General features: G+C 36.8%; 3 protein-coding genes and 2 long non-coding RNA genes across 7 annotated transcripts; 3 read left to right on the top strand and 2 right to left on the bottom strand.

Moving 5' to 3' along the window:
* Positions 1-33,894: 33,894 nt before the first annotated feature.
* On the bottom strand, positions 33,895-56,591 carry LOC577290 (ultraviolet-B receptor UVR8). Of its 3 annotated transcripts, XM_030976891.1 has the most exons (9): positions 56,267-56,579; positions 55,348-55,434; positions 50,709-50,974; positions 49,757-49,799; positions 48,680-48,881; positions 45,704-45,757; positions 42,005-42,114; positions 40,742-40,866; positions 33,895-34,119 (listed from the first exon to the last, which is right to left on the bottom strand). In XM_030976891.1, the coding sequence occupies exons 3-9, from the start codon at positions 50,953-50,955 to the stop codon at positions 33,938-33,940; spliced, it is 963 nt and encodes a 320-aa protein (XP_030832751.1). In that variant the 5' UTR covers positions 50,956-50,974; positions 55,348-55,434; positions 56,267-56,579; the 3' UTR covers positions 33,895-33,937. The 3 variants fall into 3 exon arrangements, with proteins under 3 accessions (XP_030832751.1, XP_030832752.1, XP_030832753.1); XM_030976892.1 differs by lacking the exon at positions 45,704-45,757 and having other exon boundaries at positions 33,899-34,119; positions 56,267-56,575; XM_030976893.1 differs by lacking the exon at positions 40,742-40,866 and having other exon boundaries at positions 34,024-34,119; positions 56,267-56,591.
* LOC752117 lies at positions 36,668-39,304 on the top strand. The gene is made up of 3 exons (XR_973501.2): positions 36,668-37,220; positions 37,585-37,670; positions 38,103-39,304. It is a non-coding gene; the product is annotated as an uncharacterized LOC752117 (long non-coding RNA).
* Positions 56,592-74,109: 17,518 nt separating the features above from the next.
* LOC590962 (6-pyruvoyl tetrahydrobiopterin synthase) lies at positions 74,110-78,392 on the top strand. The gene is made up of 5 exons (XM_790547.4): positions 74,110-74,280; positions 75,792-75,871; positions 76,467-76,489; positions 77,538-77,594; positions 78,155-78,392. The coding sequence occupies exons 1-5, from the start codon at positions 74,204-74,206 to the stop codon at positions 78,350-78,352; spliced, it is 435 nt and encodes a 144-aa protein (XP_795640.2). The 5' UTR covers positions 74,110-74,203; the 3' UTR covers positions 78,353-78,392.
* A 5,637-nt stretch (positions 78,393-84,029) lies between these two features.
* On the bottom strand, positions 84,030-88,640 carry LOC105437551. Its single transcript, XM_030976378.1, has 4 exons — positions 88,634-88,640; positions 86,874-87,928; positions 84,475-84,633; positions 84,030-84,383 (listed from the first exon to the last, which is right to left on the bottom strand). Exons 1-4 carry the CDS (start codon positions 88,638-88,640, stop codon positions 84,030-84,032), a joined length of 1,575 nt encoding a protein of 524 aa, XP_030832238.1.
* Positions 88,641-89,793: 1,153 nt separating this feature from the next.
* LOC115920760 lies at positions 89,794-119,654 on the top strand. Its single transcript, XR_004062525.1, has 3 exons — positions 89,794-89,905; positions 97,474-97,542; positions 119,222-119,654. It is a non-coding gene; the product is annotated as an uncharacterized LOC115920760 (long non-coding RNA).
* The last annotated feature ends 24,525 nt before the right edge of the window (positions 119,655-144,179 follow it).

The following is a 144,179-nucleotide window of genomic DNA, read 5'->3' on the forward strand; positions in this document are numbered from 1 at the left end:
CTTACACCTGTAACAAGGCTAGTTTGTGCATCCAGGTTGTGTAAGGTATCCTTCAATATCAAACAACAAAGGACGGGTCAATGGTTTTTTTCCTCTCCAGAACCCATCCACCAACGCCCGACACATCCTCTCTGAAGGGACACTTCATCATTTCTTTTCCGGAAATTTCTTCACGCACCTGCAATCAAATAAAACACACAAACTCGAGCCTTGTTCTTGAGCAGTCCAAACCATATGGGACTTTTTCGAGTGCAGGCCATCTTGTGTGGGGACTCCAACCTATTTATATTTCAGTCGAGCCAGTCTGCAATTTATTTGAAAGTTTATTAGAAATGACAACACTTCTGGACCACTTAAGGAACACAGGAGGAGGACACTTGAGCTCGGAAGATGAAGTGAATATGGAGGGAATAAAAGGGCAAATCAAAAAGCAATGACCTATAACTGAATCAATTCTAAGTGTTAGAGGGCACAGCAATATCTACAATAACAAATATGATAGAAAGACCCCAAAAAATTAATTCATTTTGATTCAGATTCAGGGCAAAAAATAAGGCTACAGTGTCAGCAGGAAGTTTTGGGGAAAGAAAGAAATTAAGTCAAATTTGTTTGAAAAAATAAAAGTTATACATCAGACAAATATGACAGAATAAATTTAAAACAAATAATATGAACAGATGATTAATCACCACCATGAACTTCAGGTATTTATCTGAGTGAGTTCATTTAATCAAAATCCAATTGATTTAGCTACTTGTAAATATGGAATTAAATTCTTGTATTTCAGATTTAAAGCCTGCTGTATCCTTGTATAACATCTAGATAAAATGCTATATAAATCCAATTATTATTATTATTATTATTATTATAACATGTGACCACTCCTCATTCATCATGTGTAAAATCATAAAATTGGCAATGTTGTGATGTTAGTGATACCCCCCTGTATTTTTGAAGATGTATAAAAACAAAGTGCAATCTATATTCCTGTTTCTATCAGTATGAATATGAAGCTAAAAGTAAAAATGACAATTTTTAGATTTACTAAGTATATATATATTTGTTTTAAATAAAACTTTGAAAGATAGGCAGTCCACCAGACACTCATTGTAGCTTTTTGTGAATTCCACTTTTGCTTCTTCCAAAGACAAAAGTCCTTAATAAAAAAAATATATTGTAATGATTCTTAAATGCCTTTTCAAGTCATATCCTTATAGATTTTGTGAAATAACCAATGCTACGCTCTTACACATTTAAATCAATGTCAGGTAAAACATATTATTTTTGTTTCGTTTCCTTTTTACGTCCAAATAAACTTTCATTATATATTTAATAAAACAGGAATTGTAAGATTTATTTCTCACAGTCATTTTTAAAGAATTTTTGTTTGTTTTCATATTAGGGTGCACTTTTGAATTTCTGAGCTCATTCGAAGTCCTCAAGAAGTATTATAATTCTCAACTCCATCTTTTTTCTTTTATTCTACAGTACTTTTTCTTGGGGAAATCAACAAATAACTCCAGGTGGTATTACTGGAAGACATTCCAAACAAGAAAAAGTTAATTCCCAACATGCTCACTCACCTAATAAGTTATTCAAAAGAAAATTGATATTGAAGGATACCTTACACAAAGTTCTTTAAAGGGATCGTTTAACAATGTTAAATCTGAGATACACGGCCCTACGTGTTATCATTGCCTGTGATATGGTGTAATATTGAAGCCCTAAAAAAATTGTGTTTCAAAATGATCAAAAAGCACCTCAAAAAAGTAAAATCTTTGAGTCATGGGGTTCCTGACTGACCTAAAGGTTATAATCACCATTGCAGCATGAGCTAAATCCAGAATTTTGTTTAAGAATCTGAGACAAAATTACCGGATCGCTTTAAAAAAAAGCAGAGCTCAGTTGAGCCTTATCTGGACACCTCATATTAAAGGCATTGTTTAATAACGTTTCCAGTTTTACAAATCTGAGATGCATGGCCCTACTTGTTGTCAGTGTCTGTGATACGGTCTTATATTGAAGCCCTAAAAAATTGCGCTTCATAATAATACAAATGCTACATATAATACAAAAATCTTATTTTACATAAGGGAGAGAGAGAAGTAGACAGCTAGCTTCATAAAGGAAACAATCAGAGATAATTCAGAGAGAGAATAAAACATGTCCCTGGGAGAAAGAAGTGAAAAAGAAACGGTAAAAAAGTGAAACACGGCACGGGATGGGTGGCTTCTCTACGGCCACAGGCGCCAACGTCCAGCGAAATCTCCTGAGGTCATTGTATCATTACTCAAGCTTGCGGTCAAGCCAAACCGCCAAAAGCTACCGTTCTCTCACCTCCGACGTCCAGGGATACTCTCGGGAGGATGGGGGAAAGGAGAAGACAAAACAAGAATAATACATAGGGTTGGTAGTTTTCACACTATCCCTGATTTAGGGAATTTGTCCAGTGAATCCATCAATGCGAAATGATAAACCAAGTCAAATGAAAATGGACAGTGCCTTTTTAATAAGAAATAAGAGGAAATAAAGAGGGTATTTGTTTGTTTTTAAGAGGAATCACAGAGTTTTCTTTGTTATAGAAGAAATAGAGAAAATATCCATGGAGCTAAAAAAAAATAAGGGTCTTTTTCAGCTCTTCAGTTTCTATCACCCATTATCACAGATCAAAATTATTTTGCAACTTTCCAAGAAAGGCAGTCTATGTTTATTAATTTTATTCACAAAAAAAAAAAGATTTTGTGAAAATGTGTTCATCCTGTTGATTTTTTTATTTTTCATTCAAATTAAATGCTTTTTGGTTCCGATAAACATATGTACGAACTTATCACACCAAAAGTTAATCAAAAATAAACATTAAATATCCTTTAAAAAACAATCACTCTGATTTTACTTGTACAACATATGTATGACCCTGTAGACCTATTTCTTAAAACAGTGAGCTAACTTTTCAAAATTCACCTTTAAAAGAAGAACAAAAACGCCCCATTTCATTCCAAATAAAAATAACTGGAATCTGCATTAAACTTTAAAACAGTAGCTCTGAATGAGGATTTTCCATAATTGAAATAATTAAGTTAACCTAAGAATGTCAAAACTGGCATAAAACTTATTCCATTTTATTTCCTGATTAGGTGAGGACATGATATGGGTATTATTCATTCTGTTTTCAAAGTAATTTCCTACATTTATATCATAGTGATGAAACGGACGACAACTCTTTCATGTCTCATTTTAACTATTTGTATACAGTTATAGTATATACTCTGCCTTCCAACTCTGTCTTCCAATAAATGGCGAAGCTGTTAGTTTACCATAAAAATAAAAAATAAAGTTAAAAAGATAAAAGGTACACTTTTACACAGATCTGCTTCTTGGTATGTAAGTATTAAAGGTAATTGTGACAATTTAGCTCTCTCCTTATATGTGTATGGCCTACCACAACGAACAGCAAATCATACCAAAGATGTATACAATCTCTTCCTTTGTATATTTCTGTAAAAATATGTAAATATTGAAGATAATTGTGGCAATTTTTTCTTCACTTTGTATGCTTATGGTCTACCACAACCATCAGTAAAGCATACCAAAGGTGTATACAATGTGTAACTTTGTACATATTTGTAAACAATAATATGTAAATATTGAAAGTGTTTGTGGCAATTTTGGTCTCCCTTGCTATATGTTTGTGGCCTACCAAAACCATCAGCATAGCATACCACAGAAGTATACAATCATCCAACTTTGCATATTTCTGTAAAAATATGTAAATATTGAAGACAATTGTGGCAATTTAGTCTCTCTCTCTCTCTCTTTCTTTGTATGTTCATGGCCTACCACAACAATTGGCATAGCAACCCAAAGGTGTGTAAAATCATGTAATTGTTGTACATATATATCTGTAAACAACATTATGTAAATATTGAAGGTAACTGTCGCAATTTTGTCCCTCTCTTTGTATATTTATGGCCTTCCACAACAATCAGCACAGTAACCCACAGGTGTGTACAATCGCGTAATGTTGTACATATCTGTAAACAATAATAGTTAAATATTGAAGGTAATTGTGGACATTAACTCTCTCTCTTTTATGTTTGTGGCAGCACCAAAACCATCAGCATAGCATATACCGCAGATGTACATAATCATCTAATTTTGTAGACATCTGTAATATTGAACGTAACTGTGGCAATTTTTGTCTCTTTCTATGATTTTTATGACCATCAGCACAGCACACCACAGGTGTATATTGTCTAACTTTGTATATTTCTGTAACAATATGTAAATATTAAAAGCAATTGTGGGCAAATTTGTCTCTATGTCTCGTTGTATTTTTATGACCGACAACAAACTTTTTTCAGAGGAGCATAGCCTACATCTCTCCTGACCAAGTCAGAAAATTTGGTATTTTCCCTCTGGTTACGCTACTCCTAATTGAGGCAACAAGGAGTAATTAATTTCCTCTTGGACAGATACGCCCCCCCCCCCCTCCCCACTACTCAATCACTATAGAGAAAAGTTTCTTTCAACATAAGCAATTTTATCACTTATTTAAGGACCAACGACCATTACTACTACCAGAATATTTAAAGGACCAACAACCACTACTATTACCAGAATATTTAAAGGACCAACAGCCATTACTACTACCAGAATAGCACCCCAGCTGTGTAGACAATCATTTAACTTAGAATAGCCTACCTCTCATGACCGTAGCTGCATTCACACTGCAAGCAAAACCGTCAGTTTTTCTCACATTTCAGAGTTTTGTCAGAAGTTGCTAGGCAACTTACCATAAACACAACATTAAACCCAAATCAAAATGTCAACCTTTGGAGACTGTTTTTGAAATGTCTCTAAAACTCCACCGGTTTTACAGTGTAAACGCTCATGCTCAAAAGACTGTTAAACCACTCCGGTTTTTTGGTCATGTGACTCTCTTCGCTTCCGTGTTAACACAATATGCAGAGAAGTGAAAAGAGAAGCACGCGCACAATTTTTAACTCACAAAAAAACACAGAATAAGCAAACACATAACGTTTTATGGGTCATTTAAGTACTGTAAGTGGTAGTTCAAATTTTTTTTGTGTGCAATGTAAAAGGTCCTCATGTCAGAAAATTCAGTATTTTCCCTCCAGTTACGCTGCTCCTAAGTTGAGGCAATAAGCCGTAATGGAATTCATGAGTTCAGGCATGATGTCACGACCCCCAGGCTTCCCAAGATCAATTTGTCAAATGGTTGATTACAGCAAACTTGACCATCGGTAACCCCAGAAATATTTATTCAGCTACTCCTCTATACCCCTCCCTCCGTTGTATTCTCTCTCTCTCTCTCTCTCTCTCTCTCTTTCCTTTTCTCTCTCTCTTTCCTTTCTCTCTCTCTCTGATATTAGTTTCTTTCCATCTCTGCCAATGCCCCTATCCCTATATCTCCATCTCATCTTTTACTACCTATATTAAGCTTTATGCATTTATTCCCCCTCCCCTCCTCTCTCTCCTTTTATTTTCTCTCTCTCTCTCTCTCTCTCTCTGATATCAGTTTCTTTCTAACTCCGTCAATGCCCATATTCCTATATCTCCATCTCTTTCTTTACCACCTATATTAAGCTTTATGCATTTATCCCCCCCCCCCCCACACTTTCCCCCTCTCTCTCTCTCTCTTTCTCTCTCTCTCTCCCCCTTAACTTGGGGTATAATTCTATCATCATCTGTTTGGAGCCAGAAGGGTATTAACTCATATATTTTAACACATAGTTAACACCCTTCTTGCTTTCAACACACTTATTATCTCCCAATCTTTACATCCATCCCTTTATGGAACTACACGTCTTCCCCATCTCCCCAGTAAACTTGACCGTAGGTAACCCCTAGGAATATTTATTCAGCTACTCTTCTATACCCCACCCCTCCTGCTTTATTTCTCTCTCTCCCCCTCTCTCTCTCTCTCTCTCTCTGTCATAATTTTTCTCTCTCCATCTCTGTCAATACCTAATCCCCATCTCTCCCTATATGCCCCCTCCAGCTCCATGCATTCACCTTTCTCTCTCTTTCTCTCTCTCTCTCTCTCTCTCATAACACTTTAATTCTATTATGACTATTTTCCATCACTATAATTAGTTGTCTCTCCTGATCTCTTCATTTGTCTTGTTTTTTGTTTTTATCTATCCTACACTACTCTGATATATCCCCCTCCCCTGTCTCTGTCTCTCTCCTCTACTTCTTGATCAAAAAAAGTCTTTTTAATTCTTCTCCATCAGAAATTGTTGTAATTTATGTTCTCTTCAATTATATTTATTTATATATTTATTTATTGCATTAAATCTATATCTTTGTGTCACTGAGTTTTCAGTTTTCTTTCTCTCGTCTCTCATAATTCTGATCAAAACAAATTCTTCCATTATGCTTTTCTGAAAACAAGGACTCGCTGTCCATTTAGCAGCACAATGAAAGATTGAATTATTTGAATTACAACATTCATAAGATGACTAAACTCACATCTCTATCAGAGATAGTTTCAAAGGACTCAAAAAGCTTACTGCCCATCCTTGCCTGATAGATGGCAGTCTTTCACTAAATGTTGCTGCCTCCCCATTCTTCATTTTTAAGGGCAACCTGCACCCTGATGTTCAGTTGATACTTGCCAGTTAAAATGAAAAAAATAACCCAGTACAGTCATGATTCTACACCATTGAAACAATCCTTTTAGTATATGTCTTCTAATATTTCCAAATTGTACATACATAAAGGTGTCTAAAATGTATCAATTTCTCTGTCAGCTTGCCAAAAAAGAGTAGAAAGCATGAAAATATAAAATCATAAACGAAAATAATTTAGATTCGAATTACAGAGAATGATCTAGTTCTCTTTTCTGTTCACCTGCCATTAATTCCCTTCTTCCACTTCTCATAGTCTGTGCCCCCCCCCCCCCCTTTCCTCTCTCTCTCTCTCTCTCTCTTCTCTCTCAATGTATCTTCTTTTCTGGCACACTTACAACACACACCGATGACGGCAGAAACTGAGGGGAGTGAGCTCGTTTGATGTAATAGCTCCTGTTTTGGGATGAGGTCCCGACTTTTGACCCGACACGCATTTCTGGGGATCCTAGACCTATCACCACTTGTCTCTGGCATTACTCTTGGGCCATCACACCAAAAAGTCCCTCCAACATTCTTTAAGACATTACACCAATAAAGTCTTAAAACATTTTTGTTAAAGATATTCCATCTCATCCCACCTACAATTCCTTCACTGTTATTTTAATGAGCACTAATTCTTTCTCTCCCCCCTCCCTCCCTCTCTCTCTCTCTCTCTCTTTCTCTATCTCTCTCTCTCTCTCTCCCTCCCTCCCTCCCCCTCTCTCTCTCTCTTTCTCTCTCGCTCTCTCTCTATTCGTTCTCTTCCTTAATTACTCCCCTTTTATCCCTATCTATTTCCAAATCTCTCTATCTCTCTCTCCTCTGTAAACTTTCTCTTACTATTTTGATATCCACACTTATGAGGATCTCAACTTGTCATCAAGTTAGCGACTTCGGTGGAAAGCTCTTTATAAGCACTGTTTTATTATTATTTATATTGTAAACAGGTTTCTCCGCAAAATAATTTTTTTTAAATACTAGGTAAAGAGACAATGCTGTCCATAGAGCATGGGGTAAATACATTACCCTGTGACAACACTTGATGCGCAAATAAAACTAATGCACAATTTTCCAACAATTAAATAAGATTAGCAGCAAACTAACATTAAAAACTATTAAAAAAATAAGAGATGTATATTAAAATACCGTCCTTTAATTACTTACCTTTTATTCAAGGGCAATTGGTAATAATTTTCATTTTGTGCTTGCTTACCTGCAGAGATCAAGGAATAAGGAGGAAATTGGAAAGTGAGAGAAAATAATATGAGAGAGAGAGAGAAAGACAGACAGACACACACACAAACAGACAGACACACAAACAGACAGACAGACAGAAAAAAAGAGAAGGATAAACAAAGAGAGATATAAAAATTGGTTAATGAAATAAACTAATCTTGGTTTGACCACTTCAAGAAAATACATATTACATAGATACAACAATCAGATGTACAATATCCATAGAAATTCTGGTAAATATCAACAACACATACTCATGAGGGACAAAGCTCAATAGAAACAACTTTCATTAAACAAATATTTGTCTAGTTCATGATAATTAAAATAATTTTGCTCTATCTTTCTGTCTGTATGTTCATCTCTTTCCCACCCTTTCCCTCTCTTTCTCTCCCCCTCTCTCTATCTCTCTCTCTCTCTCTCTCTCTCTCTCTCTCTCTCTCTTCCAATTTTTCAAAAATAGTTTTCGCACCCATAGCCTTGGGATGATTATAGAGTCAAGATTGGGGGCAAGCTGAAAGTCAAATGCGACAATCTGTCTCTGGAATTCCATTTAGAGAGGGTATAATGAAGTTAAGAGTTTTGGGAAGAGGTCTATTCTAATATTACCAACCCTATTCAACATAACTCCTATTCTATTTCATTCATTATATACTTTTCCATAATATAATTTTTATTAATTGATGCCTCACCCCTTGAAAAACATTTTGTCGTTCTACAGGATGCACCCCGTATTCTCTATTCACAAAAGTCACCCTTTCTTTACCCTTTTCCCTCACCCTTTATCTTCTCTTTCTGTCTTTCATTTGTTTCATTCATATTTACATTTAATTCCAATTAATTCAGTTTTCATTTTCTGCTTGAGATGTACATGCATCTTTGTCAACTGTTTGTCTCTGTTTCTTTCCTTCTCTCTTCCTTTCTCTCAATTCACCCCTTTAAAACTGAGTTTGTGGTCAACCACTGAGGGATGGCAAGGATCGAAAACAACTTGATGTAAAAAGAAAAGTCAACAATTCCTTGAGATGCCAAAAGGCAGAAATACACTTACCAAAGATGGATATTTGTACAGTTTTAGAAATTTGGCATGAAAATTTGTTAAGACAGAATTCTGCCCCATGTTTTCTTTTCCTGACCACTTGTCAAATATCAACAGATCTGTTTTTCTTCAATATTTCATCCAGGGGCAGATCCAGGATTTTCCAAAGGGGGGGGGGGGGTGCGTAAAATGTGAGTGCAAAGCGAGGGCCCGCAATGGCCTGGACAATTTTTAACCTTAACATGCTCAGGGGTGATAGTGAGCACTAAAAAAAAAAAATTGTATTTCCTCAACCATGCCCCCCTTGAGTAAAAAAAAAAAAAAGAAGGATTTACTGGTAGGGGGAAAAAGGGCATCTAACAACATTCTTCCCCCCCCCCCCCTTTAGAGTACCGGCAAGAAAATTGGGAAAAAATAGTGAAAAATCTGAAAAATAGGGGGTAGAATAGGGGAAGAAACAAACATACCCAAAAATCTGGAAATAAAAAAATAAAAAACAGGGGGGAAAAAAAGAAGAAAACAAATCTGGAAATATTTTTTTAAAAATTGGAAAACCGATTGAAATCAGGTAATTATCAGTCTTGCATGCTCTACGGTACATTATGAAGCATTTCTGAATGCGTAAACTGAACATTTATGTAAATATTTCTTAGCTATTTTCCTGATATTTTTTTCTTCGGAAGGGAAAACCCCCTGGATCCACCCCTGTCATCTGTTCATAGCCAAAAGGGCATTAACTCATGTCTTTTCGCACAGAATCGGCAGCATTTTGGCTCTCAACAGGCATCATGCTTATGTAATTGGACTGAATCTGTCTCCCTGCCCCGCCCTCTTCTTCAATCATATTTTGGAATGAGCAATATTTTTGCTACTTTTGACATCTGTTGATATAACTGCATGATGTTCGTAACAAACATTATTCTTGCTCTTTCTTTCAAAATAGCTCAGGGTTTCTCTCCTTCCTGCTCTTTGTATTGACATCTTAAAATTTTATGTTCTTCAAATCTTTCTACCTCCATGTTTTCATATTTCCCTATTTTACATTCTTTAGTCTTCATAATTCCTGTAATTAAGCAATGTATGAATCTGGAATTATATCAACTCTGTTCCCCACCCTTATACTACACTTTTAATCATCCTAAAACAGAATATAATATATTAGTCAAAACCAGAAAATTTCTCTAAAAGTCTCAAACAATTTAACAAAACAAACTCCTGAAACTATTCAACACAGTAATTAATTAACTATTTAAACGTTTTTGTATAGAGCATAACACATAGGCATAATTGCATGTCTCTACGCGCAATTTTGGTCCTTAACATAGATATTACACATCTTTAGTAAATACCACACATTCTTTAAACAAACCATTCTCAACTGGTTTGAGGATTGAATTTTGAAGAAAGTTCACATCTGTAACCTCAAACAGTGTGAAAGGGTAGCTCTTAATTGAATTGATTTAAGGTCATCAGAAAAGGCTTTTCTCTTACTTTTTTCTCTCGTTCTCCCAAAAACTAAATTCTGTTGTTCACCACTTTCACAGTTCAATCTGATAATACTTTTTTTTTTCATTCACCCTACTGTTGCATTTTCTCAGTCTATCCTTTATACCATGATTCATTATACTCCTCCCTCTCTCCTCCAGCTCTTCTTCTTATCCCTCTCTCTCTCTCTCCTTCCTTTTCTCCTTCTTTTTGTTTCTCTCCTCCTTCATTTCTATATTCAAATCCTAATAATTCACACTACCAATAGCCGACTCAATCCTCTCCTTACCTCCATCCCACCCCCTTCCCCCCCCCCCCCCTCCCACTCTACCGCACCCTCCGCCAATCTTTGGTGTGCATGAGATCATCCCCTACTTGTCTGATGACCTTCGCCTTCACCATCTCTCTCCCTCCCCCTCTCTCTCCCCCTCCCTCCCTCCCCCACCACCCCCTCTCTCTCTCTCTCTCTCACTCTCTCCCTCCCTCCCTTCCCCATCACCCCTCTCTCTTTCTCTCTCTTACTCCCCTTTTTGTCTTCTCCCTTTTCTATTTCCAAACTTTTTAATTTGTATTACTTATGATTGTGTCATTCCTCTTCTCCCATCATCCACCCCTCTTTTCCCTCCCTACTCCACCCCAGTCCACCCCATGCATGAGATCATCCACTGCCTGTCTGATCTTCCTACCAGCGAACCAATGGCATTGGACACCTAATGGGGTCAAGATTAAGGTCACTCTGCAGGTCATAAGGTCAGCCTCTGTCACTGTGAATCCAGCATTCTACAGATTAAAGGACCACTAACTAAAAATATAGCAAACAACTTTCACTTTGTAACTAAATTCATTCACTTGGTAACTCAATACATTCGGGCGGGGTGAGGCATCATGTGGACTTTTTATGAGTAATTTTGAGTATTTTTTCATCTCAGTTTTTGTTATTGTATGGTACTATTTTTGTTTAAATCTGGAAGAAAAGGAAATAGTTCAAATTTATAATCTATTGTTGAAAAATAGTAAATTGAAATATAATGGAAATGCTTACCTATTACTAATTAAACTAATTCAGATGAGTTAAATGGGGAACAAATCTGCTTCACCAACATTAAAAAACAATATATGCTAGATTATATTATTCATTGGCCCTTCTAATATGGTTCTGTTTACAGGTGGAAATTTTGTCTTATCTTAGGCGATAGCTTGTTTGATCTGACTTAATTTTTCTTCTTTTAAAGAATTAAACCTGCTTGGGGTGTGGACTTGCCTTCTATATTTTGAATAAGACTAAAATGGTTAAAATAAAGCATGCATAAATCAACTGAACTATTTATAAAGTAAAGTATGTTGTTAAATGGGAGAAGATTTCTGTCTTTATGCAAATATTATTTCAACACAGAGCTTTGCCTATATATTAGGCCTACACGGTATATCTGTATTTTCTGAGTGCATTTTCAAATACTTTTAAAGGATTTTATCATCAGCACCCCTCCCCATCTTAAAGATAAAGACCAGTTCTGGTCATGTGATTGCATTGTGAAAGAAACGTTGTGGAATCGATCAAAAAAGGTTGATCATCTAGCATAAAAGTATTGGTGTGTACTGCAAGGTTCTGGAATCATCAAACTGATAAGAAATTTGGCCCAGTCTTGGTAAATTTACAAGCACTGTACACAGAAAGATGTATACTACGTGATATCTATCCAGACAAGATCGATATAACAATTTACCAAATATATCAATTAGTAGGTGGTTTCCCGGCAAAATTTGTATCATCACGTATCAGTCAAAACATATTCTTTCACATGATTGGTAATAAGAGCTTCCATTTCATTTTTTGAGAGGGGGGTGTTTCCAAAATTGGTCTATACCTTTAAATGATACCTTTAGCTTGGTGAAAAGTGACCCAATGTCTGACCCTGTGTGTTGCCCCTGTCCTTGGAGTGTGATATGAACTTGATCTGTATACATGGGTAGGAAGTTATACCAGGCTAGATCAAACAAGTTGTGGAAAAGACCACCAAGCGATAACCGTTATTTCTGGACCTTTACATCTAAGGTACATAGGATAGGCACCTCAAAGGGGCATTGAAAATAAACTTGAAATTGATCGAAGAAGGAGAAAAGCTACTTGAAATTGTGCAAAGGAGGAGTAAAACTCCAACAGAACAGATAGGGGATATGAAGAGTGGGGAAAGGGGTGGGGCTGGGGAGAGAAGAGGAGAGATGAGAGAGACAGGAAGAGAGGATGAGATATGGAGAGTGGTAGAGAGAGTTGGGTCCCCATCAAATTTGGAATCTGGTTTCTGATACCAGTTTCGAAACTTTGGGGCATAAGGCAGACATACTCTCCTGAGCCATGAGCCAGTCGAGATGGGGCATGCAATCTGTATTGTAAGATGGCTTAGCCTACGCTTTTACAATTGAACCCAAGTGTACATGTCAATGACTTGGGTAAGAAGACATTTGATAAACACAAATAGAGTAATGATTTTCATCAATAAAAATGTCAAAATGCATTATTGATGTAGACCTACCCCATAGACTTGTGGAAAGTGTGATTTATTAAAGAATAAACATATTGATAATTACTACATTCTTAAATTAAAGTGTTTTCAAGGTGTTTAATTACTAAAATGTGCGACTCACCAAAACTACAATTTGAATAAAAGAAGTTTTTAAATTGAATTTACCATAATCTGAACAGCAATATATATGTTCAACACCTAAAGAAAACTCTTGGGGAGACAACACATTTGAATTCTTTTAATGAAATTAATCAGTGTAGATTTGGAAATATATACTGCAGACACTTAATAACTTACATCATTCAATTGATTTATATTATGATATGATTAAACATGTATTTTAACTTTTGTTAATATTGTACCAAGTTTATTTGTGTTGAAAAATGCAGAAATAAAATCAAACAAACAAACAAATTATGATATTACAGGTGGGTAAGAAAAAGATATTCCACTCTGTGAGATTGAAATAGAGTCTGTGCACAAAGACTTCATAAGTAACTGGGTCTCACATCTGTACTTCATCTGTTTGCAAGGCATGCAGAACAGGTAAATCAAAGATGTTATTATTATTGATTTTGATAATTCATCTAAAAATGGGTGATTTTTCTTTATTTTAGGTTAATATCTTGCGGGGACTTTCCCCATGGGAGAATTAAAGTATATTATGAAACCTTGATTAAACAAGTTCTCTGCAAGGCCTGTACCTTTTCATCAACCGGAATATAAATCAATATTTGAATGACGTCACTTTTCAATTGTCATGCAATTGTGTCTAAGATTCAAACAAAACTACAATCAATTCTCAAATATAATTTGTAGCTTGCCATCAAAATGAAAAGCACAGCTATATTTTCTGAGATATGTTGTTTAATGTGCCACCATGCTTATAAAAGTGAATCACAAATAAGAAGATTTTGTTGTTGTTGATGTTGCTGCTGCTGTTGTTAAGTTGACACAAACAGTATTTCATGATCATAAATACAAAGAATCAACATGTATCAACTAAGGAGAAAAATATATTGAAATAAAAGTATATTTGATACAAGATTAAAGTTGGGCAGAATTTTGCTGTTTATAACTTTCACTGTGCAAAGTCCATAAAATACTTTTTAGTCACTTTTGTCAGTTTACATACATGTAGTTTTGCCAGATATGACCATTTAGCATGCATGGTTATGTAGCTTGGGGTAACATAGGTATGCATGCGTGAGCCCAACATGATGAGGGGGTGTGGAACCTTCACCCATTACGCCCAATAGAGGGCTTTTCACTGGCTGGAACGTGTGCCAGATCCTGGCATGACCATTTGAGTTCCTTCTCTTTCTAACTGAAGACAATACTATAGACGTATAGTCTATAGGGCTGTCAGAACAACAATTCAAATCAATCATTTTGGGGGGAAAAGTATGATAAAAATTATTCAGAATTGCAGAATCTACCAAATGCAAATATGGGCTTTAAATCAAATGGTTTGAGCAAGGAGATCGTAGGTTTGAGAGAAGCTTAGTTGGCTTTGAGAAAAACTACCGGTAATCATTTTTAAAAGGAACATCCAATAAAGGACAAAAGTCAAGTCAAACTTATTTTGGTAACTCAAATACATATTGGCAACTCAAAGTATTAATTTACAAATATTTTTATATTGCTCCAAATAAAATGTTTTAACATGATTCTATACCATAAAAAAAAACTTCTTCAACAGTCACGAAAAGGAATATTGCATTTTTCACCAAAGCAAATATTGGCACATCATACACTTCAAAACCAGCATACAAAGGCTAAAAAATAATGGTGCACTTGTACAGGGCAATCACATCTCAGGTATTACTATACTCTAAAACTACTTATCAACTACCTGATTTTAGTACTCAAAATACAATTTTACACTGTTGCTCATAACGGTGGAATATTTTTTTTTATCCCAATTTATGGAATTATTTTAAAAATAATTTAAAAATACTAGATCTAGATAATAGTATACAGTCTCAGATTTTATTGAACAATAATTTGCCAATATGTGTTTTGCGTGACTGCTAAAGCATGTATATTATGCTACTATGTTTATCAACTAGGGGACCTATGCCCTTAAGTCATAAAGGACAGTAATGAGGATTAATGCCTCACAAAAGGGCTCTGATATAGCACATCGACACGGTGTTGATCCTGGGGCCTCACAGTTACGAGGCCATTGCTTTGTCACTGAACCATGGCTGTACGCAGCGGGGGCTATGGTAGGGGGCAGTTCCCATAAATTTAAAAAAAAACAGAAAATGCAATAAATTTTCAATAATTTATTGCATTCTACCCCGGTCCCCAACATAAACAAATCCTCTGGACGGCCATGCATTATGGCTCAAGGCATGGGCACACAAAAGATTTTTTTATGTTGGGGACCGGGGTAGAATGCAATAAATTATTAATAAATTTATTGCATTTTCTGTTTTTTTTTTAAATTTATGGAAACTGCCCCCTACCATAGCCCCCGCTGCGTACAGTCATGGTTCGGTGACAAAGCAATGGCCTCGTAACTGTGAGGCCCCAGGATCAACACCGTGTCGATGTGCTATATTAGTGCCCTTTTGTGAGGCATTAATCCTCATTACTGTCATTTATGACTTAAGGGCATAGGTCCCCTAGTTAATAAACATAGTAGCATAATATACATGCTTTAGCAGTCACGCAAAACACATATTGGCAAATTATTATTCAATAAAATCTGAGACTGTATACTATTATCTAGATCTAGTATTTTTAAATTATTTTTAAAATAATTCCATAAATTGGGATAAAAAAAAATATTCCACCGTTATGAGCAACAGTGTAGATAAAATGATGTAGGACAAAAGATCTCTTTCAAATAGTACATAATGCTCAATTTGTTCAAATTTTAAAATAGCCTCAGGCATTGTGAATTCACTATTTCTGCAATGAGATTCTTGAAAACTGTTAACCTTAAAATGCAAAAATTTAACCTCCCCCCTTTTACATTGCATAGTTTAGTTGAATTATTTATCAATTTCATATAAAACAAGCAAGGTCAAAAATACAATAAATTATTTCTTACATATAAAGGCATATTTTTTGAAAAGAAATTCTTAAGAGATTTAAATCTTCTCTTTCCTCACAAGATCAGCATATGAAAAAATTATTCAATAAGAAAAAATAATAATCGCTTAAATCAACCACTGCTATATATTCCCTGCCCCCTTTAGATAAAAGTTGTTCCATAGGATCCATTAGTTCTCCAAATCAGTTAATTTGTTCTTAATTTTTCTCTTCCAATAATTAAAAGTAAATGCAGAAATCATGTGGTATCACCGCAAACAGTGGAAATTCTTGGAAAACTTGGACAACTTTTGTGTAACTTTCTGGTGCCGGGTGAGCAAGATGATGACAGGTTCGAGAGTGGGGTATGTTATGGAGTAACCAATCACAGACATCAGCACAATTGTAAACAGAGTACCTACAGTTGTGTGAGAAGCAATTATGGCAAAGACATGCAACCGAGTCCATGCAGCCCCTCCAAGCCGTGTTAACTGAGCTAGGAATAAAGATGAAATGAGAGAAGTTGGAAGCCGGTTGAGGGAAGCCTAGAGCAGCGGCACGAGACTTCGGACGGGCCCCGATTGTCAAAGGCTGAATGGCAACGGGGGAAAAAGAGAGGGGGAAAAAGAGAGGGGAAAGAGAGAGAGAGATCGGAGGGTTCTACAGCAGTAGCTGACTGTAGAGAGGCTATGTTCCTTGCCCCAGGCGTTTCATTTGCCTAATCCAGGGGTTAATTCAATAAACGGATTAAATACGAGATGCATTCACCCGCGATGGAGAGGGGGATGCCCGACTGTATTTCCAGCTCATGAATGATGCGGAGGGCAGTGACCTTCGCGGCAAGACGCCCGGGGGCATCGATAACCCCCGTGCATGGCACTCGCACCCGCCGTGCCCCGGGGGCTCGCTCTCTCCTGCGCCACGACACAATGTCAAAGAAAACATTCGTTGGCATAACATTGAGCAAAATCAATTTTAATTTCACAACAGTCAGTCACTTTAAAGCTCACTAACCGGATGTATTGACATTGGGCCGTTTTACGAGGGGATGCTGAACCTCGGCCGCGGAATCGACACTCGCGAGGCAGCCAGCCGCGGACGGGGTTATGGCTGGGCATTGTCACATAGCTCTGATGTCAATGCCTCATTGCTTGGTCATGTGGCCACAAGAAGCAGGTGAAACTCTCCTTACTGCCGCCAGCTCTAGTTATCTCCTCCATTTTTCTCTTTCTTGCCAATGTTCCTCATCCTAAAACATCAATTTTTATCAGCCTTCTGGAATATTTTCATTCATTTTCTACCTCAGTTCCTTGCAATTTGTCTGTGAACTTCCTCTCCCCTCTATACAATAACTATAAACAAACTTACAGTTCATACTGGTTATCCCCTGGGCCGATCTCTTCTTATTTCCTCTTTTCCTTCTCAGTCATAATTGTAACCTTGGACAAAATTTTGTAAAAAAGTCAAATTCTAAAATTTCTTGTTTTGCATAGAATCTCTCATCCTCGTTTTTATTGCAACTCCCTTCATTTCCTTCTTCTAAAACCTTAGTGATTAACTTCTTATTCTAACTAAATTTGTAGTTGCCTACGTATTTCTGATTAATAAACTCCAATACCTTCAAGTCTTACTTTTAATTTTAAATTTGTAAATATATGTTTTCAATTTCCTCTACTGTGTTCAATCTAGGGCTTTAAAAAAGGATTGTTACAGACAGTAAAATACAATACAATCAGCTGAATATTAATAAATGAGTAAGTATAAGTGTTATTATTTCTAAGTGTGTTTGAAACCAAAGGGGGAAAAATACATATTTCTCGTATAATTAACTAAAAAATATTCAATTTGCATAGAACTTTCCAAACTTTTTTTTTTTTATTCAAGCATTGAAGGAAACATCTGTGTATAATTCTACAATTTCCACCTCCAACTTAAGCAACAGATTTTCAACTTTACCTTCACAAACTGAATACATTGCAAAAGGTGGTGTCACACAAACAGATATTACCATCAATATCTTAATGAGTAGTAGGCCTATATTTTCTCATTCCCTCAATATATAAATATATTGAAAATGCTAAAAGGGACAATGTCCAAAGAGATGCAGAGTGAAAATATATCAATTTCCAACGCTAGATGGAATACACAAGAGGCATGGATTGAACTTCACAAGCGCTTTCGATTTATTCTCACTTCACCTAATGATAATAAAAATCGAAAGTGGTTGTGAAGTTCATTCCAGGCTTCTTGTCTTGTATTTGTTACTATATATAAATATATATACATATACATATATAAGACATATTTTATGTCAAATATTCGTAAACTAATAAATACTGTTGGATTTAGATTTTAAAGCATGAGTCTTCACTTCATTATCATTTATTGCATTATCTTATGCCAACAAGTGGACTTATATATATATATATATATATATATATATAAAAGTGTTCAAAATAAACAATAACTTCATTACTGCTGACCATTAAAATTCCTACTGGATGCCTTTTTCAATGTCTGAAAAAGTGACTTATTCAGATGATGAGAGCCAAAAGATATCAACTCCATGTTGTGGAAATGAATTGTCACCCTTACTGCTGTTGCATGGCATGCAATATTTTGATAACTTGGCAATGAATTTTTATGTTCTTAACTTTACTTCATAGGCTGAGAGTAAAAACGCACCTAGGTATGTCATTGACAGTGTCAAATTTTGTAAATACTTTGTTTATAGAGAATTAAAACCTTTTTAGCTCTCTGCAGACAACACAGTCATGTTTACAGTCAAGTTAAGTTAGTAGCTCCCAAGTTCAAGATCCTTTTTCTTTCTTTCTTCCTTCTAGTTTTACACCTTTTTTTTCTGAACATCCAAGTGGCTGGGTACCTTTTAGCAGGGCAATGACCCTGGACGCTAGCTGCGCTGAATGGAGTGGGTTTCTGAGCAGAGAGAGAGAGAGAAAGGTACACCGCCAGGCGAGGCATTTCTCGTCGAGCAGGAGAGCGGATCAGGTACGGGACACCCGATCTCGGCGAAAATCACACAATTTACCTCAAATACGACACACTGCATTACGCGCTATCCAGAGGACCCATGCAGGCAAGCCGGGATGGCTGGAGGAAAATAGTTGACTCCATTGCAAATTATCAGGTGAAATCGTAGCCCATCGTCAGCCCTAGATGGGCCATGAGGTTGGGCAGCTCCCCTGGTGGAAGCGTATGAGTTCCCTAGTAGCTTTGTTTACCTCTGTCTCTATTAAGAAGCATGATTTCACGTCATTAAACGTGAGCAGACGCTGCTTGAAAAGCATCCAGACAAATTTCGGACTGCTGATTAATTTTCCGAAAGGGATACGCTATGATGCATAAATAAATGCGAGTATGTTTCATACGCGGCCGTCGAGACAATATATATGCGCCTGGCAGAGATGAAAAGGGCAACGAGGAGTTCTCTTGTTTAAAGCATGCTTTTCAAGGAAAGGCAGCTAGAGCGTGATAATGATGAAGAGCAAGGATCCTGACGAATCGTCTGTCTGGAGAGATAAGTTTAGCATGTAAATGAGAAGGAGAATAAAGATGAACATATCGCTGACTTAACAAATAGACACGCGATGATGATCTACTCTTGATTAATCAAAACCTCTGCAAGCCATTCTCCCATGACAGAAAGTCATACATTAATCATCCCTCTTTTTAAATACAAAACTAGTAAAAACACATATTACATTACAAGATTATCATTATATATTCTTCAAATCCACTAATACTTCTTTTTAATCGGATCAGAATTTTCATCCTCAATTATCTAATCACATTTGGACCAAATTGAAATAAAAGAAATATAGGCAAGACAAGTATGCATGACATTAAGAAATTATATAGTACAAAAAGAATGTCAAAAACAATTTCTTTTCTTCTCATTCTGATCCGATGAGGTCTATCACTAGTATATCATTATATCTTGTGCTTGTCGAGGGTGGTATATATATTACAAGTAAAATTATAGTGATGCAAAACTCTCTCTTGTTATGGATAAAACAAACTGCACAGTATTAAGCTACAATACCTCTGTCACATCAAGGAAACAGACATCAGACCCGCAACAGACTCAACAAATAATTACATGACAAATGACCAAAAATTGGTCGGTTTGTGTGGAGTCAGTGCGTTGATGTGACTGGGGTATAAAAGCATTCATTTTTTCCCTTCAAAATTCAGAAATTGAAACATAAAAATGTTTAATTTTTTCAAAAAGACACAAAATAAAAATGAAATCCGTTCATCGACCAAAAACGACTATTAGACTACTATACCCAAAAGAGTTAAGTATTATATAGGGTAGGAAATGACAGAACGGCAGCCAATAATCAAAATAAGAGGAACAATTTTATTCTGTTTTGCAGATAAAAAGAAATATGAACTGCTCTCATAATAAAATCTGAAAGACAAAGAAGGTATATGTTTTTATTTGTTACGACTAATCCCGAAATAGAAATCCTGATACTTTTTGATAATAAATAAAATTGGTTTACAATAAGCTAGTGGTTCGAATCAAAATATTATGAAAGGTAATGTGTAAAATATTATTTCTTGTAGACCGATGGGACAAGTTTTTAATTCATACTTACATGGAGATATTAAAAATCAAGTGCCATTATCATTATTATTCATTCATAATTTCAAAAACAATACAACAAAAAACATACATAATATGAATAATAATGAAAGGAATGGACAAGAGGGTATATGACAAGTCAAAAGCATTAAAGTGGGCTATCAGAGGCTGAATAAAACCTCCATATTCTTGTAAAAAAAAAGACCTTGTTACCCAGGTTCCTATCAGAAACAACTGAATAAATTATGTGTAGGTAAAATGCTGCATAAAATTGGTGAATAATGGGCAAAACAGATTAATGCAATATTATAGATAATCAAGGAATTTTCAGTCATTTTTGTATATTCCATCTTTCTGTTCCTTTGTTTATCAATTTTCTTTTTATTTAAAGACAGTATTATTATAGAAATAAATTCTTAATTCCCCACAAAGAATAATGAATTTTCAGTCATTTTTGTATATTCCATCTTTCTGTTCCTTTGTTTATAATGCAGATGTTTTTATGTGATCTCTTTTCTCTTTTTTTCTTCAAAAGTGCACCTTGAGCATTTGACTTTGAGGGGATTCAACGCCTTACTAATCTCAAATATTATAATTATCATTATTATTATAAATAATCAAGGAATGTTGCGGTGGGGTAGTAGAATCCTGAGAAATAATTGAGAATTTAAGAAAGATACTCAAGGACCTACAGTGAATGTACACTGAGGGAATGGAAGCACTAACTGCCATTACGATCAGAGAAGAAAACCTTGCACTCCGTGCTTGATAATTCAGTTCTCTGTACTTTCATATGCTCTGGAATAATGCATTTCAAATTTCATTCTGGGGTTTTTGAGGTATTGTTCAACAATGGAAAATTCATCTCATAATTTTCCAAGATGACAACTTGAACTGGCGAGATTCCCGCGCTGCTTTTCCTGTGGTTTTTACACATATTGAGCAGCATAAATAAACCTTCCCTCTCTTGCATATATATCTGAACAATTTGAAGAAAAAAATAATAGGAAAGCAATTTTTGAGATGCATCTCATTAATGTGAACTAAATTTATTTTTATGGGACATTTTTATGGGATTCTACACCAATAAATTTCCCAAAGAAGAATTTCATAGAAATCTTAATATTCAACAGACTTGTATCAATTTTCTTTTTAAATTAAAAACAGTATTATTATAGAAACGAATTCAGATTTCCCTAAAAGAATAATATTGCAACAGATGGGTAGTAAAAAAAGAAAGGAATTTCTTAAATTTTATTACGATGACGCTAAACTAGTTACAATTTAAATGCTTTGCACAACATCCAAAAGAAACTTATCTTGCTCACATTTTGATGAAATATAGATTTATGCATCCGTATTCTGAGTAATTATTTGATCTGAAAATTGGATGTAGTCACATAAAATATGTGTCATTAAAAGAAACTCCACCCCAAGAAAAAACTTAAGTTATTCTGAGAGATTTAATGTTTTCTTGCCAATCAATCTACAAGATTCCCAGCAAAGTGTATGAGAGAGGTACATTGTATAAAAAAAAATTATGAACAGTTTCTTAGTGCGACATGAGCATCACTCTTTTCTTGGTAACATGACGTAAGTACTATGCAAAGTCGTTATGAAGAAAATGTATTCAAATTTATGGATTCTTCCTTCCCAAGTGTGTGGGTGGTGATGAAGTATTTCATTCACCTGCTATTTACAACCTGCAGTTGTCAGAAAGCAAAGCGCATGAATAAGTTGGTTTCTTCTCTGGGGTGAAGGTTTCGCAAAAATGAAATTGATTTGTAAACTGCTATATAATATATAGTAAATATATTAGGATTTTAAATAAATGAGTAATAATCGTTTATCACCATTGTGGCTCTAAATAAATAATATTAAAATACCTTATGCTAAGAGCCTGAAGGGCATACATCATATAATTTAGATGGAATTAACACCTTCTGCCTTTAATAACATTAAAGTGTCATCTTCTCAAAGCTGACATCTTCTTTTATCTGTTTTTACTTCTTCTTGTCGTTTCGTGGTTGTTTGTTGTTTTGTAATATTGTCTTGTGTTTTCCAAGTCTTTGTAGGCACAATTTGAAGAAAGAAAATATTTATGGGGATCCACAAATTACAAGCACTGCTTTTGTGTGGATCCCCCCCCCCCCGACCATTTCCTCAGAAATTAAGAATTCCTTGTAATAATTTCATTATGTGCAAAGTGTATTTGTATAATCACCAAGAAAAATAAATTATGTATGAACAAAACGTAATACCTTTGTTTATCTTTCTGTTGGAAATGAAATAAATATGAATTAAATTGAAATGAAAAGCTAGAGGTAATGGGTTTACAGCGAGAAGGGCAGTATCTCAAATCCTCCTGCATTGAGTTACACCGCCCTTGCTCTCAGCGGACAATGTCATAACTCGACCATATTGAAGCAGGACACATCACCCAACACATGTCCAAAGTAAGAAGAATACGCAATATTACCAAATCAATTAAGTCTGACAGTAAGAAATGCTGAATTATTGATTCTGTCCTGACGGGGAAAACGAAGCAAAGGGACCGCTATCGATAATGGTCAAGCTCCCTCAAGGATTTTGGAGGCAGACGAGAGGATATGAAGTTACATAGTTTATGGAGAAACAGGGAATATTAATGTTGTGGTCAGCTGGTCACTCATGGTCACTCGTGTAAGTTAAGAGACACTATGGAACGAGAGAGATTTAAACCTCATATGGATGGCAGAAGACCTTCTAAAAGACAATATCTGACATAAAAAAATGAAGTGCTATACACACGTCTGAGCCTTAAAACACAATATATGCATTGGAGCTGTTGCTATGTGCAGGTACTTGTACAACCCCCCCCCCCCCCCCCCTCTTCCCCCCTCTCCCCTCCTCCTCATATGCCACTCACTTCCTTTTTTTTTAATTATTCTGTTTGCCAAGTGATGAGTATTTGTAAAATTTCTTTGAATATACAACATACATGTAGCTTGCCATGCAACCCAGGGTAATATTGGAAAGGTTGAAGTAACCCCGCAGCTACAAAATACAAAAAGCTACTTATAAACAGAAACAAAAAGTATTTGAGGTGTTAAGTATTTTTAAAGAGAGGTCTTGGGATTAAAGGAAAAGAAATTCATATGCATTCATGTCACTTCACAAGGAGAAGACTTGGTGAAAGGAGAAGAGTTGGTGTTAAAAAAGAGAAACACCTGATATCTAGTGACTGTAATTGGGAAGGTTGAACAGGCAGCACAGGTCCCGTCAGGTGTAAAATCATTCAGGAAACGCTACCTGAACTGCTGTAAATGAGCCCAAAGACTTGATGATTCGCTCCAACCGTTCACAAGAAGCCCTTGATGATCTAGTCAATCATCTATTGCATGCATCATCAACCCAAGGGTGGAGGGGACTGGGCAAGAGGGGGAGGGGGGGGGGGTGAATCCCAGCTCGATCGTCGGATCTATGCCTCAAATCTTCACCCGTCGATATTACTGACAGGGTGAGAATGAGCTACAGTTTCCAGAGATGAGGAGGGAAGAAAGGAAGAGGGTAAGAAAATCTGGCGCGATGACAGCACAAGGTCGCCCAAGGTCACTTTAGACAGTCATAGGCTGGCTGATCGATACGCCCCGGAGCACCGCACTCCTTGGAATTTCTTGGGGTGATGCATTGTTCGCTCCACCGGCTGCGGCACAAGGTGCGAGAAGGGAGAGCCGCGGAGGCCGGACTATCGTGTTGCGCACGCCGCATCCCCTTTCGCCCGAGGGCCAGCGAGACACGGCAGCGGGTGCTCCGCTGAATGAATGGAGGAAAAATATTGTCGGTGAGAGGGGCATCCCGTGACTAAATTGACGCTCGTTTACCGGTGTTGTTGCACCAGCGTTGCGTCGTCTTACCCCATGCGCAATCCGATGCCGCGCGGCGACATTGGCTCGCAGTCGGGAGTCGAAGACTCGGTGGCTGCGCTGAAACTTACTCCTCGAACATTCAAAAGCTTTAGTCACAAGCTGGATGATTACCATTTTGCTGGCCCTTAGACTGGCAGCACATTGATGTACCTTTTAAGATGATAGCGTGTAACAGTAGGATGGGAGTGTAACACAGATCTACTGCCCCGGAGAATAATCAGCGATTCGTTTCATTTCATCTGTTTCTGCTCTGCACTTGTAATGTTTTTTAACCACCTCAAACACGAAGTGCAAATTGAAACAAAATGAAATCAAAGATGCCCAGATGACAGAAGAAGAAAAAAACAGGACAGACAAGCTAGTAGATACTTCTTCAAAAACTTTTGAATTAATCTATAGGATAAATTATATGATACAGAAACATCACATATAAGGCTATATGCCTTATTTATCTCTTATTATTATCCAAACATATTATTTCTTGTGAAATGAAAAGGGTAAAATATCATCATTTTCTCTACTACATCATCAAAGAAAACCCTTGGAATTGTGTTACTTAGTAATTTCTTTTAAATCAAATCATATAACAGGATGCCAAAATAAAAGAGATCACAAGAAGATCACAAAGGGCAAAACACTAGACTAAGTACTTTTCAGTTCATAAAACATTAATATTTCTTTCTCAATTTCAAATGTAGAATGCAGGGCCTACCACCAATGGAAATTAATATTCTATGAAAATGATGTGTGAATGCAAATTCAAAAGTCAAGACCTAGCTTTTGTTTTCACATAGGGGAAAAAAAAGAGAAAAAAAAAAAATCACAATTTTTCACAACCTTCCCACCAGAATTCCACTATTTTATCCAGACACCATTCATTATAAGGCACAAGGTTTCTTGGTTTGGTTTGAAATATTAACAGCTTTTAGCCAATTGGCATCAATCTCAACAACCCTTATAAAGAAATCATGACTACGAGCTCAACTGAGACCAAGAAAGGGGCGTCGGACTCACCTTTTGGTCATCGCATGCTAACCCCAACCATCTACAAACCATCATATTGATCACGAGGATTACGATCCGCCTTAAAGCTAAAGACCAGTTATGGTCATGCGATTGCATTGTGAAAGAAACGTTGTGAAATCGATCAGAAAAGGTTGATCATCTAGCATAGATGTACTGCAAGGTTCTGCAATGTACTGCAAGGTTCTGGCCAAGTCTTCATAAAGTTAGAAGCACTGTACACAGAAAGATGTATATGGGACTACACACACGTGCGCGACACATGCATTTTTATATCTCTCAACAGGCGAGAGATACACTAATTTACCAAATATATCAATTAGTAAGCGGTTTCCCTTCAAAAAAATTTTCATCATGTAATATTCAAAACATATTCTTTCACATGATTGGTAATAAGAGCTTCCATTTCATTTTTTGAAATTGGGGCGTTTCCAATACTGGTCTTTACCTTTAAAGGGAAAGTCCACCCCCAAAATAAGTTTGTTTCGATAGAGGCAGAATAATAAGAAAATCAGGTGAGTGAAAGTTTGAGCAAATTCTGAATGAAAATAAGAAAGTTATGAATTATTGAAGTTGTGATCAATCAAATACAAATTGGCAACTCTGTGACTTATTATACGAGCTCTCCTTCATTTGCTTTGTGCATAATATTCCATAAAATCATGTTTTCTTCGTTATTGATGACGGAATATATATTTGTTCCTTGCAGGGGGAGTATAGAAACATATTTGCAATTATTATATTTAGGGTGCATGTATGGTTGCAATTTTTCTTGAGGGAAAATGAAAATTTTAGATTTTTTTAGTACTGAGCAAATGGAAGTTGAGCTCGCATGATACGTCATAGAGTTGCCAATTTGTATTTGATTGATCACAACTTCAATAATTCATAACTTTCTTATTTTCATTCAGAATTTGCTCAAACTTTCACTCACCTGATTTTCTTATTATTCTGCCTCTATCGAAACAAACTTATTTTGGGGGTGGACTTTCCCTTTAAAACAATCATAAAACCGAGAGCGTCTCTCCTTCCTCTTTCCCTGCAACCACTGTAATGACTAATTCAGATCTGGAATTGATACCGACCCCAAGTTTCTTTGATGGCAATATCATTTACAAACAATGGAGATGGAAAAAGAGGAGCTCGGGCAGGCCCCGGAACGCGCTCCGAGAGCCCCCAACACGCCAGGGTCACTTCACGCGCCCCCTTCCCCGCGACATGTCAGAGTTTTTCGGTTTGATGGATGGACAGATGGAGGGGGAGATGATGAATAAGGAAGGGATGAGAGCTAGATGGGGGAGGTATATAATGGAGGAATTCTTTGCATGTTTTTTGTGTTTGGTACATGATCTGTTTTCCCATCGAAATGTCTGTTTATATAGAAAAGTTACTGTAATATAACCCTCTTCTTCCCTGGATATATATTCACAAGTTGTTTACGTCAAATGAAAAGGCACAACAATCTAGCCATAGAGGTGTCGTGGTCGAGTGGATACGTCACCGGACTGTGGATCACAAGGTGCTATATAAGCAAGCCACTATTATTCATTATTATTATTATTATTAAAATAACATGAACACAAACCTTACCAAAAAAATGCAAGAAAGAGAACAAAGGTGATTGTAAAGGTGAGCGCGATCAATAATTTCTAACAACCAAAATAATAGAGATCTTCTCTCATCATAAAATTAGAAGATATGACAACTAAGATTTATTTTTTTAATTTGTGCATTAATACATAGAAAAATACGTCATCTGTTTCATTTCACTGCTGCCAAGTATTTGTATTTCATCTCCTTTTACAAACCGGTATTTGAAGTATATTCTTAAGACCTACATATGGTTAGTTGCTTAAAAATGACCAACATCCATTCCTTCTTGCTTCTCCACAGTGTAAGACAATTAACACTAAAGCATGCAAAAATTGAATTTTTACAAAAGCTAGACATTCCTAATCGTGCTCCTAATTCATACTCTATGTACCCAAAACAATGAAATCTTTTTTTTCTTTGAATTTTGAACAACATGAGTGTTCTGAAAACATTCTCACATTAGACCATGTACTCTAAACACGGCGCGTAGACTAAAAATACAAAGTAAACAAAGCTTAAAGAGAACTACATTTCCAGACAGCAACAATGGATTCGAAGGGCAAAATAACATAGTTGGAAGTCCACTGATAGAGTTACATTTTTTAAATCATGGGAATATGTTAATTTTCCTGGAACTGTGATTTTTCCAAAGCTTGAAAGACAATATCTCTGTGTAAAATTAGATGACTTGACAGTCTTCTGGTTGTCAATAGATAAAATTTTTGTCAAGAAATGTTGGCTTGCATCCAGGAAGCCTAAAGTAACATTCAAAGATAAAATGTTCAACATCATCCTGTTTGTGTTTTTTTTTGGAAAACAACCACCGGTGAAGGATGATTAGAAGGATGTAATTAGCTCTTTATTAAAGGATATATGTTTTAACACCCTTCTGGCTCTCAGGAGATGGATTCTCACTTATAATTCATTTAATCATCTTTAGCCCAAGTAGAATTTTTTGAAATCAACATATTAAAGACATTTTCATGGTTAATATTTAACACAGCTGATACATTTTTCTAAAATAACCTAATCTTCCTGATAGAATTTGAGAGGTGAAATTAAGTACTTAGTTTCCTGTAAAAAGTCACATGTGTTTACATCTCTTCCAATTTGTTCTCAAAAGGTATTCACCCCCCCCCCTCCCCCTTTCAATGACCATTCAAACCTGACTTTGGATGTTACTGAACTTTTTATATACACTGTATATACACAAAAATGGCACTTGACTGGTTGTAATGTAAAGTACCAAGCTTTCCCATGCAAGATTAAATTCCCTCCATCATTTAAACCCCGTAAATATGACCGATGATCTCATATGACATACCTGTAACAGTTTCGATGTCTAGAGTTCAGACACATCTTCGTCAGACGTGAATTGGCAGACTGAAGTAAGCCGCCAATTTTCTGATTGCAAGGGGTTGTCATTTTGGCAATTACTGCCTCATGTATTTGCGACTCGCGTCTGAGGGAGATGTCTGAACTCTAGACATTGAAACTGTTACAGGTAAATTTTCCTTTTGGATGTGATAAAAGAACTATAAAATCTCTATTTTGAATATGAAACATTACATGGCATTGCCATGTTTGCACAATTCTTGCAAGGCTACAGAGTTTGATTTTTCAAAAGTCTTTGTGCTCCTGTGTAGTATATTGTAATCATCATCTCATTGTGAAATGTACATAGACAACTACATTTATTTATGGTAAATATCAAATTACCAAACTAATACCAACCTCCCAGCCCATCATACTGTTATTATCACTAATTTGTTTGTAAATCTATGGAAATAGAATTCTCCTATATGTTGAATTTTAATGAAGTCATAGCAAATCTGACATATTGTATATAAAGGAGGGCTGAACAAGGGTGCAGGATCAGAACTGAGCCCTACATAGGGGGAAAAGAAATCAAGCAGGCCCAATTTAAAAGCTATGCATAAATGCATGTACATTGGATACACTATGATCAGGAATTCACGTCTCTGTCGAGGAGGGTTACAGTCTCCAGGCATATTTCTTCTCGTTTTTTGTGCGTGTCTAAGCCGATAAAGAAGCCGAGAGCCGGCCCGTCGTGCCGCGTCAAGCGGGGAAAGGGGGTTCTCCTCGTGGACGATGACGGATAATCGATCACCGGGGCTAAGAATGTGGCTGGCCTATTGTAGGCGAACACATTCTTCTCCTCTCTGATTTCTGGACGGTTTGACATTTATTACTGGAGAGAGGCAGATGCCGAACTCGCTCCTACTATGGTGGGGTGTAGGGAGAGAGGGAATTGGGGGTGAGGGGGTTGGATTGCCTCCCTCTTTTAAAAATGAGCTGTTGCAGAGCTGGATGGGGGTAGAGGGTGAGAGAAATATATAGAAATGCAGAGAAAGTGGGAGAGATAAAGAGAGGAAGAAAGAGTATAAAAAAGTAGAGAAAGAGAGCAGAGAAAGAGAGCAGAGAAAGAAAGTAGAGGAAGAAAGCAGAGAAAGAAACATCACGAGTGGAATAGAAATTAAAAGAGAGCACGGACAAGTGTTATAGAAAGAGATGGCAAGAGAAAGCAAGAGAGAAAAGAAGAGAGAGCAGGAGAGAGAGAGAGAGAGAGAAGGGTAGACAAAACAGCTCTAGAAATTGGAGGAAGTATGTTAATGTATTGAGAGAGACAGTCAGAATAAATGGAGATGATGAAGGATTATTAATGAGTGTAAAAGTTGTTAGTGTCACAGTAGAAGAGAGAGAGAGAGAGAGAGAGCAAAAGAGAGCTAAAAAGAGAAACAGAGAGAGAGAGAGAGGGAGAGAGAAAGGTATAAAATGGAAGGAAGAGGGGTATAACAAGTCAGGAGGAAAGAAAAGGGGGGATGGAGGCAAGGTGAACACTACGCTGGTCAGTGAACCCGTCTCGATCGTAGCCGAGCTATGTCAATAACATTGGGAGTGCGGGTGGATTCGGTTTCTTAGGTTGCCTCCAACATGGGTCGGGCAATGAATGATGATGAATGTACGCAAGGTGGAAAGGAACTATAGCTGTGGTGATATCAATCAATTCTACATGCACCCATTTTAATGCCCCCTTACTCTTGCATATTTATTCCGCCGCCTGCTCTCTCTCTCTCTCTCCCTCTCTCTCTCTCTCTCTCTCTCTCTCTCTTTCTCTCTCTCTATCTCTCCCCCTACTGTCAATTTCAAAAAGGGAGAATTCCTCCAGAGTATCCATGTCGTTATTCTGAAGCATTCCCTACAAACCCTCATCTAATGATTGATTAAAATGGTAAAAAAATACAGCACCGATCGCGAATGGTCAGTATATTGCCTTTTGAAGGCCAGAAGGGAATTAGCTCTGTGTTAAAAGTACATGAGTTACAGATAAATCCCTCCCGGCTCCAAACAGATTATGTTGTCCACTCAAAGCCTGAAGGGCATTAACTCTGTGTCAAAGTGTACGAGTTAACGCCCTTCTGGCTCCAAGCATACAATTCATTAGTACCTGCCCATAGCCAGAAGGTCGTTTACTCAACAACCTGCCATGAGTTATTGCCCTTCTGCCTCCAAACAGACAATATTACCTATGGAAATCAGAAAGTTGTTCATTTGAACACTAAAATGCTATAAGCTAATGCCCTTCTGGCTCAAATCGTCTGTCCAATGCCAAAAGGGAATTAACTCTGCGTTAAAGTATATGAATTAACACTCTTCTGGCTCCAAACAGAGGATATTACCTGAATAAAGTTGTTAATTCGGTAAAATGTGTTGAGTTAATGCCCTCCTGGCTCTCAACACGCAACAATATGACCCTGCACTATTTTTTAACAAAAAAAGTAAATCGTATTCCAAATCATATTCCTATTTAAGGTCTGGTTCTGCAAGTTGATCCAAATCCCGGTTCAGCTTTTAATATGAACCTATCAATCTTATTTGCGATTCCCATCATTCTCTTTCTATTTCCACCTTTTTCCTTCCTTCATTTAAATTCATCATACTCTCAAGGAGAGAACTATGTGACTTTTTTACAACAAGAAAAGCGCTGAATAAATGAATAACAAATGTTTTTTGTCTTTGCCGACTAATAATCAAGGTCTTCAAGCCGTAGACATCATCATACATGCATTGTCTGTTGAGAGACAGAAGGACATTAACTGGAGTTATTTTTCATAGATGTCCGTTGAGTTAATGCCCCTATTCCACTAAGCCGATGATATTCAAGAATGGAAGTGGACAATTTGCATGATCTACAAATGTATAAAGATCATTTTAACTAATCTGGCTGTCAGAATTGGATATTTCCCAGATCTTGTGTACTTTCGTCATTGAAGTCTTTTCCTCATCTTAAATTTTAGAGGAATTTTAGAAAAATCTCAGAAAGTTGTACTTGGGTTGACTTGGCTATGTTCAAATTTGGACGAGGATGCATTACATTATTCACCGCAGGATCTCCCTTACAAGAGGGCATTTACATATCGTTTGAGAATGCAGTCTTTCAGAGCAAGCCCATTCACTGTAAATTAATTAATGTTATTTTATCTTTGTTTGTCCCTTCTTCCTACGCCTTTTCTCTTTTCCTCTCTCTTTCTTTCTCTAATCTTTCTCACTTTTGCTCTCTCTCACTTTCGCTAATCTTTATCTCTTACTCTTGCTCTCTCTCTTCATCTCTCTCCTCCTCTCTTTCTCTCTTTTTCTCTCCTTTTCTTCCCTTTCTCTCGATCCCCCTTCCTTTTTGCTCATCTCTCTCTCTCTCTTTCTCTCTCTCTTTCTCTCTCTCTCTCTCTCTTCCCCCTCCCTCCCTCCCTCCCTCCCTCCCTCCCCCTCCCTCCCTCTCTCTCTCTCAATCTCTCTCACAATCTTACAGTCTAAAATCATAAACCTATTTCTGCAAACAAATATTTATACACTTTACAATACCCACTAATTTGTTATCCTTTGAAATCACAGTATAAGTAATCTACATCAGCACAGAAAAGTTGAACCTGCATTACTTGCCATGACATGTATTTCAACCCAACTCAACAATCATATTATCTAATAATCAAAGAAAGTAATTTGTTGAAAGGGACAGGCAACTATTGAACTTTTTAGATATTATTTTTGTACCACACTTTAGACTAGATATAGAAAAAACAGGAATACGGACAAGAAAAAGACAGAAAAGATGATATGAAGTAAAACATAGATTACACCGAAGGTAGGAATGAAGAAATGATTGGGTAAGAGAAGACCAAAGTTTGTGAAAGAATATAATCAGCCAAACAAGCAAAAGTTCAAGCCAATATGAGTTGGGAAAACAAAGATGAGGTAACAGATATTTTTCAACTCTCTCTCTCTCTCTCTCTTTATAATACTGGTAAAACTCTATTCCCTGAAGATCTATGGCATCCTGACTCAAGCTAAAAAAGAAACCAAACGGTGCATTATGAGAGAGACTTATCGTCATCAACACCCCACAATTTCTAACAAAATTTACATTTAGTATGATTAATGCTTTGAGAAAATGATCGCATTCCTATCACTTCCACCATCCGCGGTCTTGAGCCTTCGCGGGCCGTGTCATTCAAACGCAACGACAGCCCGATGCGCGGCTCCTAGAGTCATGTGTACAACCTGCACAGGTGCGGTATTAGTCGCCGTATAATGATAGCCCCCATAAAAAACATCGCAAAATATCTCATTCCCGTTAGTTTTGGCTCGCTTTCCCTTTTTCTTCCCTTTCCTTTTCTCTATCTCTTGCCTTGTTTTCTTTATTTTTTTTCTCTTTTCATCAGGACGGTATACTCTGTGGTTTGGTTGCCGTGGTGACCAGGTCGGCCAGGTTGAAACTTAAGCGCGTATGTTTGGACAAGTTGATTGAAGATGAGAGTGAAGAAGAGAGCTGGGGAGCGATTTCTCAGACTTCGCAAAAACGGATGTCCATGTATCGTTGGCAAATGTTAATTCAGCACAAGGAATGAAGATGGCCATTGTGATAGATACTCATGTCTTGAACATGATAAAATTAGAGACTGGCTTTGCGAGAATCGATAATCAAGCCCTGTTTGAAATGCATAAACCCAGAGTAACACTTAAAGTGACTCGGTACCATTGTTGAAGGTTGATGAAAAAACTGCGTAATTTTTGTATGAAATGTTGCTTATTATATTCCTTCTACTGTACTAATTACCCTCTAACATGCAAAAAATCCTGCACAAATTCTCAAACCACAAAGATATTTATTGTTTTCTTTGGAGGTGTCACTGTGCAACACCCTCTGACAGTAAATTCTCCCAACCATTTTTGAATTTTCCCAGCCGTTTTTCCATGAAGACATAAGACACACATTTCTTACTGCCCGCATCCATTTACATCACCGGGTGGAGTGCGGCAAAAGTGCATCAATGTCTCCCCAAAGGAGGATGGTACCACGACAGAGATTTGAACCTTTTACCTTGGGTTCTCAAGTCCATAACTTATATCCACTAGATCTCAACACCAAAACACCTGATCATTTTCCTAAAGTGGACAATGCAACATCTACAGAAGTGCTAGTAGGCACAATGTCCCAATAAATGGACCCAGAATATTGGATTAAACACTCACAACCTTGAAAACACTGGCCGCTACTTATCAGACATAAAGAATTAGACATTTAATGATCACACTTTTGATTTCACCATATCATTTTAACCTTCCCTCTTCCCTACATGCTTTCATACTACATGATATTGCATGGTTTAACTTTTTTTCTGATACTGAAAAAGAAACCTTTTGTCTGTTGAGTGTCAAAAGGGCATTTACTCAGAAAATTTAAAACAGAGTTAATACCCTTCTTGCTCTCAACAAATGATATCAAAATACCTTCCTCCTTGCGATAAAAACTCAAAGCTTTGTTTTCAAGGGATCTTTTTAACAAGATAAATACATAGCTCACCTGTTAATGCAAGGGAATGGCCACTCCCACCCGCCACGCCCACAACGTTGCTACGTCGGGTTGTCTTGCGCTGCGGCGTAAGAAGATCATCACGGCGACTTCCACAAGCTCTCCCCATACCCCAAGCATACAATTCACCAGTTGCTTGAAAAGAAAAGAAAAGCATGAAAACGATCAGTTACATACAAATTAACCAGGTGCTTCAAATATTTAAAATACTTTAGAAAAAAAAATCTTCCTGACTTTGAATGATATCCAGCAGGATGGCAACTGAAAATAAAACAAAAAGAAAAATATTTTTGATCCATACCAAAAATTAGTGCAAAGAGTCTGATCTGACCATATTGGACTATCCATTTCAATGTTTACTTTAATATCATATCCAGAAATAACTTCAATCTTCAACACAACTGAATTCAAATAACAGCTGAAGAGATTTAAATTCTAAAATATCAAAGTATAGTTAGTTTTGGAACAAAGAGAATTAGTACCAAAAAGCATTGTAAAATCGATAGACAAAGTCACAAATCACCATCTCAATATCAGAGGAACATATGTGTCAACAATACCAGAGCTTCCAAACTAAAAGTTACCCCTGCTCCAAGAACACAAAAGGAAAAGGGGGCGTACTGACAAACTTTGTTCATTAAAAACAACTTCAAGTTAGGAGGTATAGAATTTCATGCATCGTCTCAAATACAATGCTCGGATCATGCATGAACTCAGTTGCACTCGAGAGGGCGCTATTGGTGCTACAGGCTGGTCGAGTCAACGGCCCTTACAAGAGATGGATTTGGTTTCTTGCCCGATTCAAGATCAGAGGGCAATGTTATGGGCAACTGCCTCCTCTGTTATTTCAAAGGTCATGGGCTTCTGAAGAAAAAAAGGTTCCTGACTACATGTATATGGTCACAAGAGGGCACTATTCAATTCAGGGTGGATTTACAGGAGCAGTAGTAAAAAGATTTCCTTCATTATGCCATCAATCATAGAAAGTGCCCAAATTGCCTGGGATATTTCCCAATATTTCACTAATAATTCCAATGTTTAAAAGGAATCATGAATTTCTTCTAGCTCCTTTTAAAATCTTTTCATACTTTTAGCAATTTGTTTGTTTGGGTTTTGATTTAATTTTCCTTTCTTTTTGTCTGATCAGAAGAGTTTCATACACATATTACTGTAGTGATAATATCATAAATAGAGACATTTTAAAATACATTATTTTATTTTCTCATTCTTCACTAAATTTATGTGTATCATTCATATACACATACTTTTTATCCTTAAATATTTTATAGATCAGCACTTTCTAACAATATCAATATTGAAGAGACAAGTCCTCCCCTTCCAGGGTGACAAGAGATGGCGCTATTCATTATACCATAATTTACAGCTTGATTCAATGATGTTCACATGGAACTGTTTTGCTTCATCTCTTCCCAACCAATACAGGTTTCAATCGGTCAGAAAGCTGACCCTTTAGTTTTATTTGGATGGATGTCAAATCTTTATTCTTTCAAACACCCATATCATAAGGTCAATGGATGGTAATGAACTGAAAACTTGAATAAAACGAATGTTGTAGTGTAGCTAGAAACTGTAAGAAAAATATTGTTATTAACATTTTCTACATCCTCCCTGTTTAAAATAACTTGGTACAGTGAAACCTGTATATAAAGACCGCTCAAGGGAGACAAGAAAAGTGGTCTTTATGAGCAGGTGGTCTTTACCCTAGTAGTTTTGTGTGTTGCGAAAATATATTTTTCCCCTATTTTTTCCCTATTTTTTCCCTATTTTCTGGAAATGCAGACTATTTTTTCCCTATTTCCTTCAAGAAAATAGGAAAAAAATAGGGCTATTTTTTTCCTATTTTCAAGCACAAACTATTTTTTCCCTATTTTTTTCACCTATATTTTTTTTCAGACTATTTTTTTCCTATTTCCTATAAAAAAACAGGGAAAAAATAGTCCTATTTTTTTCCTATTTTCAAGTACAAACTATTTTTTCCCTATTTTTTTCACCTATATTTTTTTTCAGACTATTTTTTTCCTATTTCCTATAAGAAAACAGGAAAAAAATAGTCCTATTTTTTTCCTATTTTCAAGCACAAACTATTTTCCCCCCATTTTTTTTACCTTCAACTTTTGTGGACTATTTTATTCCTATTTTTTTAAAAGAAAATAGAAAAAAAATAGTTCTATTTTTTCCTATTCTCGAGTACCAAACTATTTTTTCCCTATTTTTTCACCTTCATCTTTTTCAGACTATTTTTTGCCTATTTTCTCAAAAAAAATAGGACTATTTTTTCCCTATTTTTTCATCTTAATCTTTTTCAGACTATTTTTTCCCTATTTTTTCACCTTAATCTTTTTCAGACAATTTTTTCCCTATTTTTTCACCTTTATCTTTTTCAGACTTCTTTTTACCTATTTGCGAGTACTATTTTCTTCCTATTTTTTGCACTTAAATTTTTTATGACATGATACAAATTTGTAAACTATTTTTTGTCTATTTTCTAAACTTGCATATTTTCATTGTTTATGACTGGCATCCTATTCAAAAAGCCCGCTTCTCCTGCCATTATCTCTGTTGTTCATTTTGCGACTTATTGGTTGTTTTTAGCTGTGGGGTCACATATTGAATAGTGAGCTCAAAGATGACCATAAATAAACAATGTGTAAAAAGAAAATGTACGAAATTTCAATATTGTTCCTTTATTAATATTCTTGATTTTATTTACAAACTATAGTAGTGACTAGTGCACTCAAAGATAACCATACATAAACCATGTGTAAAAAGAAAATGTACACATAGAAATTTCAACCAAAAAAAATCTCCTTTATTAATAGAAAAAAAAGCATTCGATCGAGATATTCCCGTTCTATGTGTGCGCAAAGTTTCAACGTAGAGGACAGTACGCAAGTACGTAATTTGAAAATTACCCGTTATTTTTTTTCCCCACTGGCACTGCTGTGCGCATCGGACTTTTGCTGATTTTCGTTCATCAAACGTCTCCAAATCACACCAAAATGTCTTCCAGCAATTATTCTGGTGATGAAATTTCATCAAGAGATAGTGACTCCTCATACTCCGATGCCTCCTTATCCCATTTTAGTGATTCTTCCCAAGAAAATGAGCCCGACAAATGTTCAAAATATTACTAGTCCCACTCGTAGAGAAACGAGTTTGTTGTCGAATTACGGACCATCGACGAGCGGAACTGGCCCCAGAAAACAGCTGAAAAGGTACGTTTATTTCTGAAACTTAATTATATTATGATATATATATTTTTATTGTGTCTGTTGTTGAATATAATGCTACTTCATAGACATAATAGGCCTATAGAATGTTATTTTACGTATCAATATTCCCATGTACTAGTGTTGAGGTTGTAGACTACACAACTTCTTAGTGAAGTGTAGTGAATCTCCAAGTGCAGTGTAGTGTCTGTTAGTGAATGAGTGAATGTAAACAAACGTGATTACAATAAATCCACGTAAAAAAATTCAGATTTTGTACCATTACTACGTCTGTCAATTATTTTGCCTTGCATGATATAATGTTTTGATGTGGTTTTAGGCTAAATTGTATCTCAAATTATTTTTCTAGGAATCAGAAAACACAACCTGCTAAAGCACCACGCAAGAACTTAAGAAGAAGAGCAAGCCTTCCAAGTCCGAGAGTGTGTCTGCGAGGTATGTCCTTACTAAGTAGAAATCTAAATCTATTGTTGATAATTTTTTATGGTTTATTTATTTCATGTTTGTTAGTTAAGATCTGACATCAAAATATTAGAGTAGTTTACCTCATCATTATGCTAGAACAATAATTTGCAGGTGGCACAAGTTCTACCTAGATCTACATTATTTTTCTCTTTCCTTTTTATTTTTTTCTTCAACAAATTGTTCCTTTACTATTTTCTTTTCTGTGTTTTATGTTTTATTTTATGTATGTTCACCCAATATATCTAAGAATAAAATAACTTTTGTACACACATGTTCTGTGCCTTTGAATTTTTCATTATGAAATACATAAATACTTGTAATAAGTATTAATTGCATGTTCATAAATGTACCAATGCATGATTATTCTAACCCCTAACTCACATTTCATTTATATCTTTACAGATCAATTGAAACTAATCAAGCTACAATGTACATGTAACGTACAATCACCATTCGATGCCTGTGAACAGCATGACCAACATCTGTATCCTTTACATTAGTATTTGTTTCCATTTTATTATGTAATTCTTATGTCTAATCATTGAGATTCATAGGCAAGTACAACATGTATGTGTACACAATGAGTGCCTGCATATTGTGAAGATAAAGGACCGTAAGACCATTACTTATGATACATGGTAATGATGGTATACTTTGTAAAACTATTTGAAAATAGTAGCATGTAAGTCTGTCATTTTCTTGTTTATATATATCTCAATGACATGACATGTCATTGATTTTGTAGTAAGTGTTTCTAGATTATGATGATTGTATTAAGATTTTGACAGTTCAATTGAGATTGAGAAAATTATGTAACATGTCAACTGTACAATAGAGCATGCATGCATTGTTGAAAAATCTGTTTTATGATTTATTTTATTTTGTTATCTTTGTAAATAACGAGAATTTTTTTTTTACTTGTCATGATTTTCTTGAGGTTTGAAAATGTTATTACATTATTAAGAGCACTTTGCAATTAAATTGTAATAAAAGAGACAGAAAACAACACTCTCATGTCAAGAATACTGCTTTATTTGGTTACTAGTGAGGGAGAGAGCTTGTGATTGCCTGGCATATCCACATCGGCTCAGTAATAGTCCTGAAACTCACCTGAATACTTTATTTGAACAAAAATAGAAAGCTACATTCTAGGTGGATGATATTTTTTTAAGGCGGAGGCATATAGGAGACGCAGTCGCATTTGTCTTGTTTTTTTTTTTTTAGAGTATAATCGTAGCAAACCATGAACAACTCTATTACTACAACATGTACACTACAGTACTTAACCAAAGATTGTAAATATCAGTTAAGTTCTTTTATTTATTTGCTTACATGAACACACATACTATACTAAACTCATGTCATTGTGTTTACCTCTCGAAAATAAAGTACATGTATTTTATTTGACACGTTCCCTTTTATTCTTTTTGTTTGTTACAGTCCACTGCCATTATAACGAGGTGCTCGGGACCAAGCCAATTTCCTTGTTAAAATGAAATCATGTTATACTCAAGTTACTGAACACATTGGTTTGTTTAAAATTGGGACTGATGAGAATTGCCTGATAATAAAATCTTGGTGTATCCATGTTCGTTATAATAGGAGTGGACTGTATAACATTTTCCATATACCCATTGACTATTTTAAATGTTCTACTGAATGGATTGGACTGAAAGGATGAAGTGAATTTGGCAAACTGAGTAGGTGCATCGATGCAGAGAAAAGAGCTGTAGGAGTAGGGTGACTATTCTACAGTGGAAACTTTTGACAATGAGGTCATGTGCAACCAAGAAATCTTAACCCCCAAAAGCTGTTAAATTACCTTGTCATTTCAGGTATAACTGATCTCTTTATATCAAGTTTGCACTGTATGATTTAATTGAATGTACAGAGTCGTTGACTGGATGTGTGAGATGGTAGTGCTTGAGAAATCCATGAAAGTAAAGGATGAGTGACCCCCCCCCCCCCCCCTATTTCCTGACTATTTTTTTCTGATTTCCTCACTTATTGTCTATTTTTTTCCTATTTCCTTACTATTTTTTTCCTATTTTCTTACTATTTTTCCCTATTTTCTTATTATTTTTTTCCTATTTTCTTACTATTTTTTTCCTATTTCCTTACTATTTTTTTCCTATTTTCTTACTATTTCCCCTATTTTCTTACTATTTTTTTCCTATTTTCTTACTATTTTTTTCCTATTTTCTTACTACTTTTTTCCTATTTCCTTACTATTTTCCCCTATTTTCTTACTATTTTTTCCCTATTTTCTTACTATTTTTTTCCTATTTCCTCACTATTTTTTTTCCTATTTCCTCACTATTTTTCACTGTCCACTAGCACCTAGTTATCACTATTTTTTTACTATTTTCTTCACCATTTTCTACACTATTTTTTCCCTATTTTTTCCCTATTTTTAGGTCTGAAAAATAGGAAAAAAATAGGAAAAAAATAGAAAAAATTGTTTCAAACCTATTTTTTTCCTATTTCCAAAACTATTTTTTCCCTATTTTTTCCTTTAAAAAAAATAGGGAAAAAATAGAAAAAAAATATATTTTCGGGACTATTTTTTCCTTATTTTTCCCCTATTTTTTTCCTATTTTTTTACGACTGGGGTATGTACAGGTTCCTTTAACACACGTTTTAATTGGAAACTCTGCTCAAGGGAGACAAAAAATGCAGACAGGTGGTCTTTCTATACAGGTGGTCACTAAAGCAGGTTTGACTGTAGCATGAAGAAATATCAATGAGCAAGTAAGTAATGTTTGAAAAAATAAATATACATGCAAAAAATAATCAAACATAATCCGATTCAATCGGACTACATTAATTTACCCACCAGTGAGGGCAAGCAAATGGCTAGCTACAGCAGCAATGATGATAAGTGGCTCCTCTAATGGCTTTGGGGACACTATCTCTGCCCTCAATCTCCAATTTGTCCAATTTGTCAACACAAATAAATACCATTTTCAAAACTAAATAAAAACTCAAAATATCTTGAATACAAAGTTATCAAGCACGTTCAACCGAAGCGATTTGCCTACCAGTGACGGCAAGTGAATGGCACGATCCAGCAGCGATTCTGATGACGTTTTCTGGATTATCCAACGGCTTGGGGGATACCATCTCTGCCCTTGTTCCGTTACCCAGCTGCCCAAAGTTGTTTGCCCTATAAGAATGAAAAATAATGACATTTAAAAACTATATTTTTAAGTGTATATTGTGTTTGTTTGATAGTTCAGATCGCTCAGTGTTGTGGCATGTAGCATAACGTGAGCTTGTTAGAAGCCGTCTTTCATGCCTCAGTTTAAACCTAAGTACCATACATTGGTCTACATTGGTCTACATATAAATGATTGATGATGAATATGTAGTGAAGACTAATACCGGTACCACAAAATCAGTTTTTAGAATATATATGCAACCTGCTTTACTATATACAGTCAAACCTGCTTTAGCAACCACCTGTATAGAAAGACCACTGGTATATGAGGACCACATTTTTTGTTTCCTTTTAAATATGGTTTCTCAATTAAACCTGTATGTAAAGACCACCTGCCTATACAGACCACTTTATATGTGTCCCTTGAGTGGTCTTTATATACAGGTTTTACTGTAGCACTAAAAATGTCTTTTCAATAATCATTTTATGAGCAAGTGAGAGACTCAGTAACTTGCCATCCAAATGGGGAGGGAGTTGGAAGAATAATTCATAATCTTGAATTCACCTTAAAGGGATCCGGTAACTTTGTCTCAGATTTTGAAATAAAATTCTGGATTTAGCTCATGATGCAATGATAATTATAAACCTTTAGGTCAGTCAGGAACCCCATGACTTTTACAAGCCAATCGCCTGTCTGATTATCAAGATATTTATGATTGGAATTACAAATTTTGAAAACCGTTCGCCTGACGGTTTTCATAACACTACAGTCTATTGGGGAAAACGAGTATGGTAAACCCGGTCACTCAAAGATTTTTACTTTTTTGAGGCACTTCTTGATCATTTTGAAGCGCATTTTTTTTAGGGCTTCAATATTACACCATATCACAGACACTGATAACACGTAGGGCCGTGTATCTCAGATTTACCACTGTTAAACGATCCCTTTAAAATGTGCACTTTTCACTTTATCCTCTCTATCACAAACAAAAATTGATACCTTCAAAGCTAAGGTTCCTTGCCATTTTGACATTTCCTAAATTTTCCAAAATTAAACACAGAATATTCAATTTTGCAGGGTTTTAGCAAGGCTTTCCGTTTCCATGATTATCTTCTATCTTTATGAATCCCTTCATCTACCTACCCACATCCAGCCACCTGTCCCGACTCAAACAAAAACAGGGTGAACTTCTTCCCGCAGGAAACCTGGACCACCTTTCTGTGCATGATTGGTCGCAGAAAATGGGGTAAAACCTGTCAAAAGTTAGGGGAAAAACAGTTTGAAATGATTAAATGTATATTGGAACAAGTCCTTTCATATACAGTTACAATATAGACATCAAAATGATTAGGGTCATTTATACAAGATAGACCAGTTCGCAACTGTATTTAAATTTCGTCATATTGTTTCATCGATCTGTTTGGGGTTATTGTATGTCAGCAGTCACAAAGTATTTGGGATGCATACATTATCCAAGCTTTCGGGGTTATCACTAATAACTATTGTTATAATGGCATAGAGTTTGAAACATATCTGAAAAGGTCGTTTGTAAAATCCACCTTTATAAACACCAGCTCAAGTTCATGAATGCAAATCATTGTTCATTTTGTATGTACACAAATCAATGAATGTTTGAAACATATGGCCATTGATTTGCATAATGTTTGTCCTACCAGCAACAATTAATGTATGCAATACACTTTGATTATTGAAATACAATCCGTATCAAGGCACTTTTAGTGTAAATGTTGTTACATTGTAAAAATAGTCTATTAATCTTGATATTAAATTTGATTTATCGATCAACAGCAGATAGACAGATTCTCTATCAACTGGTCACACAAACTCAGTCTCTATAACTTTTAATTAAAGGAGCATGGTTAGACATCTTTTACTCTATCTCTCAAAATGACAGTTCATGCAATATTAATATTCATCATCATACTTTCATGCTTTTCTTTCATTTCAATAACAAAACAATATTTCATGTAATTAACAGATAAAAAGGTAATAAGTTTGTTAACATATGATTTATCGTCCTATATAATACTCCAATAATAAATCAGTTACTAATGACCCACAGGAATGAACTTGTACATGTAAAAAATTGATACACAAAAAATATATCTTGATGATAATAGTAGGTGTAGTTCATGCCATTTGATGTATATACATGGGGGTGGGGTGCAAGGGCGGGCTTTATGATTTATATAAAAGTGCATAAAACTTTATTCAGTACGAATGGTTTCTGTAAAGAAGCAATGCATTGACATGCTGTTAGAAGGGCATTAGCATGAGAACTCCAATTTTTTTTTAAATACACTAATTTATATACCATTTCAAGGCCCTTCTGGCAGGCACATAATGATATGCAAAAACCGACATGTAGGGTGTCAGTTTACGACAAGGGAATGACATTCCATTAAAGGTAAAGACCAGTATTGGAAACGCCCCAATTTCAAAAAATGAAATGGAAGCTCTCATTACCAATCATGTGAAAGAATATGTTTTGACTAATACATGATGATAAAAAATTTGCCGGGAAACCGCCTAATAATTCATATATTTGGTAAATTTGTTTCTCTCATGGTCTGTGAGAGATATAGGGTAGTCCCATATACATCTTTCTGTGTACAGTGCTTGTAACTTTACGAAGAATGGGCCAAATTTCTTATCATTTTGACGATTCCAGAACCTTGCAGATGCTAGATGCTAGATGATCAACCTTTTCTGATCGATTCCACAACGTTTCTTTCACAATGCAATTGCATGACCATAACTGGCCTTTACCTTTAAGGGATAACAAATTATTTTGTTGCAGTCATGGTAAAAACAATAAATATGAAAAAATGTCAATATAATGCTACGTATATTTACAAAGTATCATAGATAAAGTCTTTCAAAATATAAAAGGGGCCTGAAAAAAGGAGAAGTAAGAACTGTCCAAAAAGAAAGAAAATAGTTTTCAAACCATTTTCAAGAGGATTAAGAATCATATCTTCTTTAACCATGTGACTGAACTTGGGATGATGTTGAAAATACATACTGGACTACTGGTATTCTAAGAAGATGAGAAGTAAATTATTTCCAATTGGCAAATTTTTGCAGAGATCTTCTTTTTTTTTTAAATCAATTTTATTCTTCCTTCTGTTTTTCACCTTTTCTCTTCAGAAAAGGAACAAAAGGGTATAGAGGAATGCAAATTAGGCTCTTCTCATATAAATTCTTGTTTTCTTCAAAGGATAACATTATCATGAGACATAATTTGGAGTGTCCGGGGGATATGGGAAAAGGTTGTATCATCTTCTTTTTAAGTCATCTTTGCCCCTCTCCCTTTCTTTATCTTCTCTCTTTTCCTTAGTTTTAATCATCTGTTGTCTTTCATTTGGAGGGCACATGCCCTAACCAGAAGCCACGCCACTGTTATTTTACATCTTTATCCAGTTAATACAATACGTGCAGATGCACACTTTATAATGATAACCCTACCAATACCTCGGACCAAACTTCTATGTGTATGTCAAATTATACACATACCACACCGTGTAAAATACCCCACCACAAATACCACACACCTGTATGAGATGGGAGATAGAAAGTGAAGATCAATGAAATATGAAAATGCAATGATTTACAAAAGAAAATGGACAAGAAAATGTTAATTTAGTATTTCCACATATATCCTACACATTACACTGTACTACTACAGCAAACTTATAAGTCACTCATTTCCCAAATTATTTTATGATATGGAAGTGCAAAGGAAAAATCCATTTGATAATGCTCTTTAATATTCTTGAATATTTCTCCTATGGGTTTACGTCCAGTGTAAACAATTCTTGTATCTTTATAACGTATATATGTATATTAAAAATAGAAAATTTAAGAAAGTGTTTAAAAAATACATCATGTCACCAGCTAGGTAATGGACGATACGGGGGAGGGGGGGGGGCTGACCTTTGGGAGGAGAGTCAACAGACTCTCAGTTTACAATAAAATTCTCTCTTAATTCTTTACTTTGGATTCACTATTGTTAATTTCGTATTTTCTGTACATTATAACAATTTATGTTTGATTTTCTTTTCGTCTTCTTAATCTTTATAGGCAGTCACTCATGCCAATAATGTTTTCTTTTCTTTTGATTTGATTTGTGTATTTTGCATATGTTTCTTTTCTGCTATTTTTGTTAGTAATATAATTTGTATACTTTTATTCAGTTCACACAGACTTTCCGAAAAACAGCTGTTAGGGCTGAGAGAGTTACCATGTTTAAATAAATGAATGGAGACAAAAATGATGAAAATGCAAAATGCATTAACTAGCTACAATGTAATATATATGTACTTTGCTAAAATTGTTTGCAAAATAAAAACAAAAATCATAAGGTGATTCATGCAGCGCAGGTGTCTCTTTTAGCATGCCATGCAGATATTTTGACAAGCAAAATGGGGTAAAAAAACAAAATGTATTCAGTATTTTGCATCAGTCTCCATTGGTATGACTGAGGTATTAATATTACAACCCATTAGGTTAGCATTCCCTGCCATTTAATGTGCTGCCATGGTTTTGGGATGGTATGCAGGGCCCTGTTTCACACAACTTGTTATCATTAACAAATGCTAAATTTCTATGACAAAGTTGCTCTCAGCCAATCAAATGCTACGATTTCAGTAGCTTATAACAGCTTTTGGAACTTGTGATTGATAGGAAGCTTTAATGAAACAGGGTCCTGCTCATTAAAAGTGCTCTCTTTGTGGTCAATGGGTGGAGGTTGGGTGTGGCTATATAGGGTGTGGCATTTTGGTATATGATAATGGGGGTATGGGTGGGGTGGGGTGGTACCTCTACAGGACCTTCCTTTCCAGAGAGTTCATCTTTTAGATGCTGTTTCATGATCTGTTCGGTGAGTAAAGACTATAAACGTTAGATATTAAACCTGGAGGCAAAAGAATTATATATCACAACTACATATATTGAGATTTTCATGGTCGCAGCTACCATTTCACGGCCGTAGGCGCTATTTGAAATTTATCAAAATTTACCGGGAGCACTGGTAAATTTTTATATTCAATTTTTCTCAAAAGCAGAAGTGTTTTAGGGGCTAAATTTTCTAGTGCTTATAATTCATCCACAGGGGCATCCAAATATATCAAAATTGTCAAGAATCGCTATCCACCCAATTTTCAAAATTTCCCCAAACTTCGTATTATCTTTAACTAAAGATAAATACCTTTAATCTGAACCAAAAGGCAAATGAAACATTCCTTTCCATGTCTCTTTCATTTCATATCACCGATCTTATACAATGTTTTCCCGATACCTTGGGCATAAAAAATGAGTCTCTTAAAAGACCTACCCCGCCCCTAATGAAAATGAATGTGAAGGGGTATGGTAAAGAAAAATATTCTGCTACATTATTAGAACCAATAATATAAACCTAGGTGAGGATGAATAACTACATCTATAATACCGGCAATACTAAAAATAACAACAACAATTGAATTGTTTACCCAGGGTAAAATCATTACATACATTTATAAAGCTGTTTTATTTCGATTTTAGTTCTTTCTGGAAAACAAATGTTAATGACAAAAAGCTAGTTTCTGTATACAGCCTCTTTCCAAGTGCATGTTGTGTTCAATCAGATTTAATTTGTTTAATTAACTGCTAATCAGCAGCTTTATCAGTGATCAGGCTTGTCGAGGTAAGTGCATCTTTAGCAAACACTTGAGTCAAGAACAAACACAATACATAAGTGGTAGGAGATAGAGATGAGGATACATGTAGATTAAGTAGATGAGTTCACAAATTAGGTGACACGACATTTGCTCCTGCGACAATTGCTCCGGGCTTTATTTCGTCTAAGATGTAGGGTTAGGGTTAGGGTTAGGGTTTCAATAGGGTTTTATGTTAGGTTTAGGGTTAGGTTTAGGGTAGGGTATAGTGTTGAATCCAGGGTTGAAGTTAGCCATTCGATTAGTGTATGAAATTTACAGCGGAGCAATTGTTGCCGGAGCAAATGTCATGGAATCCACAAATTATGCATTCAGATTGCTAGATCCTTTACAAATGCCGACGAATTTCACTCATTAAGCAGGTAACATATTAAGGTATTTTTATTTCCAACCTCCCCCCCCCCCCCCCCCCCAAAAAAAAAAAAAAATTATTACAATTATTTTTGTTATTATAATAATCATAATAATGAAAATAATAATAATAATAATAATAAATAAATAAAAATGAATATAAGAAAATGAAAATAGTTTTTACAAGTATAGTGAAGAAGCATCAGAGATTTGTAAACAATAATTAGAAGGGACTGAATAGATAACAGCACACTAAATATCTGCATAAACTGAAAATAAACAAAAATACAGGGCACATCAAAAGAACTCGATATATTTCTCAATGCTTGTGTTAAAGTATAGTTCTACATTTCAAAATAATAACGAAGAAATGCATGGAGAGAATGAAAGTGCTCAGTTAACATGTTGGGATGAAATAGAGAAAATTATGTGAAATTTTTGAGCTCTCAATGAATCCCTCTTCATCCTCTCAAAAAACAAGATGTATTTCATATCTGAATGGTAAACTTTGTACTAAACTGAATCATTCAATAGCTAATGTAATAAATTGCACGATTTTATTTGAAGTGTTGACTTAACAATAATTTTGAGAATTTTGAGCTCTCAATAAATCCCGCTTCATCCTCCAAATTTGAGTTTTCACTGCACTGAATCATTCACTTGCTAATAGAATAAATCACACGTTTTGAAGTGTTGCCTTACGGATCTTATCTTGTTCAATAACACTTGTCTGATAAGGAGTATAATGGGCCTATTGATATCATATTCTGATAACTGTATCATATCATATGTCAGGAGGGAGTTAAAGACCAATCCTGCTTTAATTTATGGGCTCAAAGGTAAATTTTTGGTATGAAAAATAAGGCGGTAATTGGTGCAAAATAAACTTAATATGGGGTCATACGTGTATAAGGTGAACAAAATAGCATTAAGGCTAATTACAGTGATTTATAGTTTCAAAGGTCTAACTTTATATTTTTGTGTATTTGTTTTCTCCTTTGTTTTATCGCTATTTGATGCAAGTTGCAGTTCTACTTGATCAGATTGGAGTTTTTAATGTCTTTTGGTTTCAAGAGATGTAATTATTCAGAAAACTATTTCATTTCATAAATTGGTTACACAGATAATGTCATACAAAACTATAGTATATGCTTTATGGAACCTCCTTCTGTAATATCAGAAAATAAATCTCTTAAAATTCAAACATCAAATACTAATCATATTTGTACATTTGAATCAAAAATAATTTTTCTGATTAAAAAATTTATTAAAACTATTCATTTTTTAGCTTGATTTTTGTTGCCCCTACCATCTAATAACTGACTGGTGCAATTATCTTAGCAGGTCGAAGCAATACATCCTATGGGTTAAGGGAGGACGGATGAAAAAAGCACCCCCCACAAAAACTTTTTTTTTTTTTTTTTTTTTTTCCTTCTTTTTTTTGTTTCTTCTTCTTTTTTAAAATAAATTTGTGTGTGTGTGTGTGTGTGCTTGTTAGACAATGTGGGAGTGGAACGGCTACTCCAAGGTGCTTGGGACCACCTATCCCCCCTACCAAAAAAAGAAAAGAAAAGAAAAATGGTATACGGCGCAGGTCTTGCCCGGCACTCTTCATGATTAAACTTTGAGAGCCTTTTAAGCAAAGTGATGCCCTATTACACCAAAACAGAAACCATGCCTACATTCTAAAAGCCTTAACAAAGAGCAACACACACACTATCCATACACCTACCTGGTTCTCTTTATAGTTCTTGACGCGGAAGTCGTACCCCAGCTGGACGTAGAAGTTGTTCCCGCAGCTGTAGGCGCGGCCATTCTCCAACCAGACCACGGTGTGCCGGCTACCGCAGGCCACCCCCGCCACCTGAGAGTCATGAGGGCCAAGCCGCAACCTCTGAGGGCTAGTGTGGGTTGCTTTGTCTCCACATCCAAGCCTGACAAATAAATTCACCAAAATTAAAATCACACATTTCATTTCATTTCATTTCTTTATTATGTCCATAGAGGATAATTGTTCATATTTACATTTACAATCTTGCTCCACAGTGATTTCACAGGAACAACATATAATTGACAATCATAAGTACATATATATCAAAGAATATCACAAAATCATTAATCCAAGATTTATAAAAGTTCATTGTTCAAATATCAACAGTGCAAAAAGTATCAATTGTTTCATTTTGTAAGTTAATTTTACTCAACAAAAAAACTTACGGAAAGATGCAGAAAATATATGACGTAATGCAAGGTAATTCTTAAATAAACTGATTAAAATCCACCTTAAAAGGGTGATTTATTTTTAATGCATAAAAATGATTGTTGATTTACCTAGATATTAGCTCTTACAATAGAATCATATGTTTAAGGGGAAGGCCATCCTGATATTACCAGTAAGTTGGTTTTGATAGAAGCATAATAATGAGAGTAACAGGTGAGTGAAAGTTTGAGCAAAAACCATTTACAAGAAAGTTATTATACTTATGTATGATTGCAAATTTTCTTAGGAGAAAAGTTTTTGAAATTTTTAGTAGAGGACAAGTGGGAGGGATCCTCAAAATTTACATCACAGAGTTGCCATTTTGTGTTTGATTGATCACACCTTCGAAATTCATAAATTTCTTATTTTTTATCGAATTTTGCTTTAATCTTCACTGACCTGTATCTCTCATTTTTCTGCTTCTATTAAAACCAATAGAATATCAGGGTGGACTTCCCTTTATTCCTGTATATTCATGTTCTGATACTCTATATCCTTCATACTGTGAAGAATTAAATTGCTATCTTGTCATTGGTCTTATATACTTACTGTCCACTGTTGCCATTTCCCCAAGTCAGGACCTCATCCTGGCCTACAAGAGAAGAACATGAACAAGATGTGATATACGGCGTGGTGACAGTGAAGATGAAAAATAAGCAACCGGTTTGAATTGATGCAGGGCATTTCCTTGAACTTTAATGTATTAGCAGAATTTAAACCTAAGCAGAAGTTGAGTGTATCATACTTGGCCAGTAGCTGTCTAAATAATAATTTGAAGAATCAGAAACGAAATAGTCACACAATACAAAAGCGAAGGTCTAAACTAAATAGGCGCAAGCACCTTAAAAATGAGATGCTTCACCTGGCATGACATGATATTTTTTCATATTATTCCACAAGACTTTAGGAGAAATTTGTGATCTATGAGAAGGTAAATGCATTTTAGTAATGGCAAATATCTTGAGTCCTGTTATAGGAAACCTTGATTGTAAAATGTCAATATCAAATCATATAAAGGTAAGTATAGAAATAATCGTTCCCTGAGCTGAAGGAGACATACATGTACTTGTACACAAGTATTCTGAAACACAAAAAGCCTGTCTTCATTTGCTTGAGATTGCTAAATATCCTGCTAATTGAACTATCCCGATCACAAATTATCCAATTGATTTGCGTCTTCATCAGCCCGGAGTTGCAATTAGCGGGATATTTGGTCAAGATAATCATCACAAGATATCTTGGGCTAGTTTGCAAAATATCCTGCTATTTTTCCAGTGCGTCTTCACCAGCCCGAAGACTCGCATTAAGTGAAAGCTGAGCAAAATATCTCGAGCTAATTTCTCGAGCTTGAGTTTCAAGTTCTGAGGTCAAGTCTCGAGCTGATGAAGACGCGATTTGTAACTTCAGGATTAATTATTTCCCAAATCTGAAATAGCGGGCTATTTGGTAATCTCGAGCTGATGAGGACAGGCCTAAAGAAAAGAGCTCCCTGACACCCTACCTGTGACAACAGCTGTATGGCTTGACCCGCATGAGATATGTTTGACGCGATGCGATCTGACAAGAGAATCCCCGTGATCCACGAGGGCTCCCTCCGAACTCACGTTCTCTCCAGATCCACCATGGCCATGCTGACCGAACTCGCCGCAACCCCACGACAGCAGCAGGCCCCGATCCTGATCCAGGTCAGTAACCTTTGACATAGAGGTCAGGTCGTCCATGTCATCCATGTCATCGAGTTGGGGCATGAACTCTACTTCTTCCACTCTGCAATGTGAGTTCATATAAGATATGGATAACTGTTTATGTTCTCCTTACCGGTATTCAATTTCAAAAACTGAATACAAATTTAAAAGTTTCAAACCATTCGTTCAGCATATACCTGTCTCGGTAATAATCCATAATCTCCTATACATGTAAAATGAAATCCTAGACTGGCACATTGTCTTGAAGTATGTGTATATATTGTACATACATTGTGACAAAGGTTGAAGTTGGCAATCCATTGTTTGTTCCATTAGTTGACCAAAGCCGACAAAGAGTTTGTATATGAAGCCTCAGAAAACTCACACTGCAATACCGGTATATAGAAAATGCAACTGTACATTTTTTTACCAATATCACATCGTGCCTGACGCATCAAATATGGGGTGTCTAGAGTTTCCTGAAAACACCACCACGACATACATACTGCTCTTATGTTCCCCCAAGGTAATATCTTTTGCTGGAAATGGCAAAATAGCTCACACTATAATATGCAGACTTGAATAAAAAATTCCCAGACAGGTGGAGCCTTCAACAAAATTTCCATGAATAATGTTGCTCATGATGTCATGACTACCAAAATTGAATGAAGAACAATTTCAAGACCTTTGAAAAAATACTGAACAATCTTGAGCCCCTACGTCAATATGCTATTGCTATATGATCTACTTTCAATTGGCAGGTGATTGCGATTTATTAGAATGTAAATTGACACCTGCCCATGTTTTTCAACAAAAAAAATACACAAGCAATGTTCTTATTTAATATCTTGATTCATATGCTGCTTGTGATTAAGGAAATTGCTTTGAAAAATAAGCAATCAATAAAAATATACATGTGTCATGTAGGCCTAAATTCAATAAAGTGGCAAAGAGTCTAAAATGCTGCAGTAACAATGACCGTATACACTTGTATAATATATATGTTATCAATATCAGATGAGAATCATTTTATCTAACTATATAGTCATCACAGCACTGGTAGTACATGGATTATTAATGTCCAGCTTCTGATCCCCAAGAAAAAAAAGATTAGTTCCCACGACCATATAGCTAATTGTTCGTATTAAACAGTTGTGATTGATTCAAATCTGTAGATCACAACTTGATATCGATCACAACTCTGTAGTGAAAGGCAATCAAGTTTGTAAGAATTGATTGAGATCTCGTTATTAATCTAGATCAATCAACTGGTTTACCAACATATTAAAATTTATGGATGTGTCTTTTCTGGGGATCTAGTGACAAGTTATTCCATTAACCTGAAGCCTTGGTCACAAATGCCATTACGAACTGCTACGAACACCGTACAAACGATTTTCAGGCAATGGAAATTCGGGAAGACAATGGAAAAACAGGGACATTCGTACAAAATAATCGTTTGTACGAACCTTTGTGACCGTAGCTTATTATCAATAAATGAACTACAATACTTGGAATCCAGTCTGCATACATTACATGTTGCTATGTCAGGCAAGCATTGGGAAAGCTTTCAGGTTTTCAAGAACAAGCTTTCTTTACGAAGTATGCATAAAACTTGATATACTGTATGTAAGTAAACCGGTTTATTGCAACACTGTATAAGACAAGGCTCAGTGCATTTAGCAATAATACTTTTATGAGGACATTAGACTTAGAGTTGTGTCTTTGCAACTGTCTCCCAATTTCAAAGGCCAAAATCAAACATAAAAATAGAAAATCTTGATGCTACAATGTGATTGTAGCTAGTACATTGGCAATTATAAAGATAAGTCCAATTGCATAGAACAGTTGTATTGCAAAAACAAAGAAATAATTCCATACCTTATGTGATAATATTCTCCCAAACGCTTTAAGACTTTATTATTAGACGAAGAGAAGCAATAAGCACTGCCATTATTCAAAACAATGACTACATCCATACATACTCAAAGTCCACAGTATGTGTTATATAGTGGCAGTATAATGGCCTACTGTATAATAGGGAGCCTTGATTAACAAACAAATGTTTTCTATAGAAGTGTTTGCTGAACAAATATATCTGTTACACCATGGATTGCCCATTTGCGATATATTACGTAACCCATTTAACACCTCGCAGACAAAGATCAGACTTCAGCTAGACTTCAAGGAGTCAGGGCTTTGATTTGACTAATAAAACAGTACATAATCATAATTGCTGTTTCAATGAATCAATGAATTTCCTGGAATCTTTATCACATAGTTGAATGGTAGGTCTTCCACTCTAATAGTATCAATTCATCCCATGTGAAATAGTACCTATTCTTTCCAGTGAAAAAAATACACAGAGGCTCTGGGCGAATTAGCCCCCGAAAATCAAAAAAGAGCCCCTGTAAATTTGCATAGAGTTCAATGCAAAACAAGTTTTAGAGTGTTAATTTCATGCAGGCAAGCTTGAAAAGTAGCCCCCGAAAAATAAATATTAATTTTCCACCTGATTCTTTCTAAAATGTCATTTTCAATCTACCCGTCGTGTAATACCAGTATGTAGAAAGTACTCTGCTGATGTGCTGCAGCAAAATGTGGGTCCTCATATTAACTAAAAGGTCAATAAATCCATTTTAAGCTCAATATTCCTTGCCTCAAGATGCCAGTCTAGTTTTCATTTGGCACTTGCAGTACAAGTCGCTTTTGTATTTTACTTCTTAAACGATGTGGTACTGTTCCCATGGTAACGGCCCAGTAAACATGTGTGTCTACATGCCTACTGGTGCTCAGAGAGGCATGGAAATCACTGAAATATTAATGTGAAACACTTGAAGGCTCCACTGGTCTGATCAATTAATTATCCTTTTAACTTCTTCTTGTATTTCATCATGGTTTATATCTTCTTTTATCCCCAGGGTTGAGATAGGTGTGTGACCTTGTTACGTGAACCTTGTTCCAGTGGGTAAATATATAGGTGAGAGCCAGAAGGATATAGGCCTGTTTACATCAGCCCGAGTTAACCAAATAGCCACTATTTCTGATCCGGGAAATTAGCCAGGTCACAAAATAGCGGCTATTTGGCAGGTGAAGACGCAAATAGGAGGCTATTTTCTCGGGAAATCTTCCCAAGATATCTTGGGCTAGTTTGCAACAAAGCGGCTATTTGAGGTCCGTCTTCACCAGCCCGAAGACTCACACTATGCGTGAACACTGAGCAAATTTCTTGAGCTCAAGTTTAAAGCTGATGAAGAGTCGATTTGTAACTTCGGGCTAATTTCCTGCATCACAAAATAGTGGGCTATTTGGTCAACTCGGACTGATAAAGACAAACCTTATATGTAAAAGCTGTTTACCGTAAATTTCTGTGTATAAGGCGCACTTTTTTGCTGCCGAAAAAAATTGAAAGTCGGGGGTGTGTCTTATACACAGGTTTTTTTTTTTTTCTTCAATTTTCAATTTATTGCGCTATGCCTGGCAATGTCTCCCAGCTCAGTAATCAGTGTGTTGACTCACCACTCGGAAACTACAACAACACTCAAATTTGTCTGTCATCTTGGTTTGAAAGTAATATGTCTAATAGATCTCAATATGTAGTTTATAATAATAATTCCTCAAATTTTATTTCTTTAACAAATGGTGTACCACAAGGTTCTATCCTAGGTACTCTATTGTTTTTAATTTACATTAATGATCTAACACATTCTTCTAAAAAAGACATTGTTACTATTATTTGTGAGAAGTTCACAAGCACAAATCAGGGCCTTCAACTGCACCTCGATGTTAAATGAAGGTCCTTCCCCGCATGGGTTTTCGGCAACAAAACAACAACAAAATAGGGGTGTGCCTTATACACAGGTGCGCCTTATACACAGATATTTACGGTATGGACCTTCTTTCTTAATGTAAAACACTAGAACACTGCATGAAACACAACTTTATATCAATGGAAAGCTGAATGAATGTAGAATACAAATATAAAGGAATTCAAAATAATTACCCTTTCAGTATTGCAAAAAAGCACATTAAAAAATTTCATTCTCTGCACTCTTCCAAATGACTGGTCAACAGGGGTCAAATTAACATAACATGTGGACCTGATCGGCTCACCTATATAGCTGAGGGGATTAGCCATGCTTATTTAATGCAAGGTAATTGTGAATATGAGTACATGTACTCCACATAAGATGATGTCATCAAGTCGATAGCTAGTTTTTAGGTCGACAACCTTCCGATTGTCAAAACCTAACCTAGAACCCAACTCTAATCCTTATCCTAAACCTAACCTAAAACCTAGTTGCAAACCTAACCAACATAATTATACCCTAGATGAAATAAATCCCGGAGCAATTGTCGCCAAAGCATATACCTTAAAACCAATCAATTTTATTCATTTACCCCAGGTAAATATGTTTCTTTTAATTCAGATGTGTTGGACATTATGATACATACCTGTGCTGTGACAACAATCTTTCTTCATATTGTGCTTTGCTTTGGTTCAGGGGGTGTTGCAGTCTTTATTTGTTTGATTTGGTTAACCTGTGAAACAAAATGAAATGATAGAAGAAAATTAATTGTAATAAAATTATGATTATAAACGACCTACTGTAATACACCAGTTTCAGCATGAGAAAGCAGTTACGGTACTAAAAGGAAAAGGTATGTTCCATTATTTATCTTGTTATTTCATTTTATTTCAGTATTTCCAATTATTTACAAATATAACTTCACATGATGAAACATCTAAACCAGTAAAACAGATGTATAAGTTATAAACAGTAAAACAGATGATATCTGTAGGCCAGACTAATTCCTATATTATACACAATAGAGTTTCAAAATAGTTTGATTTGTGTTTGTGTAAATGGGTAATAATCTGGATTCGACTTCAACTAAAGTCCAATTTTTGATGAGGAAAATCATATAAACCATGTGAAGACCAATTAAGATTAAAGTTAGAACATTATAGAGGCTCAATTACTGAAATTGATACTCAAATTTGACAACATCATGAACATGTACCGATCATATGAAAATAAACTTTATTTCCAATTTTGAAAGGTTATTCACTTTCAAATGTGTAAGGGTAGATTTACTGTAGGCTTACCTCCTTCATAAGGTATTGAACGGTTTCATCTTGACTGACAAACACAAACGTTAAGTAGATTAACGGTTTATTAAAATAGCCTCTGTATATGCCTACGGCCTAATACTAGCCCTACATGTTTGCGCGCACACGACAGCCCGACTTCACCGCAACCAGGTAATCCTCGCACGGGGAGTGGGCGGGGGACAACATAACAATGAAGGCCACCTTACAGCCCCTTACAGCCTACCACCACATCACAATTGGCGGTTGAAAAACACTTACCAATAATAAAGTTTGTCTCTTTTCGATGAATGGAATTGTATCATACACTTGTCAGATTTCACCAGACATATGGCATGTCACTGTCCGGTCCTTAGTCACAAGACGTTTCGACGAAGAAGTCTGCTAAAAACTTGTCGCACATTGCTCCACCAATCTGCCGTCTGACAACTTCGCTGATTTTAAAAGCGTTCGTGGTTACCAAAGATTTGATTGGCCCCACCTGCATGTACCCAATACCCCTCGCTGTACCCCCATTCGGAGGAACGTGAGATGCACAGGTGCCGAAGCGCGGGTACATGTATTTTGGGAAGGATGATAAAATAGCCCGGTCGTCTGGTAAAACGGTCATGACCTTGAAAATTCGTTTGTGGGAATGTTGAGTTCAAAGATGCCTTTGTATGTAAATATTTAGCGCAAAGCGGAAATATGAAAACTGTGCATTACAATTTGAAACAAGATACTGAAAGTCAGAGAAAAACAAAAAACAATCAGATAACCAAAAAAGCGTGGGTAAAGGAAAAGGTTTATGTACGTGTTTATTTTATTTTTTTTTTTTGTGGGGAGGGGTGTAGCAGAATTGCGGTAAAATACAGACGAAAAACCGAGACACAAACTACACCAGTGGCGAATCTCGGGGCCCGAGGGGGGGGGGGGGTTCTCCCCTGATGGCCAAAAATCAGGTAAATTTGACCTTTTTGAAAAAAGAAAAAAAAAAGAAGACTAGGCCCCCTACCCTGGCGCAAGGGGAGGGGCGGGTGTTGATTCGCCGCTAAACATTTTCTCCCGAATTGGGTCCCCTATTTGGTCCCTTCCCTTCCCGCAGGCTGGATCCGCACCTGAACTACACTGCATGCAAAACGACAGAGAGGGGATGCAGAGAGCGATGAATTAATGTATGTGGGCGGCCTTCAGTAATAAATGAAAGGAAAAAATGATTCAATTCGATTAGCAAAATAAGCTAATGTGTTTTAGGTAATTATGGTCAAAGGATCATCCAGGGGCAGGCACGTTGCCACGGGGGGCACGGGGGGGGGGGGGGGAATGTGCCCCCGTAATGTTACACTGGCAGGTCTTCTTCCATTGGGTAGGCCTACATCCCTCTTTGTAGTATTGTCGTATATGGGGTGTGCAGGTGGACCACTATTCTTTCTTTTTTTCTTCTCATTGAAGATATTATGTCCTTTTTGCAGCCAACCTCAAATTCTGTAGAACTTTGCAGGAATTATGAATATGTCATATATGCCTTATCTGTGAAATGTAAACGTTATAGCAGTGTCCTTATATTCAAATTATGCAAAGAAACCCGTTTACTTGCTAAACTTCACTGTCACTGATGTCAGACACTATTGTCAGTATTGAGTGACTGACTGGCTTTTTTTCTTCTTCGGTAATAACATAAATAAAATGAGCTGTAAAAGATTTGTCTACATCAATAACCCACTTCTTGTAATAGCAAAAATTAAACTAATTGAATTTTTGTGCAGCATAAAACGTACGACCATGCGGTACAATGGTCTGAAAATCAAGACTATTACTTATTGGCTCTATAGCTCCTAAGTCGATTTGACAACTAAAAGTCGTTATTTTCCAACTTAAAGACATTTTCAAGCCCCCCCCCCCCTTTTTTTTTTTAAGGGGAGTTCTAAATTAGTATTATCTTTCAAATGCCATTGGAATTTAACCTTTTCATTTTTTGGGCCTGCAAAAGGGAAATAGTACCTTTAACGAACTTTTTTCAAAAAAGTGAGGGGGGCTCGAGCCCCCGAGCCCCGCAGTTCTGCAGGACCTGACATGAAGTCTTCTAAATAAACATATTTTTTGCCTGCCTGTAAATTTGGGAATTTATAATTTTCCACTAACGCATAAAAAAGGATAATTTACACACAAAAATGAGAAAAATATCCCCGAAAATCATGTCATTTAGCAACATTTGTAAATCACTGGAGTGGAGGTATCGATTTAGAAATAAACCAGGTATTTATTTGAAGGGGGCAACTGCCCCCTAAGCCCTGCCCCCAATCTGTACGCAAGTGTTCAGGGGCTCATGTCTTACCACCATAATAAAATTAAAAAAACACGCTTTCCCATCCACTCACAATATTTCCACGATATGCGCGTATTGCTATTATCAAATCCTCCATTGATAAAATATGGGGGCATGCGGAATGTTCAGGAAATTTAATCCTGTTTATTTTCCTTTTCTTTGATGGAATATAATTTTTGTTGTGATTCAATTCAGGTTTAATAATTTTTTTTTTTTTTTTTTTTTTTTGGGGGGGGGGTTATAAAATACAAACCATTTTTACTCCTTTACTGCTGTTTTTTCAGGGGGCCTTTTTTGTTGGGGGTGAAAATGCGTTTCCCCCCCCCCCCCACTTTTTCGTTTAAGGGGCGACCGCCCCCTATCCCCCCACTCCCGTCGCCCCTGCCTGCATATGTATCGACTAGAAGAAGGCTCTAATGAGACCCTCGAGTTAGAGTACCCCCCCCCCCCACCCCCTCAAAAATCTTCGCTCACTGCTTCGCCGGGACATAAGGCAATATTCTGTGTCACCTAGTAGCCAGAGAGTGGCCTCATCATGACACAGAAAAATGCCTGTTTGGGTTGGCCGTATAGGTTCATTCTTATTGCGGTCCTTTGATTATATCTGCGAAATAGACGTGAATATTCAGCAGATGAACAATACCAAGTTTCTGTGGATTTTAAAACACTCCTCAAAACGAGTGTAAAAATGTTAAAGGTAAATATTTCAGAAGTATACATCTCAGAGGTGAAAGTGCTATAGATGAAAGGAAGAACTGTACCCGTCCATTCCGATATACAATTATGTTTCCATTTTCTTTCACGATTCCTGTTCTTAGAAGAAATTAGAATATATATTTTCATCTTAAAGGTAATACATAGTTTGGTATGGGGTCACGAATTTGGTTCAAATGAATTGGAAGCATATGCGATCCTACAATATTCAGTGATCGTTGTCGCGGTTGAAATCGAGTCTAAAGATATGAAGTTGTAAATAATAAACTCTTTATGTTGTATAGCTTCCTCTTAATGTCAACATATTAATTAAGCTATAAAACAATGTTTCTTGACTTAAATCGACCGTTTAGCTATTCCCGTTTGGAATTTATATATCATAACTACATATTCTGAGATTTTCATGTTCGCAGCTACCATTGCACGGCCGTAGGCGCTTCAAGTTTTCTCGAAAGCAGAAGTCTTTTAGGGGGTAAATTTTCTAGTGCTTATAATACATCCACAGGGGCATCCAAATATATCAAAATTGTAATGAATCACTATCCACCCAATTTTAAAAATTTCCCATAATTTTTATTACCTTTAATTTCATTGTAAATTACTAATCTGAACAAATCAAGTGTTCCAATATTTTCGAGGTTAGTGAGCAAGGTTGACACATTTTAAAATCAATATTATGGTTAATGTTTGTTAAGTATGCAAAGGAGTTTCCGTCAAATAGAATAATGAAATTCATATTTGTTATCATCGGTTGCCATCTAAAATCTAAGTTTAATCAATACTAGTGATGTTATTGATGAGTGCTTCATCCAATCCAATTAAAACTGATGATTTAGAGTTCTCCCTTCCTTTTGGCATTTTGTACCTCTGACATTTGTACTTCTTACATTAAATTTTCTTGAAATCCCCCCCCCCCTTCCACAGGGCTCTACATTTTCAAAACAAATTACATCTTATTATACAGTTTATCCATACATTAGGCCTATATATAATTTAAGAAATAATTGCCAAACACGATGGCTTAACACAAATAATAATCATCAGTTCATCACGACCGAAAACTTTGTGGCAGATAAAAACAAACATTTATGACAAAATATAAGAAAATACCAAACATAAAATACATGATCATGTTTGCGTTGGCACATTTCGAACACTCTCAAAATATTTTCTAAAGTGAAACTATTTCTTTTTAAAATTTATTCTCTCTGGGATTCGTTTGCAGGGGCGGATCTAGCTTTTTGCTAAGGGGGGGTTGACCAAAATAATGACGATGCGGAGCATCGTCCACGAGCCGCGAAGCGGCGAGCCGATTTTTTTTGGGGTGTTTATTTGAACCCCGTAAGTGATGTTTTCCTGGCATCTATTAACACAATGGAGACCATAAAAAGCAGTGCATGATAACGTCTTTTTAAATCAAGTAACAGTTAAATACACAGTTATATCCAGAGTTATCATGTGTTTGGTTAAGTTACCTGATGAGTTGAATATCTTCTCACAATATTTGCACTTGAAAGGGTTTCTCTCCAGCGTGCGTTCTTTTTTCTTTCTTTTTTTCTTTCTTTTTTTCTTTTTTTTTCCTTTTTTTTTGGGGGGGGGGCCGCCCAAGGGGGGGGGGGGGGGTTGCAACCCCCCCAACCCCCCCCCCCCTGGATCCGCCACTGGTTTGGTATATATATTTTTGTCCATGCCTTAATGACGTTTTACAGCTGATGAAATTATATAAAATAATATTTTTTACATGGTACCGTTGAAAACATAAATGTCGAGAGAGCACCCTGCGGGGATCGAACATCATCATGATCAAGGCTAATCACTCTCATATCCACTCCGTCTCTCGTTGTCTAGTCTCTTTCTCACATGGGCGTATGCAATATATTGTGAAAGAGGAGGCACAATATCTCGAAATTTCTGACAAGCACAAAGGGAGAAAAGGGACCTCGCGTCAACTGGAAAATGGGGAAAACAATTTTGGAGTTGCGTACTGATCTGATCTGATCTGTCACTTTGGTTTCAGGGGGGGGGGGGCGGGGGATATGTCTCCAAAATACTCCTTCCGCCATCCATCTAACTAAAAAAAAAAAAAAAAATCGACTCTCAGTACTAATTCACATTGTCATTTACGTTGTGCGAGCATCTATCACCCTCTGTCTCATACTTATGTCCATATCATCATCACTCTCACTTTTCTCCTATTCTCTCCATCTTTCTATCTCGAAAAGCTTTAATATCGCCATCCTTTCTGTTATCCCCCTTTGAAACATTGAATAGGCCTAGGTCTAAAGGACAGGTATACAGCGGCTCCAACAGGGAAATTGTGTAGGCTTACATCTTTTTCTTAATATGGATTCCGAAGTAAAATTTGATGCGAAAAACGATGGCACCGACCGATTTTCGATAATTTGGGCCGAAAATGCCAACATTTTATGTGTCAGGGGTTCACCATTGTTTTTATGCATTTCAGAACAAATATTTGGCTGAAAGTATTTGTGTTGTGTAGAAAACCCACTATGAGCAAAACAATGAAAAGACTTCATGCATGGCTGATAGTACACAGCCATATAGACAAAATACTTTATGCATGGCTGAATGTCAACGAAACGGAGATAGGTCTTTTGTCAATTCTGTTTTTAGCTACGGCAGGTGGCCAGTGAAAACGAATTCGTTTAATAAAATTATGGAATTACAAGCAGAACTTTGTTATTCCTTGCTCGTTTTTCCTGATTGAGGTGTCAAACGAAAGGCCAGAAAATGGACTTTCTAGAAATATGATACGATACCAAAAAAAAGAAAAAAAAAGTGTCCTCTTACCCCCCCCCCCCCCTCGCTTATTCAGCGGTCGGCTGAGTCGTTGCGATTTTTTGGGGGACCAAAATTTTTTTTTTTTAAATGACCTCTTACCCTTACCCCCCCCCCCCCCCGCTTGTTCAGCGGCTGGCTGAGTCGTTGCGAAATTTTCGGCCCGATTTATAAATGTTAACCCCCCCCCCCCCCCCCCTTGAAAAAATCCTGCGTACGCGCCTGAATATATCTATGTGTATATTTCTTGCTCCCTCGACGAGACGACTCCGCCCAACTCTCTCTAAGGCACCCGGCCCGTTTCTTTTGTTTCCTTTTTTCCTTTTTTCCTTTTCTTTCTTTTACTTTCTTTCCTCTCCTTCCTCTTTTTATTTTTCTCTTTCTTTCTTCTCTTCTCTTCTCTTTCCTTTCCCTTTTCCCTTTCCTTTCCAGTCTCATTTCCCCCTCCCCATTTCTCATTTTTCTACGACGGCAGCGTAATTTTACCGACAATATCCTGACAGTTGGGGGGGGGGGGGGGTGTCGTACCCCTCCTTTATCGACGCCCCTGATTTAGGGGCACCTGAGGGGCACCTGGGAGCTATAAAGCTATTATTGATCACGAGCCCCATAGGAGATTTGTGAAAAATTATGTATTTTAATAACTAATTAAAAGATGAAAATATTATGCTATATGATGATTATTAAGCACATGCTCCAATGTAATTGAAATTCGACTGAAATTTTGATTGGGATTTAAAAAAAATGTAATTAGACTTATGCAAGTATTAGAAATAAAAAGCCAGCTGATCCTTCTCCACCGCCCACCCAGACTTTTTACATTTTACTTTGTCATTTTGCTACACCATATATTTACCAAATTTTTTTGGTGGACAGTTGCTAAAGTCGATTTTGATTTATCATTATTGATTTACCAATTTTACTTTCTTTCCTCTCCTTCCGTTCTGTTCCGTCATTCCTGACCAGAGCAAACACCACCCCACAATTTCAAAACCAGGTTATTCCTCAGGTACCACAGAGTAAAGAGACCATTAATAATCAAGGAACGTCAAATGAAACACCACAAGGCACTCCACCTATGACCAACTTCATAGCCTCGGCTAGTGATGAACAAATTATAGATTTTATTTGCCAACTAATTTTTAAATTCACAGAAGGTAGAACTGAAAAAGAATTGAATACTCTTGTTTGCGTCGCAGCCAAAAGGGCGCTGCAACAAAATAGTACATATGATAGAACAAATGATAGTGATTAATTTACTCATGTCACTTTCCATTATACACTGGAACGCCCAGGGACTCTTAGGGCACGGCAATGAATTATTAAATTATTTAAACTTACACAAGGATTTTAAATATGATATTATTTGCATACAGGAGACCTGGTTTCATAATAACATTATTTTGAATATTCCAGAATATACATGCTTTCCTAGAAACAGACAAAATAATATTAGAGGAGGCTGTGCTATATATGTTCATGATAGGATTAAGTATGAGGGTCCTTTCACAGATGCAAACTTAGAATTACAACAAATGAATGTTTACATAGGGGGGAAAAAATTGTCAATCATTAATTATTATAACCCTTGTAATAAACTGAATGAAAATATTATGAATAAGTTAATGGAAAATGTATCTAACAATGAAAACGTCCTTATAATGGGAGATTTTAATGCTCACAATGTTTTATGGGGCAGCGAGAAAACAGACAAAAACGGTGAAGTAATAGAACATTTTTTGAATAAGAACAGTTTGATTATTTTGAACAATGGAGAGGGGACCAGATTAGACCCACGAACGGGGAAAACATCATGTCTGGATCTAAGTATCACATCTCCTTCTTTGGCGTGTAAGTCTACATGGGGAGTCATGCGGAGTACTTTTGGTAGTGACCACTTCCCAATCTCTCTCCAAGTGTCTCTCGAAAAAAGTACAGATCCGCATAGAGCAAATGCAGGTATGCCTAATGGAAATGTGGTAGAAAAGCCTTTTTCTTTTAAGAATATAAGCTGGTCTAACTTTGCAAAGAAATGTGAAGAAGTATTAAATGGACAGATTACATTAAAAAACACAAATGTAAAGGAAATGTACACCCAATTTATGGAGTACCTAAAAGAAGTTATAAAGGAAGCTGTTCCCCAAAAGAGTAAAAAGAAACAAAACCCGGTCCCATGGTGGACAAAAGAATGTTCTGCTAAAATTAAAGAAAGAAATAAAGCGAGTAACAAGCTCTCTAAAGGTAGAATGATAACGCTGGAGAATATAGATGATTATAGTAACAAGAAAAAAATGGCACAACGAGTTCTCCGCCAAGCAGAACAAAAATATTGGCAAGCGTTTTGCACGAAACTGGACCGTTACATGCCTGAGTCAAAAATCTGGACCTGCATAAAACGACTAAATGGTGTTCCAGGTGCGAGGTCAAAAAATATGTCATCATTGACAGAAAATGACAAAGAAATAACTCGGGAGGATGAAAAGGTGGATGTTTTTGGACGCTACTTTCAATCTTTAGGAATGAGAGAAGATAGGGTAAATGAACAGTATTTAGCTTTAGTAAAGAATAGCATGAATATTCAGGAGAGTGTTATCAATGAACCCTTTTTACTCATTGAATTAGAAAAGGCAGTACAGTCAAAAAAGCGGACTGCCCCTGGTCAAGATAACATTCCTTATGAGGTGTATGAAAACTTTCCTAAAGAAACTAAAAAGGTTATGTTAGATATAATAAACAGGATTTGGGGAACAGGGGAAATACCCCTCCCACTGAAGCACTCTATTTTGATACCAATTTTGAAACCTGGAAAAGATCCCCGGAAAGCGTCTTCATATAGACCCATTTCACTCACATCATGCTTCGCCAAAATAATCGAGCGTTTGATCAAAGAAAGGTTACAATGGTATGTAGAAAAACATGAGTTACTACCTAATTTTATTAGCGGGTTTAGAAAAGGGCGGAGTGCCATAGACAACATAGTTCTCCTAGAAAACGATATTCAGAAAAGTATCAATTGTAATGAACACATAATAGCTGTGTTCCTAGATATTGAGAAAGCTTATGATAAATTATGGATAAACGGACTACTATTCAAACTCGCCCAAAAAGGAATAGAAGGAAATTTGTTACAATATCTACAAAATTATTTGACAGGACGTACCTTTCAGGTAAGAATTAATAATACTGAATCAAAAACATATGATATGCATAATGGACTCCCACAAGGAAGTATTTTGAGTCCACTGCTTTTTAATTTAATGATTAGTGATATCCCTACAGATCCTTCAGTGCCCTTAGCTGTATATGCTGATGATTTTGTCATATGGGCATCAGGTAGGGATATCCTTCAAATATCAAGCAAACTTCAGGAATACCTGAATAGACTCCAGACTTGGTTTCGCAGATGGGGATTTCGGCTTTCGGCTGATAAGACAGTCCCTATATTTTTTACAAAAAGTACAATGAATCTCTCACCACCGCAAGTAGAATTAGACGGGAAAAAAGTGCCCTTTCAGAATACTCATCATTTTCTGGGGGTAACTTTTGATAAGAAATTGACCTGGAAGCCACACGTGGAAAATGTTGTAAAGAGATGTAAAAGAAAATTGAATATCCTAAGATGTTTAACGGGAACTAAATGGGGGAGCTCTTCTAAATCCCTCGTAAAGGTTTACAGGGCATTCATAAGATCTTTACTCGACTATGGATGTGAGGCCTACGATAGCGCTACTACCACCACAAAAAAGGCACTTGATTCGGTGCAATACCAGGCGCTACGGATTTGTGCGGGAGGACTACCTCTCACTTCCCTACAATCCTTACAAGTGGAAATGGGGGAATTTCCCTTGGATCTAAGGAGACAAATTGTGTCAAGTAAATATAGACAAAGTATCGAAAGATCCCCAAACCACCCATTATCACAAAACATAGGGCCATGTTGGCAATTTGATTATCTAAAGGGAAAAGACTTTCTTAGTAAACCTTTCGGGTATAGAACCCAGAGTAAAATAAAAAACTTCATGACAGAAACTGCCGTACCATCCCCATTTCCGCCATGGCTTTTTGAACCCCCACTGGTTTCGACCGAGTTGAGCTCTCGGATTTCAAAAGCCGACCATCCGAATGAACTACAGCAACAAAGCTTAAAATTGATTAATACAAAATGGTCGAACCAGTTGCATATATATACAGATGGATCTAAGTTTCCGGAGAAGGGCCAATGCTCGGCTGCTTTCTATATCCCACACTTTTCTGTACACCAATGTAAAAGATTAGCGAATTTTACCTCATCGTATAGAGCCGAGTTGGCTGCAATTGTTCTTGCCCTTCAATGGATCGAAGAAACAAACATCTATACAGGTGCAGTCATTTTTAGCGACTGCTTAAGTGCCCTCACAGCCTTGAAACATTTTAGTGACGAATCCTTTGTCACAGAAATATTTATAATAACGACCCGATTGAAATATAGAGGGATCGAAATCGCTTTGGAATGGATTCCAGGCCACTGTGGGATAGTGGGAAATGAAAAGGCAGACTTCTACGCAAAAAAAGCTCTAACTCAGGAAATTGAAATGCATAATAAATTGACTTTATTTGAAAAGACAAGTTTAATTTTGTACAGTTCAAAGTTACTTTGGCAAGAAAGGTGGAATGATACCCAATCGGCATTAAAAATCCTTCAGCCAAATGTTATCTCACAATATTCTTGTAAATTGGGAAGAAAAACTGAAACTATTCTTAGGCGACTACGCCTGGGAGTGTCTGGACTCAACCAAGACCTCTTGCGTTTGGGCATCCACTCCACAGGTTTCTGTGACAGCTGCCCAACATTAGAAACGGTCAGACATTTTTTGATAGAATGTCCAAAGTATATAATAGAAAGGGCCATGTTAATGTCAGAAGTTAATATTTCCAAGGAAGAGGACATTATGATATGTTTACGAAACAGTGACTCTCATGTACAAATGGCAATTTCTCGCTTCGTTTTTAGAACGAAGCGATTATGTAAAAAGTAAAATCAAAAAGAGATGAAAAACAGAAACCGCAATCAATTTGAGCTGAATAGAAGAGAAAATAGGTTTTTTGTGTATAACCTTATGCCTACACCTGTATTAGTGTCTTATTTGAAGTTTTGATCGTATAGACCTATATATCTTATTTAGGCCTCTTTTAATTTAAAAAAAAAAATAATGATTGAAACAATTTAACATTATTTATTTGACCAATCGAAAAACATATCTTAATACATACACACAACTTTAGGGAAGTGGAGAGGAGAGAGAGAGAGAAGGATACATGAAATCTGCTGGGGAAAAGAAAAAAAGCAATTAAAACTTGCTATATCATTACTCGAAAGCATGTCACCCCCCAATGATTATAGTAGTTAAAAGTCATGCGCTATATAAATAATTTCATGAACTAACTCATATAAACTAATAAAGCCCACAAGTGTTTTGCTTATGCAGTTGTCTTTCTCCTAATAAATAAATAAACCCTCTAAACATACAGGTACACGACGCCCCCTTGTCTATGCCAGAGTGACCTAGGTTGAGTTTATCAACCGAGAAGCGTACGGCGTAACATAACTCGCTGGGCTGGTAAGAAGGCATCATAGAAAGGACAGGGCCAGCGTGAGTTGGAACTGTGTGCGGATCGAGGTTTAATTTGAAATAATTTTTTGTTTTTATTTTTTTGTAGACTATGACTAATATTATATTAAAATGAGATTGGAAAAAGAAAGAAAGAAATAATAATTTTACCAAGACATTAAAAGAAAGAGATGCGATGAAATTGGCAACAATAGTCAAATTTGACTAATAGCCATTATAATACCAAACGAACAACAACAACAACAACAAAGTATGCATGTAGAAGAACCAGTGATAAACTGATTTTTTTTTTTTTTTTTTTTTTTTTTCAGGTGTCTTTTGTTTTGTTTTGTAATGTTCTTTATTGTGTTCATTCAATACATCAATCAATTCATACATGTACATCTGTGTTACATTATATCATTCAATACATAACATCGAATCATACATCATTTAACTATATAACATAATGGGGGGAAAAAAACCCGCACAGAGTATAATCAATCTTAGTAATATCGAATGAAGATATAAGTTATTCTGCCCCCCCCCCTCCCATAGTTTTTTTTGTTTTGTAATATTCTTTATTGTATTCACTCAATAAATAATATTAATTCATACAAATTGTAATATATAACATATTGGAACCAATTACAGAGTACAAAATACAGTAATCTCAATTATATTGAATGAATTAATATTGTTATACCCCCCCCCCTCTATATTTTGTTCTGTAGTACTAGTATCTCTATTTCATATTATAATTTATAACATATTGGAACAAAGTACAGACTACAATCAACTCAGTTATATCGAATGAACAAAGTTTGTTATACCGCCTACCCCCGTTAAAAACAAAACCAACAACCGACAAACAGAAAACAAAAACAGAAAACAAAACAAACAACAACAAAACAAGAAGACGTTGGCAGTCTAAGGCAGTCGAGACCGGTCAATCACACACAGCTATGAACCGGGCAGGCCCCCCCTTTCCTCATCCCTTGCATTTTCTTGCACATTGTCCATGTTTACCTTGAAATGTTCCCATTTTTTATAGTGGAACATCAACGTATTTCGTTCAGTAGCACTCTTTCTTTCTTCCTGTTTACTTTTGAATATTTTCTCTCTTATTTCTTCAATACTTGGAGGCTTCTTTTTTTCCCTACTAATAAATATCAAATATTTAATTAATAAAACCACGTGATTAATCATTTGCCTATCTTCGGTTATTTCGTCTAATCCAATGTGAACTTCCTTCCAGCTCATATCTTTAAGGATTGGAATATCCAAACTATCACTACATTGATCCCATAATTTTCTCACCATTTCGCATTCAAAAAATATGTGCCTATATTATGTTTCCTCTTCTTTTCCACAAAATGAGCATTTATCACTTAATATGAATTGAAACCTGTATAAATAACGATTGACATAAACAATTTTATAAAGCAATTTGAATTGAAATTCTCTTAGTTTATTATCTAAAGTACTAATTCTTGGTCGGACAAAAACCTTTTCAATTTCTTTAACCGACAGATTGTATGATGAATGTAAATTCTGAAAACTGACAGGGACGTCTTGCATTTTTTGTATGCATGCCCTGTACAGATTCTTCGAACAAACCGATTCAAATTGGAATGTTTTCTTTGTGAACATAAATTCTATTTTTAGGTCATGAAATGAAATTTGCCTCTTTGTTAAATCGATTTTCCATTCCTTAGGTATATTACCATAGATTTCTTTAAGCATTGATATTTCCTCTTCCTCTAGTCCCATACATCTGAAATAAGTGTCCGACTTTAATGTTCCTTTTCCATCTATAATATGGTACAATCTGTAAGTATTTTTTAAGAAAAGATTTTCATTGAAGTATGTTTTTCCACTATTGTGTATAAACCTATTATTTAAAAAAATTTCATTCCCTTTGTGAGTTGTATCTTTTTTAATAAAATCATTCATATCTAACCAAATATTTATTAAATCCCGATAGTATTTTGGTAATTGTATATCGATCTTGTTAGGTAAATAGTTACAGTAAAAAATAAAATTTCCTCCGAAAGGTCTCATTAAAAATTTGAAATACTTTTTCCATTTAACTCTCTGGTTTCCTGTTACAAGTCTTTTAATCCACATCACCTTTTGTACTTTCACAAAAAATTGAAAGTTGAGCATTTTTAATCCTCCTTGCTTGTAATCAAAATACATCGTACTTTTTTTAATTTTGTCTTTACCTCGCCATAGAAAATTAAAACAGATCTCATCAATTTCTTGTATAACCCATTCAGGCACTGGAGTCAAAGAGCTTACATAGATTAGTTTTGAATATGCGTATGTTTTCAGTAAATGAATTTTCCCTATCAAAGTAAGATCTCTTTGTTTCCACCAATTTAACAATTTCTTTATTTTGCTTAATATTTCTTTGTAATTCATCTCTTCCGCCACATTGGGATCTAATGTAAAATATATACCGAGTATTTTTAAAATGTGTGCCTCCTTTCCAAAAGGATACACAGTCGCAGAGCCAACAGAAGATCCTAAGGGTAAAATGAATGTTTTATTTCCATTAATCTTTAGTCCTGATATTTTCCTAAAATTTTCCATGATTACCTCTATTCTATTAATCGAGTTTATGTCTCGTACAAAAATTGACATGTCATCTGCATATAAGATCATCTTTATTTCTGTTTCTCCAAAACAAATACCTTTTACCAACTTATCATTTCTAATGCAGTGAGTTAAGCATTCTATGCATAAAACAAATAAATATGGAGATAACGGATCTCCTTGTCTTACACCCCTTTGAACTTTAAAATATCCGGTTGATTTACCCCCATTAAAAACACAACTTTGAGCATTGGTAAGTAAAATTGTAACCCATTCACAAAACATTGGCCCAAACCCGAAAGAAATGAGCACTTTCTGAAGAAAACTATGTGAAATCGAGTCGAAAGCTTTTTCATAATCTATTGCCAATAGGTACCCTGGTTTGTTAAAACAAGAAGTATGAAAAATCATATCATTGATTAATCTGATTGCATCACCGATGTTTCTATCTTTTAAATAACCTACTTGGTCGACCGACACAATTTCATTCAAAACTTTTTTTATTCTTTTAGAAAGTATTTTGGTAATAATCTTATAGTCTACGTTGAGTAAGGAGATAGGTCTATAATTACTAATGAATTTGGGGTCTTTACCATCCTTATGTATAAGCGTTATGATTGCTTGTTTTTGAGAAGGCGACAATTCCTTGAATTTCATGGTATCGTTAAATGCCTTAAGAACTAAGTCACCAACTACATGCCAGAATGTAATATAAAATTCTACATTTAATCCGTCATTTCCTGGGGATTTATTTAACTGCATTTCTTTTAAGATTTCAATACACTCTCCCTGGTTAATTTTTCCTTCACATAGCTTCCTTTGATTTTCTGTTAATTTGGGTAAGGTTTTGGGGAAAAAATTAATATTTTCGCATAGTCCTTCTTCTGATTTAGCATACAGTTTAGAATAAAATCTCCTAATTTCTTGTATGATATCTTTTTCATCATCAGTTATATTTCCATCTACTTGTAATTCTTTAATAGCACTTTTTTTCCCTTTGAAATCTATTAGTTGCTTAAAATATGCCGTTTCTCTTTCTCCACTTTCAAACCATTGGGCTCGAGATCTGATTTTTACCCCTTCACTTATACCGTAAAGACTTTTCAATTCCCTTCTTTTCTTTTCCAAATCGTTAATCAAAGAATTGTCATTCACCTTCGCTGGTATTTGTAATTCTTCCTCTAACTTTGAAATTTCTTTTTCCAAACCAACAATCTTATCCTTTCTTTCTTTGGCTTTTTTCTTACAGTATTTTCTTGCAAAGCTTCGTATCTCCATTTTAACATAATCCCATAATATTCTATTATCTATTATCTCTTTGGATAAATTGAGTTTCAACCGTGTTATTTCTTCTTTCATACTTTTCACATAATCTGCATCGTTACATAAACTGTTATTAAATTTCCAATATCCTGCTTTTATTACAGGATTAGTAGAAGAATGTAGTTTAATAATCAGTTCTACTGCTGAGTGGTCCGGTGAAATTGAAGGTAATATTTTGCAGCTAAATACCATCTTCTATGCTCTCCGAAATAACCCAGTAGTCCAATCTACTATGCATTTTAGGATTCTGTTGGTGATATGTAAATTGTTTCTTTAAATTATTTTTGACACGCCATATGTCTGTGGCATTATAGTCAATTAAAAACTTTTCAAATTCATAGCTAAGCTTAGACTGTTTTTTATTAACATTATGTCCACTGTAATCTAAATGTACATCTCTAACCATATTAAAATCCCCTCCAATAATGAGAGGTTTATTTTTGAATTCATCTTTTTCCAAAATATTTCTAACTTTGCCCAGAAACTCCAATTGTTCCAACTCTTTGCTCCCAACAGGGAAGTAAACATTTCCGAGTATTACCTCCTTATTCTGCAGAAAACCAACTGCAAAAATGTATCTGCCATTTTCATCGATAACTGTGTGTCGTATCTTAATATTTACTCCACTATCAAATAGTATCATAACCCCTTTACCATGATTAGTACCGTGGCTGTATATACATTCACCTTCCCACATCGAATTCCAAGTATTAACTATATCTTGTGTGCTAAAGGTTTCCTGTAAAAAAATAATATTCCCACCTTTTTCTTTGCACCATTTGAAAATGCTTCTTCTTTTATTTTTCTCCCGAATACCTTTTACATTTAAGGATATCAAATTGCAGACGGAAATTTTAGTGTTACTCATCATGTGCGTGTTGAGTAGATAATATAGGTGGATGAGAGATGGAAAGGTTGTTGCCCACATTCAAGCCATATAAAACTAACCAGATCAAAGGCTGCCACAAACTGTCCCCGTTGAAAAAAAAAGAAGAATACATTAAACATTTACATAACATATAACACACACAATAAAACCTATGTAGAAAAGACATGTCTACAAATAAAGTTGCACCTATTTCTCCTCCGCTCACAACCACCGCCTCACCCCCCCCCCCCCAGCTTCTATCCTTTGTAATACCTTCTTTATACAATCATTCCAATACCGGCTACATGCATGCGCTTCATTAAACCTAAACATCTTTGTATGCAGTAACCACTTCTGTAAATGAATGTCAATGAGCATCTATGTGTTTGACCAGCACAATGAACTCTTTCCTTTTTCTCTATATGAAGAAACCAAAACAATCATTAAAACATCTAGTATGGAGTAACCAATTCTATAAATGAATGTCAATGCATGCATGCACTTCATTAAACCTAAACATCTTAGACTAAACTATCCTATTCCATCCCGGGCATTCTTTAATCGTCTAAAGAATCATATAGACCTTGGCATTCTTTAATCGTCTAAAGAATCATTAGGCCTTGGTATGAAGTAACCACACCTATGAATGTATGTCACTATGCCTACTAGTACTTCGACCATCACAATGAACTCTCTTTTCTTCTTCTTTTAAATGAATATATTTAAATGGCAATATTTCTTCAAACTACTCAAGATTCCTATGAATCAAAAGACCAAACTGTACTATTCAATCCAGGACAGTCTTTTTTTTTCCGTTTAAACATAAGACATGCTCTTAATATAAAAGAACTCAAGATTTCTATGGGTCAAAATACCAACCAATACTAATCAATCCCGGGCATTCTTTAATCGTCTAACCCTAAGACACGCCCTTAGTATAAAAGACCTTAATTCAACCGAAACAATCATTAGACACCTTGAATGAAGTAACCAAAAATACTGAATATCACTTGATACTTCATAATCGATATTGGCAATATCGATATTACCAATTAGGAGGACATACTGTGTATGATCGAATCTCTTTGGGTAATACCAATATATATTGATATTACCAATTAGGTATATTCTATTCTCATTTGTATTAACTTCATCACATTGATCATTGGCACATTGATCAGGAAGTAATACCTCCCTTGATGAACAGTAAAATATAATACAATATTATAAATATGCTAAATTACACTCAGTACATTAAAAATATAATAACATAATGTAATAAGAAAATAAAATAAGAACAGTAAAACATAATACAATATTATAAATATGTTAAATTACATGCACTCAGTACATTAAAAATATAATAACATAATGTAATAAGAAAATAAAATAAGAATAGTAAAACATTATACAATATTATAATATGCTAAATTACACTCAGTACATTAAAAATATAATAACAATCATAATGTAATAAGAAAATAAAATAAGAACAGTAAAACATAATACGATATTATAAATATGTTAAATTACACTCAGTACATTAAAAATATAATAACATAATGTATTAAGAAAATAAAATAAGAAAAAGTAACAACAATGATAAAAGGTATGATAAGATTACTGAATATAGAAGCTTGTGTAGGTGCTATCTTATATACATATTTATGTATGGTGTGTATGTGATATAACAAATAATGTGCACGTACTGTTAAGAAACACTAACAAAGCCCATGAATGTTTTGCTTACGATATTATTTTACGATACTATCTTAAAAGATAGATAAATATAAAACGAAATAAATATATATTTTAAAAAATCCAAAATTGAGAGATATAACACGTGCCGTAAAGTAATTTGGCGACAATAGTAAAATCACTGACTAATCGCCAATAACTCAAAACACAACAACAACAACAAATGTACAAAATTACTGTCATCTTTCTGTGATTTGTCTGCTGCAGCTGCATCGTTTTTTTTCCGAATTAACCGTTCCATAATGACATCAGATGCAAGGCAACGAATTGTGTACCTAACAAGAATCGAACAATTTTCAGCTTGTCATAGATTACACAGGTAATTACCTATAATACGACATTTTTTAATGACCTAACATGACAACAGACACACCGTACCGTGACGGACCGACTACGGCTACGTACGCTCGTCCTATACCATATGCTATACGGCCCGAACCAAGGCTGTGGTACTGGCGCAGCGCGAAGTGGCGGTGCCGGTGCCGGTGGCTACCCGATATACGTAGACTGGCCTACTGTACTGGTAGTGGTAGATGTAGCTTAGACTAAGTTAGACCGAAATTTCTGTCTCTTTCGTTCGTGGGCTAACGAACAAAAGAGACAGAAATTTAGGTCTGAGACTTAGTTAGACTTCTTCTTCTTCTTCTTTGGTGTAGTCTGCTTCCTTCAATCTTGAAAATTCTTGCAGAACTGTATAGTGTGTGTGTGTGTGTGTGTCACAAGGATAGGGTGCATGTGCCAATAACAAATTAGGAGTTTAGACAAGGGGACTGACATGTGATTCATGCATTTTGAAAGAAACTGTGTGAAATCAATCAGAAAAAGTTGATCATGGACCTATTCATAGCATAATTGGTGCATGGTCAACGTGACATGGTGGTGTATATTGCAAGGTTCTGGAATCATCAAATAATAAGAAATTTGGCCCGGCCCATTCGGCGCTTGTTCAGAAACCTATCCGAAATTTGACCCGTAACTCTGGCATGGAGATACCCTACTAAAACGTACCCAAAATGAAATAAATATTCATTAAATGTCCAAATAAAGATCATGAGTTAAAAGTTGTTATGTTTATTACCTGTTTCGTGTCAATATTCTTGTTACTTTTGGAGTATTTTTTTTTTATAAACGTTGATATTAGTATACACTTTTTCACAGGTTTCACAGCAAACCGCTGCACAATACAAGTGCATACCGATGGTGGGTTGCGGGCAGGTGCGCGCCTGTGTGAAGTTATCTACCGTAATGTCTCAGATCCTCATTACGGTAGATAACTTTTTTGGAGTATTTTTTCCTAAAAACGAAGACATAATATTTACTTTCTCACAGGTTTGACACTTGCATATTGATAATGCTCCAAATTATTTGTCACCTCTCCCCATAACTCAACCTTCTCTTTAAGCCGGACTAGGTGATGATATTGATATGATATATGTTGTTAATAGAATATAGGCGTTTATCATTCAGGAGTGAATAATTATATCCCCTAGCCTCAATTGACACCCATACCCCTGGGGGTCGTTTCATGAATCCAACTCCGTGACAGTCATATCTTTGTCTGGAAGTGGATAAACCGTTTTCACAAAACCATGATTAGCGACAAATTAATTATTTTGATACCATCGGCTAAAAATTTATTGTCTTTGCCACGATCTGTGAGATTTTATCTTGAATTAACAAATTATATTATGAGGCTTAACTTTATTCAAACAGGATGAAAAAGCAAAAATCTAAGTTAGTGGTTGCACAAATAATACAGACCTCCAATTTGCATGTAAACATGTGTTACTAACTACATATACGAATGTATTAAATCTCTCTTTCCAACAGTCCAGAGCTAACTGATGATGAAAACATCAAATTGTACGACAAATGTAACAACCCTAATGGCCATGGACACAATTACAAAGGTAAGGTTTAGTCTTTTTTTAATATTTGATTGCACTATCAACCTGACCAGATCCCATCGCAGAAATATTATTCACCTGTATTCACCTGTAAATTTATTCACCTGTCTTTTCGGGCTCCTTAGTATGACAATGTCTTGTAATGCCCTCCTATAGTTCATCAGTACACCTCTGCAAAGAGTTTGTTCCTTAATACCATAGGTCCATCGCTGGATCTGTGGGAAGACTCAACAGGATTATCACCTGCTGGGCCTATAACTAAACTTGTCGAGCTGTGTTGAAAGATAGGCATCCACCTCTGATTTGAATCTGTTTATGGTTATTACTGTATTCATTGCAATCACTAAAGCTAAAGCTTTTTCAAATTTGATTGAATCAGATTTTGTAAAAGCTCTGTATGTGGTTGACTTTGTATTTTGTTCAGTTCGGGTAAGTATTTTCCAAAAAATAAATAGTTTTAAGTTGTTGATTTAAGAAAATAAGTCATTTGCAAACTTGTACTATGAATTTTTTATTACTCTTTCACTAAATGTATCATGAAATATGACATGACATAGCTGAAATAATGATTTTTCTTCTTCTTCTTTTATATTTACAGTTGAGCTGACATTGCGTGGAAAGGTACATGACATGTATATTATTAAAAAATGTATAATTCAATCCGTTGAGTCCACACAGAAAGAAAAAATAAGATAATAGTCAGTTTGACATGTTGATGAGGGTATACAAATTCACTGTTCATACATTCACAAAAGTTTTTTTTTTCCTTTCAAAAGCCTAGTAATGGTAGGAAGTTGATTTGCATTACATACTGTAACTTATTGCAGTTATTTTTTTGTTGCATGCCAACTTTACCATGTGATACACTGACTAATTATATTAAGATAAAATGCATGTTACTGGTACTTGTAAGGAAGTAAATATATATGTATATATATATATATATATATATATATATTTATGCAGTCAAATATGTCAACACTATACCCTTCACCTATATCTTGCCATTATGTTGTTTATGCATGCCATACACTCCATTACTACTATGTTGCAGTCCTGTTCTTTTCCTCTCCTCTTTTCTCTTTCTCCAAGCTCTCTATCGTCCTCTCCTCTTTGCCTATCCCTTTCTTCCTTTCTTCCATTTATAATGTATAATTGTATTTGTGTATTCGGGCGTACCCACTACAAGCTCTGCTTATCGGGTTTCGCGCCTTCTTCCTTGTAATACAAGTTCTTTAATTATATTTATGTTCCTACATATAAATTGTATTGTTTGAACAGATGTCAAATATGTTGTCAAATTGAATGAAAGAAAATAAATGTTCATTTGAATTGAATTGAGAAAAAAAAGATAAAATGGCTTTCAACTATTGTCTAATCGAGGAAGTAAACAGATACATGTATACCGAGTTAAATTTTATTGAAAACTGGGAATACCATTGAAGTGAAGATTGCATTAAAGATGCAGTGAAGCACATATTTTCATTTTTACCCAGATCAACACTAGTTTTAACGGAGGCTTGAATGTTCCACAGATTTGAAAATAATGAAGGCATGTATTATTTTTAACTTACTAAATTGAAATGAAAATCAATCGTGCTGCTGAATTGGAAAACTAGAAAAACTTTTTCAACTATTTGAAATAAACATGTTTCTATTTCTTTTTCAGGTTTACCCAGTGACTGGCATGGTCATGAACATTTCAGATCTCAAGACTTATATGAAGGTAATGGGCTATTGCTAATTGGCCTTTCTGTTAAATATTTCATGGTCTTAATTGAAATAGAAAATAGAAGAAATTAGAATACCAGCGAAGAGGGGGAAGGGGGAGGGGTGCAGCAGATGGGGGAGTATATAGCATACATGTATATAAAATGGCTTTGCGAGGTTGAAAAGTAGACTACTGTATAAGCTGATATTTTTTGTGTGCAGATATTTTCGCGAATGACAGGCCAAAAGGCATTTTCGTGAATCGTTTGATTGAGTGTTGCAAGCAGTGCAAATGCGAAATCGAGAGGGCGCAAGCATGTGATTTTATGCTGATATTTTTGCGCTCCAGAATGATGAGGTGGGAATTATTTGTGCGTGTTCAATAGATTGCCGATAATATGCAATTCGCGAAATGTGCGAAAATAAAACCTCTCAAGAATAACGGCTTATACAGTAATAAATATTAGTCTGCAAACAAATCTACATTCTAGAGATCTGTTTTGCAATAAGACTTGACAATCTTCTCTTTCTTTTATCAAATCATACAAATTTATGTATTTTTTTCTTTGTTCTCAGAACGGCTTCCTGGACTTACTGGATCACAAGAATCTCGACAAGGATGTCAATTACTTCAGGTCAAATGTCAGCACTGTGGAAAACATTGCTATCTTCATCTGGGACAGAATGGCGAAGTGTCTTCCAGATCCGTCACTTCTGTTTGAGGTCAAAGTTCATGAAACTGATAAGAACATTGCAGTCTACAGAGGAGAATGAAATTGGTATGATTAGCGGGGTCAAAGGTGACATTTATTGGGTCAAAGTTTATAGAAATTATCATGTATGTATATGAAAGTCTCTGGAGAGAAATGACAATGTAATGTTTGGTGTCAAAGTTCATAGAACTGATAATAACAATGCAGTCTACAGAAGAGAATGAGATTGGTATGATTAGGGTCAAAGCGGACATTTATTGGGTCAAAGGTTATATAACTTTACATGTATGTATATGGGAGTTTCTGGAGAGAAATGAAGATGTAATGTTTGGGGTCAAAGTTCATAGAACTGATGAAAACATTGCAGTCTACAGAAGAGAATGAGATTGGTATGATGATTAGGGTCAAAGGTAACATTTATTGTGTCAAAGTTTATAAAACTTAACATGTATGTATATGAAAGTCTCTGGAGAGAAATGAAAATGTAATGTTTGGGGTCAAAGTTCATAGAACTGATATAAACATTGCAGTCTACAGAGGGGAATGAGATTGGTATGATTAGGGTCAAAGTTTACAAAATTGAAGTAAACATTGGCACGAGCAAGATGAAAATGTTTGGTTATTATTTGGTGATACAGACAAGAATAATGCAATCTGCAAAAGTGAAAAAAACTGACATTTAGTGGGTCAAAGTTTATAGAAATTAACATGTATGTATATATGAAAGTGCAATGTTTGGGGTCAAAGTTCATGGAGCTGACAAGAACATTGCAATCTACAGAGGAGTAATTTAAAATAATGTCAGTTTGTGAAACTGACTAAAAGTCTAAAACATTCCAGGAAACCAGAAAAGAATACACCTGGGCCCCATTTCACAAAACTTGTCATTAGTGATAAATGACAGTTTTTGTTATAAGCTACTGAAATCCCTGCTTCTGATTAGTTATCAGCAGATTTGTCACTGATTTTTGTTAATGGGTACTCGGTAGGAAGAAGTTCCATGAATGCCAGTGCACCTTATCAGCCCAGCTGGGCTAAAACTGAGGCATTAATAGTACAGTGCACAGAGACAGTATTAATGTGGCGCCGCGTCAGATAACTTGATTATATAGACGCAATAATAATGGTACACATGTTCTGATTAGGGTTTTTGTCTTGGACTTTATTTGTGGTCAAAAGTCTTGAAAGTCTCGAAAGTTCTGCTTTGCCTTTGAATTGATTTCAGCCTTTAACTTGAACCTTTAGTCTATTCAGCCATAACTTCAAACTTGAGTCTTGGCCTTGACCTCAACCTTGGCCCTTGACCTCAGCCGTAGGAACTATAAACAGACATGGCAAACATTAATAAGTATCTTGCTTATTTATAGTAATGGCTTTCGAACAACAAATAAGCTGACTTTATCAAATGCATCATTTTATCACCTTAAATCTTCTTTCTACAGAGTATCGGGTGAGTTGTATGATTCAAACAAATCAATATCATTACAAATGACTAATTGAAGTGAACTTCCATGACATCCCCAATTCACAAATGATTAATCAAGCTTATTATTATCACAATTGACTGAGTAAATAAATATTACTGTTACCATGGTTACCTATGATCCATTATCAATTATCATCTATCAAATGATAGCATACTATTAGCCATATCAAATACTCTCTAAGGTTACAACACTTTCAATACATATTAGAAACATTTGTGGTTGGGCTTGATCCGTTTTGTTTTCTTGACTTGCCTCAGGCCGCCACTCATGGAGGGGAGATGGATGTGGCTTGCTGCACAGTTCGCATGTGTGCCTCTTCGTACAATCCTTACTGAAGTGTCCTTGACAAAGACACCCGAAATAGAAGCCGATCCCCTTCAAAAAATCTTTGCGCCTTGAATTGAGGACATCCATCCAGGAAGTGGTCTGTTGACCCGCACAGGCCACAGCCCTTGGCAGGTTTCTTGGTTTCATTCAGGTACTTGTGTTGCTTCCTCCGCTCTTCTTTGCTCCTCCTCTTTGCTCATTTGTGCGGTGTCGACGAGGTAGGGTTGTCCAAACTGCTCCCTCAGTATCCATCTAGCTTCTGCATATCGTTCATGAGGAGCCATTATTACCCAGTTCTCAATACTACCTCGAGCCGTGCCGGAGCAGTACTGTACCAAGTAGGTCAACCTCGCCCTGTCATCGGTTACCTTGTCTGCGATGTTGACCTCGAAGCTGTGGATGAAGCTCCTGTACTCTATGGGGTCACCACCACATGTAGAGAGATCAGGTTTGGGTAAATTAACAGCAAAGGTTAATGGCATGAAACATTTGAGTCATATTCAAATCTTGAACATTACCTTTACATGAAACATCATTATTGGCATTTAACTTACTTTCTTTCCACGCTGGTGCATTAGGATTCAATCCAGATTTGTGTACAGGATTGATATGTTCACTTACACGTACATCTAGCACATCTAGCACTACCTGAGGATCCCTTGCACTGTTACCCTCATCAAAGATTTCTTCTCCTAGCAATCTAGCTTCTGCTTCAGCATTTACTATCTCATTGTCTATCTGCATTGTAGCTAATTGTTCATTTAACTTTAACTGCTCTTGATTGAGCTCTTGAGCTCTTACTAACTGTTCCTTCTTGAGTCTCGCTTGCTCAGCTCTGACCTTGGCGTCCCTCAGTCTTGCAGAGGGTGATGAGCTCGTGCTGCTGTGCTTCGAAGACCTACTCCCCCTCAACGCCGATGACCTCACAGAAACCTTATCTGCCTCCGCCTCGTCTGGTTCAGTCGTCAAGGACTGCCTCATCTTCATAGCCTCAGCATCCCACTCCATCATTCGCCTGTTGAACTCGGCCTTGTTGCTCTCATGCGACTCAAATTGTTCCTTTGATGCAGCCCTATCGTCCTTAGATAACCTTTTGTAGTATTCGCTGAATTTATGTTGATACAGCAAAAATGTACCTTTTAGCTGTCCATACTTCCGTCTGGCTGCGTTAAGGTTGTCGTAACTTGACATAACTTCCAACATAACCCTGGCAAGACCGTTTCACAGTCGCGACTTCATCACGCTCTTCCTTCTGGCGGCTTATCTCCATCGAAGCTTCACATATCTGTCCCTCTGATTGACTGTCAGAAGGAGATTCACACGCTTTCTCCAATGGCTTGTCTTTCAATGTGCATCCATTATTGTCTTTCACGATGATAAAAAGTTGTAAACTGATGTACCTATGTTTCTGAGAAACTTTCTACAGGGTAATGATTAACGTAGTAAATGCACTTAACTGAATCATTCACACAAGACGCAGTCTCTGCAGTATAAACTAGCTCGTGCCTTTATTCAAGTCTCAACATATCCAGAACAAATGTAGAGAAGTAATGTGTAGTGGTAGTGATGTCGATAGTAGTGATAGTGTTTACAACTGTTAAAAATCCCGGTTCTAATAGATGATCACAATGAAAGCTCCTCCAAACTTTCACACAATTCCAAATTTGGTTGCTAACTCCTTTCCTGTGTATTTCGGTCTCCACTGTTAGGATGTGGCATGCATCCCTTGAGATGCTCTACAAGGCGAGTTTATGTAAATTAGCCCTAAACAGACACCCCACTGGACCCTGGGCTGTTCCATGAACAAAGGGAAGATTCTGTTACATAATCTCAGAGGAATAGGAGAACTTGTTTGTAAATAAACGATTCCATTTCAATATGCCATGTTTATAGCTTAGAGTACCGTGTATGATACTAGTCTAGGCTTCAGACCTCGTAATATCTCCCTTTCTTCTTTCCTCTATTCCCATCTGAAAGTCATGTTCAAATATATGTCTTTCTCTCTATATTAAAAAAACAAAATATCAAATTGTAAAAAAAACATGAAAATATCTCCTTGTTGAGGTCCTGCCACCTGAAATTAGTTTCAACAAATTGAACTCTTAAAATCACATTACAAATAAATAAACAATTAAATACATGAGATAAAAATTATATACAAAAAAGTCAGTATGGGTACATTAGGGTAATAATATGTTTCCAGTCAAGGTAGATAATATACTTCTTAAATTAAGTTGGACTTTCACTGCTCACCGTTTTAGGCTTCTTCTGTTGAGACTTCGCTGATTTCTCAGGAGTAAGGAGGTGCTTTTCAGCCATGATTTTTAGTCCAGAATCATCTATAACCTTCAATTAAACTGTTGATTAAGTGTTTATATCAAACTGCGGAATTTAACATCGTAGAATTTGGCCACGAAAGCGGAGCTCAAAACATGAGCAACATGCTGCTATGCCTACTATGGAGCGCCCTCCCCGAACTGGTTTCTTGCTATTCTTATCTCCGATGTCAACTTGGCATAGATTTCCTTCCTTGAGAAGACCTACATATTCCTCTTCCAGGCTGAAGTTGGAATCTTCATCGTCAGTCATCTATGCTATGTCACACCGATCTTGCTCACCAGAATGCACAATCTTTGCTCTACATACTTTAGAGAAATGGTGCATCCTTTTGCACCTTGAGCACTCTTTGCCATATGCAGGGCAATTAGTTCTGCCTTTCTGATGATCGAGTCCACAATACTTGCATGAATTACCCTTTGTGGTAGTGTACTTTGCTTTCATATCTGGATTGTATTTCTGTTGGAATTGTCCCTTCGTGTGCTTGGTCTTAGCAAAGTTCATTTCGTGTGATGGCTGGTCACTGCCTGTGATGACCTTAAGTTGCTGCGTGGTGGCTTCACTAATCTTCAACATATCAAATGCTTTTTTATCAAGCATTCATCTTATAATAGAATATATCATTTATTGTCTTACAAAACAAAAGAAGAAACTTTTCTTCCAGGTGAATCATATTACATAAAATTATACAACTTATACAAAATAAATAAAATAAATACATTCATATAGAAATATCCAATGCATAAAAAGTATGAATAAATGAATAATAAATACATATAAAGTCCAAGGCACATATATCTTGCAAAATATGGCCCCATATTTGGTCCACGATCACAACAGAAATTATCCAAACCAAAAACACAAAAGATGGAAAATGAAAGATTAAAAATCATAAACAAAGAGAACAGAGAAATCACCTGGTGGTCGCCACAGTGCAGCGCCCTCTTCTCTGGATAATCTGGCTCTAGCTCCCTGATCTCAACAGCCCATGACTAACTCGTCTCTGACCATCTCATCTTCCAGTCGCTGGTCTCCAAACTTGCAAGTGCTTGACAGTTGACGCAACCTTTCCATGAATTGCGTGAAACATGAATCTCCCATACAGCACATTCCTTTTCATTAAGAAATGATCTCTTAGGCTATCTATGATCTTGCTAACAACTTTCATATCCTCTTTAAAAAGCCCTGACAGCACAGTGCGGCAGTCTTGCCGAATGACCGTCTTCAGCATCTTGCCACAAGACCTAATGCTTTTTATTTCAAAGAAATAATTGTTCATCCAAAAATAAGAATAAATCCTTATTCCAACTTCTTAGTACCGTTGAATTAAATTGAGTCTGGCTTGAGGGACCAAAGGGTAAAGTGTTCCCTGCATCAACGTGGGTTACGTTGGTTCTCCGCTTTGTCTTGAAGTTGAAGTGGGAAGTGTTCTCAGCTTCGATGTGAGAGTGTTCTTACTGTGGCGCTGCCCCCGATAACTTGATGACATATATAGATGCAATATTATGAAGAACAACAATCTACACATTTACATTTTTTACATTTTTTAAATTAATTAATTTCCACATGTGGGGTGGATTACCCTTTTCAAATGGGTCCACACACTTCTAAAAAACAGTTCCCTTGCCGACTGATCTTCTTTTCTCCCGTATCTGCAAACTTCCTTGCTGTGGACAAAGATTCATCCTCGGCCTGGACTTTGATCAAATCTTCAACAACCACTGCATCATCGAATGGCTTGGGCACATGAAGGGGAGGCCTGGTCCGTGCTGCTTGCCTCTTCTGTTCCCTGGTTTCCACTGCATTCGCACGATGATACCGTGGTGTCCAGTCAGGGTCAGGGTCGTCCGATTTCCTAACGCCAGACACTTGTCCGAATACCAAGTCGTACAATGGATTCATAACACAGGGCCTCCACTTCGCCTGTGTAGTATGGTGTATCTATCTGTAAAAAGGCAACTTGAAAATATCTCACAGTTCTATCAATAAGAACACAAATTTTCCTTTCCTTGCAAAGTTGATCTTCTCGCACCAAATCCCTTCGCACCACGACCGTGGAACAGCCTGTGTCACGTAGCATATCTACCAATGCACCATTCACAAGGCCCTTGCAAACTTTCAAATCGTCCTCTTGTATTCCACATGCCGCTGCAGAAAGTAGTGGAAAGATCTCTCCTCCTGCCAACTTTACCCCGCTATTCCTTGGCTAGTTCGTTTCCCTGTGGGTATGACGGGCGAGTAATGTCCTGGTAGCTGCGGAGGAGAACGTGAAAGCGGTCATCAGGAACCCCTCTCACATACATGGGACTGATAGTCCCAGAGTAGGCGCCGAATCCACACACACTAAGATTGGTTTTAGTGTCGATCAACCTGCGATGTTTCACGTCTACGAGTAAACCAAAGTTAGTAAGAAAATCCGCTCCTAAGATAGGTGTCTTCAAATCTGTGACAATAAAAATCCAGCGAAACACTCGTCGCAATCCAAGATCCAAAGTAAAAGATCGCTCACCGGAAGTGTTGATCGGCGAATGATTAACTGCTTGAAGTTGGATCTTCGACGCTTTGACCGATGAAAATTGAGATTTCTCCAACAGTGACTGGGGAAAAATACTCACCTCGGCTCCTGTGTCAACCATGAAACGCTTGCCAGAGTTCTTATCGAGAATGTAGCAAAGACGACTATGAGGTTTGTTGCCAAGGGAACTTGTCGCCGCTATTCCTTGGCTAGTTCGTTTCCCTGTGGGTATGACTGCGAGGGTGAAGGCGGTGTCGAATGCGATGTCGAACGTCGGCGGCTGGACGAGCACGGGCTCACACACTTGCGAGCTCTGTCACCATAAGTCCAATGATACCAGCACTCACCTCCTTGATGACGCTGTTGTCTCCGTGGACTCTTAGAGCTAGAAGGACGTCGAAGTGGATGAGATGCACCTCGATGCTGACTTCGACTACGACGATCCTCCTGGAGGGAAGAAGTCAGAGCTTGCACCTGTGCTGTGAGCTGTGTGTCCTGCCTGGAAAGCTGTTGAACCTCCGCAGAAACTCGTGGAGGTGACGAGGAAACAGCACTCCCACGAGTCACAGTAGTACTAGCAGGCGTGCATTCTACAGCAGAAACAGAAAGTGGGGAAGAAATCTCCAAGATTCTATCCGCTAACTCCGCTAATTGTTCGATGGAGACTGAGTCGGATGATGAAGCAAGAATAATTCTGACATTATTCGGGAGTCGCTGCAAAAACAGTTGCTTCAAAATACCTTCCTCCAATGTAGACTCTCCCAGTAGTTGTCGCATACGACGAAGAAGTTGAGTAGGCTTGCGATCTCCTAATTCCACAGCAGTGAGGAGTTGGTGAATCTGTTTCTGCTCCGAAACACCGGTTCGTTTGATGAGTTCTGATTTCAGTTTGTCATAACGATCCATTGCAGACGGGGCAATGATAAAGTCCCTGACCTCCTGTGCCACATCGGGCTGTAAAGAGCTAATGACGTGAGCAAATTTCGTCTCTTGTCGTGTAATAGCCCGCGTCAAAAACTGCGCCTCAACTTGAGCGAACCACAGTGCTGGGTAGCCCGGCCAGAACGGCGGAAGTTTGAGTCCAAAAGCCGTAACAGCTGGGCTGGTACTGCCCGGTGCCTCCAGGGCCGCGGCGGAGTCGGAGTCGGGCATTTCCGTTGGCGGAGATGTCGTCGTCATGCACACAAAAGAAATATTGCTCGTAGAAGAACAACAAAAAAATTCGGGGTCACCAATGTAGGAATAAATGTTGTGGATAAAACTAAATGAATATTCTTACCGTTATTAATAATCTTCTGAGCTGATATCTCGAGTGTAGAACGAAACTGGAAAGCGAATCATGAAGAGGAAGAATAGTGCGATATAGCGAAGTGATGACTCAGCTGCATACACACGTGGAGCACGACTAGCTAGCTAGCGAAACGCGAATATGAAGAAGGCACACAACCTTACAGTTCACACTTTCCCAAAATTAACTAGAGGACGTAAATCTAATTTGCGATTGAGTCCTCAAAAAAAAAACGATGATGATGAAACTCACTATTAATGTGAAAACCCATGAAATAACGCTTGTTGTATAATCTGAACTCTTCTTATAAAACGCGTCCGATTGTCGAAACTGAAGACAGGAGAAGTGAGTAAAATCTGTGTGTGGAGACTTTCCCAAGTGTGCTAAAAGTGTGATGATTGGCTTATTAAAACAATAAGGTGTGGTCCGATTGGAGTAACTAAAATAACACTCTTGTTGCTGGGTGGTTCCATGGATGAAATTAACTCAGAGAATGTTTAGAATGTGCAGCTGTAGATTGTTATTGTTATTGAAAATACTAACGAAAGGAATGCTTAAAATGCTGAGTATTTACAATGTTGATAAACATTTGTGAATTGTGACCTTAGAAAAGTTCAAGTCACTACACCCCCATTCCATCTTCAGTGAGATTCCGCTCTATAACTGGAGATTTGAAATCGATGATACATATACCTTCGTGGTTCTCTGCAAACGAGCGGCCATTCAAACTAGTCGATCCTGACTCGACGTTGCCTGTTCCCGTAACAGCTGGTTCGCTGCTAGGTCCGCCAACACTCATGCTTGCTCCTTTCTCTGGTCTCTTCCTCTGGGGACAGTTCCAAGAAAGATGTCCAACTTTCTTGCATACGTGGCAGGTCCTCTCTTCCCTTTGGCTCGACCTCGGCATGGTCTTGCCACCAAGAGACTGACTCTCCCGTCCATGACTCTTTGAACCGCTCCCTTCAGACTGCTGGGTTTCTGTAGACGGTCTGTCTCTTATTCTATGTGTCCGTGGGTCTGAGTGAGCATCTCTATACTGATCTGCAAGGATTAAAAGATTCTGCAAACTCGAAGGTTGTCGTTCCTTGATGAACATTAACAACTCTCTGTTGCCTGTATCCAACACTTGCTCCTGTAGTGTGAGACTCTTCATCCCATCTATACTACTATCATAGGGACTAAGTTCTAGCCATCTATCAAAGTATTTTTCAATCCTAGATGCAAATTGAATATACGTTTCTCCTGATTGGATTTTTGCATGCCGAAACTTCAACCTACATCCCTCCTCCATTAAATCATAACCCTTCAATAAGGCGGTCATTACTGCATTATAATTCTTAGCCTCATCTACTGTAAGTCGTGAAATAATCTGAAGTGCTTTCCCTGTTAACAAAGCGGACACTACTAAAGCCCAAACATCAGTGTTCCAATCTACACTAACGGCATGTCTTTCAAAACGACATAGATAGCTATCAATATCATCCTTCCCATCCTGAGAAGGTGGGATAGGAGGTATCCTGACTTTAGGAACTGATTGGGAAGTATTTCCTGCATCACTCCTAAGCTCCGCTAATTTAATCTGCAGTGCAACTAACTCTGACTCTAGCCTTCTAGCTTCACTTGCAGAAGCTCTTGTTTCGGCCCTTTCATCCCTTGCTTCATTCACACAATCATCCACATACACTGTCAACAAACAAGCAAAGAAATAAACAATTAAATACATGAAATATACAAGAGATAAACAAATATACAATCAAATACATGAGATATACAAAAAAAGTCAGTATGGGTACATTTGGGTAATAATATGTTTCCAGTCAAGGTAGATAATATACTTCTTAAATTGTTGAGCTGCGAGTGTGTTTACAGATGAAGATTTCCTGATTACATTCCATAATTTGAATTCCCTATATAGTTTTTATGCGAGGCATGTTCTCATTACGGGCTTCTGCCTTTGACTTTATTAAATTAAGGTTGAAAGGTTGAAGGTAGAAATGTTACTGTTATTATTATTATTATTACTATTATAAAACTGACAAAAACATTGCAGGCAACAAGAATAGAATTTTTGCAGTCAAAGGTTATGACACTGGCAAAACCATTGCAGTTTACGGAGGAGAATGAGATCAGTATCATTACATGTAGGGTCAAATTTTCCCTAAAATAGACTACCAGTATTACCTGTTTCGAACATGCACCAAGACAAGCCACTGTTACTTTATGTACCCAGGTATGTGTAAAGTTTCCACATGATCGGATGACTAAATAATAATGCAATAAACAAGTAATCAGGCAATTAGATCATTTAGATGGAGCTTATTGTTGCTGCTAAAAAAACAGTGAAATCTGATGTTGAGAAACCAAATTTAAATAAATGACATTAATTACATTCCATGTTTATGATCATACAATAGGTATTAACATATTATATTATTTAAATGTTGATGTTTTTGTTAATATTCTAATTTGTATTTTGATTTTGTCTTTGTCTGTTTGTTTTCTGCTCCTGTATTTGAAGAGTTTAAAATTCAAAAAGAAGCTACATCCAGAAAAAAGAAATTGTTTACCAGATTTTGTACAGGCATGTATAGAAAAGTGATATTAGAAGGTGCATTTTTTCATAATTGCTCCCGAAATTTTTGGTAAATAATTTTGTTGAAAGATCAATAACTCAATTTTCATCAAAAGTGGATTTAGCTCCTTCTGGAATTAGGCTCCTTCTGGAATTAAGCTCTTCATTTGTATTTTGTTGTTACTTTTGTAGGTATTTGTTACTGTATGTTATTGTATTTGTGACCCAGCCTCTTGCCAGTCGATGAGCAAATATTTTCTCTGGCAGAGGACCTGGATAATTTAAATGTAGCTGTATGTGCTGCCTTAATACCATATTGTATTATTATGATTGAATCTATTGATATTATAAATAAGGAAAGGAAGTATTTATATGAGATGAATTTAAATATGAGTTTTTTGTCTAGTTACATGATGAAGAAGTATTTTCACTGGCAGAGGCCCTGGGTAATTTAAATCATGGACCTACTAGTTCAATGAAGCTGTATGTGCTGCATTTATACTATATTGTATTATTATGATTGAATCTATTTATATAAATAAGAAAAGGAAATATTTATAAGAGATGAATTTAAATATGAGTATTTTGTCTAGCTATTTAAGAGTCATGATAGTCTGTGAAAGAAAAATTTAAGGATGTGAATTATAGAATAAAAAAGGAAGATGAGAGAGAAATATATTCAGAGGGAGAGAGAGGGGGAGAGGGAGAGGGAGATAGAGAGACAGAGAGGAAGGGAGTGAGAGGTAGAAACGGAGATAGGGAGAGAGAGGGAGAGAGAACGCAAGACTTGCACGTTATTAGTATGACCAGGGATGTGAATTTCCACTCTTTCTCTTTCGTCCGTGCTCCTCCCTCCGCCCCCCCCCCCCCCATCCCTCCTCCCCTGGATCCGCGCCAGCGCCAGCGGGTTTTGGGGACCATCGACCATCGCTCTGTTGTTGTTATTGTTATGTGCGCATGCGCCTATCAATTTGGATCACACATGGATGCCGCTTTACAGCTGAGCGATGTTGACATCCTACCTGTCTGATGATGACCTTGTCCTTGCATGCCAGATATTATATCGACCTTTCATGACAGACGTGCAGGTTAGTTACACTTACAGAAATGCTAATTGTTTTAGCTTTAATTAAGAATGTATATCTGCAAATTGTTGGTATAATATTGCTTTCATCGTGTCTGCGGCCATGGCAAATCGAGATCGAGGCAGCCAGGCTTGACATTTCACTGTCGGCGGAGTGTGTGGAGGTTGCTTCCCCGTGTATTCCGGCGGGTTTGTGTTGGGCTCTCGCGGATTGAAAATGGTGAAAGTGGTGACGGTGATTTACAGGGAAAAAAATTACTTAACAAATTTAGGGGGCTACTTTTGAAGCTTGCTTGCATTAAAGGTAAAGACCAGTTATGGTCATGCGATTGCATTGTGAAAGAAACGTTGTGGAATCGATCAGAAAAGGTTGATCATCTAGCATCTAGCATCTGCAAGGTTCTGGAATCATCAAAATGATAAGAAATTTGGCCCATTCTTCATAAAGTTACAAGCACTATACACAGAAAGATGTATATGGGACTACCCTATATCTCTCACAGACCATGAGAGAAACAAATTTACCAAATATATGAATTAGTAGGCAGTTTCCCGGCAAATTTTTTTATCATGTATTAGTCAAAACATATTCTTTCACATGATTGGTAATGAGAGCTTCCATTTCATTTTTTGAAATTGGGGCGTTTCCAATACTGGTCTTTACCTTTAAAATAACACTCTTTAATTTGTTTTGCATTGAACTCTATGCAAAATTTGGGGGCTCTTTTATGACTTTCGGGGGCTAATTCGCCCCGAGCCCCCGTGTATTTTTTTTCTCCCTGAGATGAGTTGATAATGACATCAAAGCATAGAGAGTCAACGCTATTTGGGGAAGAATTAATAATCAGTCATTGCACATTTTACTTGCTAACCTAGACCGAAAATCAGACTGTTTGTTGGGGATATGTTCTGCTGAGACTTCTTTTGGCCTCGCCAATTCATCTTTTGAACATTAACGATTGAAATGGACTTTGTTTATTTCGGAGGAGATCGTCAGAAAGTCAAATGATGTTGACAAAACATAAAAATGTCTCCCAAGCAGACAGATTTTCTGTCTATTGCCAAACCTGCAATATAAAGATGAATTACTTGAGGAGATGAATTGTCTGATTGCACTGTATATTCAGCTAGATCTAGAAAAAAATTCTACCCATCTTGACTCCAGACTCCTCAAAACATTTGGTCAGGTTGGATTAATTATTCCCTTACATTTCCTCTTTCTTTTCATCCTTTGGTCACCTAAAATGTTGTCAATTACTATTTTCTAAAATCCTTTACGTTTATCATACCAAGGATTACAGAGAATTGTAATCTATCGTGCATACTGGACAAGTGCAAGTACGCCCCCTACTGGCGGACAGTGGCTATTTTTCTCCTTCTCTCATTACATCAATTACAGAAATGGAGCATGTTTGTCTCATTTCTTTCAGAGCCAGATTCTTTTTTGGGCTTTTGAAACAGCTTAGCAGTAAAGAGGTCTTTTGACTAGATTAATTGTCAGTTATTGTATGCAAAGTAAATGATCCGTTCATTCATGCATGGGTGATAGTCTGATAGAGTATTAAAGAAGTGTATCTTACAAGGTATTTTTCTGATGGCTGAAATTTTAAGATGCCTAGTTTATTAAGAATGAAGAAAATTCTACACTGCACAGGGTATAAAGTTATCAAGGGTCCATTATTTACTTTTAAAAGAACACATACATGTATATATCATGATAATGTTTGTGAATTCCTGTTCAGTGCTCATGGCACTCTCATATTTTGGCATCGCACATGAAATCTTCATGAACAGGAAGGACAATGGCTTTCTGCATTTGAAGAGAAAAGATGCTGAAGAAAAAATTAATGTATGCTTTAGAATTAAATATTAGTCTTTTTTCAGTGTCTCTGTCTGTCTCCCTGCCTTCTCCCTGCCCCCTACCTGCCCCTCTCTCTCTCTCTTTCTCTCTATCTCTCTGTTTCTACTTGTGTCTCTTACAGGGAGCAAAGGAGGAGGGGTTGTAAAACACAGAGGACTGATTTGATTTCTTTGAGTAAGATGCTGAAGAAAAATTGAATATAAGTATGCTTTATAATTATTATTCAGATTTTTCTGTGTCTTTGTTTGTCTCCCTGCACACACACACACACACTCTCTCTCTCTCTCTCTCTCTCTCTCTCTTTCTGTATCTGTTTCTACTTGTGTCTCTCACATGGAGCAAAGGAGGAAGGGTTGTAAAACACAGATAACTGACTGAATTGATTTCTCTAAGTAAGATGCTTAAGAAAATGCTGTAGAATTACTATTAATTTCTCTACGTATGTGACTTTGTAAAACACAGAGAACTCAATTGATTTCTCTTTTAAGTATGAATGCACAAACCAAAACTGAATAGCTAAACTCCTGGAAGGGCTGTCACATATCAACAATTTGAGAGTGTCTTAAAATCAGTTTGTAGAACATGTTTGGGATCAAAGAAAATTAGTGCGGAAGGCTCAGTATAAGCATAAATATGAGTTAAGTTGATTTGAGTTGAGTTGAGTTGAGGTTTTATAATCCAAACTTTCAAATACAGTAATATCACAATGATAACAATAATAAATGTATGTTTAACAAATATCTCAAATGAATAATAAGGACCAGAAAAAAGCATAAAATGCTAATCATGTCTGGTACCATGCATTTTCTTCATATTATCTAAACCCCTTGCAAATCACCAATATGTGACTAGCCTTTTTCTTCTTCTAAGTGGTCACTGACTGCTGTAAAGACTCTCCAGTGTCCTATTTAGAGTCTGTTCAATGTGCTTCACCTATTCTGTGCAAGGACACCAATTATCCCACTTGAGTGGGGGATCAAGAATCATTTTTAAAGGACTATTGTTGCTTGGGATTACAAAAGGCAGCACATGGCCCATTTATTGAGCCGAGGTGAATAGGTATGCCCTCATCAGCTCGAGATTGCCAAATAGCCCACTATTTCTGATTTGAGAAATATACCCGAAGTTTCAAATCGACCTCGAAACTCGAAACTCGAACTTGAGAAATTGGCTTGAGATATTTTGTTCAGCGTTGGCGCATAGTGCCAGTCTTCGGGCTCGTGAAGACGCACCGGACAAATAGCGGGATAGTTTGCAAATTTATAGCCCCAAGATATCTTGGGATGATTATCTCGACCAAATATCCCGCTAATTGCAACTGCGGGCTGATGAAGACTCAAATTAGCTGGATAATTTGCGATCGGGATAGTAGGTTATTTGGCAATCTCGAGCTGATGAAAACAGGCCTATATACTATTCCTTGAGCAGGGTAAACAACAAGAAGGACAATAGCTCTACAACTTGGTTTCTCCCCTTGGTTCTTGAGGTGAGAAGAAAAGGGCTCTTATAAATACAAGTCTCTCAAACAGTTACTTTCAATTCAGAATGAAGCAGGAAAAGAAACAGTAATTATAGGGAGATCAGTGGCAGCGGCACAGTATGCATTTAAAACTATCCTCACTTCTTTTCAGATATCCCTTTTTTTGCATTGATTTACTGGTATTGCCTTGGAATAATTGGAAGGAAGTATACATTTTTAATCGTGATTTACTGTTTTTCACAGTGTGCTATAAAGTTCCATCTTTATTTGATCATGAGACAGAATTACTAACATGTGCACTTTGTAAATTCATTCAGATGTCCTAAAAAAATGCATTTTGTAAAAAGAGAGAATTTGTCAGGCAATTGCCTACATTTTTCTGGCTCTAATAAATCTACTAAATGCCTGAACAATGGATGATACTTTCTTCTCAATCATGAAGCAAACAACTTGGTATAGTTGAAAGTAAGAGCAAATCTGTAATATTTTTAATAATTAAATCAATCTCCAATTGTCATGTGGGAAATTAAATATACATCTCTAAGTTAATTTTAGGTACATGAACTTCATGAAGCTTATTCTGGTTTATTTGGATTACTCGTAAGTGTAAACATTATGCTGCCGAAAGCTTCAGAGCTTTAATCACAGGCTGCTCAATTGAATAATTGTCTGTCTAGCTTTTCAGCCCCGAGCATGGATGCCTAAATCAATAGATGCTTCCTTTTTGGCCTGTGGAATCTGATAGAGCTCAGTGCTTGGCTAGTCCAGTCTGCATTATTTCATTGTCTCCGTTATTGAAATATTAGATACTTGGATCTATTCACACCAGTTGTAGAAGTTAGTTTATTGGAATAAAGACATTGGATTGTCATCCACCATTTACCAATTCAAATCATGTTCCAAAATCTTTGGCTAGATGCTTTCTCCAATTGTAGAGATAATGAGAAACCATTGTCATACAAACTGTAAACTGTACTTCAACAAAAAGTAATGCAAAAGATATATGCATGTAGATAGATGCTTCCTTTTTGGCCTGTGGAATCTGATTGAGCTCAGTGCTTGGCTAGTCCAGTCTGCATTATTTCATAGTCTCCGTTATTGAAAATATTAGATACTTGGATCTGTCCACACCAGTTGTAGAATCGGTATTGTGTAGAACTTGGGTTATTGGAATATAGACAGTGAGGATTGTCATACACCATTGACCAATTCAAATCATGCTCTAAAATCTTTGGCTAGATGCTTTCTCCAATTGTAGAGATTTATCTGGTATACAGTGAGAAACCATTGTCTTACAAACTGTATACCAGGTACTGTACTTCAACAATAAGTAATACAAAGATATGCATGTGTGATGAAAAGTTTGCACCTATCTTTCTCATCTATCACTTGTTTAATTGTACACAAAACAATGTATGTGCCAAAAACAATTTATAGTTTAGGGAACAAATTATGTGGTATTATCTTGAATGTGTTTATTTGATGTACCTGAAGTTTGCATCCCCTCATCCCCAAGACAGATGGGGAAAAGATGATGACATATTGCCATTTTTATGTCTTTCAAGTCTCTCCCACAGATCGATTTCTCTGAATTGACGATTCGTTACTTCATTAGAGCTTGCTCTCAAGATTCAGTTCTCCCATCAAGGACTCCATCCTTGAATGTCTTGGTGAACTTGAGTATCTTTATTGAGTCTGAAATGTCAGGCAAGCTCTCGATGGCGGAACCGTGTCTTGGCATTCACCTCCCCGATGAGATGTGTCCATGTTCGGCTCGGCTCACATAATGATTAATTCATGTGAGAGTGAATCACGGAGGCCGAGGCTGCGAGCCATCATCAACTGTATTCCTTGCCTTGAGTAATGTGATTTGGTCAGAGCGCTCCTTCAAGGGCTCCTCTCCTAAATATATAATGCAGGATAATGAGCAAATTGCTGTCTCATCTGAAAAGGTCCTGGCTATATTTTCACCTTGAGGGAAAGATAACATGAATGGGGTGAGCGAAAAAGATAAAAACAGAGTGGAGAGCAATTTAGGCTTGGAAAGAGCTCTGGATAATTCATGAAAGCAAAAGGCTCTGGTAGCTCAGACCTCTCCCCCCCCCCCCCCAAAAAAAAAGGAGAGGAAGAATAATGGAGAAGGTTACATTTCATTTGATACATGTAGAAGCTGATCTCAAAAGGGCTCTCATGAAAGAGAGTAATGTTCCATTGAATAGAATTGGGGTAGATAATTTATTAATTTTGCAAGCTATCACTTTCAGAGACCTTGCATTAGAACTCTTTGAAGTTTGATGAAATACATTTCTTAGTGCAAAATGCTAATCAAAGAAACAAAAGAAGTGTTCATTACTGACAGGTGTATGATATTAAAAACAAGCTTGATTGCACATCATAGCCCAGACCCATTACAATGTCATAAGTGAAATGATGGATTTAGAAGTGAAATTATGGATGATTATCGTGGCATCTTCCAAAATGACTACCTTACCTTTAATGACCAACCCTACCTAGTGAGGCTTGGGTCTGTGGTTATAACCGGAGTGACTCATCAATCATAATTTCAGTTGCCCAATTTGTGGCTCATTTCCCAAATATCAAATTCTTTTGCAGCCAGCGGTCCAGGGGATGCGCTGTAGCAAATTTGGCAAGGAAATAGACCCTCCAGGGCTGGGGACATGTTTTCACTTGCGGTTGTAGGCACGATCCCGTTCAGACAAGAAAAAAAAATCATATATGTACATGTATTGAATAAGTGATTCAATTTATTGAACAGGTGAGATGGGAAATTGGGCAATATTTCGTAAGAACATGATTTTAAAACGAACCCCCCCCCCCCAGAAGGGTCAAAGTGAACCCTTTGCATAAACGTGACATACCTTTAGCGGGATACTGCCTGTAATGTGAGGATCATACACAACTGTGTACTTCTCATCCAAAAGGAGTCTTCCGTTACAAATTTGATAATTTATGTACATGTACCTTGTGCGAATGAGCCAAATGCACATGGTTATTTAGACGTTTCTTTGTGCACTGCTTCTTCATGAAATTTGGTGAAAATTTTCCTCCTAACTCTTGTGCGGAAGGGTTTATCAGAAGTTGGGTCTTGTGATAAGGGGAGGGGGGGGGGCGGGGGCTAAAGGGGTAGAGGGGGTGGGGTGGTGTATAAGTCAGGGGGTAGGAGACACAAGAGGGAGTGGTCACACACACCCCAGGTGCTGTTTCTGTCGGCTGTGGTTATTACTTGTAGAAACACAGGGCAATTTCATCATCCGTCTAATGAAGATCCTTAGCGGATTTGACAGTTTTGAATTACCCTCGCGTATCATTGGTGTAAGGGACGGCTCCAAAATGCAAATACTGCACTCTTGGCTTCGATCAGATCGATGGGAAAGCAACTGTTTCCTTGTCTGTTCCAAGTCATGTGATCCCCATTGCATTGTGATGTCAATAAATAATTGAATGCACAAACAGAGCCCTTTTTTGGGATATTTGAGAAATGGGCTAAACAAGTTGTTGATATAGTTCATTACAGTATTGGTATAGCTGTGAGATGAATGCATAAATTAGACAATTAAAAGGAAAATATGTAAATACATCACTTTGATGATAGTACAAATGTGTTCAATGTTTTATTTTTTGTTGTAAATCCATGATTTTTTGTTTTTTGTTTTGTTTGTTAATACAAGGCAACCTCAGTACAACATGTGCCTCTATATAATATCTAGATCTATGTGAAAATGTTTTTGTATTTTATTTGTACCTGTATTACACAGAGACTCAAGTACAACACCTTTGGAAAGCCTTGGCAGGAGATACCTTGCTAAAGAAGAAATAATGAATGAATGCATGAAAGAATGTATGAATGAAAGAATGAATGAATGAGTGATTGAATGAACAGATGAATTAATGAGTGAATGAAGGGATGGAGGAATGGTTGGATGCATGAATGAATGAATGAATGTTTGAATGGATAAATGGATGAATTGAATGAAAGGATGGATGAATGGTTGGATGGATGAATAAATTAATGAAAACAAACTAAACTCAATAGAGCATGGACCTACTTTTTCTTCTTGGATGAAAGTGAACAAATCCTGTATTTCTTTTCTGTCTCTATATTTTAGGACCCAGGATAACAAAAATTACAAGCTATTCCAAATCACAACTTTTTCTTCTTGGATGAAAGCATCAAATCCTGTACAATTTCTTTTCTGTCTCTGTATTTTAGGACCCAGGATCTTGTGAAATCATCGAGGGATAGCCACTTGACCTGAGCAGTGAGTCACACGCAAGATAGGTGAGTAAATGTAACGAGACCTCTCCTACGAAACGCTAGAAAATCAAACCACTGCCACTGTCCGTATTCAGAACCCGATAAAATTATTCATGTAACCATACAGCTTCCTTGGAACAAGTTTTTCTAATTGATCTCGGTCATGCAAAGGAGAATGCACAAGCGTAGGGTCTTCCACAGAAGAGGAATTTGTTTAGGTGTATGCTGTATCAGATAAGGGGTCATTCACACTACAAATTTGTTTTAGGAGTATAATACTGCATAAGCTAAGGGGTTATTCACACAAGAAGAATCTGTTTAGGTGTACGTACGCCTGTATTTGTGTTTTGTACATATGAATTATTCATGTGAGTCCATGGCCATTCACACATGGCAGATATGATTGAAGTATCTGTGTCAAGCTTTTATCATCAATAAATGCCTGTTTTATCATTGACCTTGAGCCAAATACACTTCTCACACTTCGCTCAGCTGAGCTCTTTCATTACGAAACAGCCCTATAGCTGCATTTACACTACAACCAAAATTTTTCAGTATCTCACATTCCACTGTTGGTTACATAACAACTACCGGCAAACACAACAACAAATTGAAATGGACAAATCCACATCTGGAGTGTATTTTTTTTATAAATGCCTGCCACAGTTTCACTGATTTTTGCAGTGTAAATGTAAACTTCTGTGAGATACAAATTTGTTGACACGTGACTCTCCTTGCTTCCGTGCTAACGCATGCAGCGCACCGACGACCCTCACAAAAAATTGTTATGAGCAATCTTCAACAATTTTTTTTATGGGTGCCTCGAGTAGTGTAAATGCTAATCCCCCCCCCCCCAAAAAAAGAGATGGTTTTTCAAAATGGTATTTTGGATGTGTAAGTGGGTCCGATGACATCCGCATTTGCAATGTGTATGCCTTCCTTTTATTTGTGCATGACAATAAAGAAATTCAATTCAATTCAATAAACAATAATACTATCTCAGCAAATCTCATATGAAATGTTTTTTAACAGTAGTGTACAGCCATGCATCAGATAACTCCTATTGCTGCAGGCCGTTCACTTCTATAGAGTTATTGTTCGTATTGATATTTTTCTATGTGTGAAAGGGGGCTAAAATCTGCAGGTGGTGACTGGATGGAGGAGTTGCGGTTAGCAGAGGTGATTGCTAATGCTTGGTGTAATAATACAGATGGGTATGACATAAATTCAATGAGGGTGACAATTAATAAAAGTAAAAGCAATGCTCAACATTTTGTTTCCTCACTCCTGTCAGTACCCTATGTGAAAATATTAAACAGACAATATATTTTCAGAAGAAAGATATAGTGAGATTGCAAAAAAAAATGATTTTGGGAAGCCAACTTAGAGAAAAAAAAAGCATAAATTAGGTGGAAAAGAGACTTGGAAATAGAAAATGAGTAAGAAGATTGGAGAGATGGAGTGAGTGAGAGGAGAAAACGAAAGAGAGAGGGAAAGGGAAAAAGAGCAAGAGAATGAAAGAAAAGAGAGGGAGCAAGGGAGAGAAATATTTAAAAAAAAAGGAGCAAGGATGAAAAGAGAGAAAGAAGGGGAAGCAGGGAGAAGAGAGAGAGATTGATAGAGATACGGCTTTGAGAGGAAAGAACAAGGAAAAACAATGAATATATCAATTACTAGCACAGAAACCTGTGTAAAAGGGAAGGAAAGGAAATGAGAATGGCTTGAAAAGATTGATATCAATAAAACAACATCCACAAAAAATAACATCATGATCAAGTGAATAATAAATGGGGAAGCGTATTCCTTGAAAAAACAGTGATGTCAAGCACGAGTGAGGCTATAGAATTAGAAAAATGGTGGAAGAGAGACGATTCAGGGAGAGATCGAAGGAAAAGGAAGCCGCGTGCAAGCGCTGGCTGGCGAGGAGGGAAACAAATTTGAGCAAAGAATCAATGGTCGTAGATGGGAGAGATTATTAATTGAGAGCAGTGCCGTGCACGTGCCTTGAATGTAGAGTGGCTTAGCAGAGAGGAGACCCATTGGAGGGCATGTGAGTGGCGCATTACCCGGCTTAATTACTGATAAAGACGCTCTAAAATGCCACACGAGTATGAGCCCGTGGCGACACTCTCTCTCCTTCCTTCTCTCTTTCTCTGTCTCTCTCTGTCGCTCTTTCTTTCTCTCTCTCTCTCTCTCTCTCTCTCTGTGTCTTTCTCTCTATCTCTCTGTTTCTCTCTGTTTCTCTCTCTCTCTTTTTCTCTCTCTCTTTTTCTCTCTCTCTTTCTCTCCCTCTCTCTCTCTTCTCTCTCCCTCTTTCTCTCTCTCTTTCTCTCCCTCTTTCTCTCTCCCTCTTTCTCTATCTTTCTCCTCTTTTTTTCTCCCTCTCTCTCTCCCTCCCTCTCTCTCTCTCTCTCTCTCTCTCTCTCTCTCTCTCTCTCTCGGTGCTTCTTCTGATTTTGTTTCTTGATCAGGGATAAGGGAAACATGAAGGTTGTTTGTTTGTCGGGTTGATGGATCTTCACATTAGAATGTAGAGGACTTGGGGGATTCGTTTCACAGCTCATACACAAGGCTGTCTATGGTTAGACTTCTTAGAAATGTCATTATGGAAGTATCAAGTTAAATACCACAGATGTGTTACATTTGTATTTAGATCTTGTTGATATTTACACCCCCTCTCTCTCTCCCTCTCCCTGCCTCTCTTTTTCTCTCTGCCTCTCTTTTTCTCTCTCTCTTTCTCTCTCTCTCTCTCTCTTTCTCTCTCTCTCTCTCTCTCTCTCCCTCTCTCTCTCCCTCCCTCCCCCTCTCTCTCTCTCTCTCTCTCTTTGGTTCCTCACCACGCTATGGTTTATCCAGGAAAGGGTGTGTCAATTAAATTGTTCGCTTTTCTACCAACAAAATTACAAGTAGAATAGAAGATAAACATTTAATTCTATGATAAATGACTCCTACATCAGACTTTTACTTCCATCTTTCAAAACCTGTTTAATCCATCACCCCTTGCCTCCATAAAGTGTGCACATGTATATACATTTTCTCTTTTTTTCCCTTCTCTCTACCTTCATCACATTTTGTGTAACGACCGATTCGCTCATTTTCCTCGCTTGGTCGACGACTCATTTCTTTGCATTCCTGCGGGATGCTATGAGAGCCGCAGCTGCAGGAAAATATAACACATCGATGATTAGAAACTTCTCCAATATTTGAACACCATGCATGCCTTCCAATGCATAGTCGTGCCGTCTTACCGTGGGTAAAAAGGACCTCTTTTCCTTGTTTTCTACACTAAAATGGTTACAATGTATAAGGAATCCTTCAAAAATAAAATCAGTATAGGCCTTCATGTATTTCTGTTTTGTTTTTCTGCAATACCCTATTGTTACTGCTCCCAGTGATTGTAGTTTTAAAGAACATAGCACAAGCACACACTAAAAAATAACTGTATTATTAAATGAGGGAACAATACTGTGTTCTCTGAGAGAAAATATATCTTAAGTAAGCCAATCTATAAGACTATCATCAAGGAAGAAAGAAATGAAGGAAGGAATAAAGAAAAGAAGAAAGAAAGAAACAAACAAAGTATAAAAGAAAGAAAGAAAGAAATAGAGAAAAAAAGAAAGAAAGAAAGGATGAAAGAAAGAAAGAAAGAAATAGAGAAAAAAAAGAAAGAAAGGAAGGATAAAAGAAAGAGATAAAATAACAATGAATCCATTGCCTCCGCGAACCAGGTGTGGAGAAAATTAAGTAGTCTTCTAGCTAATTTTTTACACATTACACTTAAGATTAAATATTCTCTTCAAGTAACAATGCAGCTGTAATACCCACCACCTTCCCATTCAAAATTGATAACACGTGATGTTTATATATTAGCTAAGACCATTATGAAATGGCATTTGAAGTGATCTAAAGGAAACCGACATAAATCTCAGGATGGAAAGCAAGCCACTCTAGTGCATTCATAACAGTTTTTTAATCCAGACTCAGAAGTATGTTACGTCGATCATATCATTGATCTGTAACACTTTCACGATCCGGTGTTAATACATGTATTATTTAATTCTGTTCCGTTTTATTTGGGGGGGGGGGGGGTTTAATTGAGCTGACTCAGGTTTGGTATTCATATAGCACCAGGACGATTTTTAATAATGTAAAATGTTATGGGTTACACATTTCTGTATCTTATAGCACAGAGAATACGCGCTAGTGCTTTGTTACATCTCTTGTATATCTTTCATTCATTTAATGTAGGTGTTAATCTACTACCAAGCTAGTTAAAATGATCCTACAGCATAGGTTATAGTTGATGCATGGTTTATGCCTTCAGATTTTTGTTACAACATGTTCAAGAGTTTGATAGCATTGAAGCAATTCTGGAAGCTGATTCATAGCAAAATCATGTTTTTAAAATGCAGCCTTTCCTGTGTTTAACATTAAAATCTTCAACCCAAAACATTATAAAAAAAATTATGACCGGCAGATAAATGCATAAATAAACATGGTTCAAAACTGTGATATTAAGCTTAAAAAAGGAAATTATGAACACAACCATAGAAGTCTGCTAACTCCATCTCCATCTTGGAGATCCAAGGCTCCCGTTTATAAGAAAAGCCCAGCAGTCTTGGGAAATGGGGGACTCGCTTGAAGACAGCGGCTGGCTGTTGGCTCATTTATCCTCATTAAGTGATTGGCCGCTGCTTCTCTACCCCGCTCTCCCCCGCCATAAATTGCAGAGTGTAATTGAAGACTTCGGCAGTTGGGCCTGTTTACACGGAAGAATCCTGCATTTAGTGGTAGTCAATTTTCCATTGAACTTCCACAATGGGTGAGTCCATGGGCAGTGACTAGTATGATATGACTTTTGTCCATTCATTTCATTAAAAAATGATACATCTCTTGATATGATCACTGAATAATGGTTCTTAGTACCGGGATCAGTAACATTGTTCTGTGGTTGCGTCAAGATATTTTTCACTATTGGATGAAATAAATGGACACAGTCATCATGTAGGGGACACATTGCATGGAGTAATCCCAAATATGATCTTGTTTATTCATTTCATTAAAAAATGATACATCTCTTGATATGATCACTGGATAATGGTTCTTGGTTATGGTATTACGAATGTTATTCTGTGGTCATGTCAAGACATTTTTCACTTTTGGATGGAATGACAAAAATCATGTCGTACAGGACACATTAAAAAAAAACATCCCAAATATGATCTCGGTGACTGTAAACCACCAATAAGGCACTGGAATTTTTTTGTTTGTTTGATTGTTTGTGTTTTTGTTTTATTCTGTGTCCGAAACTGGAGATTCCAAGCTTTCCCGTGATACGCAGAACCCTTCTGGCTCTAAACAGATAAACAGACGATCTGGGGGGCGGTTCTCAAAGCTTTTTTTCAATGACAAATGACAAAAATCAGTGACATATCTGCTGAAAACCAATCAGAAGCGAAGATTTCAGTAGCTTATACCAAAAACTGTCATTTGTCACTGATGACAAGTTTTGTGAAACGCCCTTCTGATGTTATACATGTATGTAGAGCAAGCAATTCAGTGACATCACACTTTTCTTCACTATTTGCTTCACTATCGTAATTTCCAACTTACATGTAAGTGCGATTTTGAGCCTGGGGTTACAAGCGTTCATCTTTATTGATCAACACGACATGTTTGTCTACAAATTGGGGCTATTAAAGTCATGAAGCCTTTCAGCTACTTTTCAAGAGAATCATCATCCCAAAGGTCGGTTGTCTAGCGGTTGAGATTAAAATGGATAGGCCTATAAGTATGGATTTAAATTGGTCTATTGGGATATCATCTTTCGAAGGCCATTTAATGTTACTAGGATATCCACTTTAAACTATATTTAGGAGAAAAAAATCTGTCCAAAGCCAAATGTCACCTATTTGGAAGACACTTCAAGTGTAAATGGGGCTATTGAGTATTGAAGCTACCATGTATTTTCAGGAATGGAATATTAAATTTCTTCTAAAAAATAAATCTATCCATGTATTTTTTAGGAATGGAATATTACATTTCTTCTAAAGAATATATCTTTCCAAAGGTAATTTTTTCTGGTAGTTTGGTTGTAAATTGGTCCATTGAAGCTTTACATACAACCTTCAAGTTATTTATAGATCTTTCAAAGAAAGTTATTTCCTAATTTCATTTTTCTAAAAAATACACTCCATGTAAATTTGGGTTTTGAAGACATGATGTAGTTGAACAATCAATGCCTTTAGCTATCTTTGAAAGAGATTGTCATTCCAAAGGTGAGTTTTACGAAAGATAATCTTAAAAACCATCTTTAACAAAAGGTATTATTTCACGGAATTGAAGGGTCATTTCATCTCACTTTGAGCAATCTTTTAACGATAGTGTCTTTCCAAAGGTCACTGTTGAGGAAGATATGCTGGGTGTGAATGGGGCTCTTGAAGCCTTTAGTGTCAGGAGGCAGGCGGTCCAGCAGTCAGTCATGTGAGAGGACAATTCTAAACAATCGGGCAGGAGGCGTGAGAGCCAGCCCTAGTATGTATTACAAAGATAGTCTCAGCCCCAAACACCAAGAATGTTAAAAATCAACTACTAGAGTCATACATGTATGTCATCAACATGCTTCGTGTTGTATTAATATGTTGCAGCACAACTCTCATTGCATGTGACAATAAAACCTAGGGGCATCCACTTAAAAAAAATGCTTGATTCAAAGATTCAGGCAATATATTTGACCTACAAGTATGTCTTGATACTATTGAGTATAAAATCAAAGGGTCCGAAATAGCAAGACTACCCAGTGGTTGAAATTTTGGCATTGTTTACACTAGAGAGACCATAATCAGAGTTTGCAGTGATGTTTACACTAAGCTGTAATGGATAAGTCCACATCTAAAGTAGATGGCAAGATGTTGCATGCATGACTAATTCAAACATTTTCTTGCCCATTCAGTCCCAATTAACTGCACTCCTGTGCTATTTTGCCATTAAATGCCCAATCCTTCTGAAATGTAAATGTAAATGTTGTGTAACTATTGTATTTATAGGTCAGCTTTATGAATTATTACAAAGTGCACAAGTCGTACAACCTGTATATCAACACGTACCTTCATCTACACATGTATATGTAGCTATTTCCTCACTAAATGTCAAATCCTTCTGAAATGTGAATGTCATACGTACCGTACAACTACTGTTTATTAGGTCAGCTTTATGAATTATTACAAAGTGCACAAGTCATACATGTATATCAACACGTACCTTCATTTACGCATGTACATGTAGCTGTATTCTATACATTTATGAGGGGGTTTGGTGTGTGTGTATGTTAAGTTGTATCAACAATATAGAACTGTATTTTCTACACATTTGTTGAACAAATTTATTGTTCTGGTTTAACTCATCTAATTTCTTTTAGCTATGATGCATGTATATCAAAACAAAATCCTTTTTGGTGTATAATTTTGAAGTTTATTGGTATTAGTAAGTTTCTGTAAAAAATAATATAGTGAACAGCTTAACGGATGTAGTCCATGAAAAAAACCTTATTTATTGCATGTGCTCCAAATTATTTGTGTGAAATAAGTTACCGGTAGTCTTTAAAGGTTCTTACAACAAAGAGTGTAATTTCATCTTTCAAAGAAAGGAGAGGATATATTTTTATTTGAGGAATAGAGGAAGCTTGCATACTTGGTCAGTTGCTATTATCTGATATTCATAGAGTCAAGCTGCTGTGCCAATAACTCTTATCATATTATTCCTCATCAGGATTGCTAGGCCTGTCTCTTGCTCCGAACCTCGAGGACTTGCATCCCCGTTAAAGTATTCATTTAATTCTCCCATGTCACTGTCATTACATACCTCTCCAACATCCCTCCCCCTTCTGTTCAGGCCTGTTTTCATCAGCTCGACATTGCCAAATAGCCTGTTATTTCAGTTTAGGGCAATAATCCCGATGTTACAAATTGCATCTTCATCAGCTCGAGACTTGACCTCGAAACTTGAATCTCGAGCTCGAGAAATTAGCTCAAGACATTTTGCTCAGCGTTTGTGCATAGTGCGAGTCTTCGGGCTGGTAAAAACGCACCCGACAAGTAGCGGGATATTTTGCAAACTAGCCCAAGATTTCTTGGTATGATTATCTCAACCAAATATCTCCCTAATTGCAACTTTGGGCTGATGAAGACGCAAATTAACTGAATATTTTGCGGTCGGGATAGTTTAAATAGCAGGATATTTGGTAAACGCGAGCTGATGAAGACAGGCCTTTTGGGGAGCAGAGTTAGATATGTGCATAAATCAACCCATGGGATATGTCTTGATTGTGGTGTGACGCGTGGAGAGTGATTCTTTAATTGAGGCTCTCTCTCCATGAGATGCATTTTATACCAGGGAGGGATAGAGAGGGGGGAGGGATAGAGAGGGGAGGGGTAGAGAGGGGAGGGGTAGGGGAGGGGTAGAGAGGGGGAGAGAGGAGAGGCTTAGTGAGTGAGAGGGAGGGAGGGGAGAAGAGAGGAGAGGGGAGGGGAGGGGAGGGGAGGGGAGGGGAGGGGAGGGGAGGGGAGGGGAGGGGAGGGGAGGGGTGAGGAGAGGAGAGGTGAGGAGAGGTGAGGAGAGAGGGGGAGAGGGAGATGAGGGGAGAGGAGAGAAGGGGAGGGAGGGATAGAGAGAGGGAGAGAGGGATAGATAGAGAGTGGAGAGGAGGGGTACAAAGAAGTAGTGTGTAGTCTTTAGCATCAGACCTTGTCAGTTGTTTTAGATGCTATGAGGGAGATGATATTTCAATCTGAGCCAAGACTACATCAGCCTTATAGCTACAGTAAAGATGGTGTCAGCGATATGCATTCTTTATATGAACCTGTTTCTAAAGAGCGATTAAAAAATACAGGAGCTGTATGTACTGTACATGGCTGTTGTTTTACACAAAACACATTTTCTTGGGACTTTGTGGAAATAGAAAAGGTGGCCATTTTAGACAGGTGTCCTATATAACACTTTAGTTTTGTCTTCTTGACATTCCATGCAAATTGATGGGCTAGGTACGTTGAGCTACTATTCATTTTCACTCAAAACATTTCAAGCAATAATTTTGAAATAGAGAAGTACAACTAGTATCTCATAAGGGTCTTTGTTTATAGACTATAGCTCATGTATGCATGACTAGAGGGAAGAAGATGAAATTGATCATCCAGTCTTTTGCTCGTTTAAAAACGAAAGGAGTAAAACCTCAGAAAGGTTTGATATTTCATACACGTATGTCACTTTTCATAAAATATTTGGTCTGTATGTCTTTTATGCATGATAGAGAAAGAGGAATCAGCATAGATATTGGGGGAAAATCCCTTTTTGGAAGACTATACAATGCTAAAGAAGGCAGAGATTTAACGTTTAATGGAAATCTAGATTATAAGCATTTACAGAGACATACATGTTTCTTCAGATAAAGGAAAGGCAATCGTAAAGCATAGCTCTTAAATGATTAGACTTGTAAATAATGCATTAGGAATTTATAGAAACATCAATATTTCTTATGGTCGTAAAAAAGATCTGTATCACTGATCTGTGAGTGTGATGGAACATATTTAGCTAAGCTGATATGAGTGGGAAGAGACAATTTTTTTCCTCTCTCTCTCTCTCAAATATGTTAATTATATTAGACATCACACGTATATACATGCAAGCCAAGTCTAAACCAGTTTCTCATAATGCCAGCTGACGGTTATTTACACGTAAGATGACAAGCTATTGATGGCTTCGTACAAAGAGCCTCCTACAGGGGGGATGAAAAGAAAGGGGTAGAATTCGCTGGAAAAATAAATACTGAATCAGGAAACCCTTTCTTCACCCCTCGGAAACACCGTGCCTTTCTCGATACAGTACTGATGCACATGTAGCGGGGGTCGCGATGCAAAGAAGCCCCTCTTGTGCCACCGGTATGCGGTGACACGTTCCCGGCCGAAGCTTGACTTGCAATTGGTTGATTATTGTACTACTAATATTGATCAGAGCACTCTTAAGTGGAAGACCTGGGTATCTCATGAGCGCAGACAAATTGCATTAGGCCAATTGCCCTGCTTGTAGCGTTTCGGAGCAGGCAGGCAGGCAGGCAGGAAGGCAGGCAGGCTGCGATTTTTCGTGGATATTAGTCACTGCTCGACGAGAGAGAGAGAGAGAGCGGGCCGTGAGGAGCGTAGACAAAGACATTTTGATGAAATGGAGTTGACATGGCACTCACTCACAGTGCCCGAGGAAAAATTGTCATAACCACAAACATGAAATGTGGATTTTGTTGACATAATACCTTGTAATCAAATTTTGCCTGATTACAATCTTTTAATGAACCTCAAAAACATGTCCAAATGTTTGACATATTACAGACCACCAATTTTTCTTATTTTCTATATATACATTATTTATGAAAATACAGATCTATTTTTTTTTGTGGGGGGAGGGGTGGGTTTTATATGAAAAAACAGAATGTATACATATGTATGCTTTGTAATTTCTTTTTGAACTGCAACTCTTCTACATATTAAAATGTTTTTTTCTTTGCTTCCTGTATTTTATAACCCCTCTTTTTGTTTCTACCTTTATACTTCAGTATGGTATATATATAGTTTCAAGTTTCAAGTTTCAAGTTTTATTTATCTTTCTTTCATAACACACTTTACAAATATGACATGAATATAACAAGTTTACAGAATATGGCGTTACAAAAGAAAGATGAGGTGACCTTGGTTGAAAGCAAGGCTTGTGGATTTAAGGTCCCTCATGAGTAGCTTATGAATAAAAAAACAAAACTTGTCAGATAAGAATAATGTATACATTTAAGTGCTGACAAACTAAACTAACTAAACAACTGATAAAATATAAACATAAATAAGTATAATAAAATAAAATCTACTGACTTCTAAATAATGGCTATAAACAAAAGAAATAGGAAAATACAACGAGCAACAGGACTGAAACACAGACAAAAACAAAAAAAGACAGACAGATGAATAGATGTGAGAGATGGGAGTAGAATTATGCTGACCTATATAGTAATTAATTTTCTTAAATATTGATCACAACTATAAATCTAGACGATATCGACTCAAATATAGTAACTTCAGTTTGCGCTTATATATTTTTGTCTTCCTATTTTTCTCCCGCTTCCCTTCTCTTTGAATTTGTCTGTTGACTTCTCACTCTCTACTCTCATCTCTCGTCTACTTCTCCATTCCCTATTCCCAATCCTTCTCTTTCTCATGCTCTCTCTCTCTCTCCTCATCTTTGCTCCTACTACCCCCTTCACATAATCAAATATACATTTCTTGAGCTGTATTTGGAGCAAGCAAATTGTCACGGACAATCTTAAAGGGCAATTCAACCTTTGTATTAAGTTCATTTGTATGAAAGCAGAAAAAAATAAGAGAAACAGAATGGCTGAGGTTAAAACAAATTCGGACCAATAATAAGAGAGTTATGAATGTTTGAAATACGAGATCACTACATGTCTGTCAATCCCAAATTGGCCATTTGGTCAGTGGATCGTGACGTAGTCACAGACAGCTCTCCCAATCCTTGTCTACAAATATCATAACTGCCTTTTCCCTCGGGGCACTACTCAAAATATTCTATGGACAGAATTTTAAAATAAATCATGTAAAGATAAAAGACCCTCTTGAGTCATCGTGTATTGAAACAATTAGGAAATTTGTCCGGCACAACGTAACAGTATAATTACCAATTTTGCCAATTTAAAGTGCCAATGCATAGTGATTACAACTTTCAAAAAATTCATAACTTTCATACATTTTGTCAATTTTTATTCAAACTTTCGCCAGTCTGCCTCTCCAATTTTTTAGCTTTCTTTAAGTGTAGTTGTGTATTGAGATTAGATTTTCCTTTGAGCCGAGAATGCTGCGGTGGTGATATGGGAGACCAGCTGTAGTCTGCAGTCACGGACTCTGATTAATTTTTAAAAAATTTAATGTATATATTTATTTATTCTACACTCATGGGATTGATTGCCCTTGTCATCTATAAGCTGTTTTTCAAAGGTGTCCAAGCCAAGATAAAAACATACAATCGGACTAATCAATACATACATGTACATACTCATAAGAATAGACAAATGAACACACAAAATATAATTTAAATACAATTTCATAAAGTCTTGAACAGAGACTGGCTCTGTCAGTCCCTAGCTGTTTTAGGAGCAGCATAAGTACAGAGCCTATAGGGTGCACTAGACCATGCGATCTGCGTAGTCTCACATTCCAGACACACTGTAATGCAGTTACGACTAACAAGGGTTTTTATGTCTGCTGACAAGACCAGCTTTCTGCCACTGTCGAAGCCTTTGTGGCTTTATTCGTGCCTCCTTGCAAAATTTGCAACTCAACCAGGTGATAGGGTGGAGGGTTTATCAGTCAAGAGAGGTAAATAGGAATGAGGAATGAATCCATGCACAGTTGTGATCCCTGCGTAAGATTGATGGGCCCTTTCACACCAGAGGGAATGTGTAAAGAAACGTAAAAATGAATATATGGTGACCTTTAACAAGGGAAAGGGGCGAACAGATGATATAAAATATGTAATCTACACACTCACACACACAGGGTAGATATATTACCAATTCATTAGGGAAGGAATTGTACTATTGTGTAAAATTCTCATGCCATTTGGATGTTTACATGGTATGTACTCTTGACAAAATTTGCTAAGAAATCATGCCAAACCTCTGCTTCACAGTACACAAGTTTGTTATTCAGTGGTTTGGTGTACGGTGTTCAGATGAGAACATATTAACTTATAAAAGTAATGCTCAGTGATTTCAAAAGACGAAGGAGTATTCCCCCCCCCCCCCCCCAGTAATCTAAATTTTTGATAATTATAAGACAAGAACCCAACCATTACGTTCACTTTGAAATGCCTGTATTATGAGAGAGCATATATATTTAGTGTTTATTTTGTAATGATATGTCTAATGTTATGGTCACAAAGGTTTGTACGTTCGTAGCAGTTCGTAATGGCATTTGTGACCGAGGCTTAAACCAAATAGCTTGTTAGATAATTATACAGAACATATAGTTTTGTTCGTCTGAACAGAGTGTGATACAGCTGATACTCACACCACAGCTCATACCTATCAAGGTTAACACGGCTGTCTGTTCCAAGGCATTACTCTGCGTAGCCGAAAAGCTAAAATGTCATGTCAAGGCTTTTTAGAGATCGATGAGCAACAATTCATGGGGAGGAGCGGGCACCAAGACTGATATCACTGTCATTAGAGTTGTCAATTACTACTACTAATAATACTAACACTAATATTGGATATTTTTATAGCACTTGTATCTACCTCCCAAGATGCTCAGGGTGCTCCAATATTACCCCGGCTCTACCCCAGCTAATGTTTTTTGGTGCTCACAGCATTCAAGGAATACTTTCCTACCAGTACCAATTTAATGCCTGGTAGGAGAGTGGCAAATGTATATTGATGCCTTGATAAAGGACATTAGTGTTGTGGCAGGACTTGAACCGCAAACCTTGTGATCCACAGTCTGACAATGCATCCACTAGACCATGACACCTCTTATGAAAGGGGAGGGGCATGTGCCCCAATCAATTATCAAGAAAAAAAAGAAAAGTAGAGAGAGAGAGAAGATAAGTGAAAGCAATGAGAGATAGAGAGGGAGAAAGAAAAGGGAGAAATACAAGACAGTGTGAAAGAAATAGAGAGGGAGATAAGAAAAGACAATGTGAAAAGAAAATGAGATGTTACCTTTTCCATCTCTTTACCTCTCTAGATGGCTATGCATGCTCTCTCATCTTTCATCTACATGTACATCATTATGTAAGTGCCAAGTCCAGATCCCCCCATCCCCTGTCCCCCACAGCTTGACCTACACTCTGTCACTGAGTAGACATGTATATTTTTAGGATTTAAATAACTTTTATAGCAAAATGATCAAGGTGAGAAATTATGCTTGCCTAGAGTACAAGCTCAACTGTCAAAATTGGTGATAGATCACCACTCATAATTTCAAATAAACCCCCTCACCTCTACATATGTCTCTTAGCAGCTAATTAGAGTCAAGATTATTGTCTTGCTGAAAGGCTGATTTTGATTACTCTGCAGAAAGGCATGCATGCACAAGTGTTCCGAGCGTATCTGATCAGCAGTAAGTAATGAGACATGTGTATGTCATGATCAAGATGATAATGGTTTATCAGAGCGCTGATATTCATTTTTTGAAATGCATTTGGAACAATAACACATATATACATACAGCATCTAGTAGCAAACATAGCAGTTATCAATATACAGAGATTGTGCATAATATTTGTAACAATAAAATAGATAACTGATAGTAATCATAATGACAGTTAATTTGCATGAATTAAATGATTCATACAGCGAATATTTTGTGGTAATGATTATGTAAACTTTTTTCCAGTGGCTATATGTTTGTACATTTCATTTGTATTTTATATCACGTAATTTGCGCTTGTTAAATAAATGGCTTATTTCCACACATAATATAATTCCAAGTTTAATTTGAATCAGACTAGTTGTAGATGCGGCAACAAGGTTCCATTGACACAATTTTCCTATTTTAGTCATGACAACTTGAATGACCAACTCGTTCACATTCAATTTTTTCCCCATACAGATTTGAAATATAAAACCTCCTTAACATGCACATCACGACATTCGCTTTCCCCCATTTTTTCACATTTCCCTCCAGTTTTTCGCATTTCCCTCCACATGATCGTAAACCGATGCATCTTTCTCTGCTCAGCTAAGGAGTATTAGATTACCTGTACAATTGTAATGGAGTGTACTTTGAGAGCCACGGCGTGAGTTAATCACAGTCGCTCCCCCCCTGGCTGGATGGCCGGAGCCCCTTTTCACTCAATAATCAACGTCTACTATTGCACGAAGCCATCCACTCTACAGTAGTGCCTGTTGACACAGTTTCCTCTTTGCCGAATCGGATTTCTCCCAACTGAAATTCTCCACTCTCTCCGCGACCCCCTTGAATTTTTCTACCCGTACATAATATGTCCTCCTAAAATAAATTAAGTAGAGCTTATATACCATTGTGCTTTATACCTCCCCTTATCCGTTCATTCGTGACATTAATTGTTTTTTGCAGGAATCCTGAGTTAGGAAACGCTGTATTGTAGGAGAGTCCTAGAAATTACTTGACCTGATTTAGGAGTGATGTTCCAACTAATTGTTTTCTCTTTAGTAGCAATATCACCGTGTCCCAGTTTTTCCCTAACCCAGCAATGAGGTGTATACTGATGAGGATTCAGGCCACATCTCCTTTTTACCACAGAGTTGAATTTTGAGCACACCTCGGTTGATAAAATATTGATGTAAGCATAGCAGACAACATTTCATGTTCCAATTTTTGATGGTTGATGATTCTGACCTCGTTCCGTGTCCTTTATAGGTCTGAGGGTTAAGGGGGGGGGGTGAGAATCAGAGCATAGTAAAGTGAGTCTGGAGAATGTAGAGCAAAGCCATTGGGAGGCTCCATGCAGAATAATCATTATGGAGACTCAAGGATGAAACCAAGTTTCAATTTACATGGATAAAATAAGGATGTGTGGAAAATATCGATCCGAAGACATGGATAGAGGAGCAGGGTTTCTAAGAAGAGAGGGAGAGGGGAAGTGAAGTAAATCTGGGAGAGTTTGGGGAGAGTTCAATAACAAGGAGTGGACAGAGAGGATAAAGAAGAGAGAGAGAGAGAGAGAGAGAGAGAGAGAGAGAGAGAGAAAAGAAAAGAAAAAAATAGAACCCATTTAGGAAAGATGAGAGAGGGTGAAAAAGATATAAAAATATGGAAATTATGAGAGAGAAAATGGCACATAGAAAGTACATGACAGACATAGTAGGAGAGAGATGAACGTGTTGGGAAAAGAATTTTAGAGATAAAAATGATGTATTGCAAGAGAGAGAGAGAGAGAAAAAAAAAAGAGAGAGAGAGAGAGAGAGAGAGAGGTAGAGAGAGAGAGAGAGAGAGAAAGAGAGATAGAGATAGAGATAGAGGTAGAGATAGAGAAAGGGTAAGAGAAACCCGTTTAGGAAAGATGAGAGAGGGTGAAAAAGAGACGAAAATATGGAAATTATGAGAGAGAAAATGGCAAATAGAAAGTACATACATGTAGCACACATTGTCAGAGAGGGAGAGACGAAAGTGGTGGACAAAGATAGTTAAAGATTAAAATGAGTTATTGCAAGAGAGAGATAGAGAAAGAGAGGGAGAGAGACAGAGAGAGAGAGAGAGAGAGAGAAGATGAGAGAGAGAGAGTAAGGAGAGACCAGTTTAGGAAAGATGAGAGAGGATGAAAGAGAGAGACATGCAGACAGAGAGACAGAGAGAGAGGGGGAGTAAGGAGAAGTACTAGCAGCATGTTAAAAACAGTAATCTAGGGTAGATGTGGAACACTTGACGGATAAAGAGTAATTTTGTTGCCTCAAATATACAAATAAAAGAGTGTGTCAAGAGAACTGTTTCATATCCATTATGATAACAAGTGGCATTAGCTTTAATAAAATCTCACATTCAGTACTCTCCTTTGATGTATTAGGGAATTGGATCATCTCGTGAATTATAAGTGGTTCAGAAAGGTCCGCTCGTATGAAGAGCAGTAGACTGGATTATTCTACTCACACTCGCCAACGATGGCTATTCCCCGGAAGTCATCACATATTGAGGCCATTTTTTCATGCAAACCTTAGAACGACATGATTTTTTTCTTCTCTTTCTGGGTTAAGTGGGTTTTGAGAAGTAGCCTTTTTTTGATAAAGGTAGTCCATCTGAATTGATTCAGAGTCAAGTTTTATTCATCTGCTCAATGTGAAGGGTATGTTTTAAAAGCTGAGTAACGAGTGAAGGAAGGTTTATGGAACGACTGTAAACCGATCTACTGAATTCTCTCATTCCCATAGACTTGATACAGAAGCCACTGGGTTCCAGTAGGCAACGGGTTAAGGGCCAATGAATGAAACTTGTCTTCTATAAGGTTTATCAGCGATTTGTATATGTTTTTCGCTTCTCTTTTTCGAGCGGTAAAATACTAGTATTGTAACCCGCTCATAGCATCAAATTCCTTCTTTCGGTTAAGAAATAAAGCGACCGCAACTTTTTTTTCATAAAAAATGTAAAACGTAATCCCAAGATTTGTTTTTTTTCTTTCAAGAAGGCGTCAATGTGTTTCCGCTGCTATCAACTTTGGAAGATCAGAAGCTGAGAGAACGAATGTTATACCTTGTTTAAAAAGAGAAATCAAAATGGCTCTTACTCCTTTTAAAAATGCTCTGCGCTGTCGGACCTTATGACGGCATTTGAATCCAGCATATCTGAATAATCGCCAGCAGTCTCCAGCGACTTATTTTAATTCCCCCATTCCGAGACCATTCCAGAATGACCCCCATTTTGGGCACATTCTGGAATGCCCCATTGTTCTCTAGACAATAGGCGCAGATCGCATCACTACTTTGAGAATGCTTCTAGATGGGTGCATTCCGGAACCATTCCAGAAAGTTTAACTAGGGCATTCTGGCGGCATTCCGAATGCCAGTTGAATAAATGTGTGGCACCTTATCTTGAGCTACTTTTAGATGTACATGCAGTTGGTTTAAAAGAAGTTCTTGAATCTACAAGTCTGTTAATTTATTTTGTATTGATTCTAAAAACTCATTAAGTACATGGTCAAGTCCTTCAGAATGAATTCTAGACAGAATCTCTCAAAAATTAATTTCCAAGACTGAAACTCCATATTACTGTAAACATTTCAAGAAAGTATTGTGTGCATGAGACTTTCATATGATTTGTAAGTGGCTCAGATTTGTAATACTTTCTTGCTATGAAATAATAGAATCACAACAGGCACCAACGTATTAGTTTTAAAACACTCAATGGCACTTTTACTATAAGTGAATGTGAAAGCTTCTTGCCCTGCCAATATGGTTGTCATTTAGAATTTTTATCGGGTACCCAAATAATTTCACCTGGTTGGAGAGTGGCAGATGTAGATTAATGTCTTGCCAAAGGACACTGGTGTCACGATGGGACTCGAACCGCAAACCATGCGATCCACTGTCCGGCGACATATCTACTAGACCATGAGAGACCTCTACAAGATACTTGTTTTACAGAACCCTTCGGCTCGGAAGTACCTTTAAAGAGAAGGTTGAGTTCTTGGAAGAGGTAAAAAACAATTTGTGAGCGTTATCATTAGATTATGCAAGTGTGGAAGAACATCAGATAAAAAATGTTTCCTGAAAAGCATGGCTCTTCAAATGCTTTAATATTCTAAATATGACATGTAACATCATAAAAATCGGGACAGATTTTAATGCCACATGTTAGTGCAGTCCTATGCACATCTTTCTGTGTACAGCGCTTCTAACTTTTCCGAGACTGGGCCAAAAATTTTACCGGTATCATTTTGATTATTCCAGAACCTTGCAGTACACACCAATACTATATGATCAACCTTTTTTGATCAACTCCACACCGTTTCTTTCACAACGTTTCAATCGCATGACCAGAACTCAACTTTACCTTTAAGTGAGGTGGTACCATAATCACTCGATCACCTGATCCTTTCATCAGGTTATGAGACCCAGATACAACTACTTGATGATGTCTTACATTTATGATGGCAGTCCATGAGCAGAATACTCCATTTTCTGGAGTGTGAGAGGTATAGTCTAAGCGTGAAGACCCTTTCACTTGCAACATTTGCCTGAGCCCTCAGAAACCAATTGTCTTGGTGTGGTGTATGTATTCTCTGAAGTTCTGTCTGCCATGGATTTTGTTTAGCTGTTTTGTACTTTATATTCTCCTAAGTAGAAATTCATAATCAATAATTTGTTATTTATTTATTTATTTATTTATTTATTTATTTATTTATTATTTTTTTTTTTTTTTTGGGGGGGGGGGGGTGGAGATCATTTGAAGAAAAATGTGTTTGTAAGCATTTCTCACAAACAAGACTTAATGAGATTGGACTTGATTTGATTTAGCTACTTTCCAAGGAACGATACAAAACATTTAACAGTTCTAGACCATCGAAGAAATATCAAATGATTATCATACAATCATAAATTAATCATTTTGGCAAGATCCAGTGTATTTGCCAAAAAAAATAATCGTTACATGAAACAGAACTACCTTTGCATCGCTAATCTTATTTGTCCTGTTGGGATAAAGTTGTAGAATAGGTTGATCTCTCTTATCTTCTCCTTCATCACAACCACGAAATTGACAGAAAAACTTAATGATCATCATTATCTATTGGACATCATTTCACTGTACTGGATAAGCCCTAGGCAATACAGGAGAGAATGGCTGAATTAGAACATTTTACAAGAAGTACCATTAAAGGCTTGGTCACACCTTACTTTAAATATAACAATGCATTTTGGTTAAGGGTGTAACTTACCACTGTTGTGCTATAAATAAAAAAAAAATCCAAGTGTTTCCTAATGTAATCCTTTAAAATAAAAACATTTGTGACAGATTTCCATCAAGTGCATATGAAACATGATTCAGATAATATAGACTATAAATATACAATTTCCCACATTGATAGATTATGATTGAATCTTTCCATTCTATCTCTTTAAGTTTAAGATGAATTTTACTTTTCAACCACTTAGTTTGCACTGAAGTAGCACTCAATTACCAGGGACTTTATTTGTTAGGTGGGACTAGGCCTATGTGCTTGTGGTTTTGACTATAAATGCTTTATAGTTTATATGCCATTGCACAGTTAGCTTTCAACTTGGTCATAGATGCCTTTACACTAAGGTGTGAACACTTCCCTGGACATCATTCATTGTACTGGATAAGCCCTAGGTGTGAACACTTCCCTGGTGCTTCACACTTTGAATCTTTGGAAGAAATAAATCACAATTGAAAGAAGTAATTATTGTGAGAGGATTATGATGTCCACCTTTGAAAAGGGATTAGACTAATCACTGTTGACTAGTTAGCTCTATAAGCTTCCATTGTTAAAATAGGAACATTGTCAAAAGCCTATGATAGTCTTACAATTTAGACCATGAATGCTTGGGGAAGAGACAAATTAATGTGTAATTGTTCTGTTATCTCCACATGGTATATTCATAGGTATAACATGGATTCTTAATCCATTTCATACACGAATCAGATGGTTTCTCCATGTAAATCCATGTAAATGGTGGCCGATGGACCAGATTCATATAGCCAAATGATTTGATGTAGCAAAACAATAGCGAGTTATAACTACCCTAGATAAAAATGGACTGCCACTGACTGTTTGCTTGTGAGAATGTTTCAAACCTTTTGTCAGCTCTCTTGCTCACATATTATATCTCTAATTTAATAGAATTAGTACAACAGAAAATGTATATATTAAGTTTATATAAAAAGAGGAAAAAAATATTAATCTTATCCATGATTATCTCAATCAGAGAAGAGGGGGAATGGAAATGCTTTTTTTTTTTTTTTTTTACCTAGAAGGGACATTATACTTCATTTATTTTGGCCTGCCTGACAAATTGATTAATAACTCCTGGTCTGTGGGGTACTTGGGCATCATCTTGATATACAATCAGACAGCAAGTATAGAGATCTTCTGTGAAATAATCCACCTCCATCTCTTCTGGGAAAGCGTGTGTAAACAAAGATATTGATTTCCAAGAGAGATGGGGGGGGGGGGGAAGGGTTATAGTAAGACCCTTTTCACACTTACAATGTAAAACAAAAAATGACTCTAAGCAGGATCATTCTATATAATTAAGGTGACACAACTGCACCTTGAGGCACTCCAGTTACGCATATCGCTGCAGGACTGTAGTAGTCCAGAGGCATGGTACAGCTCCAAGAACCATTTACTTACGAGAAACAGCATTGGTGTGAAGCTGGAAGCTGTCTGAACCAGTCATTAGAAGCCAGAATGTGTATTTTGCATAAAAGCTTACAGATCTATTTCAGAGACAATTTAATTGATTTGTCTCATGAGTGTAAAATTAACCAAAAATGGTGCCAGAAATGAAGGAAAATTTAGCTTGAGTATATATATTGGGGATTGCTCCAAGGGCATTATTATTTTGTGAGTGTGAATTGGGCCTAGGACTTAATAACCTTGATAGATCCGATATTGATTCCTGATTAACCCAGATACTTTGTTCATACAGAGCTACAAGATATATGAAAGGATGGCATTAGGATAGTCTGTAAATACAGACATGGTGACAATAAGTATGTTTGGCTCAGTCCTCACTGATGAATGAAAGTTTGAGTAAAAATGAATATTATTTGTCTCATTATGTAAAGAATTTAGACTATTTATCTTTAGTCAAAGTGAAATTGTTCCTTTATATTTTTACAGAAAATACTACAAGTTACAATTTTCAGAATCTTTTTGGTATATGATGAGAGTAAGGATGTCTCCAAAGTCCAAAGTAACAACAATTAAAAAACTACCTTATTTATATCACCATGGCCAATTTCGAAGCGTCGCAACATTCTTGCAATGTATACAGTTTTAGTATTTATTATTAAAAAAGTTATTTTCATTGATTTTTTCAAAAGATCTTACTGGCTGATGTTTGCAGAATAAGTGCCTATGTAAGGGCAGTCATTGAGTTATTTAATTTTTATATTCAGTTATTTCCTTTCTCTCCTTCTCTCATTTTAAATTTCAGCGTAAGCAGTGATTTCATAGTGTAATAACCGTCATGAGAATAGGATTGTCACCGGGATTGTCTAAGACTGCACTAGGGGACGGTTCTGGTGACTTATTGACTCTCATTTAAAGGTAAGTGTTAAATGTTGTAAAGATGAAGTTGAGTTTGACTGCAGTTACATGGTGAAAGAAACTGTCCGGAAGCAAGGGGGAAATATTGATTTATATGTCATACATATTAGAATTGATGTATACCCGGTACTGTGAAATGATCAGAATCATATGCACCGCACACCGTAATGGGTATGTGGGACTACACACAACCGTGGTGTGAAAGTTCAATCCAAACTTTTTCGTTATTTTCATCAATTTTGTCGAATGATTATAAAGGTTTGTGAAAAGAAATAATTTTCTTAGGACACTTCTTTGATTTTCATCCTAACTGATATACATTGTACAAAAAATAAGAAAGCTAACAAAGTATATTTACATCTGCGCCGGATCTCAACATTTTCTTTGAAATCAAGCTAGTCTTTGATCAAAGATTAATTACCCGAGTCTGATCTGGTGTGAGTTGCATTTTGATTTTTTCAATACCCTTTAATCATTCACATTTCTAAAGTAATATTTGTTCAAAATGAATATGGACATGCTGTTGTGATCCAGTTTGCTTCCTCCTTGGCGGTTGATGTAAGTTAGGTTCACACGGCAGACCATTGACTTAAAGTTTACGTTGACGTTTTAAAGTTTGAAGTCATCTTGTAGTTAGGTGCTGTGCAGAGATACTTGTAGTTACCAAACTTTAAGTTTACTTGATGTTATACACCACATGCAATCTAATGCTTAGCTCAATAATTATGACTAGCGAGGGTCCCCACTCAAAGTTATTTGTCATGCTGATGCATTTAACTTTGAGGTTATGCCAGCTTGTAGTTAAAATTAATGCTTTTCCGGCTTGTAGTTAAAAACTTTGAATAATCATCTTTTTAGTCCTGTGTGAACCCTCATCCCCTCAGTGGATCATTGTGTATAACTTCAAGGTTTCGCAAACTTAAAGTTTAAAGGGATCCGGTAACTTTGTCTCAGATTCTGAAACAAAATCCTGGATTTAGCTCATGCTGCAATGATAATTATAAACCTTTAGGTCAGTCAGGAACCCCGTGACTTTTACAAGCCGATCGCCTGTCTCGATTATCAAGATATTTATGATTGTAAATCAAAACCAAATTTTGCATTTTTCTAAAGGTTTTCATAACACTACAGTCTATTGGGGAAAACAAGTATGGTAAAACCGGTCACTCAAAGATTTTTACTTTTTTGAGATACTTCCTGTTTGCTTTGAAGCGCAATTTTTTAGAGGTTCAATATAACACCATATCACAGACACTGATAACAAGTAGGGCTGTGCATCTCAGATTTAAAATTGTTAAACGATGCCTTTAAAACTACATTGTGTATAACTTCAAGGTTTCACAAACTCAAAGTTTAAAACTACAACTGTCCTGTGTGAACATACTCATAGATATAGACTCTGGTATTGAGATGGATAGATCTATGTGAATGATAACACAGGGATGGAGGCTGGCTGGCAGGTCATCATCCATCTTCAATCCAAGTTTGTTTGATGGCCCTGTGCCCTTCTCAGCTGTGCAAATATTATCTATCTCTTGCTACACCAGAGCCTGGGCCCTCGACTGGGTTGCAAAAGGTATGTCCTCATCAGCTCGAGATTGCCAAATAGCCCGCTATTTCTGATTTGGGAAATAAGCCCAAAGTTACAAATCGCGTCTTCATCAGCTCGAGACACGACTTTGAAACTCGAGATATTTTACTCAGCTTTCGTGCATAGTGCGAGTCTTCGGGCTGGTGGTGACGCACCGGACAAATAGTGGGATATTAGCCCAACTAGCCCAAGATATCTTGGGATGACTAGATCTCGACCAATTATCCCACTTATTGCGTTTTCGGGCTGATGATAATGCATATTATCCAGTTAATTTGCCTTCAGGGAAAGTTTAACTAGCAGGATATTTGGCAATCTCGAGCTGATGAGGAGAGGCCTCTTGTGCCTAATGTTACAAGCACTCAGACTTGTCAAGTCTGGAGTTGAATGTTTTGTGGAAAGAGAAAAGGAGACAGCATGCCCAAGATATAAAGTAAAGGATTCGGGCATTGTGTCTTATGAAGTTGACATGAATGGTAGTAGAAATTCGCCAAAATTGGGACAAGTGGGTATCAGGATGGATTTAATAAGGAAAGAGAAATTAAGGTCCTGAGTGTGGAAAGAAAGATGAAAAGGATTGTTTGCATTATGTTATAAGTTCTGATGAGAGGCGGACACTGGCGCTATATACAAGAAGCCATCATTGTCATCATTATCATCATCATCATCATCATCATCATCATCATCATCATCACTTGTGTGTTCTTGAGCTGTAAGTCTTGGAGATAGAGAAAACGAGACAGCATGCCAGTTATAAATATAGGGTATAGGTTATTGTGTCGTTGAAGTGGCAGGTACTAGAAGTTTGGCAAACTTTAGGCGAGTGGAATATCGGTGATGAATGAAGCCTAAGTCACACAATAGTTATGATTCTTCACTGACTCCCGAACTAGTCCGGGAGTTAGTTATCAGAGGTCAGAAAAAGGTTTTTGATAGTCATTAAAAGGTTGTCAGTGGTCGGATATTGGTCTCTAGAGCATTTGGTTGGCTATATGTTTATGCTTTTCATCAAACAACCTTTTGCCGCCCAAAGTGGCTGTGAAAAGGTTTTTCTTGGTTTTTCTTGGTTTTTCGAACAGTTGCCGACAGTTCTTGGACTGATTGGTGACTGATCATAGACAGGTATTCATTGTTTGAGGACTATTAATTTCCAAGCAATATTTAGTTGAGAAAAGGTCGCCAGCTGCTTTACAAATGATCGGTTTTCGATTAATTTCAAAATGTTTGCAGAAAGCTGACAACCTACAATAAATGTCAGTCCAAATATTATGTAAAGTATGAGGAGGAGGTGTTAATCAGGCTAAAGGAAATAGAGGGATCCATTTTCTATAATTCTATTTCCAAAATTCATGAGAGATGAATAAGGAAAGAGAATATAAACAATCTTTGGCAGGAAGGGGTTGGGCATTCAGAAAGGAAACAAAAGGACAGTATGAGCTAATATTCTCAAGAGCAAGAAAGAATCAAACTTGGACCAACATTTTAATCATTTTCACAAGACAAGGAGAGAGAGAGAGAGAGAGAGAGAGAGAGAAAGAGAGATAGATGGATAGATAGATGGATAGATAGATGGATAGATAGATGGATAGATAGATGGATAGATAGATAGATAGATAGAAAGACTGACAGATAGACGAACACAGAGATAGAGAGAGAGAGAGAGAGAGGGATAAAGAGACTAAGGAAAGTGATAGAGAAAAAGAGAAAGTGTAATAGAAAGAGAGAGAGAGAGAGAGAGAGAGAGAGAGAGAGAGAGAGAGTGAGAGAGGGTGGGGGAGAGAAGGGAGGTAGGTTTAGAGAGAAAGGAAGACAAAAGAAGGTCCCGAGGTATATAAAAGCAGGCCTGCATACTTGCATTCATGAAGGGATACTTGTAGGCTAATTCATCTCCGAAACCAACGTAATTGAGCAGCAATATTGACTTGATTAAAGCAGTTTTGCTCAGGAAGATTTATTGGAAGTCATTGATGATATCAGACCCCAGTGACGGCCGCATCGAGGTTTCTATTGGATCAGATGTAAGACAAGATGTGGTGTCCAATTTGCATTGCTCTCAACCCCCCCTCCCCTCATTCAGACTAGAAAATATCACCGTATAGCTGTACGAAAACCAACTAGCAAGATACAATTTTATCAGTTTTTTTTCTCTCGTCTGAATGTCATTTAATGTAATGTCATTCGTTGAAAATGTTCCAGATGTGCAGATCTCACTGTATAGCTGTAGAAACAAACAAAATGGCTACACATTTATTTGTTGTCTGAAGATTTTTTCGTGAAATGCCCTTTGGTGGAAAGGTTTGATTGTATAGCTATATGAAAACCATATAGCTAGACAAAAAGAAAGGATTTATTTTCTTGTTTGAATGTTGTTAATAAAATCTTAATTTGAAAAAATGGAGGTGTCAGCTTCATTTCTAGCGAAAATTTGATAAAACCTTTAATCGGGTCGCTTTCCCTTGTGAGTAATTGTATTTTGCAAAGCGCTTGTCTTTTGGATTTGATATTTTTAGTGTTTGGAAGAAGAGCAGTAAATGCTAGAGTTTAGTTGTTATCGACTGAAAGGGATTTCTAATACTAACAGGAATGTAGACTCTTTTAGATTGCGATCAATATGAAGTGAAAACTGAAATCTGCAGCTAGCTTCACGTACAACATTCCTTGTACATGGGAGTATATCGCAAGTTTGTCAGTGAACAGTATCTGTTTCTGCCATTTTCCAGTGCAATTTTTTGAGGATCAATAAGGATGTGGGAAAAGGGGTTTTATAATTAGGTCTACCGGTAGTTTGTGGAGGGGAAGAAGAGTTCCTGTATTAGGTGCTAACACATCCGATTTAATGATGATTGCAAAATGCATGTACTAACGAATCTACAGCTGAGATACGTGTGAAGAAATATTCTGAGGTTATAGATTTTTTTTCCAGCAAGAAATCAGAAATAAATCTTGTTAATGCAGGATTTTTATGTTTCTTATCATTTAGAAAACCATTTTTGTGATGATAGGCAAGTCATAATGAGAGTAAATGAGAATATGGCTTATTAAAGCCAGATTTATACTTGCGGTGAAGATTTATTTCAAGATAATTTGAAAAGGATATTAATTGTGAAATGTGATCATTACAGTACATAAATTGTGGTATATTGCAGTACATATGTGGTATACCAGCCATAATAGCACTAAACAAAAAATTAAATCTGTTATTGAAAATCACTAATGCAGACATGCACACTTGGCACAACATAGAAGAGAGACAAAGTATGTTGCCTACACAGAGTCCTGTCATTTTATAGCATTTCTTGCTTAGTATGTTAATTTCTCAGCAACTGCATACACATTCTTCATCCATATCCATTTTAAAGATAATTTATAGAAATGATTACCGGTAGTGATAGTTGTATCTGATTCTGTTCAAATTTATTTTCAATCGTTTCAGAATTCAAGATTATTTTTGATTAAGGAGAGGTTAAAGTGTATTAAGGGTGCCTTTACGCACTGAATAATGAATGGAGTACCCAAGGGCCTGTCATCATCAGCTCGAGTTTGCCAAATAACTCACTATTTTTACTATCCCAATAGCAAATTAACCAGCCCACAGTTGCAATTAGCAGGATATTTGGTCAAGAAAATATCCAGAGAAATCTTGGTCTTGTTTCCAAATTTTGGGAAATGGCGGTCTAATTTGCGCTTGTCCAAGCTAGTTTGTGAGGAGCGTATCAGTCTTGTGAAGACGCAATTTCGAGCTTCAGGATAATATCCCGAGTCGGAAAATGGTGGGTTGTTTGGCAAACTCGAGCTGATGAAAACAGACCTCAAGAGGGATTTTACTTTAGACATCTAAAGAGGGAATCTCCAGCCTGGCTCATCTCCTGTGTTTGGGAAGAGAATATCTTAATGTCCCAAACAGGAGGATGCTGTTTCATCATTATCTATAGTGCTTTGCCCTAAAGTAAATAACTGGATAGCATAGCACTGCATCTTACAGGTATTAATGCTCGGCTTGATTTTGAAGAGGTAGCAATATTCTCAGTAGCAATCAGAAAAATGTTTTTAGGAGCTCTTCTGGGAATTGTGAGTTTTTCTCATAACAGTTGTTTGGTAATGTATTGTTTACAATTAAGAACTAAGTTATTAATATTTAATACCCTTACCAAGTTTTGTAAAACAAAATTGATATGTGAAAAAATTATTTGTTTCTTGAGAATGTGACACGATAAAGCTTACATCTGAAAATATTCAACTAAGGCCTTAATTCAACCAGTTTATCTTTCATTTTAGACTTACAACAACAACAAATTACAAATATAAATATGAGCACTTCAGTTGTTAGGGGTACTTGACTTCTTTTTGATTTTTTAAATTAAAAAAAATAAATAATCAGAGCTAAATTTCTCAATATTTCCATGTAAGTTTTTTTTAAAGGTTAGCTTTATTGTTTTTGTTGTACTTCAATTTTCTGTCTTTAAACATATAAAGGACCCAAACAAATATTAAGTGTTTATTTTAGTTGTTCCTGTTTGTATTCCTGTTGTAAATTCCGGAATGTGAACGCCCAATTTCCTTGTTTTATCAAGGGCGAAGAGAAGAGGAAACACGGCCAATTAATAGTCGACCACAACTCAACTTCCACAGATGTTATTGGCAGGATATACGTTGCTTTTGATTGTATGGCCCAATTCCATCTCTGTTTTCCGTTCATTGACTCCTCTTTAGCTTTGTTTTTAAATGTTTGTTGTTATTCAAAACAGATTTTTTAAAGATTTTCTAAAGAGTGATGAGAATTTTGGCAGGGACGATGTTTACATGTTTCTTTTTCAATCTTTCTCCGGAGATGATTGTTATGTTCTTGAATCTTACATCTCAATGATTGTTATTATATCTTTTCTTCTCTTGACCCTTCACCTTTATGTCCTTTTATGAATTTTCTCATGAAGAATTGTATTATTTTCATGATGAAATGTTTATGGTTTTCGACTTCATAATACTTCTATTTTCACATGTAGAAACATCTTGATTTTCAGATATATTATGACCTAATTGATTAAAGATTAAGTTTCATATTTTGTCTCATAAGGCCTTTCCTCATTAGACCGAAATTGCAAAATAACCTGCTATTTTCAGACTTGGTATATTTTCCCAAAACCCTAAATTGCGTCTTCACCAGACCGATAAGCTCATCACAAACAAATTAGCCCGCTATTCTTCAAATAGTGGGCTATTTTGGAAACAAGACCAATATTTCTTAGGATATTTTCTCAATCAAATAGCCCGCTAATTGCAACTGCAGGCTGATGAAGGCGCAAATTAACTGGTTAAATTCTGATTGGGATAGTTAAAATAGCTGGTTATTTGGCAAACTCAAGCTATTTGGCAAACTCGAGCTAATGGAAACAGGCCTTCTGAAGGACTTGATAATGAGGATTGATGCCTTCCAAAAGGGCACTAGCGCATCTAATACTGTTTTCACACTAGCAAAATTTTGCTTAACCCCGTACTATAGGTGGGGTTAAGGGGGGGTCTTAGCCCCACCTATAGTCTGGGGTTAAGCCTATTCCACTTTCTGTTCAGACTCGTATTTACCAAAGTGGGCTAGCCCCACCTATAGTACGTGGTTAACTAACTCTGCAAAATAGCAGGGCTAACCCCGCAATTGTGGTGCTAAGCAAATGAATGAGAACAGAAACGAAAAATAGTCTGGTACTGCGCAATGGAGCGTATCGCAGCTGGCCAGATGCGAAGGAAGGAGCCCACTGTCCTATCATAACATTCACGATATCCGGGGCTAACAAATTGTGGTGAGAACAGCGTGAATTTTCTTATTCCGGAATAGGCGCTAGTACGGGACTAAAAACAACGTGTGTGAAAAGCCCCCCAAAATAGTCCGGGGTTAAGGATTAGTACGGGGCTAAGCAAAGTACGGGATCAAGCAAAACCAGTGTGAAAAGAGTATAATTGATTTCTAATCCAGGACCTCTCGGATTACACGACCGCTGCTCTCCACTGCGCCCTACTCGCCAAATTGACCCAATATCATTAGCTGAGAGCCAGAAGGGCATTACCGGTAACTCACATCCACTCAAAGAACATCCTTCTGGCTCTTTTAAAGCAGACGGGTAAAATTCAGGTAATATTCATTAGCCTTGGAGTTCACTGAACTTTTTTTCATAGCAATAGTATCTATCAATATTTGTTCTTGCTTTAAAGCCAATAAAATTGATGGAAAGTCTGTACATCACTAAATTGTACAGACATGGTTGTATGAGGAAACTGATGAATTTAGTTCATTTTCATCAGCCTTATAGTTCATTGACCTTTTGTGCTTACACTACAGTACAAGTATGTTGCTATATCTAGTATCTTCTCACTTTGCAGTGATTGATACTGCTGTGAAGGCTGTTCATCACTATATGGACATTAGACCAATGAACGTTAGCTAGCCTTGGAGTTCAGTGACCTTCTGTTCATTAGTTTCATCAGGATATTCCCCTCTAGTAGGGCTCTACACAATATGGGCGTTGATTTAGGGTTAGAGCTTAGATGTAGTATTGGGCCAGGGTTGAGGTAGGAATTTAGTTAGTTTAGGATATTGACTGCAAAGCAATTCTCGCCAGAGCATGTGCTGTAGAACTAGCCCTTATTGTACAAAGTACTTTGTCTTCTCACTTACCAACATCATCCACACCCCTACCCAATGATTCTATCAAGTTCAGAGCCACACCAGTACTTGGAGGCGACCAAATAATAAGAAAAATGACACCTATGATATCAATGTTTGTTTACTGTACCCATGGTAATTAATAAATGGGACATTAAATGACCAAAATGTTGGACTCTCCCTGTCATTGACTGCATGCGCCCAGGATGGAGGGCAATGACTGTTGGTAGTATAGGTAAGGGTAAAGGACCTCCCCTTGTCGCACTCCATTTGAGCTTGGTCATGCCTCCTGAACACTCCCATTTCCTCCACGATGCAACCTCACTCTAGGGATCGTCTGCACTCGAATTGCGCAGTGCGAACACACCCATTTTAAGTCGGCGGCGACTACCTTCAACATGAGAGGCTCTTTTTCATTGCATTTTTAGTGGGTGTCTCTTCAGAAAACATTTTTGGCAATGGCAGGGAGGTCATTCACTTCACATTTTCATTTCATGAACTCATGTGTGAATATCTTCATTCTGAGGGACTGCCGATACTGGATTGGTGCAGTGCGAACACACCCAATTCAAGTTGTGAGCAATGGAATACCTACAACATGAGAGACTCTTTTACATTGCATTCTTAATAAAGTGGTTGTCTCTTCAGAAGACATTATTTGACAGGGAGGTCATTCACTTCACATTTTCATTTCATGAACTCATGTGTGAATATCTTCAATCCGAAGGGACTGCCGATACTGAAATTTTCAGTTGTATCTCTCTTTCGGAGACAAGTTCTGCAGATGATGTTCACACTGCACTTGTAAATTAATCTCTTGAGGATACCTAGATAGGGAGGGGCTGTATGCACTGTAAAATTTAACATTGACACATTCCCTGAAATACATGAGAATATGTTTTAAAGGGACCATCCACTCTGCATGTCTCAGGTGTCTCCTTGTAATATATAATGTTTTGCAGGGGTTGTTCACACCACATTTGAAATGTAATTATTCATGATATTGGGGGAGGGGAGGATGGCTGTCCGAACATACTTGATTTATCTCTCCCAAATATACAGGAAGTGGGAATTCTTCATATCCCACATTACCTGTCAATTGTCAAATATATATTTTTCCAAGATATCGCAGCAGTGCTCTTGAAACTCTCTTCAAAGTTATATTTTCATATTCAAACCAATCTCTCCAAGATTAAATTTAAAAAAAAATTCATTGATAAATATGTACATGTAGGGGAGTACAGTATACACTGCAAACTCACTCCAGTACTTTCCCCTTTCGCTAACCACATTGCAATATTCACTTTTACCTTCTGGGCCTGAACCTTTGAATCCCTCATCTGTCAACAAGATCAAGAAATTATAATGTCAACTCACCGTATTGCTAGGGTAAATATGACATTCCTTTTTCTGCCTAGTACTAGTAGTGGAGTACATGAACTTAAAATAGCAATCTTGTAACCGAATATGTGAGATTTGATCATGAGGTTGCCAGGATACTCTCGTTACAGGCACAGTCTAGAGTTTTAGAGTTTTTATTTTGTTCATCAGAAGAGTCGACTATCTTAAAACGAGTACTGTTTATTTTAAAACTCAGGAACTATCATGTTTGCTAAAAACCTTGGGTTTTTTTTTAGGAGAGGATCTGGTTCAGTGGCTGTGGAGTAAGGGATTTGAAATGGAAGGTTGTAGGTTCAAGACCAATACATGTTAGAGCTGTTTCGTTTTGGTTAGCTGTTTACCCTCAGATATATACAAATTTAATCCTTGAAACTTTATCCTGAACATCAGGCTGTTTCCAAGATTGTTGGTCATTGGTTGTTAGCAAACACACATGAAAAAACATGAAGCATACACTGCAACACCAACAAAAAGAAAGCAAAAAAAAAAAAAAAAAAAAATTGAAACCAAAAATCAAACAATAAGCACAAGAACAACAAAACTCTTTAATTTAAACAAATTATATGTTGGAAATTATTCCCAAAAGTTTTGGGAATGTAAGATTTTATGGATGGTAGTAATTTAATTTCTATGAAATTTGTCTTCTAGTTAAGGTGATATCAATGAATCTGTTATCACTTGTCCAACAACCAACATTATTTTTGGCCACAAACAATTTTCACCATGTGTAATGTTTGAATTACCATAATATTTGTATGTGTGTTTGTGTGTTTCCTTGATATGGCATTAGGTCATGCTGACTCTGTATTCTACACATCAATTTTTTTACTAGCTATCCTTGATGGTAGAATATTTTGACGAATATGACACTTAAATCAAGGGTAGTCGTCATTCATCTGCGGAGGGCCTGCTTTCTTCTCAGGGCCGACTCAGATTTCCTAATCTAATTATACCCTAAGCAGGTTATAGCACAATTTTGTTGTGTGTTTAAACTGTTGAAGCTCATTAGCTTTTAGTGGGGTTGCACTATAAATTGCAAAATTAATAACACCCATGAAAAATAAAATGAAAACAAAACAAAGTATAAGTATAATTGATAAGTACATTTAACTATAAGTGTCCTTTTCCTATCAATCTTTTCATGCAACAGGATATTTAGACCAGTCTCAGTTTTGCTATAGCTCTCATTTCCTGAATTTGAACTTGTTAACCTTTTCTTTAATTGCACATAACAATATAGATCATAATTTGTTCATATTTTTAGTCTGTGTAAAAAAAAATGATAAAAGCATACCAGGCTTCCCCATTTCCATAAATTTGCTTTGTTATTATTACCATTTCCAATGTTTTGTTGAGTGCCAAGCTTTTTTTCTTTCTATCGCTGCAAATTTATTTATTTATTTTTTTCTCATAGTTTAGTTCAAAATAATATAAATGGCAAAATGTTACCCACAAATAAAAACAACAAAAGAAAGAAAGACATGTGCATGCTCCTAAATAATATGCAAATATTGTTAATAGTCTGTCACATGATTCAAATATTAATGACTGTTCAGAAAATATAAAAATGCTATGCTAACTTTATTTTGATTTATCCCTTTAAATATATCATCTGCCTGTGTGTTGATAGCGAGAAAAAAACAACTTAGATAATGAAAGTTGATCAAAAACAGCTTGAAAGGAAAAGCATAGAAATGACAGGATGTTTCTCATAAAATCTTTTGACATCTCTGTTTAATGGCTCGGAACAGAAAGCTGTTTATATGGCAGGCAAAGGAATCTAGTCTCTGCCAAATAAATGACATAATTTACCCTGAACTGTTATTAGTGATCCCTCCCCCACAAGCAAACATTTTTCTCAAACGGTGTTGTCCCTTTTTCTCGGTTCACTAGGAGTTCAATGCTATTCATGCTGAACGTGACCTTTCGTGGCAGAGGCTCACAGTTGCAACAGTTAGAGGGCATTCACACTAGAGAAAAAATATATGAAATTTGTCTAAGGAAATGTTATATGAAGAATTAAAGCATAGCGAAAGGAGCATACATTCATCATGATATAGTTTAAGAGATATTGAATGAAGAAAAGATTTTTTTTTTGGAGAGGGAATGAGGTGGTCAGCTTTTGCTTTATCATGAGTTTGAGAACCAGAAGGATGTTTAACTCCAAATATTATGCAGAAAATTGTGCCCGTTTTTTTTCTTCTTCTTTTCTTTTGGTATAATGGTATAATGAGCTCAGTGAATGTGTGCAGGACATGCTCACCCCAACGCCCTTTCTCCTTGCATTTTTTTTTTACCGTTCTTTGTTTTTTGTTTCAATATAATGTTCACGTCGTCTGTTCAGAGCCAGTAGGGTGTTAACCCTGTAGGCTGTATTGACGTATATTAGTAAGCACTATGAACATGACTGACAATGAGAGCGGACAAAATATACAGTTCCTCAGGTAGACAAAGGAACATCCCTTCACAGCTATTATGTAAAAAGGTGAATATGCATGTGACACCTGTTCTACACATTTTTACATAATAGCAGTGAAGGGATGTTCCTTTGTCTACCTGAGGAACTGTATATTTTGTCCGCTCTCATTGTCAGTCATGTTCATAGTGAAGTGTCCTTTTAGCTCCAAACATTACATAGGTAATGAACCCCGATCCTATAGAGTTTGTGTGTGAAATATTGATCAAGCCTCCATTTCGATATGTGTTTTGCATTTACCTATCATTATGTGGACTTACATCATACAGTTTTTAGTTATACTATAAATCGTGTAGCTAAATCATGTAGCTAAACAGTGTTTACAGTGCTCTCAGATAGCTCTCTATACGATCATATTCTACAAGTGTGAATGGGAATGAAATACTCGCCTTGATCCAAACGTTTGATATTTCATTTCACACCCTCTATCATTCACAGTGCTTGTGGCAGTGAATAGTTACGATGATTGATCTATATGTTTTGAATATATGATGTCTTTGTCTGTTCATGTCTTACAAGTGTTAACTGTTTGAGCAGTGAACTAGTATAGACTGTGAGAAGAAGAGTGACAAATAAAGAACCTGCATTGCTTACGAAAAAAGCTGACTTTACGCTCAATTTGTGTCTATCGATTGCTTTATGAGAGGTGCCATTTCTTCAATCCAAATTTAGAATGAGCAGCTGTTTTGTCCAAACATTCTAGAGACTTTAGAAAATTCCCTTCCCTTTATAGGAAGAAAAAAACAAAACATTTTGCACATCATTGCTTTCATGTCAATTCTAAAGAAGTAATTATAGCAGGAAAAGAAGATGTCTGATTTTTTCCAATATTGTGCAGTTTTAAGAGTTTGTATTTAGGAGCTATTAGAGCTGTGATGGTACGTACTCTTCTGTGGGATATTTAATCTGCTTTAAAGGTAAAGACCAGTTATGGTCATGCGATTGCATTGTGAAAGAAACGTGATGGAATCGATCAGAAAAGGTTGATCATCTAGCATCTAGCTTCTGCAAGGTTCTGGAATCATCAAAATGATAAGAAATTTGGCCCATTCTTCGTAAAGTTACAAGCACTATACACAGAAAGATGTATATGGGACTACCCTATATCTCTCACAGACCATGAGAGAAACAAATTTACCAAATATATGAATTAGTAGGCGGTTTCCCGGCAAATTTGTTATTATCATGTATTAGTCAAAACATATTCTTTCACATGATTGGTAATGAGAGCTTCCATTTCATTTTTTGAAATTTGGGCGTTTCCAATACTTGTCTTTACCTTTAATCTGCTTTAAGTACAGGTACAAACATAGCGAGGAAAGAATACTGTACTAAACAAGAAGAGCATGGGTATATTAATCTTAATATGCTCAAAGGAATGATAATTCCCTTTAATGATGATACATGGAGTTATCTTGTTGTTTAAGATTCATGTATACCATATGGTGATTTGGATGACAAAGAGATCATAGAGAGTGACTTGAAATGGGAAAAGTGACAGAAATATGGCAGCAGATTTTTCGATTAATGAGGATAGAGCAAGAAAACTATACAGATGAAGGGTGTTAAAGAATAAAAAGAGGGTGGGAGCAATAGAGAAATTAGGAAATGTGTAGAAGAAGAGAGTATTAAACACATTAGAGAGAGAGAGAGAGAGAGAGAGAGAGAGAGAGAGAGAGAGAGAGAGAGAGAGAGAGAGATTGAGGAAGAGAGAGAGGAAGAGAGAAAGAGAGATAGGGAGGGGGAGATAGACAGACAGACACAGAGAGAGAGAGAGAGAGAGAGAGAGAGAGACAGACAGAGTTAGACAGACGGAGGGAGAGAGAGAGAGAGAGAGAGAACAGATAGACAGAGGAGAAGGTGGGGCATACATGATATATGTAACATATTTCCCATTACACTTATAAAAGAACAACGTAGCAAATAAAATACCTAATTACTCTTAAAGAGATTGCACTTATTTCCACTTTCTAAATCCAAGGATAAAAATTTGCAGATAATCATCGATATCACATACTGTGACATTATTAAAGGTCCAAATGATAAGCAGGGACAAATTGGCACTGGGATATGAACTGATGCATCTACTCATTATATTTTCAAATTGCCAATTTGACAGTACCATGATGACAGCTCGCAAGGACGGAAGACTCTTCTTTTTCCTGAACCTCGCTGTCGTCAATAACACGGATGCGTATCAAAGTGCAGTGTATCCCTGTGGCTGTTACAGTCAATTATGTATGAGGGCACTTGGTATTTTAAGAAATGACCAAATTGACCTCTTACATTCAGAGTCCAAAGAGGATCATCATAATTACTGTCAACTGTCCGAAAATATCAATATTGAAAATATAGAAATGCATTAATTTATACACTTGATTAATAAGTATTCCCATTGTTCAGAAGTTTCGATTTTTCCTTCTTTTGTATAAAATTTGTCCACTTTGATAATTATTGACAGGGTAGGTAATTATTGAAGCTTCTGAAAGATTTGTGATGTACAGGATTGTTTGTATTGCCATGGCTAAGTGATAACTGAATGTACTGAGGTGATATGCAGTTTAGTTCCTTACTGAATATATCATGCAACAGACACATACATATTCTATACACAGGAAATATGTGAATTAATTGCCCCATTGAGGTTTGTAGTTGCGTACCATGGTAGTTCATGCTTATCTTTCATATCGACGTAACCACATTACTCTGATGGCGAACGCTTGGCATTTAATGATGATATTTTTTTATGGAGCATTTACTGATGTGTATTAATTTTGGAGGAGTCTGTGGCAGGACAGAGAAATATTCAACTAGACTGAGAAACCATATATAATCAAAGAATTGAATCTGTAAATTTGTAGGTTTAGGTTTAGATAGCATATGAGGGAAGAAAAAGGGAATCTCAGAATATAGAACTTAGATGACAATGGAAGGTATAAATGTTAACATAAATGGCAAGATTTTAAAAAAAGAAAATAGGTTTAACTTTAAGTGAGAGATGTATTAGAGAAGAGAGAAATTGAGGGAGAGAAAGGGATAGAGAGAAAGAGAGTCCATGAGAAAAAGCATAGAAAGAGAATTTAAAAAAAAAGGAAGGGAGAGAAGGAGAGAAAAAAAAGAGGATATATTATACAGATACAGATACAGGTATACAGAGAGAGGGGGAGGGAGATAGAGAGAGAGAGAGAGAGGGAGGTGAAAAGAGATCGAGATGATACAGAATATTATAAATAATTGATACAAGAAGAGCTGAGAGGAGAGAAAATGGAAAAATAAATAAAAGGGAAACAAAAGATAGGAGGATCGAGAGCTTGAAGTGTGGAATGGAATAGGGGTTATAGTAGGGAGCCAGCCAGCACTATGCAAAGATTGCGGAGCTGAGTGTAGAGATTAGGCTGGTGACATTTCCAATTTCCTGAGCCCTGCCAAATCCGGTTAGCGTTTGATGCACTCGTTTCTCCTCTCCCGTAATATGGGACAGATGCCGAGTCATTCCCGAAATATAAAGGCTCCCCTTTCGACTTTCGAGCTAGCTAGCCAGCTCTCTCAGCTCTCACTCCAGCTTCACACGCTGGATTGTAATTAATTCTCTGCCCCATTGTGCACATTTTGAGGGGTTATAATTCTTCCAGGGGCTGTTGAGGACATTCATGATTTGAAGCATTACTAATCATCTCTTTTTCTAATATTCTCTCTCTTTCTCTCTCTCTCTCTCTCTCACCTTCTCCCTCTCCATCGTTCACTCATTCTCTCTGTCTTTCTCTCTCTCTCTTTGTAGATGCCCTCCATCATGATTTAATGCATTTTTATTTTAACTTAAAAAATAAAAAAAATTGCATTCTCTCTTTTTTCTCTCCCTCTCCCTTTCTTTATCTCTCTTTTATTATCTTTGTGGAGTATGTCGGTTAAAATTGGTTATATTCATGATTTGAAGTATTGTTAATTATCTCCATTCTCTCTGTCTCTCCCTGTCTCTCTCTCTCTCCATTTTATCTCTCTTAATATTGAAGGGTGTTGAGTACATCCATGATTTTGAAGCATTACTAATCATCTATCTACCCAGCCCCCCTCTCTCTCTCTGTCTCTCTTTTTTTTCTTCTCTCTTCTCTTTTTTTGTCTCTCTCTCTCTTTAGATGCTGTCCATCATGACTTGAAGCATGTTTAATCATCTGTTTATTTCCATTCTCTCTTTCTTCTTCTCCCTCCTCCCTTTCTTCATCTCTCCGTCTTCCTCTTTATGGAGTATGTCAATTATAGTTGATTAAGCTACAGTCCCATATACGTCCCGGACCGTCCCGGACCATCCCGGACCCCATCCGGGGTGATCCGGGATTCGGTCCGTGTTGACACCGTGTTGGCACCGGGGTGGTCCTGGATGGTCCTGGATGGTCCTGGATGGTCCGGGATGGTCCTGGGCGGTCCGGGAGTCGACCCCGGATGTTTTTGACGGTCAAAAACTGCCGGGGTGGTCCGGGACGGTCCGGGACAATAGTTTGATCCGGGGTGATCCGTGTAGCCACCGTGCTGGGTCCGGGGTCATCCGTAGTGGCGCCGGGGCGGTCCGTGTTGATCCGTGGCAGTCCGGGAGTGAGTTATTGACCGCCCATGACCATCCAGGACCATCCAGGACCATCCAGGACCATCCAGGACCACCCCGGTGCCAACACGGTGTCAACACGGACCGAATCCCGGATCACCCCGGATGGGGTCCGGGATGGTCCGGGACGGTCCGGGACGTATATGGGACTGTAGCTTAAAAGCATCACACTTTTTTGAACAAAACATCACGGACCATCCCGGATCACCCCAGACCATGGTCCGGGATGGTCCGGGGTGGTCCGTGCTCGTCCGTGCTGGTCCGGCTTTATATGGGACTGGGGCTTTACATTCATGATTTGAAGCATAGCTAATCATCTCAATGCTACCAATGAATGATTGTAACAAATGAAATATAATGTTATGTAATGAAGCTCATGTATACATGTAAACATGCACAATTCAGCATTTTGGCTGCGAGGCATTGTTTTTTAATAAAACCATTATTGAATTGAATTGAATTGAATACCATTCACTCTTTCTTTTCCTCTCTCCCTCTCCCTCTGTGTCTCCCCATCCATCTCTCTGTCACTCTCATCTTCTCTCTCTCTCTCTCTCTCTCTCTCTCTCTCTCTCTCTCTGGGTGCTGTCTGTCATGATTTGAAGCATGATCAATACCAATCGTCTTCTCTCTTCTATTTTCTATTCTCAACTTTGTGTCAAATCGATCATCAGCCTGGTAAATAAAATGATCAGTGCAGCAAACAGAAAAAAAACATTACCTGTAGTTATTTGCATGGTTCTGCCTTTTAGAATGGAAAGAAGTTTCTGAGAGTGAAGGTGGCAAACTGTAAATACACCAGGTTTTAAAAGGATTAGGAGTACAAGTATTTACTGTTGGCAATATCTACCATCAAGAATCCAACAAATAGCCTTGTTTTGGAATACCATGAGAACATAGTATGCAAGCACGGGCTCCAATTCAACACTTTACCACAATTTCTAAAGTCTGGAGAGTAGAGACTAGATTTTTCATTTTCTGGCTGTGTTGGAGCAGCTTAAATAGTGAGCCTAGTGTGGTCTCATTTTGCAGACACCGTTTCTAACGACTGACAAGGAATTGTGCCTGCAAACTAGCAGAACATGTAGGCTTATTACTGCATGGATACACAAAGCATTAAAAGCAAGATATATTATTATTCTGTTTTACTGAAGGATTACAGGATTTTAAACTCTAATTTGGTATGATTTTGACACTCTTTAATAGTCGCAGTTATTTAATTATGAGAAATTTACTTTTGAAATTCATATAAAATGATAGATAATTAGCATATGAGAACCTTTGGAAAAAGCAAAAGGGAAAGGATAAGAATCCGATATGAATTGGTAAACCCTGGCATTTTGTTTACGATGACGTAAAAGTAATAACCTTTTACATTTCTGTATCTAATAATACAGAGCTAAGTGAACACATGGGACTTTTGTTGCGCACAGTTGCCATGCATTAATAAACATTATAAAGTTATTTTAAAAAAATTCTGCATTTGACTGCTTCATATATCTGAATGAGCCTGTACAGTCATAAGACACGTAGGTACTACTACGAGCTGTCCCCTGCATGCTCCCTATCTACACAATTTAAACACCCTCATTAATAATCATGATTAATTGACATTTAGTATCCATCCTCCCGCAAGTCATGCCCATTCTGTTAGTCTGCAGACACAGTCTCTATTTCAGCTTGGATTGCAACTTTTTTGTGTGTGTGGAATTTGATCCGAGCCAAAGTTAGCCTTTTGACAAGGCCTCGTGACTCTGGCTAAGCGGCTGAGATGAGTCTAGATACCCTGAGTGAACGCGCGACCGAGTGACGAATGTCACGAGGCCTTTTGGAAAGTAGGTTTCACTGCTCCGCATGAATTATTCATAGATACATATTAGCATGCCAATACGTCTACTTTGGATTTATTGACCAATCATAACGGCGATCTCACAGTTGGCTTCGTTCGTGATTCGTTCCATGTAGAGGTTAGTGGTCTTAGCACGTACGTAATAGTTCATAGTAGGTCCATGTTCGTACTACGTAGAGTTTACTGTGTGAGTGTGTATGTGTGTGTGTGTGTGTCTCTGTGTGTGATGGATACTATATGCTGACGTCGTGCGAGGATACGTTCGCTGATTGGACGCTCCATTTTCTGAAGCGAATTCCAGTCGGAAACAATGGTTAACATAAGAAATCCAAACCAGATTGATAAAGGCTACTTGGAAGGGCTTCTCGCTCTCTCGTTTACTCCGGTTTTCGCGATTAGTCTCGTTTTAGTCGCTTGGCGTCTATCAGACAAGTGGCCTTGTTTAAAGGCTAAGCCAAAGTCAGCTTGATTAGAAGTGTCGGGTGAAGAAAATGTTAGCATGTAGTTTAGCATGTGTTTGACCAGCTTTCGGTTAGGTAATAATATGATTGACTTTCACGATATTTGTTCAATTTGTAATAAAAGATGCTCATGATTCTGACTAAATATTACTCAAGCCGGGGATAGAATTGCCCCAAAGTTGGGAGGACACATGTACATGTATTAGTAAACATCTTATTGAGTTTTCTTTCTTCGCCAACACTTTTTTATTTTTTGACAGTGTATGAAATGAACAAAAAATGTGTAGGTGTAGTCTTCAGGGCAAAGAATTCAGACTCTGATTTATGATTGGATTGAGTCAGGTTTGTGCTGGCAAACATATTATTCTGTCACCAATTGACGAGAAGTGTCTCTCTCTCTCCCTGAGATCATGCATCATAGGCATCTTCATCATCTTGATTGGCAACATAAGGAGGAGCAACATTCCCTTTGCCATGTCATCGCCATGACATCATCCTCCTCCTTCCCCCATCTAGTCTTCCTTAAATCACTCCGTAGTCTGCACATACAGACTCTTCTTTGATTCTTAAACTCAATTCTATATCCTTGTCGGGAACGAGAGCAGCTTTTGCAAAACCCTGTTTTGTTTTGCCCTGTTTCTTAAAAAATTTTATCAATGGCAAATGCTCAATTTTATATGTTAAAAAGCGCGCTATTTGACAGGTGAAGATGCAAATAGCGGGCTATTTGCTTGGGAAATCTACCCAAAAATATATTGGGCTAGTTTGCAAAATAGCCTGATATTTGTCAAGTCCGTCTATTATACCAGCCCGAAGATTCACATTTTGCACGAACACTGAGCAAAATATCTCGAGCTAATTTCTCAAGCTCGAGTTTTTGAGTTTTGAGTTTCGAGCAGAGTATCGAGTTGATGAAGACGTGATTTGTAACTTCGGGCTTATTTCCCGAATCAGAAATAGCAGGCTATTTGGCAAACACGAGCTGATGAAGACAGGCATATAGTCTTGCAGGTCAGACACTAATTTTATGCATAAACAACTGACAAGTAAAGGGTCCGTGACCGTAAACTACTCGCTTTCCTTCATCACCATCTCGCCCACTTAACAATGTATGCTTGTCACTCTAATCTCCAGAGCCAGCCAGTCGCACCAGGCAGGGCTGCATTCCCCGCTATGTGTTTTGGAAACTGGGCATGAATGCAAATCTTGAGCAAAGCAGGCAAATATTTTCATATCCATATTCAGGGGGAATTTCAAGCCGGAGGCATGTGATTGTGAGCGGGAGAAGAAGTGATGGGGATGGAGGTTGGTTGGTTGATGGAGTGAGAGGATGAGAGAAGAGGAGTGTGTTGTTTTTGTATTGGCATTGCACAAAGCTGTGAATTAAATTGAGGTCCCATATTAATCTTGAAATAAAGAAACATTTTGAATTGATAAAAAAATGAGCTTTCTTTACATTCACAGTTGTTTTCAAATTAACCCACTTTTTTGAAAAAACATCCATGTTGCAAACATACTCTTCAAACATATCGAGGATGAGGACTTTTTCTATATACAAAAATATCAGACACAATAATTTTATGATTCTATATTTATATATTGAACAGAAGTCAAATGATGCAAAGCAACAAATGAAGCTGTTTGGTATTTTCTTTAAAATATAAAGATGGTGGAGTACATTTATGTTAACAATCTCTTGGCACTGTTGGTGGTATGAGAAGATGATCTTTTTGACGAAGATGAGAAAACCTATACAAATCTAATGCTCCTATATCAGAGGGGGGGGGGGGGGGGGGAGTGAAAGAGAGGGAGAGAGAGAGAGGGAGAGAGAGAATATGAGAATGGAGATATTTCTGGATGTGATGTTCTGTGGATATTGTGGAGATTTAGGCAAATGTGAATACTCCCCTGTGACAGTTGTGTAATGTGATAATCTGTGGATAAGAAGATTTAGTTAAATGTAAACACTCCCATGTCACTCACTTGATGAGGTGATAATCTTTTAATGTAGATGTGAAGAACTAGCTTAATGGACAAATTCCCTTGTTTGTTAGTGTTTGTGGAAATCTCTAGACAACCTTGAAAACTTTGAGCCAACCTGTGGTCTAATCCTGCAAAATGTGAACACCTCCTTCTTATTTGGTAAGATGTGATAATCTATTCTTGGTATTATATGGTATACAAATAATTAATGTCTGCGGGTGCATTAGGGAAAATTCACTGCAGGCAGGATAAGCACAATCGGATAATAAATGAGACTTGTGTGGCTAGTTGTGACTTAATAACTGAGTGCGGTGCATATCACTAATGAATGAGCTTCAAAACATGAATTATATGTTTCACAAATTGGCTCTGCAATATGAATAGAAAGTCATGGAGGCGGCCAATTGCTTTATTGATTGAATGACATCATAAGTGCGCTGTCAAACAGTTTAATGTGCACATCAATGTGCAGATCACTATCAATATCATCATTGTCATCTGAAACTAGGTGCATATGATGAAATGTTTGAGGACTGTTTTTACCTGACTGCTATGAAAGCATGTGTATGCTTGTAAGTACTGTAAGCAACCAGTGGCTTTAAGTCCTCTCTGAAGGACTTGGTGATGAAGATTAATGCCTTACCAAAGGGCACAAGGGCATTGACTTCAAGTGTGTAGCCAGGATTTCATTTTAGGGGAGGGGGGGCGGTAGTGAGCATGCGAAGCGTGCAAATCACTTACCGAGTGAGGGGGGGGGGGTGCCCCCACCGCCCCCCCTGGCTACGCGCCTGATTGACTTGGTTGCTAGACCACTGCTCTACCACTGAGCCATTGTTTGTGCCTCCTCGCATATCATCGCATCATAAATTTGTATTTGCAAGGCATACGTATTTATGCACAACTTACATGTAGCCATGCATCTTCACTTTAAGCTGTGGATAATCACTTTTTAATAGTGTTTATGTCCTTTGACCAATTAAATTGCCTACATTCTTAAACCCTATTTATAAGTGAGAAGATTTAGCCCAATGGGCCGACTCCTTTGTCTGTTTTATCTGTGATAATCCACGGAATGCTGGATATTCTAGAGATGTTTCAGCCACCCTGTAGGTGTAGGTGTGTGTTAAAGGTATTACAAAGTTTTGGGACATTTTGAAAAATGGGTGGATAGTGATTCTTTACAATTTTGATATATTTGGATGCCCCTGTGGATGTATTAAAAACACTAGAATCTTTGGCCTCTAAAACACTTCTGCTTTCGAGAAAAATTTGATATAAAGATTTACCGGTGCTCCCGGTAAATTTTGATAAATTTCAAATAGCTCATACGGCCGTACAATGGTAGCTGCAACCATGAAAATCTCAGAATATATAGTTGTGGTATATACTTTCCGAACGGGAATAGCTAAATCGGTCGATTTTACTCAAGAAACATTGTTTTATAGCTTAATTAATATCTTGACCTTGAGAGGGAGCTATACAACATTAAGTGTTTATTATTTACAATTTCATAACGTTAGAGTCGATTTCGACCGCGACAACGATCAGTGAATATTGTAGGATCGCATATGCTTCCAATATGTTCATTTGAACCAAGTTCATGACCCCATACCAAAACTTTGTATTACCTTTAAGAAAAGTTAGCCAAATGTTAATGTTCCTTTGTCATTTTGCATGATATGGTAATCTTGAGAAATAGATGAGAGGATTAAGCCAAATATAAAAGCCTTGGTATTTTGTGGTAATCTGTAAGTACCTCTGAGAAGTTTCAGCCAAAAATGTGGAAGTATTTGTAAGTTAAAGCTAAACTTTAGTACTGGTAATGCGATTTCATTGTGAAAGAAAAGGTGTGAAAGGATCAGAAACAGTTTATCATGTAGCATGTAAGTATTGGTGTGCACTGCAAGGTTCTGGAGTCATCAAAATCATAATAAATTTGACCGAGTCTTGGTAAAGTAACAAACACTCACATAGAAAGCTATATATGGGACAACAGACATGGTGTCGGGATGGTACTACCTTGGTTTCCTTGTCTTTCTATGCTCATTACTCAGCCAGTATACATTTTCTTCTAAAATTGTTTGGCACATGTCATTTATTTGTAATCTTGAACATTCAGTGTAAGTTTCGTTTGATTCTGTGAGAATAATTTTTTTTTTTTTACCAGTACTGGAGTTTATCTTTAATCAGCGAGTATTTTGTCAAATGTGGATGCACTTTTGTCTGTTTGTATGATGTGATAAATTAATAGTGTGCAGAAGATTAGACAAATGTGAACCCTTCCTTGTTCTTGGTATTGGATACCCAGGAGAAGTTTATAGCTAACCCATTTCTGAACAATCTTTAAACTTAGCCAAATGTGAACACACCATTGTCAGTTTGTATGATGTGATAATCGAGGCAGTATTTAATCAATTTTCTGATCATCGCTTGAATTCTAATGATTCGGCTTCTTTCCTGCCCTGCATCACAAGTTGATAAATTGTTTACGATATTCTCCCGGCAATCTAGTATCCGAGAGATGGGGCAATGAGGGGATGCTCTGTATAACTTCACGGGTTTTGAGAATGTGACTGGATTACCAGATCGGTAGAATTCTGTCCATGTTTTCGTCAATCAGAAAGTAATCTACCTAGATTTTCATGAAAGTTTTGTTTGATTAAGTTTTGTCATGCAATGGATAAAATTGTTGGAGACTTGAAGGCAACTGTAATGTTTGGGAGATATTTTCTGGGAAACTGTAAATGCTATTATTTTTTCAAATTAGATTAATTTCGTGGGTTCTTAAATTCATGTTGCACGGAATTCAGCCCGATCAAAACACGCATAAGAAGTCATGCTTATATTTTTGCGAGTTCTGAAATTCGCACTTGCCAATTTTAACTCGAAATCCGCGAAAATTAATGTACCGTGAATATTTCTACTTTTACATTAGAATGATGTGAAATTACATAATTGTAATTTTCATGAGATAATGCCCTTTTAAGTCTAAGCAGATGCCTTGACTTTTAAAGAGATAACATTTGAAATATCGTTCATCTACCAACTTGGTGCTCTTCCAAAAAAAATAGCTCACTCCCTTTTTTTCTTAATCTGTTCTTGTTGATAGGTATACTGATAGTATTACACCTGTGTGACTTCTCTTTCCTGACGATCTCTTTATTCACCCTCGATCCCTCCCCCCTTCCCCCTCCTCGCTAAGTAGATATAGATCAAGGACACTCGTCATAGGTGTGAGCTTGACTGAGCTAACATCCCAAGGACCCTGGATAGGGAAATAACTATTATGTGTAATGATTCAACATTAAGCTGGTTATTTTCATGTTTTAGTTACTATGGAAATTTTAAGGCCGTCAATTAGCATTTGCAGTAAATCATGAAGCTAGAGGTTGGAACTCTTTCCATGTAATCTCTTTACATCCGCTCTCCCTCTACTCAGAGAGTGCAGGCACTGACACTGTTTGCAGGCCTGATAATTACCAGATTTAAATCGGTTTCCCGATTTTTCCCGATTTTTTTTTCCTTCTTGCCCATTTTTTTTCTTCCCGATTTTTTTCTCTTTTTTTTCTTCCCAATTTTTTCTTTCTTTTTCTTCCCGATTTTATCCCGATTTTCCCTATTTTCCCCAATTTTTTTCCTATTTCCCCCCAATTCTCTTACTCAAAAGGGGGGGGGGGTCTTGTTAGATGCCACCCCACCCCCCGAACTTTCTTCTTTCTTTTTTTTTTAAACTCGAGGGGGGCTTGTTTGAGGGGGAAATTTTTTTAAATATTTTTTTAGAGCTCACTATCACCCCTGTGTTTGGTAATTTAAAAGAAATCATGAAGCCTGAATC

Source organism: Strongylocentrotus purpuratus, unplaced genomic scaffold (genome assembly GCF_000002235.5).
Source record: "Strongylocentrotus purpuratus isolate Spur 01 unplaced genomic scaffold, Spur_5.0 spur5_scaffold_9, whole genome shotgun sequence".
Taxonomy (NCBI): Eukaryota; Metazoa; Echinodermata; class Echinoidea; order Camarodonta; family Strongylocentrotidae; genus Strongylocentrotus; species Strongylocentrotus purpuratus.

Excerpts from the sequence above, each read along its gene's own strand:
- LOC590962 (XM_790547.4), top strand. The coding sequence starts at position 74,204 with ATGACATCAGATGCAAGGCAACGAATTGTGTACCTAACAAGAATCGAA. Across the intron at positions 75,872-76,466 it reads CCATGGACACAATTACAAAG|TTGAGCTGACATTGCGTGGA; the intron begins GTAAGGTTTAGT and ends TTATATTTACAG. Across the intron at positions 76,490-77,537 it reads AGCTGACATTGCGTGGAAAG|GTTTACCCAGTGACTGGCAT; the intron begins GTACATGACATG and ends TTTCTTTTTCAG.
- LOC105437551 (XM_030976378.1), bottom strand. Across the intron at positions 84,634-86,873 it reads TCACTGAAGATGGAATGGGG|GTAAAGTTGGCAGGAGGAGA; the intron begins GTGTAGTGACTT and ends AGGAATAGCGGG. Across the intron at positions 84,384-84,474 it reads TCGTGGTGCGAAGGGATTTG|ATACACCATACTACACAGGC; the intron begins GTGCGAGAAGAT and ends TTTTACAGATAG.
- LOC577290 (XM_030976891.1), bottom strand. The coding sequence starts at position 50,955 with ATGCCCCAACTCGATGACATGGATGACATGGACGACCTGACCTCTATG. Across the intron at positions 45,758-48,679 it reads AGAACTATAAAGAGAACCAG|ATCATGAAACAGCATCTAAA; the intron begins GTAGGTGTATGG and ends CTCACCGAACAG. Across the intron at positions 34,120-40,741 it reads CCATTCACTTGCCGTCACTG|CAACTGGTGAATTGTATGCT; the intron begins GTAGGCAAATCG and ends TTTCTTTTCAAG.